The sequence below is a fragment of the Dipodomys merriami genome, unplaced genomic scaffold (genome assembly GCF_024711535.1).
Source record: "Dipodomys merriami isolate MVZ:Mamm:240054 unplaced genomic scaffold, mDipMer1.0.p SCAF_30, whole genome shotgun sequence".
In the NCBI taxonomy this organism is placed as follows: Eukaryota; Metazoa; Chordata; class Mammalia; order Rodentia; family Heteromyidae; genus Dipodomys; species Dipodomys merriami.
The window spans coordinates 6,159,274-6,303,452 of record NW_027204493.1 but is presented as its reverse complement, the minus strand read 5'-3'; the positions used below and the strand labels follow the sequence as shown (position 1 = coordinate 6,303,452).

At 38.9% G+C, this 144,179-nt stretch overlaps 2 protein-coding genes across 5 annotated transcripts; both read left to right on the top strand.

Annotated features, from left to right (window-relative positions):
• Window positions 1-39,356: 39,356 nt before the first annotated feature.
• Dab2 (DAB adaptor protein 2) lies at window positions 39,357-90,736 on the top strand. Of its 4 annotated transcripts, none has more exons than XM_070041084.1 (15): window positions 39,359-39,629; window positions 68,029-68,221; window positions 69,279-69,418; window positions 70,556-70,654; window positions 72,710-72,841; window positions 73,384-73,464; window positions 73,837-73,863; window positions 74,081-74,134; window positions 74,777-74,839; window positions 80,299-80,937; window positions 81,937-82,099; window positions 86,395-87,018; window positions 87,569-87,678; window positions 88,378-88,444; window positions 89,006-90,736. In XM_070041084.1, coding segments are annotated over exons 2-15 (2,292 nt in total). In that variant the 5' UTR covers window positions 39,359-39,629; window positions 68,029-68,130; the 3' UTR covers window positions 89,008-90,736. The 4 variants fall into 4 exon arrangements, with proteins under 4 accessions (XP_069897187.1, XP_069897185.1, XP_069897188.1 ...); XM_070041085.1 differs by lacking the exon at window positions 39,359-39,629 and adding an exon at window positions 39,896-40,014; XM_070041086.1 differs by lacking the exon at window positions 74,777-74,839 and having other exon boundaries at window positions 39,357-39,629.
• A 9,567-nt stretch (window positions 90,737-100,303) lies between these two features.
• C9 (complement C9) lies at window positions 100,304-143,282 on the top strand. Its single transcript, XM_070041083.1, has 11 exons — window positions 100,304-100,460; window positions 119,112-119,220; window positions 119,611-119,755; window positions 119,990-120,137; window positions 126,146-126,284; window positions 130,871-131,131; window positions 132,706-132,946; window positions 134,308-134,448; window positions 135,978-136,156; window positions 139,582-139,810; window positions 142,916-143,282. Exons 1-10 carry the CDS (start codon window positions 100,384-100,386, stop codon window positions 139,807-139,809), a joined length of 1,668 nt encoding a protein of 555 aa, XP_069897184.1. The 5' UTR covers window positions 100,304-100,383; the 3' UTR covers window position 139,810; window positions 142,916-143,282.
• The last annotated feature ends 897 nt before the right edge of the window (window positions 143,283-144,179 follow it).

Sequence of the window (144,179 nt, the reverse complement as noted above, 5' to 3'; positions counted from 1 at the left end):
ACCATTCACCTGCTTGAGCCTCCTGGGGGCGGGGCTTACTGGAATGTGCCCCTACACCTAGCCCCAATGCTCTTTTATTTTCAACTGAAGTCTATTACAAGTAGGATTTTCAAACTCAATCATTATCTATTACCCCACCTTTCTATTCTTTCCACATAAACTAACTCTTCTTAAGTTTTCTCATTAGCATGCATTAAAAATTATCCTTCTGTCTAAAAGGGCTTCCATTGTCAGGACCTACGCAGGGCACCGGTTCTGACGCAGCTGTTTGACTTCTTGATGTCCAAATGTGCCATTTACACTGGCCAGCAACATTTTAGTCTTTGTGGTTTTGCAGGCCTCTCAATCCATCCTTCCTCTATAATGAAAAATGTAGAATTGAAAACGTTGCATTTTTTTCAGCCCTTCTGAGACAAAGCGCATTTCCCATTCAGTGAGTAGTTTTGCTGGGAGAAAAGACCATTTCCAACTCACTACTGACTTCCTCTTCTTGGAGCTGATGGAGTTTGAATTCTAAGATTTGGATACTTACTGATCCATGTTGCCATGTTTTGCTTTAAGGCTCCCTCAAAGTGGAATTAGATCTAGGAGTCAAGCTACCACTTCCAAAAGGAGACTATCTGCATGGTATTTTAAGTACTTTTGGTAGCATACAGTGTGCCTGAAGTCAACATCTTCCAGTGTTAGAGCTGGACAGAGAGCAGATATTGTTAAAACATACCTCAATAGACACCTTTGTCTTGACCAAGATTCTTATCAAACAATAAGGACAAACAGTGAAATCAGTGGTTCTGAGCCTCCAGCTATGGTGGCACAGGCCAATATGAAAATGAAATGTCAGTGATGGAAACTTGTCCTGGAAAATGAACATTAGAGCAACTAAATTCAATTACTGACCATCCCTTAGCAACCTAGTTGCAACTTATTTGACAACTGAGAGCAAATATGCAAAGAGGAGGAGGTGTTTAAAAAAGCATTGCATTTTAAAAGTCTGCAGTTGATCACTCATCATGACAAAAAAAAAAAGAGAGAGAAAGAATGAAAAGAGGGAAAATCTTTAAAAAGTGAAATATTTTATTTTCCTCAAAAATATTACACTCAAACATCATACTACACTTTTAATTGAGGGCAATTATGTACAAGTTAAGTATTAGAGCCTAGGATCATGAGTAGAACTGCCTAGCATGTGCAAAACTTTGGATTTGATCTATGATAACACAAAAAAATAGATTAATAGGCTGGGAAGGTGGCTCAGTGGTAGAGCACTTGCCTTGCATGCATGAGGCCCTGGGTTCGATTCCTCAGCACCACATAAGCAAAACGAAAAAAGCCGGAAGTGGCGCTGTGGCTCAAGTGGAAGTGCGCTAGCCTTGAGCTGAAGAGCTGAGGGACAGCGCTCAGGCCCCACGACTGGACCCCAAAAAAAAAAAAGTAGATTAATAAAAAATTAGTTTTCCAAAAACACAAGACCAGTACCGTGAGAAGTGAAATCAAATATAATGCATTATTTGATTGAATTCTAAGAAATTAGAGCCAAGAATTAAGTTTATAATAGTTCACAGACTTTCTAATAAGACTTTGCATAGACCAAGTAAGATTAGGCTGCTTCTTCAAAAATAAATAATATTTTTAAACAAATGACTAAAGTGTGTCATAAAAAAATGACTTAGTGATTGCAATTATCATTGCAATCTCACACATACTAGAGATAAAATATAATAAAGAAGCTAGTTTTTTCTTCTGTGGCTCTGTGGGAGGGGCAGGGGGGTATAGTGTGTGTTTGTGTGTGTGTGTGTGTGTGTGTGTGTGTGTGTGTGTGTGTGTGTCTGTGTCTGTGTCTGTGTCATTGGGATTTGACTTCAAGGCTTCATACTTGGGACAGGTGATCTATAGTTGAGTCATGCCTCCAAACCTTTTTGACTGATTTATCTTTGTGGTAGGGTCTGCTGGGCATATGCTTGTTCTACAGTCTGCCTATATTACACTTCTTGTTGCAGCTGTAGGGACAGAAATGAACCACCACACTCAGCTATTTTTCATTAGGATGGAGCCTTATGAACTTTTCTGTCTCAGCTGGCCTGGAACACTGATCCTCCTAATTTACCTCTCAGGTAGCTTAGAATCTCAGGTACATGTGCAGCTATGGCTGAGAGAGGGTCTCAAAAATATGACCAAGCTGACTTCAAACTGTGATTCTCCCAATCTCTGGTTGTTTTTTATTATCTTATCTCCTAGCTGGACAAGTAGTTCTCTCAGATTGCACGGAACTCTTGGATTCTACTCAGATATCTGCTGGACTCTAAATCAGACCTGTTGAGTCTGTGTATGAAGACATTCAGGGAAACCAAGCTGTTGGCATCGTGCTGGCCATTATCACCCAACCACTCTTGTATACCAAATCAGATCCCAAAATACATGAATGATTATGTACACTACTGAAAGCAATGTCTTTCTAGTGAAGTTAACCAAAAGAACATACTTCAAGTTACAAAAGTAATGTCAAACAAAGAAAAAGGTCATCGAAATTCCCCAGTGGCCTCCTACTGGAGTATCACCATTGAACAAACCCATCCTCTGATGATATATATTTGGAGACAATACTCCTACTTTGGGTCAATTATCTCTGATATAACTTCTAAAATCTATACCCTGTTCTTCAAACATCTATCTCATAAATTATGGAATTTCAATACTTTCTTAGGTCCCCAATTTTTTCTATTTCATTTGGGGGATTAAACTGAACTATTCCCTATTGCTTTATTGATGAAACTATGTTACAGAAACAAAGGAAGATTCAAAGCTTTGGGCTCAAATCAACTGAGTGTGAACCCTGAATCTGCCACCTAGGAGCATATATGGTGTGTCATTTAATCTAACTGAGTCTCAGCTAAAAATCAGGATAATATCTAATAAAGTAAAATTCTTCCATAAGGTCCTTAATATCTGATAGATTGACAATAAATAGGAATTGTGGTTTTGTCATAGTCATTAATATTCACTTGTTTTATTACTTCTGATGTAACTCCGGGCAAATAAATCATTAACTCTTTCCAGACTTCAAGTTGCCCCTGGTCATGCATAAGTAGAATCTTGTGACCATGTCTCCATTTCCTTCCAGTTCTAAGAACTACATGAAGGAAACCACATCTGCCACTAATATAAATAAACCACAAGCACAAGTTATGAATTTCTGCTGAACAGTAGTTCTACTTCTGCATTAATGGAAATTTCACAACTTACTTCCAAAGACATAGCAATGGAAGCAGAGGGTTTTGTGTCTATAGTCTCAAAAACACATTCTTTACATGATGAGTTTCTAGTGGAAAAAAAAAATCAAGTTTCACTAAAGAAATAAAAAAAACTGTGGTTTTAAAAACAGCAAAACAATGATTTCTGTAGAACTTTATTTATATTTGTTTCTAAAATGCATTGTTTTTAGTGAATTTCTTATAGGAGACTATATGCAAATCAGAGATGATGTTGCAAGAGAATAGGAGCCAAGTTTTTGTAAACCTTGCTTGTATTCTCAGCTCTTAACCTTCATTTCAACCTTGGAAGGGTGCTGTCCATCAGTATTGCAGCAGCACTGAAACACAATAGAAACTCCATCCCAAATGTCTTATCCTTATGCCTCAGGAATAAGGACTACAAGTAGTCTTTCGGTCTTAGAGAGCTGGCATCACTAGACGGTCATAGAACAGATGGAGAATAAGCATTTGTTGAATTGAATTGGACACAAATTCTTTCAGGAGTCAGCTGAATTTCAGAGAAAACTGAAACAGTTCATTTCTTAACAAGAACCAAAGCAATGACCTATGGACATTTTATTTCTCAGCTAGAATCAGGTTGATTTAATTAAAAGTAACACTTGTCAAATTGTTGGGGCAAGGGATCTTGGAGCAAAGAGTCTCAACTCTCAAATGTGTTTGAAAAAGCTAGTATTCTACTTACACAATATCTCTCCACTCATGGAAATTCACAGGCTGAAAGGGCAGCTTAAAGGGCTTTCAAAAACACACTGCTTTCAGAAACACATCTCAGTGTGGTGAAACCAATGTGGGCCAGGAGAATTTGAGCATGGAACCCTGGGAACACATATTGAGAAATGCTCCCCGCTGCCCCCCACCCCAAGGAGGCCTCAAAGGAAAATAACAAGTATGTGTACTACGTTCAGATTTTTAAAGCCATTATAAAATCTGTTTAAGAACTTCAGTCACTGAGGAATTTAGAGAAATATTTACATGTGAATAGGCTTTGAATTAAACAGATAAATTAATGTGACTAACTGTGAAGAAAAGAGTGTGTTGAAATACTTCATGATTCTTTTTCTAAATAGGTATAATTTGAGTTTGAAAATAAAAATTCAGAGAAATGAGTTGGTGTTGATTGATAACTAATAAATTAATCAAATTTGTTTGTCACAAATACTAAGCTGTGATTCATGAAATAACAAGACTAAGGAAAATAAATAAAACACTTTAAGGTCGAACAAATAGAGCCAGGTGTGGTAGGACATGCCTGCAATCCCAGCACTCAGGAGACTAAGGCAGAAGAATTGTGTGAAGGCCAACCTGGGCTACATGAAGAGACCTTGTCTCAAAACACCCAAAATCTAATAAGTCTGTTTATAGCAAATAAATTTAAATGTGAGCACATAGGGTTAAATATCTAAAATCCATCAAACTCATGTATGTTTATCAAGTGTCAATTTTATGCCACTTCTAATACTGGGTTCTAATAACAAAACAGTGAAGAAAAGCTTTGTCCAGAGAAGTTAAAGTCTATACAGAGAATAGATTTAAATCTAGTAAAATTTCATATAAAAAAAGTAAGTGTCAAATTGTACCTACAGTAAGTAAAGGTCAAGAGACATATCCTCTGATTTCTACTTTAGAAAATTAGATCAGGAAAAAAAAAAAAAGAAAATTAGATCAGGAACTACACAAGCTTTGTTCACTGTTTTATCCATAGCTATTGGCACAGAGCCTTGCATGGAAGAGTTGTACAATGGATATTTGTTGGATTAATTGAATAATTGAATGGATTTGTGAATGGACAAGAGTGTGCAGAAGAGAGATCTGACAGTCACGGTTGTCATGGATGACGAACACTAACTGAAGCTGATTTCTAAAGGACGCTTTTCTGGTAAAGAGGCAATGATGCCCGGGGCAGGGAGTTGGCTGCACAGAGGGCCAGCCGGCCGGTGTGAGGGAAGGTAGGAATGTCTGGATGGGGTGGGACTCTGAGGAAAAGAAGAGATCATGATTCAAATTTTTATCTTAACTATGGTGCTCATGATGGAGAAGACTGACTTGAGAAAATTTAAAAGGAGAAATTACAACAAAAGGACATAGAGTTCAAGGTCAGGTCTCTAAATTATGACTTGAATAACTGGATGAAGAATGATCTAGGTAAAAAACAAAGCAGCAATAAATTGAAGTCTGCCTGGCACAGGGACTCATGAATTCAGTAAGACTTTACTGAGTGTGATTAGATGGAACTAATTTGAGCTCCAAAAAGTGCATCAGAAACTAGCAGATTACTTTTCATTCTTTTTTGCTCTGGGTGTGATCATTGAACACCTATTTAAGCCAAGTGGTCTTTGTTTCTTAGGGACTCTGTTCAGCGTGCTCCCAGATTAAGGAAGGAAAAAGCAATGCAATGATTGGTATGTGAGAAATGTCAGAAATTGCTATTCAACCTGGGTACTTGACCAAGTGACTTAACCTTATCAAGCTCCAATTTCCTCATCTCTATACAGAATGCATTAGCATCCTTTCAAGGGTTGTTGTTTGGATTTATTGAGATGATTGTGAGCCAATAATAAGCACTTACTAACAGGATGGAAGCATGGCTTAAAGTGATAGCAAGCTAGAGGCCCTGAAATCAAATGCCAGTACTGCAAAAAATGAAGAGGTGAGACCCATAAAAATACGTACTAAGGGGCTGGGAAGGTGGCTCAGTGGTAGAGTGCTTGCCTTGTATGCATGAGGCCCTGGGTTCGATTCCTCAGCACCATCTAAGCAAAAAGAAAAAAAAAGCCAGAAGTGGCACTGTGGCTCAAGTGGTAGAGTGCTAGCCTTGAGCTGAGGAGCTGAGGGACAGCTCCCAGGCCCAGAGTTCAGGCCCCACAACCAGAACCCCCCCCACAAAAAAATATGTAATAACTGTTCAATATTGGATGTATTCCTAGTGTCCTTGAAAGTGGCCAAGATCAAAAGCACTGGAAGGTTAAATTAGATAAACTCAGTTTGATGAATTCATAAATGTGGTAGACTCCAAGGCATAAAGCTTAGGAATATCAACTGCACTGCATGATTAGTGGGTTAAAACCATGAGATAGCTACTTTATAAATATCACTTCTCATTAAGCTATTCAACAGCTCCCTACCAAAGGGCCAGTTTCATGACAACTGAATTGTACTAATGATGAACCCAGAAGACTTAAACTGGCGGAAACATCATGCCCATGTGAAAAAACACAGTTGCAGGATTTTCATCCAAGCATGTTTAAATGAAAACTTCTACAATAATAGAACTTTTGTCTTTCATTTCCCTTCCATATGAGATGAGATTATCTCCTCTGGTTCAACTTTTTTTTTTTTTGAGTCCGGTCGTGGGGTCTGAAGGCTTGGGAGCTGTCCCTCAGCTCTTCAGCTCAAGGCTAGCGCTCTACCACTTGGGCCACAGTGCCACTTCCGGCTTTTTCCTTTTTGCTTATGTGGTGCTGAGGAATCGAACCCAGGGCCTCTGACTTGCAAGGCAAGCGCTCTACCACTGAGCCACTTTCCCAGTCCTGGTTCAACATTAGAAATGCATAAATTATCCCGATTAAAAAGCACATGAGGGGCTGGGAAGGTGGCTCAGTGGTAAAGCACTTGCCTAGCATGCATGAGGCCCTGGGTTGGATTCCTCAGCACCACATAAGCAGAAAAGGCCAGAAGTGGCTCTATGGCTCAAGTGGTGGGGTGCTTAGTCTTGAGCTGAAGAGCTGAGGGACAGTGCCCAGGCCCAGAGTTCAGCCCCACAACTGACAAAAAACAAAGCACATGAGAGAGGGGGATATGTTAAGTAGGCAGTAGGTTTAAAAGGAATTCTCCCTATGGTATTTAATGTGTTCTATAGGTCTTTTGGGAGCCCACAGGAGGAAGAAGTCCTTCAAAAATAATGTAGTTATTGACGTCAGCAAGTCTGAACTGAATCAAATGAATGCTTTCAGTTCATTTTTTTTTTTTTTTACCAACAGTTATGCATTGAGAGTTAGCTATAGGTCTGAAATTATCCTAAAAAAAAAGTTTAAGATATTTCTGAACTCCAAAAGCATACAATTGATTCATGAGACAAGACATGCGCACATGAAAACACATGAGTGTTCAGAGCACAGGCAACTGGCTGCCAAGTGGAGTGATGAAGACGATCCCGAGATGATAGAGAGGGTTGGGACCCGAACACCCTCTGATGACATTGCTCTGGACCTGAACCTTGAAGAGTGACTAACTAAATTTGGACTTTTCTAGAAAAGGCAGAAATATATTCTGGCAGCACCAGTAAGAACGACAAATGTAGGAAAAAGGATGTGGCAAGATTTTATATCTGCAAAAATGTAAGAAAATTGAAAAATGATAGGCATTCAGGATAGTGGAATAAGCAGGATTTTGACAATCAAGTTAATGACTCTAGAATAGAAGAGAACAATGTTTATGTCAGATAAGTATGGAACTATGTACCTATTTATAGAAATGTTTACTAATTAACTGTCACTGGCCATTTACCCATTTTAATATGATCTCTGGTGATAATGTTAGCACATATGTATATCTGCAGCATGTATGTCCTACATCTTAGAAACACTGAAAGAGTCTTAGAGACACTGAAAATGTCCACCTTATTTTTAAATCCATGAATCCACATTTAGCAATATAGAGGAAGGTTCATTTCTTTTGTAGCTTTTAGACAATGGTGAAAAGGCTTACAAAATGTACATCGACATTCTCAAATAAGAATTTTATGTCCTTTACTTTTCTAGTATAAATATGATTTCCAAAAGACCATTGGTGTGTTTTATTAACTAAACAACTAATCCCAATACTTCATCTGGATGGCTATGTGATCAGGCCTGACCCTGTCTAATCCTCTCCTGTACAGATACAGTGATCCCTATGTATACTTTCACACCTGATTTAAGCCAAAATGTCCATTTTCTTGTTTCACGGTCCTGATTTCTCAATCTAGGCCATCACACCTGCCCCTTCCAGTTCAAAGCACCATCCTTGTAGACTGATTTCATAAAGTTCTGCTTTCCTCCAGTACACATCCATCCCAAATGCTGACCACTGCTTTGTTGTCGCTATCTGGGCCTGCTCTCTAGCAGCTGTGTTTCCTCTGGGAAGCAGCAGTCTTCTGTCTGCTGTGGCAAGCAACAGTCACTTCTTCTTGCAGTGAGAACTGAAACTAGAATCACCATGTGCCATTTCCTGGACACTTCCTATTAAATAATGTAGTTCTCTTCCTCTCCGTGAAAGCTGTCCTGTGGTCTGGAGTACAGGTCCCTGGGTTTGAGCATCAGTACTCTTGGACAGGTTACATTTCTGAACATCAGCTTCCCTATTTAGAATGGTATAAAGACAGTACCAACCCCACAAAGTTGTGGCAAAACATAACTACATTTTTTATTACATCTCTTTAATTATGTGAAAGTGACTTAGAAAACTGGAGCATAACAAAACATGTAGATTTTATGGGTACATCAATGAGTGGGTAAGTGTATACTCAAGACAGAGCCTAACATTATATCTTTATTATCATTTAAGTACTTTAGTATCTTTCTTTATATATGTGTACTTACACAAAAAGGAAAAGAAATCGTAACAGACTAGTACATTGACCTTTAGCTTTTTTTCCTAATTATTTGGAAAGAAAAATCTTGCTGCAAACTGAGAAACCATAGAAGTCTTTCAGGACCTTATGCAACTGGCAAACTTGAAAACCAAAGTGGAATAACCCCTGCACTGAGCAACAGGTAGTTGTGTTTTTGCAAACATTTCTAAATGTATGAACTGTACCCATTGGCTAGTTGAAGGATCTTGGAATCTATAGGCTAAAAAGAATTGAAGTAATATATGCAATGACATCCTTATAGATTCACTTGTTATATGATAGAATTTTGTGTAGAGAAAATCAAAGAGCAAACTAAAACAAAAGCTAATGATAAACTGAGCCTGTGACCACTCAAAAACAGAACCAGATATATGTCCATGAGAACAATTCATAAGTCTAACATCACCCACCCATTTAGTAACCAATTTCAAGGTTGGAGTCTCAACATGGAATTACAATACTGTATTGTAAAGGTAATCCTCAATATTTTAAAACTTCACTTTAAATGACATGATCTATTTTTCCCAATATTAATTAAAGAGGGGTGTTATATGTAAAAGTATACATAATTTTCTTATAATCTTGTAATATTCATTTGCAATATAATATAAGAACAATGTTATAGTACATGTGACAAAAACTTAATCACAAAAAAATTGAAGGGTATTATGGGAAATAATGAAAGAATAAAATCAAATAACTTAAATTCTGGTGTGAAGGATGTGTCATATATATATTTGGAAATATATATATATATATGATTGGTTTATGCTATTAAAATGTGCTCCTTAAAATCTTCCTTATAGAGATGGAGGGGTATGGCTCAAGTGGTAGACTGAGAGACCCTGAGTTCATACTCTCATGATGCCACAAATGTAAAGGTTTTCCAAGAACTTTAATGTAGATTTAGATTTAGCTCAATAATTCCATATCTTGGAGGCAAAGTGAAGAGATTTGATTATTTTCTTGAGATTTCTTTGGTCCTCTGCTACTGTAATTCTGAGGAAAACCTCTTGCTATTTCTACATCTCATATATCTCAACTAAAGCTAGAAAGGAAACACTAAATTACAGCTATAATGTTTGATATTTTCTTGCTAAAATGATGAAACTATCTTAAATTCAATGTGTTTATCCATATTTCTGATTGAAGAAATTGGGTCTTTAAAAATACTTTAACAAATAAAGTTAATTAGTATTTTACTTAATGAAATTTTATTTATATTAATTTAAAATTCTTAATTTGAAGCAAAGACTGTTGCCCAGTGGTAGAGTTCTTGCCTAACGTGTATTAGACCCAGGGTTTGATTCTACACATCACAAAAAGAAATTTTAGTATGATTTTTCAGGTATTCAAATCTGCCTCCACATTTCTTGATTTTAGAAACACTTAGCTGTAATCAAAAACACTCTATCAAGTTTGGTTTTGTCTTTTTGTTTGAGACAGCATCCCACACTGGATGCTGCCCAAGCTGGAATAGAACTTGTGATTGCTCTTCCTTAGCCTCTTGAGTGCTTTGTTTATAGGCATGCGCCACCATGCCTGGCAAAAACACTTGATTGTATTGTAAAAACATCTCACTGTCTCGGTAAAGTTATCATGAAAGAAGAATGTTGGATAAGGAAATAAAAGCACAACTATCACAGATATTTATTTTAAAAATATTACAATCATCTCTTCAGGAAAAAAATACGCAAAAGATACTTCATTTCACCATCACCACTGTGATTCATCCTTGCTCCTGGGGCAGAGAATCCATCAGGAATGTGTTTCTGCTACTGACTTAAAAAACGCCTCTAGTTGGGCGCCTGTGGCTCATGCCTGTAATCCTAGCTACTCAGGAGGCTGAGATCTGAGGATCACAGTTCAAAGCCAGCCCAGGCAGGAAAGTCCCTGAGACTCTTATCTCCAATAAACCACTAGAAAACTGGAAGTGGTGCTGTGGCTCAAGCAGTAGAGCGCTCGCCTTGAGCTGAAGAGTGCAGGGACAGCACCCAGGCCCAGAGTTCAAGCCCCATGACCAAAAAACCCCCAAAAAACAGCAAAAAAAAAAACAAAAACAAAAACAAAAAACCACCCCTGCTTTCTAGTCAGACTTGGAGAACTATTAAAGGAATACTTTATGTATCCTTTTTTATAGGGGGAAAACTTTATAGGAAGAAAACTTCTTATATTCATTTACTGAACATTTAAAATATGCCAGGTGCTAGAGGAACATATAGATATAATAAAAATAAACAAATAAGAAATGGCAGGATGGGCTGGAATATATCTATCTGGCTAGGGGAACTACTTTAATCTGGGTGGTACACACATCCTTGATCCGATTCTGCTCAGATTAATTTCTCTGCCATGTTCTGCTTTCTCTGCCCCCTGATGGGACTGGTCCTGCCAAGTTATATTTCTCAATTCTCCATATCAGCTAATTTATGTCTGGGTTTAACTACTGGAATCACTAATGTAAGACTGCAAGATGGGATGCTGAGAAATCGCTGTAGTCCTAGTTTCTGCTGTGGTCTCTGAACTCCAGTTGTTAATTCATCGCCTCTTTTTGTTCTTGCAGCTCTCTGCTATTGCTAATCCCAGGGTTTGTTTTGCTATCTCATTTAACTTCCCAGTTCTTTGCTCATATGCATGCAGAGCCAACAAAATATACTATATTTCATCTGTTTAATACACTTAGAAGTAACTCCATTCTCCTGGGTGGATCGTCACTGAGTTGGGGAAGTAAATAAGACTCAACTGGAGAAGTGAGATGTATGAGAAATAGGGAACCAAATGGATCCAGGTGTTTGAGGCTCTAGAGGGTCAGTCCGGACATGAAAGCAAATGTCAGTAAGTCAGGAATAACCTGAAAATCTTCAAGGAGAAAGCAAGCCAATATGGCTACAAGCATCATACAAGAAGGGAAAGGTGACCAGAGTTAAGGCCAGAGAGTTAGATGGATGCAGAATCTTTATCAATTATTATTTCAAGTATGAAGAAGTATTCTTCAGTTATTACTCTGTCTCAATGGTATAGCCAGATATTAGGAGTGAAGACAGACCAGGATAACAGCCAAGGATATGGGGAAAAGTGAGCAGATTCACAAAGAGTTTTGTAGATAGATTTGACTCAACTCACTAGTAGTATCAATGTTAATGGTGAAAAAAAAAGAAAAGACATAAAGGTGACTTTCAAAATGCTATCCAAGCAACCATGTAGATGCTGGAATCATCTACTAAGCAGGAAGAACAAGGAGTCAGCAGGATGCCATGAAACAAAAAAATTAAGAACAACTTTGCACCTGTTAGGTTAAAAAGCCTTTTGGATCTCCCAGTAGGGAATGTATGTATCTGAGTGTGGAGTGTAAGGAAGAATGTAGAGCTAGCAATATAAATTTCAGATTATAAATGCGTCTTTCTTTCTTTCTTTCTTTCTTTTCTTTTCTTTTCTTTCTTTCTGTTGGTTGTGGGCCCTGAACTCTGGGCCTGGGTGCTATCCCTCCGCTCTTCAGCTCAAGGCTAGTGCTCTACCACTGGAGCCACAGCACCACTTCCGGCTTTTTCTGCTTATGTGGTGCTGAGGAATTGAACCCAGGGCCTCATGCATGCAAGGCAAGCACTCTACCACTGAGCCACCTTCCCAGCCCTAAATTTTTCTTTTTGAAACCATGTATTAGAGTAACGTTGCCTAAGATGAGAATGAGGTTGGAAATGGTTCATTACAAGTCATCAATGATTGCTCTAAACACAGGGCTTTGAAAGGGGAAAAGTCATTAGATATAACCACATTTTTGTAAAAGAACAAGAAGAAACATTTTCTTGGGCATGTGTTTAAAACACAGTCTATAAACCTGAAGCCTAGCTCTACACAATTAATTTGATTAATGTAGACAGCTTTTCAAATAATTATGCATAACAGATGGCCTGCATGGTCTTTGCCATTCACATAGTCTAAGTGAAACAGATGCTAATTAGAAACTTTGCCTTAGCAGACTTGTTTTCCCAAGGAAATCAGTCATAGTTAATACATTGTCTAAAAAGAATGTGCAAATATCTACTGATCCCAAATATGACAATGGTTTTAACAATTTATCTTCCATTTCCTCCATCCTTATCAGTCCATAATGATAGTGACTCTCAGAAGAATGGCTCAGGTATTCACAATAACAGACACGCCAAGATATCATCGCTATTTTCTACCTTTGATATTTGGTGTTCAGATGGCCAAGCATAATATTTATTTCATGGAACTCATACACTATTCTTTAGTTTACCTTCTGCAGTTATAACTCTAGGATGTACTTCTCACATCTGGACCAGTATTGTCTTCATTAGAGCCCTTTCCCAACCCCATTATCCTCTTTAAGTGTATTCACACTGCCATTCCAAAGAAGTATCTTATCCTAAGATTGCTTTCTAACTTCTTTTTAATATAATTTTGTTATTATTATTTTGCTTATATGGTTCTGAGGAATTAAACTCGGCCTCATGCATGCTAGGCAAGCACTCTATCACTAAGCTGTCTAACCTCTTAATTATATTTTGCATGTCTTTAATTCTCCAAAAAGGGGCTCCCATGCTACTCCTATGGAATCTCAACTTCCTGGATGGCTCCAATCTAGCTGTTAGTATTTGAAAGATACCAGGCAATTCAAACAATAAAAGATCTCTTAATACAAGTGAAAGTTAGCTGAAAGATTCAGAAATTAACAGAGGGCTGTTGACTCACACCTGTAATCCCAGCTACTCAGTAGGCTGATATCTGAGGATTACAGTCCAAAGCAATCTTGGGTAGAAAACCCCATAAGATTCTTATTTCAAAAAAAAACAGAAGTAGAGCTGTGGTTCAAATGGTAGAGTGCCATTCTTGAGCAAGGCAAATCTAAAAGACAGTGCCCAGGTTCTGAGATCAAGACCCAATATCAGCATGAAAATAAATAAAGGTTGAGAAATATAAATGAAGGTTCATTGCAAACTAAAAATTAGTAAAACATACAAAGAAGAAAAGAAAAGCAAATCAGATTATGTTCATTAGTTGTTTTCTCCTCCTTGGGAAGAACTCATTTTAGAATTGGAGGAAAGTTCTCCCTTGTTTTTCTGATTATGGTAAGAGAAAGAGATTCAAACTTAGTAAGGGTAGAGATCAGCAAGATACATATATCTTCCTGAATATATCACATCTTTTTCTGAAGTAGAAATATTGATTTTGAAAACTGGGAAATGAACAGGAAAAAGTGATCGAGAGTATTCAAAATAGAACCATAAACACATCTACAATATCAACACAACACAAACACATATTCATCAGGTGAGGATAAAACAAGAGCTTCCTAGGTGTAAAAAAAAGGAACATAAGTGTTCCATGATGAGAACAGAAGGTATATTACATGGACAGTTTCGTTACATCAGAGTTTCTCTAAAAGAATATCAACTATCCTTTTTTAGGAAAATAAACTTATGTAACTTGAAAGGTTGTTTGGGGTTAAAAAGATGAGAACTCTTTTCTAAAATATAGTGTATATAGTCCTGTAGCACAGGACTCCATGAGGAAATCTCAGTAGTGAGGTGTTGCTGGTGCCTTGTGAAAAGTGTTCGCCACGTTCTATTTACAGTCATCTTTAGTGTTGTGATAGGATTCCTCCACTTTCCTGAAACGTTATGGTCAAATTGATTCTGCATATTTGTACCGAGGTTTTTAGACAGTGGCAAAGGAATTGGGTTTCATTCAGGTCTAGAATGGCCTGGGGCAAACAGAAAGAAGGAACTTCAGGAAACGAAGTTCCCCAATTGCTCCCTAATCCAGCCTCTGGATTTACTAGAGAAACAAGACTTCAAGATGGAGATAGAATCATTTTGGATTTCAGTCTTAAAAGAAACGATGATCCCACTATCATTTGAGTTATGTGAGCATTATTAGTAACAGTTAATTCTGCAGGCCATCCCTAAACTCCGGAAGCAGAGGCAACAGTTGAGACCAGTCAGGGCTTCAGAGCAAGTTTAAGACTCAGCAAAATCTTGTCACAAACAAGGATACAGAAAACAAAATGTGAACTTCATTGGGAGAAGTTATATTTATATGCAACACAACAAATTTCATGTCTGATATTGATATATGTTTATAATTTACCAAAATTGCACATCCTTGTTGGAATGTTCTTTTTTTTATTTTTGGAAGTGTGTGTGTGTGTGTGTGTGTGTGTGTGTGTGTGTGTGTGTGTGTGTGTGTGTGTGTGTGTGTGTGTGTGTGTGTGTATTTGGTGGAGAGGTCTACTGGGATTTGAATTCAGAACTTTTTACTTGATAGATTTTCTACTGCTTCAACCATGCCCCTTTTTAGCTCTGGGGTTTGGGGGGTGGTTGTTGGTCATGGGGCTTGAACTCTGGGCCTGGGCCTTGTCCCTCAGCTCTTCAGCTCACAGGGAGTGCTCTACCACTTGAACTACAGTACCACTTCTGTTTTTTCTGGTGGTTTATTGGAGATAAGAGTCTCATGGTCTTTCCTGCCCAGGCTGGCTTTGAACCATGATCCTCAGATCTCAGCCTCTTCAGTAGTTAGGATTACAGACATGAGCCATTGGTGCCCCGCTGCTCTGTTTATTTATGAGATAATGCCTTGCTTTTCCCTCCTGACCGGGTAGACCAACACCCTCCTAATTATGCTGAAATTATATCCGCAACAACTCATTTTCCAAAAAGCTATATTTTAAGGTGCTCTGAAGTTTTTGTTGGGGTAGGGGTGAATGGGAGGGGGCATTATTCCACCCATATAAAAAGGGCCTACCCATCCTGGACTTAGAGAAAACCAAAAGGTCAGTCAATAAGGCTGTGGTAAAGTAATCTAGGCGTGATTAAGTGTTATTTAGGGTTCTGATCCCATTGAGTATAAACATTTGGAGAACAAATACCATGCTATATAAACTGCTTATTCTAGTCTGAACATTTGGCATTCAATAATTTTGAACCATCTTTCCTTCTCCACTCAGAAGATTTCCTTTTGGTTCAAAATAACATGAATTTAAAGTATAAGGTCTCTGAAATTATTGTTCTATTTCATAAAGTCTTATATTGGGAAGGGTTCTTTGAGACTTTTCAGCACATGACTTTGGCATTTTAACATAATCTCCAGCAAGAGTTCCAGTCTCTACTTAAACACCTCTAAAAACAAAACCTCCACTGTTCCCTAAAGCAACTCTTCCAGGTATAAGGTAGTTTTGATGTATATAAAGTAGATACTATACCACCTTCTAATTCCTCAAAATGTTTACTATTTTGTCTTTTGTCAACCAGCCACACTTTGTAAAATTATATATATATAATACATATATGTTACATAGTATATAATATATATCACATATATATACAGATTATATATTGCATAGGTATATGTAATTGTAACATTAACAAGTACTCACATTTAGTGACCTCTTTGGACTCTATTTTAATAGATTAGTAGTTATAACATTACTAGGTTTTGGCAGTAAATATCAATGATATTTAACAATGTTTAGGAAAAGTAACAAGGCCAAAAGAGGTCAAAATGATGTCACAGTCATTAAGGGACTTGCCCCATGCTTAAAAAATATCTACATTCTTGTTTGCATTGATTCTTACAGATGCACTTGTCACCCAAAAATGTTTCTCATAATTCGACTGGCATTTTTTATTTAAAAAAGAAAAAGAACAGCATGCCCAGAAACATAAATTCCACAACTTTTCTTTTAAGATTCAAGTCTTTTTTCCCAGAATGTTCCAGACAAAAATATTTTCTACTGGAAAAGAAAATGTAAAACAAGGCAGTCTCCTTCGTGTATAAGAACTGAAAGCCTTGAAAATGACAGGGGAAACTTTATGGGAATGGTGCCCACGAAATCGTTTAGAAAATTTCACTGCTGTATTCAACTTGAACAAAGACATGGATTCTGTGTATGAAAAGGTTCCATAAAATGGTGACAAATTGTTCCATTCACAGTTACTCAGCCAGATTTTGCCACACAGTATGAGAGACATTAATAAATATATGTCAGCCTGTCATTTCTTCACAAAACACTCCCTTTGCCCAAACAAATAGGCATGTTTGAGGCTACAATGGCAATCTTTGTCTAAGAAATGCTCAATTTGTAGACACATGTTTGCTTGCTACATCAATGCACACAAAACTCATTATACCTGGTCACAACAATGATGCCCTTATGAAATATGAAGCATCTCAGAGCCCTCAAAAGTCCTGCTGAGAAGAGGAACCGGGAATCTCCTGCACTTTTAATAGTCAGAAAGTCAGACTCAATGTGTTCCAGAAATGTAATTCTAAGAAGACAAAATGACCTCAGTTTCTAAGCTATTCTGCCCCTGATTGTACAGTGCTGTGGCTCAGAAAATTGAAGGTCCAACCAACTCATTTCCTTCTTTGTAGTCATAAAGGAGACCACTTCTCTATAGTTTAAAGAGCATTTCCCTTTAAAATTAAGGCCTCAAAATAATTTAGAGCAGAGGATTTAAAAAGTCCTCCAATTTCTTATCATCAAACATTAATAATAATAGAACTTTTACCTTTACGGTAGTAGCCATGAATAGCTTTTGACTAAAACCTAATGGTTAGCCAAGGTGTGTGAACGTTAATGATATATCTCTGTGACCAAAACAACAGCAAGCTAAGGGCTTCTTTTCATGCACTTAAATGGGATTTTCTTACCAGGAAACAATTATTTCAGTTCCTGAGAGTGAGCAGTTTCATGCCAAAGATCAGTTTACTCAGCATTAGAAAGAGCAATTATTATCCAGTCCCTTCTACAATTCATGTTTTCAAAACTGGTGCGCTCATTACTATCTCTGTTTTCAGGTGCTTTTTGTAGCTACTCATAGCTGTCCATATAGAAATGAATAAACCCAGAGAAAGTATAGGACTAAGGAGAATGAGATTCGTGATCATTAGAACCAAAACAAAATTAAAAGTTAAAAATCTAAATGAGGTATAGTACAATTGAAGAAATAGCAATTAAATCCTATTGGGGGGAGGGGACGAGCCTTCTTTACTCATTGAGGGAGTTCATTTTGCACTCTATCCTTTGTATCTTTATCTGAAGATATTTTCTATTAATTTGTTCACAATCTGCCCTTTTCTTTCTGCCCAATTCTGTGAAATGACTGAAACCTGTTCGAATATTCACGGATGTTTCAACAGTAGAGTTCTCCCTCCCCCACAGTCTGCTACTCCTCTAAAGAATACTTTCTAAATATTGTCCCTTGCGTGATTCAACCAGCCAAACCAGCTGGTTTGGGAATGGGTTCTGCTATAATAGGGGTTTTACCCAACTATTGTTCCTTTGGGTTTGAGTTTGGGCATCATGGCCTGTAAGAACATGGAGGAATTCTACTTTCCAAGTTTTCTTAACTGACTGGTGATATGTTCTGAAACTAGATGCCTTGTTTGCCTTCTCGGTAATGTTTCCTCCTTGCAGGGTGGCCTGTGAACCTAACTAAATAAAACATGCTGTTTCAATGCAAACATGAATTAAACCAGCCTCTTCCCTTCACAGCTTAGAAGTGTATTAGATGAAGGGATTCATCAGCCTACAGACCCATCTTACTAACTTGAAAAAGAAACAACTTTCTTTTTGCCACCACGCCTCCCTCCTCTCTCTCAAACAGCCAAAAAGCTTTAATATCCCGTAGTTCTTAACCTTCACACTCTAGATAAGTCCAACTCTTAACTCCAATTTCATTCTGTTCCTGCACATACTTAGAACAAAGATTGTATCTATGCTTAATTTAAACGTATCAAGGTTCCTGACTCTTAGACACTCCTTTTTGTTGTTTGGTTTTGGACTTGGTTTATAGGAGGACTACATAGTCCAGGCTAGATTTATTCTTAGGATCTTCCTAGCTCAGCCTTTCTAGTGCTGGGATTTTCTTACCAGGAAACAATTATTTCAGTTCCTGGGAGTCATCAAACCTGACTTCCAACACTCTCTTTATAGTAAGATGCACTAAAATTCACTAAGAGAGAGAGAGAGAGAGAGAAAGAGAGAGAGAGAGAGAGAGAGAGAGAAGCTGCCAATTAAAAAAATCTACACAACTTAGATCTCAGTATTCATCAGCCTTAATAAGTCCAGACTTATTTACTTTTTGAATAAGTGAATCCATGAAAGAAAGTAACAGTTACTAAAGAATCTACATCATGATGTCATGTCATCAAACATATGACATGTTCTAATTTGAGAAACTAAAATGTGAAAAATAACCAAACTTTAGCTCTAAAATAGAGTTTTCTGATATACATAATTTAAATTCTAGGTTTGATTCCTAGCACCTCAACAACAACAAAAAATAAAGAACAAAATTATATTAAACTGATGAACCATGATAATTGGAACCAAAAGAAATGATAGTATCGTAAATAGTGTTGTGTATTTGAGACCAGTAACTTTGACTCACTTTGACTTACATGCACCTATTTTGTTGGAGATTTGAAATAAACAAGAAACAGTCTTTGTGCTGGGGAGCTTTCATTTTGGGAGTATTTCCAAAATTGACCAGAGAATTACAATAGTGTGACTGTCATTGTACCAAGCAAAAAGAATTCCACAGAAGCACAAGAGAAGGTGACCTGACTTGGTTTTTTAGTTGGTCATAGAGAGCTGTCCAGAAAGAGAACAGCTAAGCCAAGATCTCGAAGATGAGAAAGTAGAATTAGCCATTCATGAGGACAAGGCAGAAAAGGAAGAGAAAGGTGGACAATATGAGCAGAGGAAACAGCAGGCCATAAGAGAAATTTTAACACCATGTTCTGGCAAATATAAAGGGTGCCATGAACCTGCAGGCTAGGAAGGGGTAAGCCAAACTAGGACCAGCTCATGAATGGCCTGCATATTGTACAAAGGCATTCAGAACTGATTCCCAGGAAATCCGTGGCAGGGAAGTGCTTAAGGATTACATGACAAGATCAGTTTAGTTCTTTCTTAATTTGTTTTACTTTTACCATAGAGGAATAAAATCTTACATATGCAATCATTGGCTGGAAAGGCTGATCATGAAAAACATTAATTTCTTCCTCACCTTTCATCCTACTTCCCCTCCCCCCCAAAAAATCATGTTTAATTCTTGCAGTTGTTTGTTGTCAGAGTTCCTCCCATGTTAGTTTTTTAAGATTTTAAAATTTCTTTTGGACATAATAAAGCCCTTTAAAGAGTGGCTGAGTGGAAGAGGGAGGTGGTTGAGTCTGATCAAGGTACAGTGATATGTTAAAATGAAACCCGTTGGAGTGTGATACAGGGTGTGAAGTTGATTGGAATACAGGGTAAACACGTGGAAATGTAACAATGAAATCACTCCCTATGTAACTGATAGAAGCTATTAAAAGTGAACAACCAGTTGCCAATCTTAAAATGTGAAGAAAATAAATAAAAATTAAAGCCCTTTAAGTTTTTCTTTGAACAATTTGAGAAGGGATTAAAAGATGTGTTCAAATAAAGTTTAGTAGTAATTAAAGCAAAACCAGAGCCAAAAGTAACAAAATTACAGTATCAAAAGTATTATAGAAGATCATGGACTTGCATGAAAATGTCAAAATGAAATCCCGTATTTTGTACAAACAGCATTTTTTCCATATCTCTTCTCATATCATTTTTTAATATATGGAAGCTTATTCAATTGTCACTTTTATGGAATGGGAACATTTGACAAAGCTTCCACATTGCAATACCATTAGGTAGTTAGGAATGACTTAAGGACTATTCACTAAGCCATCCAAGTCACTTACCCAGTGAATACCTTTTCTTGTTCTTTGTCCTAGATTTATAGGCACTTAGTCACTTAATAGCAATTTAGAGGTGACTAGGGAAAGACACAGGGTAAATAACTGAGTTTAATTAATTTAATTTTCAATTAAATACTATATTTGCTATTTAGATTTGCAATATGTTAGCTCAATATTTCTCAGGCTCAGACATGAAGTAACATTTTATAAAATATATTAAAAATATTTCCTAAACTGTAAATTTATAAAACATTCAATTACATGAGAGATATAAAGACACAACATTTGAAGTAAAAGTCATCTTATAAACTTTAGGGTATTTAACCATAATTCCTAGACAACACTTTTCTTTTTATATCTGGGGTCTTAACTAAAGTCACAGAATAAAATGGAAAAGCTATAGGTCAGGAATACTTGAACCAATGCAATGTTCACTTCCACTCCAACTTTCTTCCTCAGTTTTCTCAAAGTATTTTCACCAGTATTTCAAAGGACATATTCATTAAGTTTCAGACAGCCAAATTTTAATTTAGATGAAGGTTAACTTTTCCACCCTTGGCTGAGAAGGGCACATTATCTTTTATTTGTCATTGCACCAATGAACCCTGAACCAGCAAGGGTCACAGCATCTTTATTTTGTGGGAGGCATTGCTTACTGTTTGAATTGCACTGTTTGAATTCTTCCTTTTTTCCTTGTCACTTTCTCAATCAATAAATGAACTCTAAATGGAACTGCCCCTGGAAAGACTATCAAATTAAAAATTAAATATTCATGTATATATGTCCATATCTTCCCCAAAGAAGGAACAGATTTTACTGAAAATGTCTTGATGAAAGCTTTGGAGTAGATAATAAGAATCTGAGGACACAGAAAAGGTTGTGACAAAGACATCAGCAAGATACCAGCAAGGATTTGGTTGCCAACAAAGATGAGGAGAAAACCATACATTTCTAGCTGACTAGATATAGAAGATCAAAAATGTGAGGATGAAACAAGCATGCTGTAGGACATAAGTATATTGAGGTGTGTGTATATATATAATATTTATATGGTCTATTGCTTCTATGGCCCTAAGGAACAAAACCACACAGGATTAAACAGCACAGGAGGAAACAAGGCCATCAGGAGGCAAGGTTGACATGAGATATGAAGCTGCTGTCAGATGGCATAGATAACATACTGTAAATTACTTTTAGTAAGGAGTCTACAATAAAATTATCATAAGAAGTATAATATTAGGCTGGGCACCAGTGGTTCACACCTGTAATCCTAGCTACACAGAAGGATAAGATCTGAGGATTGTGGTTCAAAGCCAGCCCAGGCAGAAAAGTCCTTATGAGACTATTATCTCCAATTAATGACTAAAAACTGATTGTAAAGCTGTGGCTCAAAGTGGTAGAGCACTAACCCTGAGCAAAAAGAGCTCAGGAACAGCGTCCAGGTTCTGAGTTCAAGTCCCATGAACAGCAACAACAATAACACAAACAAATATAATATTGGCAACTATATAAACCAGTAACATAGTTGTTAGTTATCATTTTTCAAGCATTATATACTGCATGTAGCCTTATGTGCTCTGGTTTTATACAACCCATGGTACAGTAGGTTTGCTTATACTACTACTCATCACCAGAAACAATAGGCGTCCCCGGTTGATAGGAATTCAATTTAATTTGTATAGTTTATATGCGTGTGTGTGTGTGTGTGTGATATTCAAAGGAGTTACAGTTACATAAATCAAGTAAAGAGGGCATTTCTTTCTGGACAACATCACCCCTTACCTCATTATCTCCCCCAGTTTTTCCCTCCCGTCCCACACTCAAGTTGTATAGTTCATGTTTTTAATTAATTAATTAATTTTTATTGTAAAGAGGATGTAGAGAGGGGTTATAGTTACATAGTCAGGTTGTGAGTACATTTCTTTTTGAAGAGTGTCACCTCTTCCCTCATTTCTCCCAGTTTTCCCTTCCTGACCCTTCCTCTCCCACAGGTTGTATAGTTCATTTTCAACAGTGTCTAGTAAGTAGCACTGCTGCATTTGTTTACCGTTTGTCCCACATTTCTGTGCACACCCTACCCTTCTCCCAAACAGATAAACTTACTGAAAGCCTCAGCCCAGAAGACTAAGCGGACATGAAGTCACGTACAGCCAAGTTTATTGTCAGCAAGCTGACAGGCTGACCTTCCCAGGCAGGGACAGCACTCGCTTGGGTAGGTTTCATATGAGGCCTTCGAGTAACTGACCAACATAGAATTCTGAGTCCTTTAAGTCATCTCTAAGTATTCTCAGAGCCAGGAAGAAAACTCAAGGTTCCACTAAGTTCAAAAAACATCAGTTGACATCTGGGTTAGTTTTATGCAGTGTCTCCAAACTTTTAAAAATGTAAGCAAGTCTTATAGCTGGCTAACAGAGATGGAATGCAACAGCATATCTGCATTTGATGAGAAAAAAATCTTAAAGCTATTCAAACAAAGTAAGGTTGAATATTTAAAAACACAAAGCCTCAGGAAATACCTTTTACTGCAATTCTCCTAGGGAAAGTTGGAAAAAACCCTTGGGGCAGGGAGACATACTATAGAAGTGACTGTAAGGACTGGATGATCTGGAGGAGCCTGAATTCTTTAAGATTCTGAGAGGCTGTGGTTCCAGGAGTTATTCAGAATCTGTCCAGTTCAATTTTCCCCAGATGTAGCTCAAGTTAACCTGACTGAATGCCTAGGCCTCAAAGCTCTTAGCCAAGCTCAGCAGCTCAGGACTGCCCACATGGTAGTTCTGATTCCTGTTCCAGCCAATGATGGGGAAATAGAAGTCTTGCAAAACCTATTCCAGTATTTCCTGTTGGATAATCTCTGTCCATTCCCTCAACACACTGAAAGGAGAAGTGTACTGAATCCAATGTGGAAAAGCTTTCAAAACTAGGGAAGATGAGCCAGGTAGGAACAGTCTGCCAGTACACAGAGGTTGAAAACAGGCTGTGAAGAGCGTATTCATGCTGAGTTAATATTTGTATTTATGATGCTTTCTTATAATCAGTCCCTGGGAATTTGCATTTCAATTCAAAAAGCAGTCTTTAGGAATAAATTAGTAAAAATGGATCCACTCTAACCTGTCATTTTCCTCTTCTAATTTGAAGCTCTTTCTATGGGAGTTAATTCCCCCCCCCGCCCCACCCCCCCATGAGTCCTTCCCCATCTTTCACCCCCCCCTCCCGTTCACCCCCCCCCCCCCGGCCCCAGACCAAGAAAAAAAGCATTTGAAAAATTCCTGGCTGGGTTGCTTGCTTGTTTTGTGAATGACGTTTGTGGTCAGCTACAACATATATAGCATGCTTTCTTCTTATTGCTGCCTCTTTCATGCATGTTTTTGTAATTCTGGCATTTTTATGGAAGTGATTAAATATTATTTGGTCTCAGGCTGGTGTTGAAATAGTGGAGAAAATACTCTCTAGCTGAAATCTAGGACACACATTCATGCAATCAGAACCACACATACATTTGCATGCAATGTTCCTAAAATATGGCATAGTTTTGTTTCATTCAGCTTGCTTGCTAGCTTCCTCCCACACCCCCTTCCCCTCCTCTCTCCACCCCTAGAAGTGTGAAGGGAGGGAAGTGAAAGCAACCATAATTTCCATCTCATTTCAGGTTTACCTCCTAATAGAGGCAGCATTGTTTGGATGCCCAGTGCTCCTGCTTTTATCCAGAGTTGAGATTTGTTAAAATGTTGTTTCAAGTCTTATGCAGAATGACTGAAATAGTTCTGCAGGGTATCACTTTCCAAACCATCATTATTATGCTTACTCTTTTAGTAGTAAGTCATATTGATTTTGTGATTTTTATAGGAATATTTTTTCCCAACCCCACTTCCTAAAGGACATAAAGATGAAGAGAAAGAAAACTATGGTGTTTAAACGAAAAATTCCCAACACACTGAGTGGATTTAGTAAGTTCCAAAAAGGAGCAGTAATGTAATGTTTCCTCTATTGAATCAGTTGCATGCATGATAATATTTGACCAAAACAATAACTTTAAGAGAAAACCTATTTTTCTTACTAGAAAATGCAACTTCTCCTGATTCTAAAGAGAGAAAAATATGAAAAATTAAAATCTGGATTTAAGCCAGAACAAATTTTATGACATATTCTACAGATATTAGAAAAGTAAAAATGTCTATTTAATCTCCAATAAATGCCTGTAGATTTAATAAAAGAAAACTCATTTCCCAGGAGGTCTGATAGACTATCAGGCATCAAAGTTTTATGATCTAGCAATTGGATCTACAGAAGATTTATATTGTAACTGAAACGAGATTATATGTGAATATAGTTTTAAACCATCATAACATCTGTTAAACTGATATTGAGAACATTTTCTTACCAATTCATATTATTTAGTGGCTAAGAAATAATTTAATGACCTAAATTTATTATTAAGTGGTTTATAATCTGCTTTCAAATTTGCTTTCAAAGCATAATCTGCTTTCATAATGCCAATTTCTAAGGTGCATTTATTCAAACTCTATAGAAATCATTTATTATTAACCAAATAACATGTTTCTCTACCTGGCCTTGTATTTGTAATTTGAAGTAGTGTTAAGAAAGAAACTATACTAAACACCTCAAAGTATAAGATGATTTTTAACTCAGAGGCGAGCAATGTAACTCATTGGTATAGCTCATGCCTGACATTATATAGGCCTTAGGCTTAAACCTAGTACCTACCTGAAAAATATTTAAGATTTTCAAAAAAACAGTTGAAAGCAAGGATTTGATATGTTCAATACTATGTTTACAATAAAATTGAATATTATCAGTTTTAAAATAGATTTTTTTTTTCATGTAACATTTCTATGGTGATTAGTTTTTCTTTCCGTAACATTATGCAGGACAATTTTTTTTTCAAATTAGGAAAATGCCAAACATTATTTTAATGTGTCACTAAAAATTTGAGATTGATTAATCATCTGCCTCAGGGCTGGGTATATGATTGTGCTAGTATTAGATTCCAGGTCAACTACATCCCCGTTTGGAATACTCCTCCTTCAGGCAGAAAAAAATAAGTTTTCCACTTTTAGCCTACTCCATTATGAATAAATTACCCTATGATCTTATTTCCTCGTTGGAATTTGTGTTCTGTAATGTGTCTTGAATTTTAAGAGGAGCCATTCTGTGGAATGATACGTATCTTTGCTTACTTCTTTTGTTAACACAATACTTTTATTATTTTTTAAAGTCCTCAAATTTTTAGCAGGCTTGGACTTCTCTATGGTAGTTCAGCCTGGACACTATTCAATAGAAATGGAAAGTACCAACCTTCCAAAAAGATTATTTCAACCCATAAGGTTTTCCAATACGAAGGGTAAGCTTTCCACTTGATTTATAACAGGCTTTACTTTTTTGTAAACAAGACTTTCCTGCTGGCTTACCTCTGTTCCCTCACATTTTTCTCCTTGCTTGGATTGAAGTCTGTATCTCTTTCTGAGTTTTGCTCAACACTACAATGACTCCTGGGCATTCCTGAGCTAAGGAGATCCAGATGGCCGTGAAGAAATGCTGCTGGTCCCAGTCCCATCTCCCCTCGGTAAGGTGTTTTCACAGGGCATAACTGCTGGCTTAACTCCACTCTGAGACTTACACTAACCCCAGTAACAAGGCCAATGAAAGGCGGAGGGTCTCACTTTTACATCATATGAAATGCATTTAAACAGAGAAAGTTCTCTAAAGAAAGAAGACTACTAGAGTGACATGTCGATTTGACACCCCTTTGTAGAACTATTAAAGATAATTTCTAAAAGGACTAAGTTTTACCACTCATTTCAAATGGTTCCAAAGTGATTTTTGAACCACTTACAATATTTTGGATAAATTGCATTATAATTAGAAAATATAGCAGACAGTTATATAGTTATTTCACATTAGGGTGATTAATCAATTAATCTTATCATCTGCAAGACAGAAACAGACACAATCGTCTAACTTGCAAGAAGGATTTGAGAATCATGTTGTAATATTTTTGAAGTTCATTCAACGTTAAAATTTTATACAAATGGCTCAACAGTAACATCATCTTGAGCAAGAACAACATTGTGGCTGAGTTCTATCCCATTCTGGTCTCTGCCCTCAGGTGGAGGTGCTAGTAATATTTAAGCAACAGGAGGATAAAGAGACACTCCCTCCTGGCAAATTTCAGCAGTACCATCACGAGGTAGACTGGCTTTCTGTAGCCATGTCCTACTCGACCTGCAGTTGTGTACAGCAATAGCCTGGCTTCCTGAAGCCAGGCAGAAGAAAAACAAGACTCATCTCATCACACAATCACATGACAGCAATCTAGGAGTATTTCTAGGATTCACAAGCCCTAGAAAAAAATAGGTGCAGACTTTGTACCTATTTGTTCTTCTTGCCCTTTGTGGTGTGAAGCAGACAGGAAAGACTGGGTGATTTGGTAAATCATCTGACTTCAAACTAAATCAGTAACCTAGAGAAACAAGCACTTGAGAAAGAGTGGGGCCTCCAAGGGCCCCTGTACTTTATGATAAAGCAGAACAGATTTGTTAGGTTGGGCCCCATGGTTAAAAGAACGCTACTGATCCTTGAACCCTGGAGGATCTTCTCCAGCACACACAGATCTGGGTCCACCAGTGGAGAGCAGTCGGGTAACTAAAGCCTAACACTCTCTTACTCGTTTGTTTGTTTGTTTGTTCTATAAAATGATTCAACATAGGACATTCTCTGAGATCAATCAAAGAAACTTAGAAAATGAAATTATGACTTATTATTTTCAGGACCCAATGAATATATGGAAAACCATAAGTGAATGACTTAATGAAAAATCAAATGAGAACAGTGACCTTTATTTTATTATGCTCAATTTCAGGGACTCACCAAAGTCAAATTGTATTTTGAATCCAATTTATGACTATCAGTCACTCTGCTTTACCAACGTTGTTTGATTTCCCTTCAATTTGGAATATAGGGTAGTTTATTTTGAAGAAAAGTCAATGTATCAGACATTTTCACCTACAAATCTTTTACTACACAATTCTAGTATGCTAAAAATGACATATACAAGTATTTTAAAGAATTAATAATAATTTCTTGGTGTCCTCAATAACTAAAGTTTCCTGTTCCAAGGCTAGAATCAGAATCTTCAAAGTCACAGAATTGCATGTTTTATTTGGTCTCTTGTCTATATCTTTCCTACTGCACACCCTTTTGCTAATGCATTGAATTGGAGAAAGAAAATCATGTGTTTGGTAAAATGTACCACATGCTGAATTTGGTCGACATGCTGGGTAATCAGTTATCATCATTTAATTTGATCCTCCATGTGCTTTCTCTAAACTGGTAGATACCTCTAGGCGTTCGAATAGATTCCATATACCTCAAGTTAAATTCATAGCTAGCTTCATTCATAATGTATCCCACCAAAGAGATTTTTTTTTCAAGTGTCACATGGAAAGAACCAATTTGGATGTCTCATTGCCAAGTACAGAATAAAGCAGCACTAGGGCTAAGGATGTGGCTTATCTCATCTCTTGCCTATCATATGTAGGACCCTGAGTTTGATGCCCTGTACTTTGATTAAATTGATGAAAGAAAGAATATATTCTATACTTATTTAATCCTCTAATTAACCCTCAAATTAATTAATATTATGCTCTTTCCTCTCTCATACTCCCCCCTTTCTTGCTTGTTTTAGCCAATTACTATTGATCCAATAGCAAGATTATGTGCAGCTATTTTATCAAATAGAGAATTTGTCCTAGAGGGACAAATTTAACTGGTACTGTAAACTCATATGTGGGCAAATGTTTCTAATTTGGAAGATTAAGTGAGAAGGAAAATCTGCACTATGTTTGAGGAGGACATATTTTCCTGATAAGGAAATGTACTGCTTGAGGAAACCTTGGGGCTCATCTAGCTCTGTAGTATGGATACAAGGTAAGACAAGAAAGAGAGTTAAGGAAGTGAAGTAGAAATTTGAACTAGGATGGTTCTATTAGTTTTCTAGGGCTGCCATCAAAATTACTCAAAATGGAATGATTTAAAACAAATCAGTTCTAGAAGCTATAGCTTAAAATTGAGATTAGGTCAAGACAATTTCCTCACAAAGGCTAAAGGGAAAAGACTGGTCCATAATTCCCTACTCTTGTCTGATGTTTTGTTTTGTTTTTTCAATCCTTGGTGTCATCCATTGGGTTATGACTGTATTGCTCCAACCTCTACTTCTACCTTCACTTGATCTTCTTCCCTGCCTGTGTCCAAATTTTCCCTTTCATACGGTCACCAGTGATTGGATTTAGACTAATCCTAAACCTGCATGATCTCAGCTTAACTTTTGTGTGTGTGTGTGTGTGTGAGAGAGAGAGAGAGAGAGAGAGAGAGAGAGAGAGAGAGAGAATCTTAAAATAATGAGAACCTCAATGTTTCTTTTTTAATCTGCAATTAATAGGAATGGCTTCTATCAAGCCTGGACTTTTCCAGAAATGGGTTATCTATTATTGTATTATTTCATGCTCACAATTAATCTGTAGCACAAGTATCATCTCCTCTCCTGCAAAGATGATATTTAAATTGCACAGAAGTTAAGCAATTTTATCAAAAGTTATAGGAATAGTTAATGAGAGAGCCAAAATGCGAATCCATGTTTGCTGATCTTACCCTTAAACACCAGGTTCCACAGAGACTTCATTTGAGATACTGCACTTATCAGTATACAGTTAATGGCTTTGGCTGTTCTTGTCCAGGAATATGATGAAAGGAGACTCTTCAGTAGGCAAAATATGTATTTGCAGGAATAGAGGCTGCTCCCTATCCCATAGCCAGTGGTGTGGGAGAGCCGCTTTGGTGCTCAGGGAGCCATGTACTCACCCCTTTCTGACTCCACGTTCAGTAATGGTAGAAGTTTTATCACAGAGAAACTCCAAAATGCAGCAAATCAGGGCTTTTTAACTACGAAATCTTAGTGTCAGCCTTTTATTGCTTATAACTTAAACTTGATCACAAAAATATATGAAGAATGTGTGTGTGTGTGTGTGTGTGTGTGTGTGTGTGTGTGTGTGTGTGGAGAGAGAGAGAGAGAGAAAGAGAGAGAGAGAGACAGGCAGACAGAGTAACATTCTTAGCATACTAGATGTGAGTTGTATCTAACATGAGCTTTTTCAACCTGCTTAATGTTCATTTTAAACCGTACTAACAGAAAGTATCTAATTCTCAGATAAATTCATTTAAAAAGTTTGTGATGGACTGAGAAGGTGGCTCAGTGGTAGAACACTTGTCTTGCATGCATGAAGCCCTGGGTTCAATTCCTCAGCACCACATAAGCAAAAAGAAAAAAGCCAGAAGTGGCACTGTGGCTCAAGTGGTAGAGTGCTAGCCTTGAGCTGAAGAGCTGAGGGGCAGCGCCCAGGCCCAGAGTTCAGGCCCCACGACCGGACCCCCCAAAAAAAAAGTTTGTGATAGACCATTCCCTGGTTGATCTCAACAAAATGACTACAAGATTTAGAATTTTCAGCTGCAATTTCAGTATTTCTAGACCCTGATTTTCTCTCCTTTCCAAAAACCACACCTGGTATGGTGTTCCCAGATGGAGTTGCTACAACAGATAACATTGCAGTAAGCTTGATTCTCCCACACAGATGGAAGCAACAGCCACCCAGTAGTGTTCTGTTCTGTGGGTTTGCAGCAGTCCGGTTCCTCTGCCAGCAAGGGTATATGGTAAGCTTTCCTTTGCTGAGCCTGTCAGAGGCTTTTGCCTTTTACCAAAAGAGCCTAAGAGTTTAATCAGTCTAGATAGAAACCAAAGTGACTAATTTCTTCATCACTGGGAGAGCTTATTTATGTGGCGTTAGGTCTGAAAAACAGGAACATGTTGAGGCTTATTGGCTATTTTAGATTATCTCCACAAGTATCTCCTGCCACCAAATATTCTAAATCAATTTATAGTTTAAACTAACAGAGATGAATATAAGCACACCCAGAGACACATAGACACAGAGAAACACACACACACACACATACACAAACACACACACAATCAACATGATTGGAGCTCCATTTTGTTTATTCCCCTCCCTTCTCTCCAGAGGCAATTGCAACTTGGAATTTGTGATTTATCACCTCTGTTCTATCTACAATTACACAAACATTTCATTGAGTAAGTAGTAAATCATTTCATTTGTATTTATACATGTATAAATGTTATCAAACTTCATGTCTTCTTCAGAATTTGTTCTACTAACAGTCCACCATGTTGACATATACAACTCTGGGCCATCCCTCCATATTATCATCCAATCCCCATGGATTCACGGACCACAGTGTGTTTTTATTGATAGACATTTAAGTTGACTTCAATTTTTTCTATTCTAAGAAGTCTTAGACATATTTCAAGGGAAATGGATGAAAATTCCTCTAAGGCTGTTCCAGAAGTGTAATTTCTAAGTTTTAGGGTAAGCAAATGGTCCAATTTATTTATCATATTCAGAAATGTTTGCACTTAGGAGACTGAGACAGTTCAAGGTGGGCCTGAGCTACATAATGAGATCCTATCTCAAAAATGGTTTAATTGTTAAATGTTTAGGTAAGTTCACACGATCCTCATCACCTCATCATGATAAACGTTTTAGACACATTAATTTGCATCATTCTACTTAACAGCACTCTTAAGGAAGTTCTGATATTTCCCTCACTTTCTACAAATTCATCAATATTCTTCATATCACATAATTATTACACTACAGACCTGGTCTTTATACCTAGACACACCTGTGTCCTAACTTGTACTACATGCAAAATAGAATATAATGAGAAGCCAAGACACTATGACCAAAAAGCAGATTTTAAAATGTCCTTAAAGGGAACAAGAGTTTATATAATCCAGTATAATCTCATCTAAACTAACAAGATCAACAAAGACCCTATTTTCATATAAGGCACATCCTGAGACTCCAACTGGAAATGATCTCTTCCTACCTTGGCCAAAGGAAGAAGTGGTATTCACTTATTCATGACAAGTCTTCTGATACTGGAAAAGAGCTCTAGGGCTGGGAAGGTGGCTCAGTGATAGAGTGCTTGCCTAGCCTGCATGAAACCCTGGGTTTGATTCCTCAGCACCATATAAACAGAAAAAGCCAGAAGTGGCACCAAGGCTCAAGTGGTAGAGCACTAGCCTTGAGCTAAAGAGCTGAGGGACTGCGCCCAGGCCCAGAGCTCAAGCCCCATGACTGACAAAAAAAAAAAAAAAGAAAAAAGTGTTCTACTATTCACACATCTCCCTCCCCCACTCATGGCTGCTCTTGACCTGGTTACACAATCCCACTGTAGAGAGGCCACATGAGCAAAGCCCTTGGCAGTGTTAGGTATGAAAACCAGGCAATAATTTGTTGAGGCTTATTAGGCAGGGGAATCACCTCAGTGTATCAGCGCCCTGCTCAAATGCCCTTCCACTAGCCAATGGCTTCCCCATGACAGAGTATCCATAAGAGAAAATTACTTTCCAAGTATGGACAGCTAACACAAGATACAGTGAACCATAAATGCTTCCACTAACCACTAGACTTATGGAACAGAGTAGGGCTGCAAGAGCCAAACTATTCTAGATCATCCGGGCAATTTGACCTAGCATTTTTCCTCCTTACCAAGACATTAAGAGTTTTTGACCTAACATTTTTTCCCCCTTACAAACAAGACTGCTTTGCCTAACCTGTTCGACAATGATGTTGAGAGAATAAATATCAGATTGGAGTAAAAGACTCAGATAAAATCTCCAGATAAAAATGAATAGGAAGAATGAGCAATGGAATTTAGCTTTGTTTTTGTCCTATAGGATCTTTTGACTGCCCAATGAAATGAATAGGGACCTTTCTAGAAGAATCCATGTGTACATAAGCTTCAAGGTAATTTATACATTAGAGAATCCTGGAATCTAGAAAATGGATCCTTTCCAGTTTCAAATTAAAAGATATAACTTAAAGCTGGGAGCAGCTACTCAAGAGGCTGAGGCAGGAAGATCCCTGAGTACAGAAATTCAAGATCAGCTTGACCAATATAGAGACATCCTTCTCAAAAAAACAAAGAGCAACTTTGAACCTGAGTTTTGAGTGTACAAAACAGGTGGTGTTTCCTCCTAATTCACAAGTGATTGCTCCACCTGACAACTGAGGTTGCTAGACCAGTCCAGAAACCTCAGGGAATCCTGTGCACCTGGGAGTGTTGGAGTAGGGATTTAGATTACACTGGACATCTGTCGGTCAATAGGCTCCTTTCTCAATCACAGTAATAGAAATAAATAATATTGATATTAACTTTTTCTTTCTTTTCCATATCTCCATTTCAGCATATAATAAAGTTGGCCCAATTAAACAATTTTAGTTACTCAGAAAATCAGTTTTGATATCCTCCCATCTAAAGAATTGACCATAACAAATTTCACTACAGCCAGAAGAGCATAGTTGTCGAAACACATGACTTAGAAACGATGGAATTTCTGATTTGAGTGGTATGAACAATTTGACCAAAAAAAAAATAGTTTTCCAAAATAAAGTATGGTCACATGCTCTCTAAATTGCTTCATTTGTAGAGTTCCAAACTTCCCAAACTTTTTTTTTAATAAGTTTTTTATTGTGAAAATACCATACAGAGGGATTATAATTACATGAGCAAGGTAATGAGTACATTTCTTATCAAGCATTGTTGCCTCCTCCTTTGTTTTTCCCCTACCATCCCTGCCCTCCCATCTCCACGACTACAATCCCCCCCACCCCCACCCCCCACTCCCCCCCAAAGTTGTAAAGTTCGTTTTTCAACAAAACATCTTGTACATCTCATTGGTGCAATGGGTTCACCTGTATCCCCATTTAAACAATTTGTCTTTTCCCTTCCCCTCCCCAAATTATACCAACATCAAATATAGTGAAAACAGGGGTTATACTGTGGGGGAGGGACACACAAAGCAACAAAAAAAATCACATAATAAATAATCCAAATTCATTGACTTGCCCACTGAAAGCAACTGGGAGAAGAAACTAGAAGATACTTATTTTAGAGATTAGGAAAGTGAGTCCTAGAGAAGTAGATGCCTAGCCTATCTCATCATAGATATGGAGCCTGGACTTTAAGTCCTAAATCCCACCTTCTCATCAGGTACTCAATAGGTAGTGTCTGCTTTCAAAGCGTCAAGTGGAGATGCAGGTTGACTTTGGGGTTGCACAACCTTATCCCAAGAATTATAAACTTCTATTCTCTTTTTCAGTGTGACTTTATACTGGGAGCAGGGTGGAGTTGAAGAATTGCCTCCATCTGTTCAAACACAGTGAATCTCTCCATGCTTTTACAGAAATGCCTCAGGTCTCTTTAACAGTATATAGTGTCTCTCATTCCACCAAGGGCGAGGAGTGTAAGTCCAACTATGGACATAGTTGTTTATGCAAACGGCTACTATCAGATCTGTCTTCAAAAACAAACTGTAACTAATGAGGAGGCTGGAGGGACATCCTCATTAGAGCCAGGATCCTACCAGAAGGCTCAGAAAAAGAGAAAGGCCAGTGGCTAATGACAGCTGGTAGCTGCGTCTCCCTACTAGACCTCTCATTGTACAAGAAGATCCCTTTCCCTTTCCACAGTGTGTCCATTCCACATAGAATAACAAAATAAATGTCCTTGACCTCAGGAGAGATGAGAAACTTTCAAAGTGGTTCCGAAGGCCACAGCATCAGGACCCCAAAGTGCAAGAGAACACACAAATTCCCAGGTATTACACTCATACTCACTCACATGTGATCACAGATATCTGGGAGGTAGGTGAAGCCTTTGCAGCCAATGCCCAAGGTGATTGTAATAAATTATGAATCTTGAGAATGCTTGCTCTAGAAGCTAGCATGGACTATTAGGAAAACTGATGAATACTCACTTCTGAAAGATCTAAAGATAAAAACCCTTGTAGAAGTTGGAATTTCTTCCACATCTCCTTTTTCCTTATTTTAAAATCATATACTATGAGTTTTTGAAGTTGCACAAACCTGTACAATATCATTTCACAGTGATAATCAGTGTATCTATAGCACCATAGAGACTATTTCAATTTTTTTGCAAGCCTGTCATCCCTTTCTCTCTTTCTTCATATGCTATTATCTCTGCCAGGACAATAGTAATCTGTTTCAATCTAGTCTCCAGCCTCCCTTTTAAATAAAAGCGCGTGCGCACACACACACACACACACACACACACACACACACACACACACACACACACACACACACACCATTTATTGTAGATATTGCTTTTTGTCCTACTGAATTAGGAACATATTTTAAATTCCTTTCTATATTCGTTTGCTCACTCAACAAAACCTAATAAATTACTTCTATATTACAAGGTTTAACTCTACTTTATTCTCTAAATTGTTGAATAAGATCTCACATTGTAAATGAACCATAACTTATTCAGTCATTCCACATTGATAGGCACACCTTGTTCCTAGGCCTCTACTAATGTGAACAATTCAGCAATTAACAGTGTTGTTTGTTAAATATTTGCTTCATTTCCAGTGTATAGGTTCTTACTAATAAGAAAGAGAACTGCATGAGACTTAGTTAGAACAGCAAGTATATTAGTATTCTTGCAGGGCTATATGTATTAATGTATTTAATTTACAGTGTATTTTTATTTCCAAATAAGACAATGACAATAATAATAAGACCATAATTTGCTTTCCAAATAAGACAGTTATTCACCTAGATAAAGTACTTTTTCCACTTTACCATTTACTCTTAAAGCATGCTTTAAGTGACATATCACCACTCTTGAACAAGAAAGATGAATGAGCAGGAGGACTGTGTTCAAACCCTAGTACCAGCAATAAAGAAAAATTTTCACACACATGTATATGCATTCAAGTATATATATATATTCTATTCATATCTATATATACATATAGGTATATGTACAGGTATGTATGTACAAGTAAATAGTGTAATTGGTTATATAAATCTATAATATTGAATTTTAAGTACATTTAATTTCATAATTTTCTAATTTTTATAGGTATCATGTTCTACCACCAGAGTTTCACTAATCTTATAAGCACAGGAAATGAGGACTGAGTTATGGGGTACTGGCAGGTGTGTGCATGCACAAAAATAAATGAAAGCAACCAGCAAAACAGAAAGTCTATTCTCCAAATATTTAACAAACATTAGATTAGATAGATGGTTAGACAGACAGACAGACAGGTAGATAAAATCTAATAGGATCCATTTCTTTACTGTATTAAATATTCAAGTCCAGTCAAGGCCAAAGAACATTTTCTTATTGGTCCAAGCCATTCTCTTACTTTTTCTTTTCAATGACATGGAATGGAAGGTGACCTCCCTCATTAGATGCCTTCAACAAGACCATATTCATTTTCTTTGGTGTGTGTATGTGTGTATGTTTCACCAGGGCCTCAGGAAGTTATCCAGGCTGACCTTGAACTCCTAGGTTTAAGGATTCTTCTATCTCAGGCAGAACTAAAGCAGCTAGTTCTGTCGACATGGGCCGCTTTTCCCAGCTTGAATATTAAAGTTTCAAGCAGAGTACACCGTTTCCTTTGTGTCCAAGTCCCAAGTGCCATCTATTGTTTGTAGGTAATGGCAGGATTGGAAATGGGAAGCTGAAGGAAGACAAGAACAGTAGAAAATAAGATAAAGAAGATGTGTAGAAGGAAAGAAAGTATTAGATCTTGAGTGGAGGAAAACAGCTTAATTATGGAAGGAAGACACACACATAGGGTAGCTTGCACAGGCAGAGTTGCTGTGGAAGCACATTCCAGGAAAATCTTAAGAGATTACTTTAATAATAAACCATGCATTCTTCGGCAAACTGTCACGGGATTAACTACCCCTTTCCTAAGCTGGGAGTGCAGTCCATTTTTTTAAAGTTTTTTTTCCCCCCTTCCCTCTCACAGCAGGTTTTACGCAAAGGATAGTTGTCTTCTAGAGACTTTACTTTTTAACACATTGAACTTGATTTGCTTCTTCTTAATTTTCTAAACATGAATTTCAATGGTGATAAGAAAACATCATGTTTCAGCAGGTGAATGTTTGGGTGGGCTTTTGATGTGATTCATCAGATGCAAGGGAATTCATTTTAACCCTACTCAACAGTGAACAACTTACATGTGGCAGGAAATAGTGTTTCCTGGAGTCAAAAAAGAGTTAAATTTATTTTCATTCTCTCTCTCTTTCTCCTCCCCCTCCTTCTCTTTCTCTTAATGTGAGCAGGACATTGAATTACTGCCAGAAGCAATATCAGCACCCTAGAGATATAAAAATACACTTGGAACCAGAGTTCTTCTCCTCTGTCAACTTTAAGGATTCCTGTGTAAACTAAGAGGTGTCCATTTTGTGTTGTATGTATATGCACACTGCTCACAAATGAGCTGTTTTCACCAAAGTCTGCTCTTCAAACTTTAGCTCAAAGCAGATGAAATCATTTTCCTTCTTGGGCTTCTTAGACAAATCCCTTCCATTTGGTGGGGTAGAGTAAACATAAGTTAATATTTCCTGCTAAGTCTTTGAATTTAAGAAATAGTTTTAGGCAAGCACTTCTGAGTTGAGAAAATATTACACATTAAGGTTCAAAAAGATCCATTTTTTTGGTACTGTCAAAATCCCTAGTTGCCTGAAATCAGCTGCCCTTTTTTTATTTTTAATCCCTCAAGTTATGTAGACTTTAGAAATAAAAACCCTCCCTTTACACAGCTAGATTTTAGAAGTAAAGCACTCTATCCCTAGAGGTACCAGAAGTGAAGTTCCCACTTCAATGTTATGAATGCCTTCATAGGACTAGAATTTATATGCTTTTTTTCATTCACACGAAGTAATATATATTTTTTTAATCATAGCAAATTACCTCAGAGCAATTTGGAGGACTGGCAGCACCCCTGTCTCCTGCACACCCAGGTGTCGGGGGATGGGCCTAGGAACAGGAGAGGCCCAAAGGGGCAGCTGTGCTGTGCTGAACACTGGCTTTTCCAAGCCTGACCTACTTGCGAGCTGGGCCTGCCACTCACATTGAGCTCCCCCAAATTACACAGTGGCTTTGCAAGCCGGGGCTCAGCATGGACCACAAAATACATCCTTGGTGTGCCTAAGCCCGATTTGAACCCTCAGTTTCCAGCAGTAAGATGCAAGTCCATTGTGATGCTTACACAATAAGAGAATAACCCCTTCCCACACAAGACACAATTTGGCATTTTTTTAAAATTTTATTTTATTTTATTTGAGAACATACTACAATTTGGCATTTTTATGGTTAGTATACTCTACCCCCAACTTAAAAAGAACAAAACAGCTACACCTTTCACAACAATAATTTCATCATTCTTGACATGCACCAGAACGTCTGTGAATGTTTTATAGTGCTCCTGATTTCAAAATACAAAAGAAATTAATTCCTAGTTTCTAAATGTTCACTATTCTTTGCAAGACTTGGTTGAGTCTTGATAATACTTTATTACTCATATCTCATAGTTGTTGTTTTTTTTTTCTTGAAGGCACAGAATACACCATGGTAATTTATGCAGATAAAGTACTGTGTTGTTCACACAGGAATGTCGACACACTGCAAGGGAATCCAACATATCATCTTCGTTTATACCAGAATTATAACTTATTTAGCTGGGTGCTGGCGGCTCATGCCTGTAGTCCTAGCTGGCTCTGGAGGCTCAGATCCAAGGATCACAGTTAGAAGCCATCCAGAGCGGAAAGATCTATGAGATTTTCATCTCCAATTAATCATCCAAAAGTTGAAAGTATCCTTCTGGCTCAAGTGGTAGGTATAGTGACTGCTTTGGGCGGGAAAAGAGACAAAAAGAAGGAGAAGTTCTGAGTTCAAGTCCCCAGTATGAGCACATAAACAAAAAAAGAAGAAAGAAGGAGGAGGAGGAGAGAGAGAGAGAGTGGGGGGAGAGAGAGAGTGGGGAGGGAGAGAGAGAAGAGAGAGAGAGAGAGAGAGAGAGAGAGAGAGAGAGAGAGAGAGAGAGAGAGAGAGAGAGAGAGGTTATTTGAGATCAATTTTTCTAGACAGGAAAATGTGGGTTAAAATGGAGAGAGCCCGCTCATTTGAGATAGGTTTTCTAGACCTGAAAATATAGGTAGGAAGAGGGAGGAAAGGAAGAAGGAACGGGCTCCTTGCGGTAGGTTGAATGGATCTGGTCCTGACACCAGTTTCGTGGGCAGCGCATCGCTGGGCGTCCGTCTGCAGGATTCGATTTCAGACGTGAATAGGGCGCGTTTGTTGCACACGTGCACGCGTGCACACACGCACACGTACACACACAGCTGCCCCTCCAGTCTGAGCACCCCGCCTGGGCAGTCCTGGTGAGCGGCGGGCAGGAGCCCCGCGCCCCTCCTGGGGAGTGAAGGCGGCTCTTTGTTCGAAGCCCCCCCGCCGCTCCCGGGGGCCGATCCCGCGAAGGGACGGGGGAGCTGCGGTACCCCGATCCCAGGCCATCCCTCCGGGCTTTCCCTTTCCTGTCCTTACGTGCACCCCCCCCCGCCCCGCCGCGCCCCGCGGGGTCCCCGCCCCGCGCCGTCCCCGCGGCGGGCTCCGGGCCGCCCCGGGCGGGCGGGGGGGGGGAGGGGGGTCCTCCCTCCTCCGACGATCGCCCCCAGCCGGCCGGGCTCGGCCAGCCCCGGAACCGGCCCTGTGCGCCGTGCGCCGTGCGCCGGCGGCGGCGGCGCGAGTTAATAAACAGTTAAGTTTGGAAGACCGGGCAGACACGTTGAGGGGGAGTTACCAAACCCGGCAGCAAAAACATCCCGGCGCATTCCTGGGGCGCCCGGGGCTGCCAGCATCTGATTAGAACCATATCTCCCTCGCGCCGGGAGTGGCCGCGCGGCTCCCAGGCTCCCGGCCCGCGGCTATTTAAGCGGAGCCCACCGAGTCGGCGGCCGCTGCAGCCGGGGAGGCTCCGGGGCGGCCGGGCGCGGGACCGTCATGCGCGCTTCGCCCAGGCGCTAGCTGGCTAGCCGGTGAGTCCGCGGTGCGCCCCTTCCCCGGGCGGTGGCTCCACGCTTGGGTGCGACCTCCTCGCCCCCCCTTCGGCTAACTTCTCCCGCCCCCTCCCCTCCCCACCTCCACCTTGGGCGCAGAACCTGGGGGAGGTGGGTGGAGTGGGGGGGGGGGAACGGACGGGCGGAGGAGGAAGGCGGGGGTGCGGATCTTGGGAAGAAGAAGGGGTGGGCCTGATCGGGGCGATCGCTTTCCGAGGACCGCGTTTACCTAGGAGGTCTGGTTCCAGATGTGGCGTTAACAAGCGCCCGTGCGTGCGCGTGTGCGCGCGCGTGTGTAAGAGCTCGGCGGGCCGCCTCGGGAAGACGCCGGCGTGGCTGCGATCACCTTCTTAACTCCCGAAAGGTGTTTATTTTATTTTAATTAACTCGTGAATGGAGGGGGGGGGGGACCTGGCTGGTGCCTGTGGTCCTGCGGGTTGACAGCATCTGGGACTAGAATGTGAACTTTGTCTTAGGCGGGCATTCCTGAGAAAGAATCTGCCCCGGGGACTTCGGGAGCTTGTTCCAAATCCCTGAAGGTGTTCGATGGCGCTGGCCTGACTGCTGTAAACGGCTGGAAAGGGCGGGATGGAGGTGGGGGGGGGGACTGAGAATTGTCCAGAATCGGGGGGGGGGGGTGATGAATGGGTTAAATCCTTGGAGTCGCAGTCAAGCTAGCGGTTTCATGGGTTTTCATCGCATCGCTCTGTCTCTGTTACTTGTCTTTCCTTCTTGACTTCATCCTTAGTGTGGAATTCTAGTCCTTGGCCGGATTCGGCAGGGAACTCTTGGAATCCAAAGGGAAATCTAACTGGATTAAAAACACTTACAGAATCTCGACGTTATCTCCACGCTAGCCACCCCTGCCTTCCCCCTTTCACCCCCCTCTCTCTCCTCTCCTCTCTCTCTCTCTCTCTCTCTCTCTCTCTCTCTCTCTCTCTCTCTCTCTCTCTCTCTCTCTCTCTCTCTCTCTCTCTCTCTCTCAGTGTTTGGAAGGAAAAGATCTGCTCTATGAAATGCGAAGAGCAGGAACAAGCTTCCAGACACATGGAAAGACTTAAAAATTATGGAGGGACGACTTCATGAATAGTAAATGTTGCTGTTGCTCTATAAAGTGACTTAATGAAAGAATTTCTGGCCCCAATCAGGCAAAGTAGGAGAGTGGGGGAGAAGGAGGCAAGACAACTCAAACTGAAATAATGGCCCAAGAATGAAGGCAGCTACAAAAACAAACAAAAAACAATGTCGTGGAGATGTCTGACATGATAAGGCTCCTGGAATGGCTTTGATGGGGGATATAATTGATCTTGCTTCCAGTCTTGAGGTGGGCTCCCCACACAGAAGGGTCTACTGGCAGTTGGAGAAGGAGGAAGGGGCTGGGGGAGCCCCCCCCCCCGCAGCTACCAATGGCTTGTCCTCATGCCCCCTTTCTTCCCCTTGATTAGGCTGCCCTTCTCTGACCCGATGCCCACTCACCCCAGCTTCCCTCTCTCCCCTCAGTGAAGGGAAATAAGCCTCAACAATGTTGTGAGTTCATTGTCTTGAGAATATGGGCTTTCCTTAAGTATCTGTAGAAAGACCTTTTTGGTAAAGTACTGGGTATCTGAAAAAAAGAAACACTGCATTTCATGAACCTTGGAGAATATAACGTCTCCAGGAGAAAGCACAAAGAAGGTCTCATGGTCTTTTCCAAAGCATATTGCAGGAGCAGATTCCAGATTCTTAGTTTCTTCCTAAGACCAACTGGATTCTTTCCTTCTGTATTTGCTGAATAACTTCCTCCTTTTCCTCCTACTCTGAGCCCTGTCCCTTCATATCCAATCACTGTCCTAGAAACTGGTTATTCTTAAACTACACTGCAGAAAAGTGGAAAAATGCTTTCTACCTTTGAGCTCTAGTATGTATTCATTTGCCATTCTGTGATGATTCTGTGTAGTGCGGAGCACACACAGTTGATCTTTACCTGAGGAGATGAACGAGGTGAAGGAAGGAAGACAATATTCATTAAAAGCCATTCCTGATACGTGAAGGACAAAATCCAGAGTTTGCATTTCTACCACAGACTTTATGGGTTTAGAATTTAACTAAAAGTTCAAATTCCTGTTCATTAAGCCTATTTGGTGTCTTGCTCCAAAGGTTGGAGGGATTTCAGTCCTTTTATTAGAGTGGAAGAGTTTTGCCTTTAAGGCTCTTGGTTGGTATGACAATGGTGTAGGGCCTCTGGAAGTTGCTGACTGGATGGATGGTCAGGGTGATATTTCTTGGCCTGCTTACTCATGCCTGAATTATCTGAGAATTAAGAGAGCTGGGGAATGTATGATTTGCTGAGTAGCTCATGGCCAGTAGGAGTCTTTGTAGAGAAATAGATATTTAATATATTGCTATTTCATTGCTTATCTGTTCTTGTATGTCTGTAGGCCCAAGTGTGCAACTAACTATACTTTGATATGGTTGGGTTTTTTTTTTTTGTTTTTTGTTTTTCGTGGGGGTTTTGTGGGTTTTGTTTTTGTTTTTTGGTCATGGGGCTTGAACTCTGGGCCTGGGCGTTGTCCCTCAGCTTTTCAGCTCAAGGCGAATGTTCTACCACTTGAGCCACAATGCCATTTCTGGTTTTCTGGTGGTTCATTGGCTATAAGAGTCTCACAGACTTTGCTGCCCGGGCTGGCTTTGAACCAAGATTCTCAGATCCTAGCCTCAGCTAGGATTACAGGTGTGAGCCACCACACTGGTAACCAGCACCTGGCTAGTTTTGTAAGTGGGGTGTGTGTGTGTGTGTGTGTGTGTGTGTGTGTGTGTGTGTGTGTGTGTGTGTGTGTGTGTGTGTGTGTGTGTGTGTGTGTGTGTGTGTGTGTGTGTGTGTGTGTGTGTGTTTCCTTTCATTCTTTCAACTGGGGGCTTTAATTATTAGTATTCTTAAAGACAAAGCTAAGATGCCCAAATATGTGGGACAACTACTTACTGAACACTGAGTTCTCCAGGTGTTTAAGTTGTCCTAAGGCTAGCCAGAACTTATATCTCCCTAGCTAGAAGGAGAGTTTGCAAGGTGACTGTCCAGGGAGGTTTAGGAACTGACTAAACACAAAAACTTTCTATCCCTCAGACAGAAATGGAACCAGAATCAGATTGGCAGTATGAAACACCTGAATAACACAATGTGGTATTTTAAAATTCTTACTAGTGTGGCTGTATAATTTTAAAGTTGAAGCAGTGCCACTAAATGTTACAGAGGTTATTCAGAGTTACACTAAGATGGACTAGCTTTGACATATCCTAAGTGTATTTGAGACTTCTAAGTCATAGTATCCTCACAGATTAATCATGTGACTCTGAAGGAAAGTAGGCTATCATGTTTTATTTGGGAGGTAAAACCCAGACAAATGGCTGAGCAAAGAACTAATAATACTGGGTGTAGACACGAAGGGCTAGCTTTCACATTGTAACTGCTGCCTACTACTTAGCACAATTGGTTAGTGACTGAAGGCCTGTGTTTTGAAGTCTCATTCCAAATACCATCTCCACAACTTCTCTAATCTGAAGAACAATAGTGCCTATTCCTGGATTGTTGGGAAGATAAGATAATCTATTGATTTAGAATACCTTGGTTAATAGATGTTAGATTATTTGTTTCGGCCCCCTGAACAACTGAACTGTACATTGCTATGAGTACTGAAAGCAAATGGAGAATTTCTTCATCAAAATAGGATACCACCTACCTACCTACCTGAAAAAAATGTTAATCTTTCAAGCACTTAATATTCACAAAGTCAGAATGTTAGCTTGTGTTCACGCTAGAACAGACAGAGAGTTACTCTCTGTTCTCAGCCTGCTGTTTGGTTTGGTCAAAATGACCTCTTGTCTTGTTTAAGTCTTCCCCACACCCTCTCAGACTCCCTACAGAGAAGGAGCAATCCTTCCACTGAAGTCAGCAGTCTAGCCAAGGAAGTGGGAAGGGAGGGACCACCCGGACTAAACTGAGAAACTAGACTAGAATTGAACATTTTTCCCAGGACGTGCAGGGCCTCGTCCTATCCTTGCCCACATAGCTGGGCAGGTTGCCATGGTTACTCCCCCTTCCTCATCCTTCTCCAACCCTGGAAGGAAGCTTGCCTCTAGACCAAGCAGAATCGGAACAGATTGCTTCCTGGTTAAAAAATGGAAATGACTAAATGAAGTAGGATCTCCTCTCTACTTGCATTACCCTCTTCCTATCCCTCAAACTTATTTGAAGCCCAGGACTTTGTCCCCTTTGCTGATTCTTACCCTATCTAGATAGCAAAACATGGAGGCTTACACAGTTTCAAGGAGAAATTATTGCCTCAATATAGAAGCCACCTGGCAATTTCTGTCTACTCTCATGACTGACACAAGCTATCTGGGGGAAAGTAACCTTTAGCTGACGTCAGCTGGTAAGAATTCTGAGTAATGGGGCAGTGGAACTGAATGTTACCAGGAAGCAGAATGGATGACGAATGTCATTTAGATTTTCAGGTAACCACAAAATGAATGGAGAGAGTAAGGTAGGAAGCAGTAATTCTAGAAATTTGAGCCTGAAATACTGTCCAAGAACTCAGCACTAGGCTACCTAACTACCATGAATGAAGGCACTGGGTTCAATCCTCAACACCATCAAAAGTAAAAAACTAACGAAATAAAAAAATACAGCTAAACTTGGAATACATTTGGGTAGTGGAGATGTTTTTAACATTCTCTTGATAAAATGTACCTCTATTTTTTGCTCAGCAAGCTGATTTAGTGTTACTTTGGCATTGGCTTGGATCCTCATGTGACAGATTTTATGTGGCTTAGACTATCCATAAATTCACATGTAGCAAATTAACTCTCAATCTCTCAAGATTGGACACTTAGCTCAGTGTGTGTTTCATAGATAAAACATTTCTAAGGCCGTGGTTCTTAAGAGTGTGGTCCCCATGCCAGCCCTACTGAACCGAACTCAGAGGAAGGCTTGGCCAGCTGTATTTCAACAAGCTCTCATGTGACCTAAAAGTAACTTCTATAAATCACTTTTATGATTCAGTTGTTCAGTGGAAAGTGTAAGAAAATATTTGAAATAATGCTTTAAACTAGTCATGGAAATAATGAAGCAAAAGCATTTAAACACCATGGATGAATCTTAGGATGTAGAAAGATGAAAAAGTACAGTTATCTAACTTGGTCATTTTCCCCAATATCTCAAATTTTGCCTTCTTAATCCAAAGAATACCAATATACGCCTTTGTTTTGTCTTATCACTCCACTTCTAAATCTTTTGTCCTCTGCTCAAGTTTTTAAAGAGTATAATTAATCTCCATTTATTAGGAGACTGTCTTAGTTATTTTTTTTAAACTCCAGTAAACCTACCCTTTTTTCTAACTCCAGTAAACCACTACCCTTGAACCAGATGGTTTTCTCTAACCCATAAAATATTTTGTTTTGTTTTTCATGCTCTGTCCAGAATACAGATGAAGGCCCCCCATAAATGAGTCTATTGCACTTAATTTTTATGGAGCCTTATGTTTGACTTGACTTTAAATAACAGGAAAGAGGAAAAAAAAACATTTCTTAGTGCTAATATGATTAGCTCTAAGTGGTAGAGCTAGGATTCAAGCTTCAAACTTTACAAATGGAATCCCCATGTTTATCTGAATAATAAGTATCATGCCACATTTGCAGTGGGGAAAAAAAAAATCATAGAAGAAACCAATGAAGCAATGTCCAGAAAGTCTAACCATCAGCAGACCTTCACTGGAATTACAGCTCTCCCATTTCTCAGAAATGCTACTCAGAGTTTCTGGCCCTTAAGTCCCACACCCACCTTGCAAAACTATCCTAAGAATGACTAGTCCTACACAGAGACTGATGTTTGGCCGGGATCATACTTCAGACTGAAAAATACAAGGGTGTGATCCTTCAGCAGCAAATTGGAGCTCTGGTTTTGAGGAGATAGGTTAGTGGTTAAGACCTTGGGTTCTGAACTACAAATGACATGTCCACAAGCCAGCTTTGCTGTACAAGAGAAGAAGTGTAACATTTGAGTTTCATTTTTTTCCATCAGTAAAATGAGTTGCCTTGAAGGTAAAAAGAGAAGGGAAAACAAAAACAAGATTCCTTAGAGCAACTGAGGCACTTACTAAGGTGATATTAGAAAATGTTCTCATTTTTTGGCGTTTTTTGTTGTGTTTTTTTTTTTTTTCTTTTTGGTTGATCATAGGCCTTGAACTCTGGGCCTGGGGACTATCCCTCAGCTCTTCAGCTCAAAACAAGTGCTCTACCACTTGAGTCACAGAGCCACTTCTGTTTCCTGAATGGTTTATTGGAGATAAGAGTCTCATGGAGTTTTCTGCCCCGGCTTGCTTTCAACAGCGATCTTCAGAACTCAGCCTCCTGAGTAGCTAGGATTACAGGTGTGAGCCATCAATGCCCGGCTCCTTGATGAGTTTTAGACAAGCTAATTTGTAGAGAATTTACGCTGAAAATTTGACCACTTTTCCTTAAAGTCATGAAACTATTGAATGTGAGTTCCAATAGAATACTGCAGCACTTCATTCATAAATGAGTAGAAATGAACATTAACTTTTAAATTACCACTGTAATATAGGCAAGACAGTTAAATCTACTTAATCCATACCCTTTAAACTGGAAATTGAAAAATAATCCTTTCCTTTCCTTGCTCCAGACTGGACTCAACAAACCTTCCTTCCTTCCTTGCTTCCTAACTTCCTTCCTTCCTTCCTTCCTTTTTTCCTTCCTTTCTCTTCTTTCCTTCACTTCCTTCCCTTCCTTGCCTTCCTTCTTCCTCTGCCTTCTCCTCCCCCCCCCTTCCTACTCCTTCTCCTTCTCTTCTTCCTTAATTTTTGAGAGAGGGACTCAGCATGTAGCCCAAGCTGGAACTTTGCAGCATCCAAGTGCTGGGATTGCAAATGCATACCAATGCATTCAGCTTTCATTTCTCATATTTTTAAATGTTTGATTAGGACTAAGTTCTGTTCTGATTGCTTGTGATATGTAATTTATAGGCTAAAGTACATTTTATTTTATGCTCTTTAAGTAGTTTTACAAAGGGGGTTCAACAAAATCAGTTTATAAATATAACTCATCTTGGTAGTGCAGTTTTTTATTTTGTAATTTTGATTAACCTTTAGTGCAATAGAAATAAGCCAAGTGTGTTTGAATATATACCAGATGGTTGGCATAGTTGTATGAATAACACTGAACCAGGTGGGTTTTTGGCTGCAGTGTTAAACCATACAGTTGTTCTGCAAGCCAGAAGATCAGAAATCACAATGATTATACATAGTAGGTGCTCCAATGTTTATGCTTTAAGGAAAGTCATGGTTGTACTTTAATTATATCAGCACTGGATCCTATTGCTGTTAATTGTTTTATTTTTATTGTTGCTGTTGTTATATTTCCTTAAATTAGTTATTCCCCCCTTGTCCTCTAAAATTGGATTTGGTTCTATTTGATCTCACTTTTGAAACAGAAAGCAAATATGTAGCTAATGGGACAGGCTCATCTATCAATAGTTAAGTGATACTGAGGTTCCATTTTCATTTCTACCTGGATCAAGGTTCAATTATAGGTAAGACTCAGAAGACATGCTTATAGTTTCAATTTAAACAGCTATTTTAAAATTTTATTTCATGTCCAAGGTACCTTGTACAGTGTATTTGTCTTTTTTTGGGGGGGGGGTCGGTCATGGGGCTTGAACTCTGGGCCTGGGTGGAAGTTCTCAATGATAAAAAAAAAAAGGTTGTTATTGAAAATTGGATGCAAATATTGACCTTACAAATGCTGGAGGACATATGTCAAGTGCTGTCTACAAAAAAAGTTATAGAAAAATATAAATGCTTATGTAGCATCTAGTTGTTTGTTTGTTTACTTCTGTGCCAGTTCTGGTGCTTGAACTCAGTGCCTTGTGCTCTTGCTTGTCTTTTTCATTTAAGGCTGGCACTCCATTACTTGAGGGATACCTTCACTTCTGGCTAAGTCTCATAGACACAGGCTAGTTTCAGACCATAATCTCTAGATCTCAGCCTGCTGAGAAGCTAAGATTATGGGTGTGGGACACCAGCCCCTGGCAGAATTTTATTATAACTAAGGGATAAAGGGTGCTACATAGCTTAAGAGGAAGAGTCATTGGGATTGGCCTTTAAGGAAAAGATGCAAGTCAGATAAGCAAAGGTCAGATGAGAAGATGCAGTGTAGGAAGTAACACAAAGAAATCACATAGGTGAGCAAGTATAGGTTTTGACCAAAGATTGAACTTTGAAAGTTTGGCCAAGTGAGAACACAGGTGGCAGAGAGCTATGAGACCCTATTGCATGGAAAGAAGAGATGACTTATACTAACCCATAGATATCAGACTAAGAATTCAGATTTGTATTTGTTAAGCAGACCCCTTCATTTAAGCAGAAAAGTTACATGTTGACTCAGAGGAGTTAACCTAGCTATGAGGATGCATGAATTCCAGTGGAGACTGATTAGCAACTAAAAAAGTATATTCCATTAAAAGATAACAAAGTAAAAGTTATTTAAATCTAATTAATGAGCAAAAGAATATTCATCTTTGTTGTTTCATTGCTTTTGTGTTTTGTTTTGTTTTGTTTTTCACACAAGATTCAATATGTAGCCAAGGCTAGTCTCGAACCTTCTTGCCTCAGTCTCCTGAGCGTCAGGATTGCAGGCATGCTCCACCCCCACTTCATTGTGTGTTGCTCAGTGTTTTAAAGTACACTGCTCTTTACCAGACTGTGTAGGCCCTTAGAAAAGCAGACAAATTATTCTCTACCCTCAAAAGCTTTGCTGAATTGAGAGGAGAATTTTACATGAGCCAAGTGATAAGTTACAGCCAGTGTGGAAAAAATGATATGGCTCATAAGGGATCAGTAGAAATCTCCCTGAGACTACACATCTTGTGTGAGCTTTAAATGACACATAGATATTTAAGTAAGTGAAGAAAGTCAGTGTTAACAGGGAAGGAAGACATTAACAGGAGCTTGGTATATTCTTGTCTGTCTTGAGGGAAAAGAGAAGAAAACAATCTATCTGTATAGCACAGGTGGCTCTGCATTTGTACAATCTGTAGCCTGTTTGGAAAGGCCTCTAAATTTCAAAGTGTGCATAGTAGACTCAACAGTGATACCTGCTTAATACAGGAAAATTTGACCCACAGGGCACAAAATTTAGGGGCAGTCAGACTTTCTTACAACTTTTATTCTTATAGGAATCCTTTTGAAAGCCTGGAAGAAAATGCATCCTGTAAAGTTTATACCTTTTCAACCTGAGGTGTTTCAAATTTAATAAGGAGTATCTGTGCTGTGTGTGTACAAAAGGTAAAAATAGACTGCAGTGTGAGTCAGATGGGTAGTGAAGGACTATGCATATGATACAAGGTGGTACATCTTATTGGGGAGGGGGAATTTGGCATGGTATTTGTCCTACTTAGGCAAAGTTGGGGAGCTTTGTTGAAACTCTTTATAAAGAAATGTGTTGTAGGGATGAAGGGAAACATGTAAATAGAGGGTCATTATGAAACATGGACCAGTAGGGCTTGTTAGATGGAGCAGACATGTAAATAATCTATAGCAAAGTAGCAAAGTCTTAGATTCATGGTGAGCTATACAGCCTATACTATCATAGCCCTCTTAAACACAACAATGTACAAAATAAATTTCAAAGTCCATTCCCAGTTAGTGAACAGCAATGCAAACACCCAGTTTTCTAGACAAGGACTCTTTTTTACAGCAATAATGGATGTAACTATGTTGTATTTTAGAATCTGGATTCTTACACTTCATGCATACAGCTAGGACTTATGAAAACTTACCAAGATCACTTCCTTGATAAAAGTGACATAACTAAGTGTGATTTTATATTCCCTTGCTAATTCTCTCGGAATGAGGTAGCACATTTGAACCCATACCAGCAGAGGGAAGCCCTGATTACATTTTCATAATATTGTTTCATTTAAATCTGATGTTTAGTAGTTGGATCTCCTTGGAAAGTGACTCTTGTATTCTTAGAAAATAGGGTGGTTAAGAACATGTTTAGTTTCAGCAATAACATTTGCATCACCTCCGAATTATTTGCGCCTCTGTAGTGACAACACTGAACGTTAAATGAGCATAGGATTTCTTCTTTGTGCTAATGGAGATGGTGATGGCTCAGAACTTGGGCTTTTCAGATAACTTTGCAAGTGATAATCTCTAATGACCTGTGTATCACATAATTATCTCCTTCCTCAGGTGTTGTCAGAAAGGTGTACTTCCTGCAGCAAAATGGCTACAGGACACTCAGCAAACAGGAAATGCAAATATCCCCCACCTAATGCTTCAATCTATAATTTGTAAACTGTTGAAGGATAGTAAAATGAAAGTGATAGCTTTTCATGGTTGATATCAATGAGAGTGATTTGAAATGAATTCTTTGAAGGAGTATTTATTTTGTTTTCTCTTACAATGATAGGAAAGAAGCTTTCTATCCAAATTAGAAACATTTCCTTCAAAACACTTAGCATCAGTTATAATTATTACTTGGTTGTTCTTTCTTCCTGTCTATACCTGAGAGTATTTCTACCCACTGAGAGCAGAGATCATGCCTGCCTTGATGCCAAATATAAGCGCAATAGAGTGCTTTGAACATAGTAGGCATTTGAAAACAATAACCAGATGGCAAGATAAATGAGTAACTTAAGCCACTTTCACTTACAAAGTTAACCATAATTTATTATAGAGTGAACAAAATGGAAAGCCTTCGCTTGTCTTATCGTGTTGGTGTAAGTAAAAACAGTTCCAAGCCCTCTTTTTGAAAAAAAAAATTAATTAATAATGAACAATATTCATGTGCTGTTCTAGTTTATATCTGCTCAGAGCCTGAGAATGGCAGACAGCTGTTACTGAAATTCTCCAGATGGTGTGGTCTTTCCAAGCTATGGTTTAACTTCTAACAATGGAAGACTCATTTTCACCCATATGTCTATCAGACTTGGTGGATGCAAGCACCTGGCTAATACAATTGCAAGGAAAAGTTTTCAAGCTGATATTTGATCCAAAGATCACACTTTAGTCTTTTGTTTCTGCTTTTAAAACATACCCACCACAAGATTGTTGATTAAATAACCAGTTCAGTAGAGATAATAGATAAAAACTTTTGGCTCAGGGCTGAATGGGTAATTGCTTTGACTTCACACAGTTTCTTCCCAAATCAAAGAAACTTGATTTTTTTTTTAAAGTCAAGTACAGCTGTATTGTGGGCTAAGATGTAATGTCTGTTAGGTTCTTTTGGGATAAGATGTAATGTCTGTTAGGTTCTTTAAACAGCTGAGGTTCGATTGCTAACCCTTTACTGTTTGCACAGTCTCTACTGTGTCCAAGAATCCCAGGCTATAAACTAATAATTCATACCTTGATCAGCGACAAAATCCTATCATCAGAGTGTTGTTTTTTCATGTCGTCATCCTTTGATTTATCAATTATTGTTGAATTTTCAATTTATTAGGCGCTTTCCCCAACAACTTGGAACAGGTAAGTACCAGTTAATGATGTTTGAGCTGGCCATGGCAGCAGCTGGAGGTGTGCAGTGTTTTCTTCTCTTGCAGATGTCTGTATGTTCTATCTGTAGATTTTCTTGGCTTTGGATTTCCACTGAATGTTACTGGACCCTAAAATATAGACAACAACCTATTGATTTTTCTTTCCCCTTTTGGATGCTAAGGGACAAACCTAGGGTCTCAGCGTGCTAATATGTCAGGCAAGTACTCTGCCACAGAGCAGTGTCTCCAACACTGCCTACATTTTAAACATTGATGCCTCACAAATTATCATGTATCTGAGGAATTTCATAATGAAAATTAAGGCATGGACTGGGAAGGTAGCTCAGTGGTAGAGTGCTTGCCTTGCATGCATGAGGCTGTGGGTTTGATTCTTCAGCACCACATAAGCAGAAAAAGCCAGAAGTGGTGCTATGGCTCAAGTGGTAGAGCATTAGCCTTGAGCTGAAGAGCGGAGGGACAGTGCCCAGGCCCAGAGTTCAGGCCCCATGACCGGCCAAAAATAAATTAATTAATTAAATTAAATTAAATAAAGGCATATGCCATCTTAATATCACTTACTCAAACTCTACTTATTCTGTCATACTGTATTTCACATCTGCAACTGTCTTCAGCAGCCTTTCCTAGCACTGATCGATTCAGACTTCCAGTAGTTATATGATAAATATGTGAGAAATTGCAAAATGCTGTAATTCTATTTACAAAAAACCAAAAGGGTGTAACACTATTTTACTCAGCTCCCTTTAACAAAAGATCTTCTTTTTTTTTATTTTTTGAGGTACGTGTGCTTTCAAATACAATATCATTTATAAGATGTTTTTAATGCTGATATTAGAAGTACTTCTTCTTAGGAGAAATAGATCTTAGAATAAAGGATGCAAGATGCAGTGACCTTTGAATATCTTTAAAAGCCACTTGTAGGATGTGCTTTATTTGAAGTTTGAGGGTCACTGAGCACCACAGCTTGTCATGAAGAGATAACCTTGAATGTGACATTTCATATCATTAGACCTTAACCTTTTTATTAAAAGGCTTTTTGTTTTCCAGAAGATAAGCCAAGTATTTAAATAAAAGAACCTAGTGGCATTGATTCACTCCAAGGGACAGTCTATGCAGCTGTCATACTACAAAGCTATTTCACTCTTTGATGCATCTCTATACTCATATTTGTCACTACTCCAGCCTGCACATTACCACTCCAAACCTCTATGTCTCTCTGCTACAGTCTAGACAAAGCATGGTGCTGTAACTCACCCCTCCCCCCCCCCCCCCCCCCCCCCCCCCCCCGCAATCCAGCTTGACCCACCTTTCAAGTTTCCTCTGGCATCACCCAACACCAGCCCAGTATACAAGCTAAGCTGACAGGAATACCATTTGCACATTGCTATGAAATCCTCTTTCCCAAGTGGATTTTCTGGCTAATGCAAATTGCACCTATTTTTGAAGAACAAGCTTCATTATTTTCCTTTGTCTATGCTGTTTTAAAGCAAATAAGTTGCACCATTGGCATCAGACCATGTGACTTTCAGAAAGTTATTTTCCTTCTGCTCTTTTGGCTTCTTCTCCAACCAAAGAGAAATGGTAATACCTGACTTCCTGGCATATAATACACATTCAATAAATTTCACTTCTGAAAATAAAGTACTCAAACTTAGGGAAGATAAAAGAAGGGCTGACATGGACCAAGATGCATAGCCTGATTTATGGAATTGTAACCTCTTTGTACAACTACTTAATCTTAAACATTTAGAAAGTATACAATTCAGCTTGATAAGAAATGTACTCATTATCTTGCCCATGTAATTGTAACCCCTCTGTACAGTATTTTCACAATTAAAAAAAAAAGAAAGTATACAATTTATTTTGCATTTCTAAAGAACCCATCCAAACTACCCCCAACCCTACTTCCTGCTCTTCCACCTTACCTAGCTCTGCTAACTGTGTCTCTTTTCTGAAAGCCTGTCAACCTTTAGGCTGACAGATTTTGTCCAGACTGTAACACTGTAAGGGAAAAGAGCTTTATTGTGTTTATAGATGGATCCCAACCTCTGGAAGAATTGGTGCACAGTAGGGATATAGATTCATTATATTAATTAATTTGCTGGCACACCTCACCAACTTTCAGGGTGAAGCTTATTTCCAGTCTCTAATTGTAAAAACTTGGAGAATGGTTCCAGCTTCCACATACTTGGAACTGCATTTGAAGGCCTTTAGGGCTTTTTTTCCCCTAATACTCATAGCCTGAGAATAGAATCTGATGGTCATCTTGGATGGTAAGCTGTTGACTTACCATTTGCCTATTGAGGCAGGCTAGGCACAGTGTGAGGTAGATAACATATTCAGAAGAAGAATCAAGAGAATCAAAATCAAGAATTGAAATTCCTTTTTACTCAAGAGAATTTCTTATTTGGAGGGTTCAGGGGTAAAATGGAATTTAGGGTAAGAACCTTGAACACTGTGGAGACTAAAAAAATTTTACTTGTACCCATGTCTAATAGTTAATCTTAAATGTAGAACTTTGCTTATTTTAGAGGGACGAAGCAGAGTGTTGGTGTAGTTTTGTTGTTTGTTTGTTGTTGATTTTTTTTTACTGTTTTCTTTGAAGCAACTAATTGTTTACATGCTTCTACAGTATGTCAGTTGAGGCATTGCTAGTTAACAAAACATTGCAACTACACATATTTCCTTTTCCTTTTTTTTTTTTTTTTTTTTACCATTCCTGGGGCTTGAACTCAGGGCCTGGGCACTGTCCCTGAGCAGCTTTTGCTCAAGGCTAGTACTCTACCACTTGAGCTACAGAACCACTTCCTGCCTTTTCTGTTGATGTTGTACTGCAGAACAGAACCCCGGGCTTCATGCCCACTAGGCAAGCACTCTACCACTAAGCCACATCCCCAGCCCCAACTACAAACATTTTCTAATTTCACATTTTGCTGCACTGTAAGATTTCCATGGCGTGTGGAAGAGCCAGGTCAATATCTTCTGAGGATTTGCCTTAACCTCTTTGCTTGCAATTTTGAGTCATTTTAATAAAGATTGGATTAAGGATTTAATCATCTCTTTCAAAGAGGACTTGTCTTTGCTTATAGCTATAGAGTTCAGCTAAGGAAACAAATAACATAATTGCATTGTTTGATCCTAAAAATGTCTACATAATAGGAAAAACAAATAAATACTACTGTGGGTGAATCTGCCTAATGCTTCAAGACAAATTCAAGTCACTCTTATTTAATGAGTTTAGTAGGGATCCTAAGAGAGCTACAGACTGAGCTACGTCTAATCTAATCACCTACGTCTATCCCATGCTGAAGTATTGAAGTGTCATTTGTTTAGCAGGTGTAGAATCTTGCAAAGATCATTCATAGTTCAGAGGACAAAGAAGCCTGCTCTGAAAGAACAGAAAATTGAATGAAACATCTTGCTTAAATATTATATTTTTTATGAACCATGGAAACTTCCTTTATAGTGACTCATAGATGTTGACATTCCTGTGTATTCTAACCAGAAGATTTTTGTGTAGTTTAATATAAATAGGAAAATCTCATAAAGGGGTAAAAAGTCTCATCTGAAACCTAGCCAAGTGACATTCAATAAGAAACCATCCCTGCCAGTTCTCTTCCTGTTAAAACAGGATTATGGAATGTCAATGCCATGGTAAGTCCTTGCTTAACCACATACAAGGCTAATGAAACTCAACTAGAATAGTTTTTATTCAGCACATTCATGCCATTTTCTTGCTCTAGGAAGATGTCCCATTGCTAAGTGAGATTTTTGTTTGTTTGTTTAACTAATTGTTTGCCCTAAAGTCAATCCTTGACAATTGAAGTGACTTGTGTGACTCCAAGTGATAGGCAGATTTGGAAATAATAATTAAGTATAAAGAACAAATACTCAGCCCAATTTCTAGCCAATATTTGAAAAGCCACAAGACAGAATATTACTCACAAAGATTACTTTTAGCTCAACTGTTAGGCAATACAGTAATATCACTATTAACATCCATCAGACTCACTTGGCAAGAAAGCAATAGAAGTTACCCAATAGTAGATTCACTCTAAAACTATGTGAAGCTGAAGATTATTTTGAGTAATGCATTTTTAAAAACAGCATGTAAGTTCAGTAAATGTGTCTTGATAGTCTAGAAAACCGGGAAAAGTAAACTGTCCTGGTATATAAATTTTGCATTTAAAATAAGCCCTTTGGCAACTGGCAGTTCATTGAAGCCATGTATGGTTAATGAAGGGTCTTTAAAAATATCCAAACTTAAGTTATCAAGCTCACAGTATAAGGTGTATGCAAAAATACTATATTGCATGTTAATACAAATTTAAGGTATGAATTGCTTCAATCTTGTAGAACACTGTCTAGATTTACAATGAAAGAAATATATGTTGGATAAGAAAGGAAAGAAAACTAGTATTTTTCTGGGATTCTTAAAGGCATTATTTAATGTTATCTGAGGTGTTTATCTTTAAAAAAGAATAACTATAATTAATATTGCAGAACTTGAGCTTTTGAAAAATGGTGTCCATAACCAGGATGGTTTCTATGAATCTATCTTATTTTTATTTGCATACATATATTGTACAAAAGGATTTCACTATGGCATTTTCTTACATACATGTATTGTGCTTCAATCAAATGTACCTATACTATTCTTTCTTAGTTCTTTTCTCTCCAGTTCTCGTTTTTAATGGTTTTATTGTGTACTTTTATATATATGAAATAATATATATACAGCAATCATATATATATATATATATATATATGAATTTTTAAAATCCAGAAACAAAGTGTTAACATTTTTACACATTAAGGTAATCTGTCAGGTCTTTTCTTGCGTTCTGAGAGCAGTACAACCACAAAAGACAAAAGAAGAGCAGTCAACCGTACGTGCGTGTATATGTGTGTGTGTGTGTGTGTGTGTGTGTGTGTGTGTGTGTGTGTGTGTGTGTGTGTGTGTGTGTGTGTGTGTGTGATTCCCCACCCCCCCACCCCCCCCCCAAGAATTCTTAATTCTTTGAAACACTGCCCCCTATTTCCCTCTTACTTGGAGAGGTCACTTTAAGGAACTGTCAGAAGTATAATGGAAATTGGCTTCCTGAAAGATTTTGCTTTTGTAGATTAGCAACATTCTGTAATATTTGGTATCACACAGGAATGGCCCTGTCCTAAACTCTCTCTTCACACACAGAGGACCTTAAAAAACCTTTTCGAACTTCCTGATTGAGCATTTCTGCCAACTCAGTTCCTCTTGTGCTCACTCTGCAGTAGCTTCTTGGAGATTTGTATTGTTTTTAGTGACTGTAAGCAAAATTGCAGGGTAAGTAAGCTAGTCATTTCAGAACTGTTTTTGAATTTTGTGTTGTAAATTTTCAAAATTGAGGTAATATTAATAATATCTCAAGTTGCATGGTAAGTTTTAAATCAAAACCAGAGATTTGGTAGGAATTTCTTTTTTGGGGGGGGGGAGTGGAGGGGGGTCCGGTCGTGGGGCCTGAACTCTGGGCCTGGGCGCTGTCCCTCAGCTCTTCAGCTCAAGGCTAGCGCTCTACCGCTTGAGCCACAGCACCACTTCTGGCTTTTTTTTTTATACTTATGTGGTACTGGGCAATCAAACCCAGGGCCTCAAGCATGCAAGGCAAGCGCTTTACCACTGAGCCACCTTCCCAGCCCTTCAGCAGAGTTTTTCTAAATACATATTTTATATGCACATCCAACCTCCTGAATATTTTTTAAATGACTCTTATTTTCTTTGTCCTATTTTAAAGCAATCAAGTCCACTTTAAGAGAAATAAACTAAATCATGAAGAATTGTTCTTAAAGTGATATTTAATATACTAAACACCAAAGATGACAGTAACCATAATCCATAGTAAGTGGTTTTTAAGAAAAAGTTATTATTAATCACTGGAGTTAGCAGGGCCACCAATGTTCTTGAAGATGAAAACAAAATGCCAAGTTGGCTGCAAAAATCTCACCCAACTAGAATAGATCAGCTCAGAAAAGGAAATGCAAGCCAATGACAAAATTCCTCTTGGAAGGTTAACATCAATCTTATAGGTAGACGGAACGATAAAACAAAGAGTATATTCTACCACAAGGTTGCCTGGCATCCGGACACCACATGCCAAAACCAGGTAATTTAAACAGATCTCCTGTTGAGTCTATATAGCTACAGGAACTATTTCAGGGTTTGGGTCTCCATATAGAAATGTAACAACACAGAAGTTCCACCTTTCTGTATGTAATTACTGTACCCACTCCAGACCGACTGCTCTACGCTGATGTTACAAGGCAGCTGGATTTTTCTTCCTTCAAATTCTTCAAAGCTCAGCACATCTCTGAAACATGAGTTACAAAAGGTAGGGCAACACTTAAGCAGTGGCTTTGAGGATTATATAAACCTAAGACTCTGCCTGGAAAGGAAAACCACATTGGGATTTTATATAATTCAGCTAGGCTATTAAAGAAGAAACCAAATCTCAGGCAGTATTGCTTGCACTAGTTTCTAGAAATGGGAAAGTTTAAGATTACCTGCTTGCTTTTAAAGTTCCCCAGGACATGGTATGTTTCATAAACTATTTCTACGAGTGTAAATGGCTCTTTATTTACAGCTTAATGTTTAATAAGCAGATTCTTTTAAATAGCATGCTTTAATTCTTACACTATCAGATAGACTTTTTTTTTTATTTATTTATTTTTATTGTGTAGATAGACTTTTAAGGCAAGGCCTGTAATCATCCTTGAGTAGAAATTACCAATGAACACTCTTGAAAACATTTCTTTCATGTGCCTTTCTGTCTACTTTCTGACTATCATTGCAAAACTACACGTACAAGCCCTGTGGACTCCGTTTTGCTATTGTCACTGTGTCCCGATGCTGGATGTGTGGCTGTCACCAAATGTGGATAATTCGATAGATAACCACTAACACCTGGTGGGTTCTAACACTGAGGAAAGTGCTCAGGTAGCCAAGGCAAGGCTGCTCTCACTGGTCCTGTGTAAGTGGGGAAGGCTAGGGAGAAGGGCACAGCAGGCCTTATTCCCCACAGCTCTCTGATTATTAACTAAAGTAGGAAGATTAGGATCTGTTTTGCCATTCATATTTTTACTCAGCTGTTTTAATACAATGGCTGTGAGTTTGTACACATAACTCCATTGAAGTGGTCTTTCATGTTATGAATGGGAGAGACAGACACAAAAACAGCAAAAGACAAATGAGACAGAGACAGAAAGAGAAGGAAGAAAGAGGAAGAGGGAGGGAAGGAGAGAGGGAGGGAAGAAGGAAAGCAAGAAGTAAGGGAAGGAAAGAACAATGAGAGGGTAAAGAAGGGCAGGAGGGAGAAGAAGAAGAAGAAGGAAGGAAGCAAAGGGGAAGGGGGAAGATTAGGTACTGCATAGTAGATTGTGTACTGAACTAAATTTAAGTTCTTTGATCTGTCAGTTGTGTCTCAGAGCTAGCCAAAGCAGCTAAATGGACTGGGCAGTTTGACCAAGTGCAAGTCTTACATGGGCCAAAAAAAAAAAAGCAGAATTTGACCATGTGACATTCTTTGTTTCATATACATACTATTTCATAATACTTTAAAGATAACTTTCAAATCATGTATAAAATACCATTTTCAAATTACTCAGTTACCTTCTTGCCTTATTCTTCACTTAGTATATTTATGAAAGAGAAGTAATACTTTTTTTGTTTTTGCTGTTGTTTTCTGTGGTGCTGCCTCATGCATGCTAGGCAATTGCTTTACCACTGCACTATATCCCCAAGCCCAGAGGATATTCTTGGTCCCATCTCCAAGTGATAAGCTTTGTATAGATAAATATATTGAACAATCTCACAAGAGGACAGCGAGTCCCATTCTGAGATGTACAGTTTGCTGGGAACAGTGTTCATCTAATCAGCTACTTAATAATTAGACAAACCATACACCCTTTACTCCTCTCAGTTTCATTTTTTCTTTAAAAAGTTTTATGTCTTCACCAAGCTGATGATAGTCCTGAGAACCTCAAATACATTAGGCAAGTGCATTCCCGCAGACCTATATCCCCAGTATAACTAATCTTTTGTTTTGTCTCTGCCCCTTATCCTACTCATGCCACGGTGTCTCAGGTAGTATCTTGTTCTCAGAAGCCTAGGTAGGAGATAGTGGTCAGACCTTTTGCTGCCCTTTTGAACCTGAGGTCTGTCTTAGTGTTTAATATTTCACATGTCCTATTCAGCACTTCAGCGGAGACACGCAGCACATTCCAGAGAACGAGGAAACAAGTTCTCCATCCAGTACAAAGTACTGGCACACAGCAAAGAAGCCTGTGTTGCTTTGCTCTTGGGTCTCTCAATTCTCTGTCCTTGATCTTTTTTAGATGGTTCTTCCTGAAAACTTAAGTGAGACGTTAAAGCTAAAGCTTTCAAAAATACATGTCAAAATGAGTGGGATTTAAGCAAATATAAAATCGAGAGAAACATATTATTAAAGGAAAACAAAACATGTTGTACTCAATTTTGAATTCAGCAGCTTACTTAGGGATGGATCTTGTTTGTTGACTATAATTTTACTAACTTACAAAATGAAAACACAATCTACTTTGTAGGGCTTTTGAGATAAATGTTTTAAGCACTTCATATACATTCTTCTTTGGGTATCTGTGGGGGCCCCTCCAATTCTAAAATCCTTGAATGTTCAATATTCTTTTATATAAACTTCAGAATTCTCATACTTACTCCAAATAATTTTTAGATGATTTATAATGCGTAATGTAATGCAGTGCTCCAGAAATACTTGCTGTATGTTTAAGGAATCACGATAAGAAAAAAATGTACAGGGTCAATATAGGTGGTATTTTTCTAAATGTTTTCATTAAATTTTTATTAACCTGCATTAGTTTCACAAAAAGGTTTCATTGTGATGCTTACACACATGTAGTCAATATATGCAACCAGTCTTGTCTCATCTGTCACTCTTTTTTTTAAATCTCTCTTTTCCTGTCTTAAAACAATCTCCTCTTTCTTTGTTCTATTTTTATGCATATATTCATATAAAGTATCTTATGATCTGCACTTACATTTAGACAACTCATGTATGTGGAGGTGTACCTGTCTTATTTGGGCATGACTATTATTTGAACTCAAGGCCTTATACTTGCTAGTACAAGTGTTTGCCGTACGCCTCCAGCTTTGGCTGACTATATCAGGTGTTCATACCATTCCTCTTAACTTTAAAATCTGATGTTTTACTATTGGTAGGATGGGGTCACCATTAATTCCTTAATTCCAGTTATTCCTTTTACTGGAATTTTGGCACTGGCCAAGAAAAGTCCTGCCTTCTCTGTATCATTAAGGTACAAAGGCATGCTGAGAGGGAGAGGGTTGGGCTGGCAAACTTGTATCATGATGTTGCTTCAGATTCTTGCAGCCATTGTGTAGTATCATTGCTGATACCAAGGACAGACCTACTGTCAGAAGGACAAGCAAGTATAAGAAGGTGTCAGCCAAGCTTGTCTCTAGAAAGTCTCACCTTTCCACTGTCCATTATAGTAGGTTTTCCAGGCTGGAAAAATACTATGGCTTTAAGGACTAAACTTTAGCTGACTTTTAACTAGTGCTCCTTATAAGATAACCTTCTAAATTCTACAGTGTATATCCCCTAGAGCCCTCTAAAAACAAAACAAGAAAGATGTTGCAAACTCCAAAATCTCTCTCTGAATCATCTGACTATAGATTCATGGAAGGAAGACATTTGCACATTTCAGGAAGGTTTATATTGTCAGAAATCCTAGTTAGATACCATCATTCAAAGGAAGGTGGCTTTTAAAAAAAATTATCAAAACTTCATTGATATCTTCCTGCTCCATATAGGGCTTTAAGGAGAGTCAAGGTTATAGAGTAACTTTAGATTGTCATTTGTTTCCAGATATGTTACTCAATTTCTTTTCAGCCTCCTAATGAAGGAAACTGCCTGTCCTAGAGAATTAGAATAAACACCAGCTATGTTTAGCTGGGGAGCTGCTTGTGTGAGTTTTGTATATGTTTTTGAGCTTTCATTTCTAATCTCTGACTCTTGGTGACATACCCCCTGCTCCAGGTGTGTGGTTCCTAATTTTGTGCTCCTTGATCAGAAGGGACTGGGAATTAATCCAATCTATGAAAGACTCGTATTCCCTCATGTCCTACGCTCACTCATTCCCTTTTGTAAGAAAATTCTTATCACAGTAGAGCTTCGAAACATGCTGCATAGCTTAACGCAAACTATATATTTCCTTCAACAATTCCCTAGTTTGAGAAAGCAATCAAAGGAAATTGTCAGGATCTCTTTTCCAGAGTTGGTCCCTTTCCAAAACTCAATTCATTGTAAAACCTTGTAAATGTTTTATGAGCTCAAATGGTAATTATGTAATATGGTTGAAAGGATTATGCCTTTGAATGTTGAATGTAAGTCTCTAGGAAGGGATCTTAGCCTGTCAAAGTGCTTTGTGATACTTTTCCGTTCGTTATAATATCGCTTTGAATAAAACAAATCACCAGGGTTAATGAGCTAAGACATTTCTTGTCAGAAATAATGTCCTAGAGGAAAGTATGGCTTCAGGCTTCCAAGACAGACAACAAACTGTTAGGTTGCTTTTTTTTCCTCCAGTGATTTCACTCAGGTTAGAGCCATCTTTTCTTTTCTGTCAACATGCATTGTTGAACTCAAAGTAGCATTGACTTAAGCAAGGAAGACTTGTGTTAAGCGTGCAGAAATTCCAGGTGCTTTCTGCATGGAGAATAGAATGTGCTCTGTCCAGTCACACATTCTTTTAGTTCTTGTTCTTCGACTAAGAAATTAGAGGTGTGCTCTATTAAAGCACATAGACAAAGCCCTGAATGCCATATTATATATACCTTTAAAAAATATATAAAGATGGATACTTAAACTGTGGGACCTGTCATATTTATCTTTATTTTCTTTCTTTTTTGGGGGGAGGGGGGTCCGGTCCTGGAGCCTGATCTCTGGGCCTGGGCGCTGTCCCTTAGCTCTTCAGCTCAAGACTAGTGCTCTACCACTTGAGCCACAGCACCACTTCCGGCTTTTTTCTTTTTGCTTATGTGGTACTGAGGAATTGAACCCAGGGCCTCAGGCATGCAAGGCAAGCGCTCTACCACTGAGTGACCTTCCCAGCCCCTTCTTTCTTCCTTCCTTCCTTCCTTCCTTTCTTTCTTTTTCTCTTTCTTCCTTCTTTCCTTCTTTCCTTCCTTCCTTCCTTTCTTTTTTTGTCAGTCATAGGGCTTGAACCTGGGCTTGGGCACTGTCCCTCCGCTCTTCAGCTCAAGGCTAGCGCTCTACCACATGAGCCACAGCACCACTTTGGGCTTTTTCTGTTTATATGGTACTGAGTAATCAAACCCAGGGCCTCAGGCATGCAAGGCAAGCGCTCTACCACTGAGTCACCTTCCCAGCTCCTATTTAAGTTATTTTTAAAGCTCAGTTCTTCAGGCTATCAAATTAAACAGATGTGTGTTATCATTATTTTGCTTGAAGTCCAGTACTCATCAGTTATTTTAAAAGACCCTAATATTAAGCCTTAACTAGGTATAAAGTTGTTATTAGGTACAGACAACATACCAATTCATCCCTGTGTAAACAAACTACAGAAGACAACTACGCCAGGTGTGGTGGCACATGCCTATAATCCAGTACTCATGAGGATCAAGAAGGAGGATCAGGAGTTCAGAGGCCAGCTTGAGTCCATAGTGAGAGCCTATGTAAAAAAAAGAATGAAGAGTGGAAAGGGAAGGAGGAAAGAGGTGGGGTAGGAAAGGGGAGAAGAAGAGGAGGAAGAAAATTTTATCCTAGATCTAAGGGGGAAAAAGGAAAGACACTGCCACTGGGCTGATGCTAGACTTGATGTCCTCCTGAAGACCTGGGCCCCGGGGCTGGTTGGGTGCTGGTATGTCCAAAGGGAGATGAGAGGGCTAGGTCTCCAGGTCCACAAGTGCTGGCTGTTATGAGAAGAAACGCCTGCTGCTTGTGTGTTGAACTGCTGTTGAGATTACAGACTCTCCCTCCCTGAGCTTCAAGGCAAGAGAAGCTTGTGACATTCAAGCAGGAATGTGTAATTCCCATTCTCAGTTTAGCAATCTCTCCCTAGAATCCAGATTGGCAGAACTCACATGCCCCATCCCCAAATAAATAACACATAACAAGCAAGGAAGAAACTGCATCGCCAAAATGGCTCAGATTACCATTCACATGAATGTCTTCTATATGGAAATAGTGTTTTTCCATTTCCAGGAGAGTGTAGGCCAGAGGGCAGATGAGGAAAGTGTGAAATAGGTTTTGGTGAAAACCATGTGAGGGTCATATATCTTTATAGGGAGAAGGAAGAAGTCCTATCTACTCTCTTCAGGTAACTGGGGGAAAGGATGTGGGCAGGTGCAGCTAGCAACTATGAGAATGTAAGGAATGAAAACCACATAGCATTCCAAAAGAAACAAGGTATTTGGGATGGGTAGATAGTAGTGAAAGGAAAGGAGGCTGAAGACCAGAAGGAACCAAATATTCTCAAGTGTCTTTCTACAACATGAAAGTCCAAATTTTTGTCATAAATTAAAAGGGGAATTATTTTCAGATTTAGCATGAAAGCTTCTAATATTATTCTAATATTTAGAGAAACTTCACCATTCAAGATAAACTGTATCATCCTCATTTAGAAAACAAAAGTCATGGACTGGGCCTTCAAGGTTGTCATAAGGAGGAAATGCTCACACACACACACACACACACACAAAAACAAAAACCAAGTATGATTATGTTGTGTGTGCAGTAGGGAGGTACCCCAACATAAGGAAAAGGAAAAGTAATTGGGTCTGATTAGGAGATCTGTCAGTGGGTGAAGTTGACTCCGAGTGGATGTGAACGGTCCTTTGGAGGGAAGAAAATAGGAAAAGGCAGAGAGTAAGGAAGCCATTAGTTTTCAATATTTAATCCTGAAACCTTCATGCAATAATAGTCAGATGGCTACTGGGTCATAGAGGAGAAAGAGAACATGAGAGAAAATGAATGTCAACATGGCTCAGCAAAGAGCTGGCTCAGCAAAGAGCTGAATCTCACTTCCTTATATTGTCAATATGGGCATATACCTGCTTGATTGGAATGAATTCCATGAAATCAAAGAGAATAAATATTAGCCCCACATTAGAAGAGTGCATAAATGACTAGAAGAACTATCTATCAAGGCACCAAGTAATAACCTTGGGAACCCCTAAAGCTAATCAAGGCGTACAAAATAGAGGAGGAGTAACTATTCCCCGTGGCTGCACTAACAAATTATTACCAGCTGAGTGGGTAGCTTAGAGAAGGAAAGTTTTATTCTTTCACAGTCATGAAGTCAAGAAGTCCAAAACCTGGACATGACAGTGTTGATCCTCCCTGGAATCTCTGAGAGAGAATTGATTTCATGCCTGAGGCCTAGCTTCTGGTTGGAAATACTTGGCTGTTTTTGCTTTGTAGATGTATCAACCCAATTTGTCTCCACTGGCCCCATTGGCTCAAGTTGTCTCTATCTTTGTGCCTCACTCTCCTCTGCCTTTTCAAAATAAGTACATTTGTCATTAGATTTAAGGCACGCCTTAAAATCAGAACAGTCTGTTTCGAAACCTTTAACTTGTTTGTAATGCTGAAGACTTTTTTCCCAAATATAGTCATATTCAAAAGTTCAGGGGATCAGGACCTGGCATGATAGGTGAATAATAGAGAAGCTCTATAGTTAGCATGGGGTTTCAAAGGTCACATGCATCCACAGAACAGCAAGAAACTATGGTTCTGAACCAGACAGTGTGGTTCTGCCTGGTTCCGCCACTCCCAGGTAGTGAAATCTCTGTGCTATGGCTTTACCCTTAGAAATGGAAAACAACAACAACAACAAATGCTACATCATCATATTCATAGGGCTACTATGGATAGTTAATTCAAGTGCAAGGTTAGTAGTATCTAGCCCCACCTAAGTCTTGCATGGACTTCTGTCTGAAAATAGGCTACCTCCCTGACTGTCTGCTGTCAGGAATCTAACTAGATTATTTTGGTAATATCTGCATAGATATTATGTGTATATGTATGTGTGTATGTCCATGAACGTGTATGCATCTGTGTATATAAAGGCTGTTAATGTTGTAAGGTAAATCATCCCAGAAGCCACATTTTAAAATATAGAATATTGGAGTCTTTATTATACAGTTAACAGGCTACAGGCCACCAGTTGTTACAAAGGCCTGCATCACACAAATACACATAACACAGCCAGGAAACATGCTAAAGAGGAAAGAAATAACAAGAACAATACCAACAAGCCAATCCAGCTCCAATGAAGAGCTGAATTGGGACGCCATGCTGACTGGAGACTAGCCAGGAGACAGGACACAGGACATGGTCACAGAGACACACGTGGCATGGAGTCCATGTGGCTCGCTGGTCCGGGCCTAAATAGGTTGGCGCAGGGGACAGATCCATAGGAAATTCCCAGTCCCAGGCACTGGACTGACAGATTCAGTAACCTATCATCCAAGTGCCTGCCCCTGCCTCCAGGGGTCCAGGCACACCCATTACCTGGGAGGCAGGTGATGGGGGCGAGGGGGGGGGAGAGGGGGTGGGTTCCTTCCCCAGCATGAAGACAAGATGCCAGACCTATAATCTACCATATGACCTGGCCTCCTTACTTCATTAAGACTAGAAAGACTGTATAGAAACTGAAAAGGGTAGGAATTAACTACAGCCTTCAAGAAACCATGTTGACACAAATCAGACTAAGTACAATTTAACCTGTGTAAAAACTCAAGCCTCAGCTTTTTCTCAGATATCTAACAAACAATATACCTTCACAGGTGAGGGATGTAATCTTTCAGTTAAATGTTCATGTAGAGAAGGGTGGTATAGCATAGAATGGAGAGGAATTTCATGATAGAGGAGTGCTATAGCCAATAGTCAGCCATACAGGAAGGTTGTAAAGCTCTTCTTTGATTTAGGACTCCAGGCCTAGAAGTTCCACCCTTTCATTCTAGCTTTTTCTAAACCTGTCTAAATTTGGACTACTAGGAAGTAAAAAAGTCTTTTGAAACAGAGGCTCACTTTTTTTTTTTTTTGAGGTGGGGAGTATATAGTAGGGCTTGAATGAGGGGTCTGGGCATTATCCCTGAGCTTTTGTGCTCAAGGCTAGTTCTCTAACATTTTGAGCCACAGTTCCACTTCTGGTTTTCTGGTGGTTAATTGGACATAAGAGTCTGATAGAGGGGCTGGGAAGGTGGCTCAGCAGTAGAGCACTTGCCTTGCATGCATGAAGCCCTGGGTTCGATTCCTCAGCACCACATAAGTAAAAAGAAAAAAACTGGAAGTGGCCCTGTGGCTCAAGTGGTAGAGTGCTAGCCTTGAGCTGAAGAGCTGAGGGACAGCGCCCAGGCCCAGAGTTCAGGCCCCATGACTGGACCCAAAAAAAAAAAAAAAAAAAAAAAAGAGTCTGATAGAGGCCTGGCTTCAAGCTCTAATCCTCAGATCTCAGCCTCCTAAGTAGCAAAGATGGCAGGTATGAGCCACCAGCACCTGACTTAGTGGTTCACTTTTGTGTGATGGCAGTAACTATGTTATTCCTTTTTACCTGCTGTGATACTCTGACCCGGGGGAGCTACTTGAAAACATATAACACAACTATTTTGAAGATGCCAGTACTAAAGTAGAATATAAACGTATTTATACTCAATGAATTGTACAACAGATAATGAGAAATTAATCCTTTCTCTGGTAAATGTGAATGTAAAAAACATATTTTAAGGTACACTGCTTGTATAGCTCTGGAGACAATATATATTTAACTTTTTAAATATTTTAAAAATATTCATCAATGTGACCAAGATAAAATCAATAACTACCTTTATATTTTTCCCTTGTGGTTTTGAGGATCAAGCACTCTACCTCTGAGACTTATCCTTAATTTCATAACTCCACTCTTCTTACTGTCAATAGTTGAGTGACATTGTGAAGAACTATAATTTATAACGTCCACTTTCAGATGCCAGTTGCCAGATTATCAAACTCAATATTCCATGTATTTCTATTTTGCTCTGAAGCCTCATGAGTTTTGGTCTCCCCCTCCCCCTCCACACATACACAAACTTTTTTTTTTTGCGGGGGGGGGGGTAAGGGGGACGCGCATCTGGTCATGGGGCCTGAACTCTGGGCCTGGGTGCTGTCCCTCAGCTCTTCAACTCAAGACTAACGCATTACCACTTGAGCCACAGTGCCACTTCCAGTTTTTTTCTTTTTGCTTATGTTGTGCTGAGGAATCGAACCCAGGGCCTCATGCATGCAAGGCAAGCGCTCTACCACTGAGCCACCTTCCCAGCCCAATACACAAACGTTTTTGAGACAGGATATCATTATTAGCTCAACCTGACCTGGAGCTCACTAGGTGGCTCAGGGTGGTCTCAAATTCATAATCCTCCTTGCTTCTATCTGCTGAGGGCTGACATTATAGGTTTGTTTCATCACACCACCTCAATCCCTACCTTTAGTAATAGAACTCATTGTACCAAAGATCTAACATGAGCTGCTGTGCAGGATAGCTTTTAAATGCTACCAGAGATCAAGTGCATAAAGAAAAAGCTATTAAGCACACTTTTTCTTATTTTGGAAATCATGAAGAAAGCAGCCCCACCCAATTCGTTGATATTAGAGTTTGCTCTGTAAGAGAAGAAACTGAAGTCCGTAGAACTCTGGCAGACAATCACTAGCTGTAGACCTCAACAGCGTCAAGCCCGGGTATGCCATGTTCTGCTCTCATTGTGTCTCCCAACTCTGCCCACAGGTGTGTGTCATAGGTTATGTTCATTTGAGAACTGCCCATTGAGAATCGCCTGGTGTCACTGAGTGTCTGTTGGTGCTTGGGTTCGCTGCTTGTCTTCTTGCCATGTCTAACGAAGTAGAAACAAGTGCAACCAATGGTCAGCCTGACCAACAGGCTGCCCCAAAAGCTCCATCGAAGAAGGAAAAGAAGAAAGGTATGCAAAAATCCTCTGGAGGCCAGTAAAGGGAGGTAGATGTGGTTCCCTCTAAGAAGAAATGTGAAATTCTGGGTTAAGTAAGAGTTAGCTCTTTCCTGATTGGCACATTAGTTCAAATTCAACAGGGTATTGAACTTTGAAAAAAAAAAATCTGTTATTATACCAATTTAGATCTAAATGGCAGGCTTTCATAATGTCGTCTTCAGTTACTGGTACAATTACTCATTATGTGCTTATCTTTCAGAAGTATATTTACTAATTTATTTACTTAAGTCATGATTGAAAAAAAGAAATCAAGATCCTAATTTTATTAGACCCTCTTCTTTTGATCTTATATATGACTTAGTACTCGGTGTTAGAGCCCTTGCTAGCTTTCCACTTCTGCCCTTTAGCTCTGGGAATGAAATTGCATAAGCCTTTTTTTTCTGGGGGAGGGAGGGGGTGGTCCGGTCATGGGGCCTGAACTCTGGGCCTGGGCGCTGCCTCTCAGCTCTTCAGCTCAAGGCTAGCGCTCTACCACTTGAGCCACAGCGCCACTTCCGGCTTTTTTCTTTTTGCTTATGTGGGGCTGAGGAATCGAATCCAGGGCCTCATGCATGCAAGGCAAGCACTCTACCACTGAGCCACCTTCCCAGCCCCTGCATAAGCTTTTGAAGAGGAGCAGAAGAAGTTGCAAAGATGGGATTAGTATCTCAATTATTGTCCAGTGGCTTACTCAAAATTTCCTTGTCCTTCAGTTCCAAATTCTTTGGCAGATTATTTACCTCCTGTTAAGAACAAATGTATCCTCTTTACATTGACAAATATTCTCCTCACCTCCTACCTCATGCATTCCCATGAGCTTCTCATCTTTAAGACTTTATTTTCTCCCAACCCCAACTCCATATTCAATGAAAAAGAAGGAAAAATAAGACAGGCAGAATATCCCATGTGTGATCAATTGTAGTGCAATCGGTGTATTTATTACTCCCATTTTGGGGAGTTTGGAACACATTTGGTCACACTTACAAGAGACACTTAAACATTACTTTTCTCCTTTATATTTTTTGTTCAGGTTCTGAGAAGACAGATGAATATCTACTGGCCAGGTTCAAAGGTGATGGTGTAAAATATAAGGCCAAGCTAATTGGTATTGATGATGTTCCAGATGCAAGAGGAGATAAAATGAGCCAAGACTCTATGATGAAACTTAAGGTAAAGGGAAAGATGATGGTTTGTTTGTATCTTAAGCAAGCATTCATGAGAAGAAATCCTATTTGAAATCTCTCTTACCTGTGTCTCAGTTATTTAAGTTTTCTAACTGCATAATTTATCTAATGATGTATCTATCCTTTTGTATGTGTATATGTGTCTATGTTGATTGATAGACAGACAGACAGATACGTACACTATTAGAGAGTACTACTAGGGGTCAAACCCAGGTCTCAGCCATTGAGCTATATCCCCAGCCCTCAGTGTCTCATCTTCTGAAACCCTGAGTTACTTTGTACATTTATATAACTGTCCTAGAGACCCGATTTAATCAGAGATAGCTGGACTCAAGATGCTTTTTCATTTAGTAGATAAAGCCCTTGGACAAACCAGATCTCTCACTCCTCACTAAACAGTTATAAATATTGGTTTTATCTGCTATGTTTCTTCCTTTGCATGGAAAGAAATAAAATACTGTATTTTTTATGTAAAGGTGTTCAAAAAATTCAGAATTTTACCTGGAAACTAGTTTTCTTTTGAGTTATCCCTTGTGTGCTTTGAATTTTTAAATTTCTTTACTATATTGCTATGTGAACCTAATTAGTACCCAATAAACAATAGAAACTTCTTTAAAGATCTTCTAGTCCATGTTCCATAGACAGACAGACAGACAGACAGACAGATTTTTTTTTTTGTTGCTCCCAGTACTTGGACTTGAACTCAGAGCTTGGGTGCTCTGAGTTCACTCAATGCTGGCACTTCACCATTTGAGCCATCCCTCCACTTATAATTTTATTCCTCCCCAGGCTAACTTTGAACAATGATCCTCAGATCTCAGCCTCCTGAGTAATCAGGATTATGGGCATGAGCCACCGATGCCCAGGCAGATCCATTATACTTATTTACCAGTGACTCTTTTGAGGCTACAAGACTTGGGGTGATTTTTTTTCAGGTCACCCAACTAAGGAAGAAATGACCTTCCCAGTATCTCCTATTCCATCCTGTCATTCTGATGACTGATCCTTTCTTTGATGACAAACAGAAAATAAAGCCAATAGTCTTTACAATTTTTATAATTGGAATATGAAGATGTCATAGAGTACTTTAAATGAGATTTTGTTTTCTTATTTCCCTAACCAGGGAATGGCAGCAGCTGGTCGGTCTCAGGGACAACACAAGCAAAGGATCTGGGTCAACATTTCTCTTTCTGGGATAAAAATAATTGATGAAAAAACTGGGGTAAGGATTTGCATTCACTGGCATCTTTCTGACCACTGGAGTCTGACTACTTGAATTTCAGATATTTTCTTTCTTGAGGTTCTGTAAAATAATAATAATAATAAATAATAATGATAATGGTTGATATTTACTTTCCCAGTAGTAATAGACCAAAAGTAGCATAGAAGGTCGAGAGTCAAGACACACTGTTGACATGCTGTTTTGAAATTCACTTCCTGTAAGAGATACAGGCCCACAGGTAGCTATATCGATCACAGAAACACAGATAGCAATACCTGCTTATGAATCTTCCATAGGTCTATGCATGGGGTCTTATTTTATTTGAATATATTGGTCGCATGTGAATGTAGGAGCTATTTTGTAACATCTAGCTTTCTTTTTATTGTCAAGGTGATATACAGAGGGGTTACAGTTACATAAGTAAGGTAATAAGTACAGTTCTTGTCAAACATGACATCTAGCTTTTTTTGGGGGGGGGTCAGGTCATGGGATCTGAACTCTGGGCCTGGGCGCTGTCCCTCAGCTCATCAGCTCAAGGCCAGCACTCTACCACTTGAGCCACAGCACCACTTCTGGCTTTTTTCTTTTCTTACGTGGTGCTGAGGAATCGAACCCAGGGCCTCATGCATGCAAGGCAAGCGTTCTACCACTGAGCTACCTTCCCAGCCCCACCATCTAGCTTTTTTAAAGAGCTTTTTTCTTTGCCTCTTCATCCAAAGAATGTCATCTTGTTTATGTTGTGGTTTCTATTGTTCTATCACATATGAATCATATACCTTCTTATTTTGCTGGATTGGTTTCTGATCCTTATCCATTGGTCAGGCCTTCTGGAATAGGTTTTTCTTCTACTCAACATAACATTGTAATATTTATCACTTAAAATCGTGCTTATAAAAACTTGTTTTCATTGTTGTGATATATTCTATTCTTAAAACAGTAGGATCACAAGTTTTAGGCCAACATGGTTTACACAGTAAGATTCTGTCTCAAAACAATGAAAAAGTTTAGTTCCTGTCAAGAAAGTGTGTGAAGATCTTTGGTTGCTATTCATCCCTCCCTAGAGAGACCCATTCTCTGACTTGCAAGACCTACCAGCCAGTCTCAGAACCAGGACATCCAGGGCACTCACTCACTCACTCTCCCCTCCGTAGGCATTGCTGTCTTCCTCATCACCCTCCAACTCCTAGTTTTCATGTTTCAGGCTCTCTGGAGAATAGTGGTGAGTTTTGCCTCACAAACACAGGACTAAGACATTAAAGTTGTTGCCACAGGTAACTCCTAGGATTTTAATGAGACAGATCTTCTAAGACAGTAGAAAAGCACTTGATGACAGCATTTGGTAAAAGGTGAAAGATTTATATGATCTGAAGAGAAACCAGAGTTATAGCATTTGGTAACTTCCAGAATTTACTAGACATTCCCCCCGTCCCCCCCACACATATCCCCACACACATACTATACACTGTCCGGTTTGGACAGTGATGGTGTCATCAGCCATCAACATAGGATCCTTCTGAACGCTTTTCTAGATAAATAAATAGAATGTTTATTTAACTTTGTCATTGAGTTAGGAAGGTTCATTGTTTTTTATTTTGCTTTTGGAACTTTTTGGTTTGTTTTATTTTGCTTTGAAACCTCATCTTGCTAGTTTGCCTGAGTGTCTGCTTTATTCTCCCAAGAAGCTGGGGTAACAAGTGTGCATCACTGCACTCAAGCTAACTTGGGTTGGTTTAAGGATTAGATGCTCTCCTTGTTGTATACATTCTCAAATCTTCTTTTCATGGGACATTAAAATCTCGGACTAGAGAGAGTTCCTTTTAATTTTGTTTTCTTCCTTTGAAACAGAAGGTTTTGTTTTTTTTTCCCCAACCTCCTTCTTTTTTGAAAACTTTTCTAGCAAGAGTAGCTTGGCCTTCAACCACCTACTAAAATGTCTTTATTTAAATGTTTTAACTTCTTAGTATGCCTTCATATGTGAATCTGATGCCTAACTATGCCAGCATACAAACAGGGTCTATTTTTCTCAATAAGTCATTTTTTATGTTCCTTTTAAAGGTAATAGAGCATGAACATCCAGTAAATAAGATTTCTTTCATTGCCCGGGATGTGACAGACAACCGGGCATTTGGTTATGTGTGTGGAGGAGAAGGACAGCACCAGTTTTTTGCCATAAAAACAGGGCAACAGGTAAGCTCTAAATCTGAGGTATGGACACCTGGAGATTGATCCTTTAGTGAGTGCAGGAATGTGTGTCATTCACCTAGAAAATTTGTTGGAAGCAATTCCTTAGACTAATAATATTTGCATGAGCAAATAATAATTCAGAGAATGGCTAACAGCCTAAAAAGACTTTTAAAGATGTCCCTTACACACATGAATGTAGCTCAACAATTTTGAGAATTGAGTGTCTTCTAAGATTCATGCTGAATTTAGGAGAATCGTGAAGTATTTCCAGAAACCTTGAAAGAACTGCAAAAATAGTCATGTTTTGTTTAAATATCTGGAAAATCCACTTGTGATATCCATTTTCCTGAACATTTAGATTCCATTTATCAGCACTGCTATTCTTTATGCATCAGAAGGTGAAGATGGGGGAGATGAGGTCCACACTAGGTGAAGATAGGAGGAACCTTAAGAGAAAACAGAAACCACTCCTGAGAATGGATGGGAGACAAAGGAAGAAAATATCAAGGATAAAACATTATTAGTAATGCTTTCTCTTACTTCAGGCTGAGCCATTAGTTGTTGATCTGAAAGACCTTTTCCAAGTTATCTATAATGTAAAGAAGAAGGAGGAAGAAAAGAAAAAGGTAAGTACTACTTGATATAAACTTTATTAAACATTGTATCCAGGACTATTTTTGACGTTGTGCCTACATATGCTCTGCCTAGAGAGTTGAATTCTATAGCATTCTTCTAAGTATATAATTATTTGTTCTAATAATTTTTCTTTTGGAAATCTAATAGGGCAACCAATGCATGGTAGACACTTCAGATCTCTGGGCCCTGGCTCTAATCTTTTCTCCCTATAAGCTTTATATTAATTTAGGACTAACTTGTGGATTGACCTTGTTTAAATCTAGAAATTCTTCACAAATCCAGGATTTATAAGAAAAAAATACAAGACTTGTCTTACCTTATGCCTGAAAACCTATAGACATATCTTTATCTTTCTTTTTTAGGCTGAAGAAGCCAACAAAGCATTGGAGGTAAAACCCCATCTTTACTTCCTACAAATTGTGTGTGATATGTATAAACCCTTGCTTGCTACCTGCCCACACTTCCCCACACCAGCTGATTACTGTTTATAATATCTCTAGTCATGAAAAGTTAAATAATGAATGCAAATATCATAACTGCTTCGTAGGCCGACATGGAAGAAAAACAAATACTGAAATGTTCGCCATCTTTTTCTTTTTTTGTCAGAATGGAAGCGAGCCCCTAATGACTGTTGATGATCAAACCAACAAACTGAAATTGGTATGTGTGTATGTGTGTGTGTGTGTGTGTGTGTGTGTGTGTGTGTGTGTGTGTGTGTGTGTGTGCATGTGTGTGCTGGTACTAAAAAACTTGAACTCAGAGCCTTACACTGTGGCTTAGCTTTTGTGTTCATAGCTGACAACCTACACTTGAGCTACATCTCCAGTTCTAGCTTTTTTGATGATCAGTGGGAGCTAAGAGTTTTTTGGGTTTATCTGCCTGGACTGGCTCTGAACCAATATTCTCAAATCTCAGCCACCTGTGTAGCTAGGATTATGGGCATGAGCCACCAGCACCTAGCTTATATGAGAAGTTTTATGTTTCTTACTCACTTAACTTGGATTCTCATAGAGATGTTGCTAATAACATATGTGTTCTGAATCCATATGAAAATCCAATCATGGCAGCTGTCTGTCTGAATACAAAAGAATCTTTTAAGTAGATTATCTGAACCAGATGTATTTGTCTGGGGACATGTATACACTTCGTGATGTCTCAATATCAAATTTGAATGAGTTGAATGCAAGGCCCGTCTTGACAACTATTTTCCTTAGTTTAGGAGAACAACGATGACAACAATATACAAAGTAATCCTTTTTTTTTGGTAGACACATCTGAATCTAATCCAAATACTTTTTTAAGGGTGTTGACCAGATGGATTTGTTTGGGGACATGTCTACACCTCCTGACCTAAATAGCCCAACAGTAAGTGTTTGTTTTTAAATTTGCAATGTAATGGCAATGACATCTCTAATTCAAACTGAAAATTAACCACCAATCTTGAGCATCGCATTGGAAATTGGAAGATGGATTGCTGATTTTTCCACATAAAATGTAAATGACTGCTAGAACACATTTGAATTTTAAATTGCCATAGAAACTCATCAGAACTCATTCAGAAACAATAATAGTGCTTAGAGGTTAAATCTGAGCAATGGATCAGGCAATGTAGTCTTTCTTGGTGCTATTTCAGTTTGGAAGAAGCAGCTGAGCAAAAATCCTTGGCGTAGCCTATTAGAAGGAAATATGATTAATCATGAAGCTTTCTGGCCTCTTTAATGTTTTTCATTCTTTCTTAATGACATTTAGTGTCATATGTCTTAGTGACATTTAGTGTCATAAAGTATGACTTACATAAGAAGCTCAGTTACATTCAACTGAAGCCTGTCCTTGTTAGAAAATGATTAATATTTGATAACACATTATAATATGTCAGATCTTCTCAATATTGTAGATCGACTGTGTAAGAATAGGACACTATTTTCTTTTATAGACCAGAAAGTGTTGATTCAGACAAAAATCCCTCATTTACTTGAGAACAAAGTCCAGATTCAAGACTTACACCTTACTCTCCAGACCTACTAAAACTGCCTTCAAATGAGAATATTCACATAATTTTGAATGACTTCTAGAAACATATACTTACCAGTATTTTGAGTACTTTTTATTGGCAAAGCATAGCAGTAATCAGGATGCATGACATATTGTGGTCAAGGAATTTACTGTTTAGCAGAAATCAGTGTTAGAACTAATCACAAAACTTATTAATTGATGTCAGTTACAGGGTATGATCTAGTCTGCAGGTTCAGATGATGCCCAAAGAAGAGACTTTATAGACTTGAACATGAAGGGCAAGAAAGTGATCGCTGGACAAACAGATAATTACTCTAGAAAATACGTAGCTGAGGGTAAATAACAAGGATAATGCCAGGAAAATAAGTCTGCATGACCCAGAAAGTCACAGGATTCACGCAGCCGGTTGAAGATGGAGGAAGAGTCTCACTTTCCAGAGTCCTGCACGGAAAGCCAGGGCTGTGAAACCCCATTGCATAAACTCCTAGGTCAGTTGAGGAGGGGCAAGGGCTGTACACAGTTCTTTCTGCCTCACCATGTGAGGATCACACTGCATGGTGCCTGTCACAGAGAAGCTGTTTCAGCATTGAATCCTGACTTACTGTTGAAATTTCCATTCTGCAGAATGTCTGTTACTTCTTTCTTTTCTTTATTTCTTTTACTTCTTTCCTTCCTTCCTTCCTGCCTTCCATCTGTCCGTCCATCTGTCCTTCCTTCCTTCCTTCCTTCCTTCCTTCCTTTTTCTTTGAAGTACTACAGTTTGAACTTTGGACCTTATGTTTGTTGGGCAGATATTCCTAACTTCTGAGTCTCCAGCCTTTGGATTAACCTGTTGAAATGCTAGATTAAATGGCTATGAAAGAGCCATCCTAGTTTTAGGATCCTTTTGATTTTCAAACTTTGCCCTCTCCTGCATTAGCAGCCACCTCCCCAAGGGAAATCAATACCTGAATAATGTACCTCCCAAGTATAGAGAGAGGACACTCACTGAAGACATGAAATGGAATTACAAGGACAAGGCATGGAAGAGCTGTGACTGGTTAACCTGCTTGTGAAGATTTCCAGAATATTCTGCAAAAGGAAATGAAAGGCAGTGTGAATGATCCTCATATAGATGTCTTCAATCGATGTCTTTTAGCCTAAGAATTTTTGATTTGTAGAAATTCAAAGTAGATAGTATTTGATAAGTAGGAGAAAACTTAATAGGGATAGTTATGCACTGGTTAGGTTCTGACAATGTGTTCTTACATATTGACTCCATATTCATAAGTCATAAAATAGATTTCTCTCCATGTGACAAAACCAATATGGTTAAAAATACTCAGTTCTTCCAGTAATTGCTCTCGAAGATGCTTCTGAATTGAAAAAGTCATCAAAATTATCTATATTTTTGAGCATTATTAGTTTGTTACACTAGCCTTTTGTGCATTTCAAATAATACTTATGTTGTAAACTTAAGTGGCATCCTACGGTCTTAGAATATACTTTTTCTTTTGGAAATCTACTTGAGCACTGTGATTTCCCATTGTTTCAGAAAGAAAGAGAGGAGGGAAGAGCATGTTCTTGATGTTTAAATATTTGACAGTTTGAAATCACTGCTCATGTGAGAAGTATATAAGGCATGATCCACTATTAAGGAAATTACATCTGGTCCAAGGGATAAAATCAGAGAGCCAGGTTCAGCCATATGAATACACTTGTATGTACCCCCTAAGAGACAAGTGCATAAAACTGAACTAGAAAAATTAATAGGAAAGGTTTTTGTAAGGAACCTGAATTTGAGTTGCACCTTTGAAGTGTATAAGGAAATAGATAATAGCCAGCATAAAATTGGATGCTAATGGCAGGTCATTTTGACAGCTGGCCTAGTGAAGTTTATATTAAAACATGTGAGAAGTAGCAGGAAGGCTTTGAGTAGAGAAGTCCTCAGTTTAGCTGAAATGGTTACAGGAGGTTAGCTGACCCAAAGAAGAGCTACAGAACTGAGTAAAGCCTTTGCACAGACACCCCTCCAGTTGGCTTTATGTGCCCTTTCCCGTAGCTGAAAGGAAAGAAAGAAAGAAAGAAAGAAAGAAAGAAAGAAAGAAAGAAAGAAAGAAAGAAAGAAAGAAAGAAAGAAAGAAAGAACAAGGCCTGTAATTCAGTTTCATGTCTTAGGGGCCTGTTTCTTGAATGGTGGCTAAGCGGGTAGTGTTGGCAGTCAAGGACAGAAGCTATAAAGTTCTGATCAAGGTGTGGATGAGGAGTCTCACCTGTCACGGTCTATGATGTAGACTCTTGATCTTGGGTTAACCACACCAACCTGAGGAGAGCCTTATACATTTTACTTATAGGGTGACTATTCAGAAGTCTAACATTGTGGCTCCTGCTTGGTGTCCTAAGAACTTCTTTGGAAATATTTGAAAAGGAGAACTCTGCCAGCCGTGAACACCCATCTGTTCTAACCTAGAGGTGGCACAGAACAAATGAATGAATGCTGAAATCACAAGCTTTTATAATTCGCACTGCCCTGTGTCTTGATTACTTAAACATCTCTTTATTGATAGGTTATTCAATCTGTTTTGTTGATTAAATTATTTTCTAAATTACAAATTCTTTTGACTGGCTTCTAGTTATAAAGAGGAAATCTGGCTTATGCCTTTATGATTCAAAGTAAGGAAAGAGAAAAGATTTTTAAGTCTGATTTTGTTATCTCTTCTATGGATATAAAATAGGATCTGAACTTTTTTTGTTTTTCAAAGTTGATCTTTTCTCTGAACAACAAGGATCCCTATTGGAGATGTTTTGCACTTACTGGTTTGAAAGGTTAATATTCCTTTAAAGTTTTTTTCCCATGATCAAATAATGCTAGACATCTTCCTTACTCCCCTTTAGCTGAGCAGTGTTTATTGTTAGTAACCTTCTATGACTAGCATAATTAAGAACTAATGAATCAGAGTCAGTCAAAAAGGTCTGTCAGTGTGATTCCTCCTATCCCAGGGAGAATAACAATTATGTCACTAATTAAAATAAAGGAAGTGAGCCAGGTGCTGGTGGCTCATACTATAAACCTAGCTATTCAGGAGGCTGAGATCTGAGGATTGCAGTTCAAAGCCAAGCCCAGGCAAGAAAGTCCGTGAGACTCTTACCTCCAATTAACTACCAAAAAACCAGAAGTGGCACTGTGGCTCAGGTGGTAGAGTGCACACCTTGAACTAAAGAGCTCAAGGACAATGCCCAGGCCCAGAGTTCAAGCCCCACAACTGACAAAAAAAGGATGTGCTAGGTTTATCAGGTTTGCTATTTTTATCCCCCCCAAAAAATAGATAATAATGAAGATAACAAATAATTAAAATCTAATCTTTTTCTGGTATGATAGGGAGAAAATAGAATTAAGTCTAGGGTATAGTTTTCAGATCGATTTTTTTTTTAATTGTTAGGTTTAAACTTAGAATTCTGAGTTTTCTAGATAAGTGTTTCATTTACCACTGGAGCCATACATACCAATAACCCTTTGTGCAATAGTTATATTTCAGCTAGAATCTTGCTTTTTTGTCTAGGCTACCTTCAAACCATGATGCTCCCAATCTGTGTCTGCAATATAGCTGGGATTACATGAACCAGGAGTCATTGTGCCTGATATATATTAATATTACATCTTAAACCCACGTCTCTTTGTTATATACAAATCAAAAGTAACAAATTCACTCCAGTTCTAAATAGTTAAGATCACTGCCTACAACACAGGCATCTGTAAGCCACGCCATGAAAGAGTATACAAGAGTTTGTGTGACATCTGAATCGCTTTCATAGGACAATACAGATAGAATGTGGCCAATGAAGAGATGGTACGGTTAGATGATTAGTACAACTTGGCTAATGCCTTCAACAACAGCCATAAACCTTTCAGGAGACCTGCTTGCTGGCTGTGATCAAAAAGTTAAAAAGCTTTCCTCCAGGGCTGGGAAGGTGGCTCAGTGGTAGAGTGCTTGCCTTGCATGCATGAGGCCCTGGGTTCAATTCCTCAGCACCACATAAGCAGAAAAAAATGGAAGTGGCGCTGTGACTCAAGTGGTAGAGCGCTAGCCTTGAGTTGAAGAGTTGGGGGACAGCACCCAGGCCCAGAGTTCAGTCCCCTGACCAACAAGAAAAAAAAATCTTTCCTGCACACCCCATCCAGAGGATAGAACTGGGTCAATGATAGGGGAAAGTATTTGACAAAGATGCAGAGTGGTAGGATGCTTGTGTGGTATGTGTGAATCCCTGAGTTCAATTTTCAACACTGCAAATAAAACTATAAAATATGAAAAAATATGTAGCAATGAATTCACTCACTGAAGAAGGTGCTGCTAAGAGGCTAATAGGCATTCAATAGACGACTCAGTACATACATCAGGTAAGACCAAGGTTGCCAAGTCACTTCACACATTCAGGTTCAAAGTATACTAAGAAACAGATCTTGAGTCGCAAATACAATGATTTTGTGTATCAACACAATCAATTCTCCTAAGACTGTCAAAGGCAAGAATTGAAAGGAGACTGATAATGAGCTGTGTGCAGGGACTCAGGTGAGCAGGGATTGTAATTAAGGAAGGGTTAACAACTCTGTGTGGAGGGAGGGAGAGAGGGGCAGGAGAACTAGTCCGGAGTCAGTAACCACTTTGAGGGAGCAGTGGATGAGAAGGGTTAACAGCCACCCAGCTTCTCAAGACCAAATCTAATGGGAATGGTGATAATCATGGTCATTTGTATGTGGTTTTCTCATTTGAAGTCATAACATGGACTAACACTTTCTTTGTTTTCTTTTTTTTTTTTCTTCCCAAATGTGCTAGGAAAGCAAAGATATCCTGTTAGTGGATCTAAACTCTGAAATCGACACCAATCAGAATTCTTTAAAAGAAAATCCATTCTTAACAAACGGCATCACCTCCTGCTCTCTTCCGCGACCAAAGCCTCAGGCAGCCTTCTTGCCTGAAAATGCCTTTTCTGCCAATCTCAACTTCTTTCCCACCCCTAATCCTGATCCTTTCCGTGACGATCCTTTTGCACAAGCAGACCAATCGACACCCTCTTCGTTTGATTCTCTCAAATCTCCAGAGCAGAAGAAAGAGAATTTGAATAGTTTGTCTACTCCCCTGGGTAATGGGCCCCTGAATGGTGATGTTGATTACTTTGGTCAACAATTTGACCAGATCTCTAACCGGACTGGCAAACAAGAATCTCAGGCTGGCCCATGGCCAAGCCAGCCAGCAGTGAGAACTCAAAATGGGGTATCTGAAAGAGAACAGAACGGCTTCCATACCAAATCTTCCCCGAACCCTTTTGTGGGAAGCCCCCTCAAAGGACTGTCCGTATCGAATGGCGTAAAGCAGGACTTGGAAAGCCCTGTCCAGTCCTCTCCACATGACTCCATAGCCATTATCCCACCTCCACAAAGTACCAAACCAGGAAGAGGCAGAAGGACTGCTAAGGTGAATTGTCTTCTCCACCTATCCATTAGCAGAGCGCATGCTCGGTACCAAAGGGTGGTGTGATGCAAGCTCTCGTCCTGCTGCGCTTGTGGCTTCCCGTGTGGCTGTGAACTAGAGGGTGGAGGAGGCACGTTGGTTCTCCAGGACTGCTTCCCCTTAATCGCCATTCTTTCTGAGCTTTGCAGTAGCGTTTCTCACTGCTTTCTGTTTGCATGCCTTGTCACTTAATACTAAACACAAGTTGTTGTTGTTTTGTTTCATTTTTAATGCTGCTATGCTTCTATACTGCTGGTAAGTTTGATCGTCACGTTCTGGGAGGGGAGGGGCAAGAGTTCTTGTGATTTCCCCCTTTCCCATCCCCACACTAACACCTGCCCTGCACATCTGTTGTATTCTATTAATGAATGCCAAGAGGCTGGTATAACATTCTCTAGCCTGTTTCATCTTTTAAATATTGACTTAATAACCCAGTTGTCTCCAAAGAAACTTTACTAAGATACTATGACCTCTCACCAGTGTCACCCAAAAGCAATTCAAAATGCAGTTTTTATACGTATAGTTTTTTAAAGAAATTCTTGTAGAAATATGCAGGTCTGTCTAACGATTTAAAGTGTATCTACCCTATGTGGAATGATCAAAATTACTTAGAATACTAATGTATAGTGTTCCTTTCTTTTCCTGGCTTCAAGCTTTAAGCCAATAAGAAGACCAGACCAATAAAAATGTAAAAAGAACAAAAATAGGTTTTACGTTGCCAATTCCAAGGTGCTATCAAACACTGAGACCCAATAGTAGTTAACCCATTGAGGTGATTGGCATTTTTTATTTCCCCTTTGGTCTTTTTCTGTTGTTTTGATAATAGTAATCAACTTTAATAATAGAAAAAAAATCCTTTTATGTGAATCCCAAGTTTGTGATAAAGAATAAGAGACAGATCAAAGCTTATGTCATTGTTGCTGAATGACTCTTCTCCCTCCCTTTCTGGCCCTGTCCTGTCAGTCTTCAGCAAATGACTTGCTTGCATCAGACATCTTTGCTCCTCCTGCCCCCGAACCTTCAGCCCAGATGGCACCCACAGGACAGTCTGCAGCCCCACAGACCAACCCTCTGGATCTCTTCAAAACAAGTGTTCCTGCCCCAGTGGGGACCCTTGCAGGTCTAGGTAGGTTCCTCAAGGTACAGTTAGGAATGGCTCTGCTATGTTCACCAGGAAATGATGTGTTCAGGAAGGAGGCACTTCCTGTCCTCCATGGAAGTTCCCACGATTGCAAGACTGGAGATCCCAAGCATTTCTTTTGAAAACTTTTACTTCTGTGCCACCCCCATTTGAACTGTATTGTAACTGGAGTTTGGCTTCCGAGTTGCTACATGACCAGAAATCCTAGTTTATTTTTTTTAGTATTGGATATACCTGAAAAACTAGCCATGGCTTCCTGCCCTGGGGGTTGTTAGGAATTCTGAACTCAGACTAGTTTCCATGGCAAAACAGAGGTGAGATGGGAGAGTCTACTGCATTGTCTGTGTTGGAAAAGCAGTAACATTCATACTTTCTCTGTCATTTGCCATGATGATTGGAAAGCTACCTCTTCCCAATGCCTACATCCCCTTTTGAAGCATTATATGGGTATGGTTTAAGTTGAAGTTGGAAGGAACACCAAGTTAAGGGAAGTGATGGAATTTAATCAGATATCCAGGATGTACATGGCTTCTGGTTGATAAGTGTGTCTCTGGCTCATACGAGCCCCAGAGCATCCTCCTGCAGGCGAATGGTGAAGGGGCTTTGTCTGAGGGCTTGTCCTGCTACTCAGTCCACAGCTTCCAGTTCTTTTCACATTTCTCTGGTACAGTTTTCAGAAATCTCAAAAAATAGCCTTTGGTGTCTTGCTGGGCACTGTCTTTGTTTTAATGTTTCTTGGCATATCTGCAAACTCAGAATCTGGCCTGGGAGGTGGGGGACAAGAGATGAAGATGGACTCTTTCTCCCTTAGTAAAATTTGACTAGGGATCTTGGCTTTCTCTGCCTCCTATAGAGACAGTTATCGCAATCTGTGTGTGTGTGTGTGTGTGTGTGTGTGTGTGTGTGTGTGTCTCTGTGTGTGTCTCTGTGTGTCTGTGTCTGTGTCTATGTGTCTGTGTGTTATTTTCCTGCAATGTCACACTGAATCGGTTTAATCATCTTAGAAGTAGGGGAACAAAAGAAGGAGGTGTTCATTTCCTGACTGCTGAGTGGCTAAAATCCAGGTGAATGTGTGAAGCCCATGTGTTCTGAGCATCTCCTGGGCATTTACCATCAAGAGACTCTCCTTCAATACTTTGTGTGTCTCTGGGCTTCTACTTTCTCATTGCTCTTTTTTCTTTACCTCTCCATGAGAGTGATGTCCTCCTCTCACAGAAAAAGGCAGAGAACTCACATGCAGTGTGTCAGGGACTGGATCACATCACAGACCTTGTAGTCTAATATCAATGCCCTGAAGAATTTTTACAGCCAATATTTAACAAGTGAGCTTGAAAATACAGCTGGACCCTATAACTGTTAATTTATTCAGACTAAGTGAAGCTTGTTGGCTAGGCGCCCCTGTTGCGGCCTTGGGGTATACAACGGCAGAATACTGATGATCTTTCCAAGTTTGGACATGGAACTCAAACTGAGCCCCACAGTATAGCCCCTGTCCACTAGCAGGGATCCTCAGCCAACCATGGAAGGTTGTAGGTCTGGCTTCCGCTAGACCCAGCTGGGAGACTGTCTCCTTTGCAAATCTTGGGGGGTGGGGAGTGGGTATTAGAGAAAGCTGAGCCCTCAGCTTTGACTTGTTACCCTGTGTTTTGATCTGGCTTCAGAAGGTAATAAAATTAATGCTTTATGCCACACTCCCCTTTTTCTTAATCCTTGCCCTGTTTTCTCCAGCTGGGTCATAAATGTCTTAGAAACACAATGGCTACAATCTGTTGGATGGCAATGAAGGCTAACTTAAAATATACACTGGGAAAGCCTTTAACTCCTGGAAGATACATTTGTCTTGCTCACAAATAATACTCTCATTGATATGATTGAAAACTAAAGGCATGCATTTTCCCAAGGAAGGGCAAGTAGTCCAACATGAAAGACAATAAAATTCTTTTTTTGTTGTTCTGAAATTGGGGCTTCAACTTAGGGCTTGGGTGCTGTCCCTCAGTTTTTCCACTCAAGCCTAGTGATATGTTATGTGACCCACAGCTCCATTTCTAGCTTTTTCATGGTTAATTGGAAATAAGAGTTTCGTGGATTTTCCTGCCTGGGCTGGCTTTGAACCACAATCCTCTGATCTCAGCCTCCTGGGTAGCTAAGATTACAGACAAGAGCCACTAGCACCTAGCCTTTTATTTTATTCTATTCTATTTTATTTTGCTCATCTAATTGGTAGAGATCATTAGTGAGTAACCCTCCATTCAGTTAATAAATTTTAAATAAATGCAAAAAACTCTTTTTGTTTAAACTCACTTTTAGGACCTATATGTGTGGTGTAAGAGAAGTAGTCTTCTGGAAGTCTATATATTTTCCTGAATGTAAATGAAGACTAACTTCTGACTGAAATCAGTATTGAATTAAGATACTATTAAAAAGACCAATCCTATGCCTTGTTTAGTCATAGTGGGCCAGAATAGGAGGGAGTTTACTGGGTTTGGAGTCTCGGGTAGCATTATTAAGACATTCTCACCTTTAATTATATTCTTTACTGATTTAGTTTACCATGAAAACAAGCATACTGATGAAGGAAGGTAACCTTTTCTAAAATCCGCCACTCTGTGTGAATGTGACAGATACATTCCTGGCCAGATGAACAGAAGAGTCAAGTACTACATAAATCCAAGACAGGACATCTGCTCAACCACCCTTTAACTTCCATTTGCAAAATATTTTTCATTCTAGAAGCAAAAGTAATTTCCAAGCCTATCTTGAAGGCCTTGTCTTTATTAGATTAGAAAACGCTTTTTAAACTTACTATGTTTATTATCTTTAAGTAGTTATACAAAGGAGTTTGTTTTAATTCAACATGTCAGTTAGAAAACTCTTAGCAAAAGCCGGGCGCAGGTGGCTCACACCTGTAATCTTAGTTACTCAGGAGGCTGAGATCTGAGGATCACGGTTCAAAGCCAGCTGGGGCAGGAAACTCCGTGAGACTCTTATCTCTAATAAACTACTAGAAAACTGGAAGTGGTGCTGTGGCCCAAGCGGTAGAGCACTCACCTTGAGCTGAAGAGCACAAGGACAGCGCCCAAGCCCAGAGTTCAAGCCCCACGACCAACCAAAAAAAGAAAAAGAAAGAAAGAAAACTTACCAAAAGAATGTTGTGCTCCCAACCTCAAAGCAAGTAGTAGGTTTTCAGGGCAGAACGTCAGCACCACAAATAAATAGGAAACTGAATTTAGGTTTATTTTGTTAGTGGTGACAGTTTAACTGGCTCAGTAATACACTTGGGAAGAGACAGGAAAGAAAATGTCCTCTATATTAGAACGAGATCCGGGAACAAGTCTCTCCAGAGAAAGGGTCAGCTAGAGAGATTTGGATTTTTTAATTCCAAATGAACATGTCAATGATGTTGGCAATTCAGCCATTCACCCAGAGAGATCACGTGCAAGTTACCAGAGAAGGATATTGTTTCTCCTTGTCTTCTCTCTCCTCCTTTCTCACTTCAATATTCTGTTGTAACTTCTGGCAAGGGTTTGTGAATGACACAGGCAGGAAGCACTTTTATATGAAACAGCTCTCCCAGCGTAACAGCCTTTCCTCCGTTTTTATTTATAAAGGTCTAAAACTATCTTGGCACCGGCTAAATTTTATCTTCTCTTTATATAGCTGTGTCAACTTTGGCAGCGTTAGAAAGCAAGAAAACTTTGAAATAGCTTCTTTGGGATAGAAGCAAGTTGAGGCTTCATGCACATGCGTAATAGCTGTTTTCCATAAGCCTCTTGACAGAAGCCAGCTGCTAAATGAAAAGATCAAATCAATGAGTCAAAAAGCCAAATGGATTATCTTACAGAACTACTTAGTAGTCAGTGTGGTTTGAATATACAAATAGGTTCACCCAACAAATCACTTTTCTGATATTGTCAGGCTATTCTAGTTATTTGAAACACATCGGTAAATATGTGTTTGTGTGTGTGTGTTTGTGTGTGTTGTGCATGTGTGTCTGTGTTTGCATTAAGAGCTCATCCCCCCCTCCCCCATGACCTATATTAGGGATTGTCTGCCCTTCCAAGATGAGAGTCAGAAAGATGTGGTAAGAAGAACGGGAGTTTTGAAATACAACTAGTATTTGAATGCTAGCTGTACTGTTTGAATGATATGCGCATCTGTGAAAATGTCACTGTGAAATGCGGTTCTTTTGTGCAATTGATATATGCTAATCAATCAAGCAAAAACAGAATCCCCTGCAAATTTGTTGTCTCCTGACAAGCATTGTCTCCCTCTTCTATCAGCTGGTGTGCCAGTTACACCCCCTCAAGCTGGACCTTGGAATACGCCTGTGGTCTTCAGTCAGCCCACTACAACGGTCCCCGGAGCCATGCTGGGTGCTCAACCATCAGGTTTTGGTCAACCGATAGTGTTTGGTACAAATCAAGCTCTTCAAGGCTGGAGCCAGCCCACATCTTTTGTAGCCTCAACTAATCCAGCCCCTGTCATTTGGGGCTCTTCTCCATCTGTGGCACCCAATGCCTGGTCATCCACAAGCCCTTTGGGGAATCCTTTTCAGAGCAATATTTTCCCCCCTGCTTCCATGTCCACTCAGCCATCTTCTATGCTGTCCGCTCTGGCCACTCCCCCTCAGCCCCCTCCCAGAACTGGTCCTCCAAAAGACATCCCCAGCGACGCCTTCACTGCCTTAGACCCGCTCGGGGATACAGAAGTCAAAGAGGTGAAAGAAATGTTTAAGGACTTTCAACTGCGGCAACCACCCATCGTACCGGCGAGGAAAGGAGAGCAACCTCCCGCAGGGACATCGAGTGCCTTCTCCAGTTATTTCAACAGTAAAGTTGGCATCCCTCAGGAGAACGCAGACCATGATGATTTTGATGCCAATCAACTGTTGAGCAAGATCAATGGTAAGCAACCCACTATTCTGTACGGTACTGTGCTAACAAATATTTCCACTGTCATACTGCAGAAAGTCCCTCCGAAGAACTCTCTTCCAACCACTTTGCTTCTTTTTGGTATTTAGGCTTAGGGGCAACTGAACCATTCGCTGTTTAGAGTCGACCTTTCGTTTTTGTTGTTGTTTTAATCATAGCTAATTCTTAGAGCTAGCCCCTTGCTGCCCTCTAGTGTCAGCTCTTGAAAGGGCATCCCAGAGCTATTGAAATGTTAGGATTCCTGGCCTTGGTGAGCCTTAACTATATTCTGTGTCCTTAAACGAGGGAATTCTGAATATACAAGCTTCCTGTTCTGAGAAGGAAGGAGAGGGAGAGGGGGGAGCGTGTCCCTGTAGTAATCACTGGGAATCCTTGTAGGTGGCAACGGTGATTTTTATTCTACTAATACAATTTCAGAAGTATGATACCATGTTTATTTAAAACATAAGCTGACTAGAAGACAACGTGTGCTATTCTGAGGGGGGAAATTGTCTCCTGATGGCTTGGTTTTGTCATCTTCTAGAACCACCAAAGCCAACTCCCAGACAAAGTGCCCTGCCAGTTACCAAATCTGCTGAGAACGCATTCGAGAACCCTTTCTCTAAAGGCCCCTTCAGCTCATCTCAGCCCTCAGTAAGTAAAAATCCAGAATCCAGTACCCCAGTGTGTTTGCTGACAGAGCTACTTCCTGAATTCACCTCACACGGATAAATAGCTTTTTATTTATGGAGTCTATTTGAGATGGACCCTTGATTACAGTCACTGTGTTCCCATTCATGTATAATCTGAGAAGTAATAGTATAGAAAACATCCATTATAAAGCCAGGTGCTGGTGGCTCATGCCTGTAATCCTAGCTTCTCAGGAGGCTGAGATCTGAGGATCGAGGTTCAAAGCCAGCTGGAGAAGGAAAAGTCTGTGACACTCTTATCTCCAATTAACCACTCAGAAAAAACCGGAAGTAGTGCTGTGGCTCAAGTGGTAGAGTGCTAGCCTTAAGAGCTGAGGGACAGCGCCCAGGCCCAGAGTTAAGGCCCCAGGACCAAAACAAAACAAAACAAAACAAAACAAAAAAATACTTAAAGGCTTCTGTTCTTAATTTCCCACTTCTGATCGTATATGTCATCAAAACAGTTTTCCTTGCCTTACTTTCAATTTTGAATAAAAAACATACATGAGTCACATTAGAATGATACAAATGCCTGCATAGTGATTGTGTGTGTGTGTGTGTGTGTGTGTGTGTGTGTGTGTTTAAAGGAATGTGGGGTCTTGATTTAAAGGTGTTTTTTGAAATTATGAGTATTTATGTTGACTGGATGATTTTATGTTCTTAGATGGCTTCTCCTCAACCTGCATCTTCCGATGTGTGTAGGGACCGTTTTGGAAATCCTTTTGCCTTCTGTAAGTAAAAGAGTCTACTGAGCCCCACCATCAGAAAGGAGGTCACAAGGGGAGAGGGGGAGATCCTAGTTTTTAAATTGGGAAAAGGTTAAATATCTGTAATTTTGGAGTAACCAATTTGGAACTGTATACTTACCTAATTCAATAATGACTAAATTGGGCATTTAAGGAAAGAATTCTTAAGTACACCAAAAAAAAAAGTAATGTAGTCAGCAGATAACCTGAAACTAGACAAAACCAAATCCTATATACACTGTTTTGTTCTTATATATACATACATACATACATGCTTATAACCATTGAATTGATAATATGGACACATAACAACAATGACGTTTTAAATTAATACATTGGATGAGGAGCACTCTGGGGGAAGAAAATAGCTAATATTAATGAGCCTTTGTGTTTATCCCTTTATTAAATGCTCTGATTCATTATCTAGTCAATCTTCAGCCCTAGGGGATACATTTACAATAGTGACTTGATATTTAACTCATTCTTATTATTCCAGAAGTCTAACCACGTGTGGTTGTTTTTTTCTCCTCTTTCGTATTTCTCTAGGAACTTGGAATGCAGATGAGCCTGAGGAACACAAAGATTGGCCTTAAGTGCCAAGGACAAAGCGAATAGCCAGACCTGTCCTGACCTCTGGCCTTGTCCAGCTTTGACATATTATCCATTGCCTTATTTCTTGTTGCCTCTTCCACTTTTAAAATGCCTTTCACTTTCTGTGTGAGCTAAAGCTAAATTGAAACTATGGCTTTACCTAAATTAAAATCTTAACTCTCTAGCTTCAATGTAAATGAAGTAGCTTCCTTACAGAACTTCACCTATTACATTCCTAGAACCTTCCAGAACACTCTACCTTTGATCTCTGGTTGGAGATGGAGCAACCACAAGCCCTCATACCATTCTATCTTGAATAAATGTCCAAATCCTTTCCAAACAAAATCATTTTAAAGCAAAACCTAAAGATTCTGATACAGCAAGGTGCCATCTTTAAACATACCTTCTTTCAGTCTCTTATAGAGAGTTTTAAAAATAGAAATGGAGGCAAGTCTAGCTTCTCCTCAGACACTTTAGAATCTAATACATCTGATGACCTTTACATATGTTATTTCTCCTCTCTCTGAAGATTAATCTCTCCCAAAGCCAAGGCTATTTTCTAATCTGCTAATTATATTGCAGAAGAGGGAAAGAAAGCATTGTTCATTTCTCTTCATCTTTCCCTCTGAATCTCTTTGCCCATCTATTTCATTCTTGGTTCATATAGCATCACCTACCTTTCATAAGGATATTCGTGGGGGCAAAAAAAAAAAAAAAAGTGAAAGGACTCACAGATCCGGAGCCTCCTTTCTATCTCATTACTAGTCCAAGAACTAGAATGGCAAATAGGCACAACCTGTACCCTACCCCCTACCCACCATGGAGCAGGAGACTATACGCTTTGAGCTGAAGTTCCAGATGAGCAGCTAATATGGAGTAGAACTTGAACTCAACTCAGCAATGAAGGATCATATTCTGAAGAGCAACACAACAAACACATCATGAGCCTAAATATGACTGTGCCAAATACATCAGATCCTTACTGGGAGTCAGACTAGGCCTTTATAAAATAACTAGAAAACTTGCTTGAAGCCCCAATCTCATAGCTAGTATGAAGAAGACAAACAGGAGATGAACAGGCGACTTAGGGTTACTATTGAAAATCTAAATATCTGCAATATTTTTCCCCTTGTAACTTTGGAAGTGTTCCCAGTTCATTTTCACTTATATTGCTAGCACAGTTGTGAAGGGTTCGTTCTTGCCAAAATGAGTTTTGTTTTGTTAATGTTGGGGTTTTTTAATGTTATCTCTTAATGCTCAGGTTTTTTTTCTTGTGGGTGTTGATCGACCCCATCCAATGCCACCTTTTGGTCGAAGAAGAGAACGACTGCTCAGGATTTAAACAAGAAGGTGGACTTGTGAACCTCTATTGATTCACCCCTAAGTAGTCCAAGCTGAAGTCCTGTGGTTTAATGTTTAATTGTAGTACTTGATTATTATGGCATAATTTTCTGGCTGGCTTCCTATTCAGTCCATTAGAAACACAGACTTGAAATAGTCCTTTATAAGTCCAAATACTTAAAAGTACTAAACTGGAGGTAACTATTTCTAGGTAGTTGAACTTTTTTGAAAGTGATGATCAGCCACACAACTGTTTTGTACATACTTATTTTCTTGTGCACTTTTCTGTATGCAAAGAAAGCTATAAATTTACTCGTTTCAATAAACTGGAATGGAATACGTTCATGTGGTTGCTATCAGCTTACTCTGACATTCAACAAAGCCAACTGTTCTACCCATACAGTAGGTACTCAGCAACATTTATCTGACAGATCAAAATAACTTATTTGAGTATCAGACTCAAAGAGTTCATTAACAGAACATTATGCTAATGACACCTGGACAAATGAGAATTATTATTTTGCTGATGCTGGATAGATGGACTAAGTGACTTGAGCAAGTGATTCCTCAATTATCTGATGAGTATTTCCCATACATTCTCCTGTACTGGGATATATCTTTCACATATGCCTATAAATGATAGATTAAAATGTATGTATATGTCTAAATAAGTTATAATTCATAATACCCATGACTAGACAAGTGGGGAAGTGTTAGTTATAATATGTACTAGATATAAAGATGAAGAGAATGGATCAGCAAATTACCATACAATTGCTATTCTCTCTCAAATCCACACAGGCCTTTCTTGGAAATTGAGTGGAATCCATGGATAAGAGCTCCTTCAGAGTCCCCTCAATGTATGAAAATCAGTCATAAATGCACTATTGGTCCCTATCTTTTACCTTCTATTTTCCCCTGCTCACTCATGTTTGACCTTTAAGGGACTGATCTAGGCTATGGCCTGCCACTCAGAAAGGCTACAGTGTCAGGAAGGAAGGTCAGTGATCACAGGTATTTCAAATTGGTACACTCAGACATCCTTGACTGTTACAACAGTTCAAGGTTGTGAGGCATTTCAGGAAAATGAAGAAGGCTGGAGGGTGGTGGTAAAGCTCCTCCCTAGTGTACACAAGGCCCTTGGTTCAATTCCCAGCACTGCAAAAAAAAAAAAAAAGACACAACAACAAAACCTTCAGACCTCTAAGCAGAACAATCCAGGGCAGGCTTTGCTTTTACTCTGGGGAGTAAGATGCTTGTTGGGGGAGAGGGGGAGTTATCTTTCAGTACATACTTTCATGCCATATTTAACATTACTGCCTTCTTCCCATTAACTAAAAGGGTTGGCCTCTCTGACAACAGTGAAGCAAAACACAGAAAAATAGACTACACAAAGTAGCTTCCTGCAGAGATGGAAGTGATCCCAGCTGAGGAGGAGCTCAAGAAAGCTTCTGATGAGAATATGTTGCAGACATCATTGGGCTTATGCTGTATGCCTGTGCATTATTTCCATGTAGATAATCCTGGAGACCTTGCTGGCAAATGACTCTTGCTCATGCACCCAAAGACAGTTGTTTTTTTTTCAGTGAACTAGAAACTGCTTTTGGCCAATCATTGGGAGATGCACTGAAATGCCCTGCAAAATGAAAACAGACTTAGTAGCAGTGGTATTCAGACCCGAGTGCTAGAAGTTCAATGTCATGTGGGAGCCCTAGCATCCTGGAAAGGGGCATTAATTTAGCTGTTAAAATGTCTAAGCTAAAAGCCAAACTGTTGCCACCAATGTACCCCCAAAATATCTCACACAAAGGCCAATGTAAAGGGAGAAGGTGTTGACTCAAGATAATCCTGCGTTTATTCAACATGCTTCCTTCTATGGATGCCCTAATTTTGTGATGTAGAGCCAGTGCTGTTAGAACTCATGCTGAATTTCTCTCTGAGCCTAAAGGCAGTTGCAATGTATTCCAACTGCCCAGGGAGCGTTTTCTCTGTGTTATACTGGGGAGCTCTTTTTAGCCAGCAATTGCTGACTCCCCCATCAGGCCAAACACAAGGTGAGTCTGTGTCTTTTCTGTGCTGACAACGAGGGGAAAATACAGAGCCTGTAGCTAACTCAGGAGTTTGGTTGACCCTGGAATAACCTGATGAGTGAGAACTCTGACCCATATGTCTGGAACAGGTTTAATGCAAAGCCTTCCAATGAAAGATAAGCGCTGCTCAAAAGTCCCTAGTAAATATTTAAGCTATTCCCGTTGGAAGAGATTGCTAAATAATAACGCTTGCTGGGAAATGGCATGTTTTGAACTAATTCTCTTCTTCTAAAAATAACTATAACTCATGTTCTAAGTTAATCTGTCAAACATGGATGTGAGCAAGGCTCTACCAAGAGTAACTCTGTTAACATGTCCTAATTACAGTCATATTGCTGGGCCAAGGCCAACCATTTGTCATCTCACCTAATGAGTGGCCCGACCCCTCATTTGCCCTTGCTTTGCTGGAATTGCATGCTTAATGACTAAACCTTTACAATATACTGAAATCACACACGTGGTAGTCTCTAGAGAGAACAGTGACCAAAGAAGGTTGTTACATTTTTAAAAAGAAGAAGAAATTCAACATTGAAAGTCTTCACCATTATTCCTCCATCCTGAAATGGGTTGTATAGTTTTCTATCCAGTATTTTTTTCCATTTGATTGACTTCAATCATTATCATTTCATCTTGGAAAAAAAAAAAAAAGAAGGACTTAGAATCAGTGCTGTTGTAAAGATTCGACCTTGACTAGGCCAGAGCTGAGTCACAGATATTCTGGATTGTCTGAAGCTGTCTCTTTCTGGAACTTTCTTATAAAGATTGATCATAATGAAAGTTGGGAACAACTGAAATGAAAGTATTGGACACAGGAACTAACAGAGAGAGGGAAAGGAAGAGAATGGAAGGATGGACATGCCATTTGCATCTTGCTTCCATCCCTGGACTAGCAGATTGGTTTGGGACCTTGACAGTAGGAAATGATAGGTCTGGAAGCTATAGGCTGTCTTTTCTGGATAAAAGACTCTGGGCTCAAGTAGATAATTCTCAGCCCACGTCTTTACTACAGTAACGGAAAGGCTCACAGTGGTTAAAATTAGTAAATGCCCTAGATCAGGCTGTGTTGGCTTAAACAATAAGCATCTCTTTTTCCCACTTTTAGAAGCCAAAAAACCCCAAAAAACAAATCCAAGATCAAGGCCCCTACAGGTCTAGTGTCTAGCAAAAGCTCGGCTCCTAGTTTGCAGTCAGCTTTCTGGTAAAGAGTCTTAAGTTTTCTTCACCTTTAGTCACTTATTTTTCTTCTAATTATGTTAATCCCGTTATGGGAGGTAAGCCTTCCTGACCTCATGGCCTCATTTAAACCTAGATACCTAGAGAAGTTAATTACCTCTAATACCATTCCATTAGGTAAGATTTCAATGTGTGATATCTACACACATACATACAGATATGTATGTATATCCACGTATGTGTATATATGTACATATATGTGGATATATTTCCTCACACAAAATGTCCAGGTTGATGGCTGCTGGAGGTTGCTCAGCAGCTCTACAGGGCATAGACTCAGCTTTGCACTCTGCCCAGTGTACATTTTGAATTTCTGTTTTCATGTTTGTTGCCTAGTGGCTACAAGATAGCTGCATAGCTTCAAATCTATATTGGTATTCAATGTGGTCCCATTCCCAAAGATTGTTCCTGCACCAGTCATTTCCACTTTTCCTCAAGGATTGCTAACAGACTCCATTGATGTTTCATTTGCCTTCATTTGGTCACATGGCTACTGCTAGATATAAGAGAGACTGTGATATCAAGCTTTTATCTTTACCAGCTTCTGCAGTCGAAATAATTGAGGAAGAGGAAGGGATGGCCACATGATTTGTGAGGATGAGGGCCAAATAAACACGAGGATCCACTATTCACAATGCAGAATGAAATGCCTCCATGAATAGGCCTCTATAAAACCTTTTATTGGGCTGGGAATGTGTCTTAGTGGTACAGTGTTTGCCTAGCATGCATGAAGCACTGGGTTCAATTCTTCAGTACCTCATAGACAGAAAAAGCTGGAAGTGGTGCTGTGACTCAGGTGGTAGAGTGTTAGTCTTGAGCAAGAAAGAAGCTCAGAGACAGTGCCCAGGCCCTGAGGTCAAGCCCCGGGACTGGCAAAAAAAAAAAAAAAAAAAAAAAAAGCCTTTTATTTGCTGCAATCTTTATCTAGATTTTTCCATAATACATTTTATTTGATATTTAATGGCATTAAATAAAGCAAGTTATAAGTGTTACTCTATTAGCATGAATTTTATCACTAAAGTTTAACTCCTATGTGAAATTCTCCAAATTAACTAATGTGTATCCTACTACTTGTATATGTTTGTATGTGTGTATTCCACTCTCACCAGAGGAGTAGACACTGATCCAACTGCTTTTCTTTTGCTTCTTGATGCATGTCCACACTACCAAAGCTCTCTACTTATATATCACTGGTGGACGAATGGTGAGTTGTAAAGCACAAAAAAGAACTATAGCTTGCTTTTTTTATTCTGTGTCATTACTTGCAGGGAACTAAAACCAGTAAGGCAGCTATGACAGCATTTCTTGCTCACTTGTGTTTCTTTTGGCAAGTTTCAGAAGCAAGTTTTGCTTCAAGCTGAAAGTGTGACCCCTTCAGGCTGCTGGCATGAGCCCCCAATCCCTCTATCAGTTTAAAAAAAAATGAACACACTTGCACTCACTTCACTTTGAGACACAGACCTCTCACCCCCATGAGGCCTCTTAATTTTCTGCTAATGGACAACACATGTGCAAATGGCGTGTACAGAAAGAGGAGCCACTGCGTATTTCCCTCTACTTGGTGGCATGCTCCACTTTTCCCATTAGACTTTCTTTCCTGAAGTTCAAACACAAAATGTTTGAGAATCCAGGAGCCAACAGCAAAGCACTAATTACTGGTAGGGCCCTCCTGAGCTCCAAGGCCTATGCTACTAATGTCCAAGATGCACACTCAGGATGGGAGTCCTGAGGAGAAAGTCTTGGAAATGGATGATAGATAAGCCATGTATCTCCCATCAGCACAAGTGATCATTTAACCCAGAGTTAGGCCATCTTCAGATGCAGATCTGGCTCCATTGAGCCCTCAGAGCACACGAGAAGCACACAAGAAAATAGTCAGCAAAACCAACAGTGAGTCACCTTGGCTAGAGGATGGAAGCTTCAGAATACAGGGAACGGGTCTGTATGCGGTGTTATCAGGCAGCTTACCTGAAATAATAGACATTTGCAGAAAGGAGCCAATGCCATTGTATATAATAATCTTCAATATTAACTCAATTTAAACTAAAAAAGAGGTGTTAATTTCTGTTGTAAAGACATTGGGAGGGAGATTATAAATCACTGGTGCTTGGATGTTTCCAGGTTCTCCACTTTATCTCATCGCATAACATGGCCCATTCTAAAACAAAGCAGTGGATTCAAGGATAGTCCACAGAAGTCATTGACTCTTAATAGGGAACAACTATCTAGAATTTACTATGAGTACGCACTGTCTTGAGAGCCTTACAATGCATAACTCATCAACTCTGGGGTGGTTGCCTACCTGCCTCTATTTTACAGAATGGCACAATGTGCTCAAGGTTGTCAGATGGCTGAAAAGAAATCTCAATCCAGGCTCCAGGATAATTAGCCTTAAGTTAAACCATTCCATTACCTCCAAACACTGACAGCATGACCTTTATGCACAGATCTTTATTATTTTTAAACTGTTTTCTCAGGTGTTTTTGTTGTTGTTGTTGTCAATTATGAGGCTTGAACTCGGGGCCTGGGCAATGTCCCTAAGTTGTTCAGCTCACGGCTAGTGCTCTACCACTTGAGCCACAGCACCACTTCCAGTTTTCTGGTGGTTTCATTGGAGATAAGAGTTTCACAGACTTTTCCTGCCCAGGCTGGCTTTGAACCTCGATCCTCAAATCTCAGCCTCCTGAATAGTTAGGATTACAGGCGTCAGCCACCAGAGCCCAGGTCAGGTGTTTTTGTTTTTTTTTTTTTTTAATTATCTTTCCACTTTTTATTAGTGCATACTATATAATATGGAGGTCTCATTCTGATATTTCCATATATGAATATAATATAGCTTGATCCTATATTTATAAGATTTTATTCTCTTCACATGTATTTTTCTTATGCTTACTAGAAGAACAAAAATTGGTTTAAGATGCTATTAGCCATTTTTAATTAGGTACGTTGATCTCCACTTAGCCTTCAGATTCCACTTAGCTCAGTTTCAGGATGAATTCAGTGTTGCTTTTAAGTTTGATTGTTTTTCTAGTTGTTATAAAGGCAACATATCAATTTAACCCCATACTTAATCATTGCTAATTTAGGAATTTCCCATCAGTAAGTGTAAATGTATTGTGTTTAGGCTGTATGTAGGCTCCTTAAGATAAGAGGTAGGTTGTAAGAAGTCTGTCCTTAATTTCTTCTACATTATAAATAGAAAAACATCTTACATCTATTCACAAGGCATGTTGCCTTGAGGAAGACTGTTTGTACATATACACACACAGACACACATACACATTTTACATAATACTGACATAAACTTTCCTCAAAATTAAGCCTTACCAAATACCATGTTCCTATTGGACTGTACACTAAAAAGCACAGAGTTTTGTTTTTTAAACATAGTTCATTTTGCACAGTGCTCTTTAAATTCTCTTCCTAACACCTTCAGGGTTCAAAACCCTATCAGTGGTGATCTTTTTCTTTGTCTCTTAATTTGAAAACAACCACCAACCCTTGAACTGTAGAGATTAGAAACTAAACAGGTAAACACAAAGCAGGGCAGAGTCCTGTGATCCATCAACGAAAAGCACAAAGACAAAGAAAGAAAAAAGTACTAAACAGTAAAGTGGAAAAAAGAGATAATGCAAGACCAGGACAGGATTAAGTTCCTGACCCAAATCTCCTGTAATTATTCACTAGCTCCATGTGTATCGAAGGATTAACCAACCAAGTCTGGAGAAGACAAATGAACTCAGAAATGGGGTCAGAAAATTGCTTACACTATACTCAAGCAGAGCAAGAAAGTACATCTACTTTGTTTTTTTCTTTCTTTAATCTGATCTTCACAAGTCTCTACTTTGTGGGATATAAGTCCCAACTTCTCATCAGGTCTTGGGACTCCTGATGTTTGAAACCTCTCTCCTTCTTGCTCTTCTCCAAAATATTTTTTTCTAGATTATAGAGAAGAATATTGGTGAGGGATTCTAAGCAGGGTTCTTGTATCATATTCTGGTGCATACAAATCTCTACACTGTATATCTCATTTACCTGGTCGCTGCCCCTTGGTGTCTGGAATTGACACTTCTAGCTGAAAAACTTAGCCCTCTCTCCACACATCCGGGAGTGACGCAGTCTGGTAATTCTTCCTCCTTGGACCCTACTTTGGTCATCACTGACAAGAAGGAGTCTGAGCTCTGATTTTGGTTCCTCTCCACTTTGCCCTCAGCTCTAGGACTGTGTTGTTCTAGCTGTAGCAAACCTTCCCACAAGCCTGATACCCTGCCTCCTCAAAAGGGGAACTTCTTGACAGCTGAGCAATACGATAACCAAGATCTGTCACTCAGATCTATTGCTTCTGTCTCTGCCCGACCACATACACAGGTAATTATTTTGGCTTCCCCATATTGTAAAAGTCTGAAAGGTATTCTTATAAAGTTGTCCAAGGAGAGAAACATGCCTTTGCCCAGAGCCTTGTTTTCCCCCTAGGACTGAGGATCCAACCTAGGACTGTGCTACGTGCTAGACAAGAGCTCTCAAGCTTCAACAAGTTGTCCTCATTTTAGAAATTGAACCCAAAACATTGCTCAGAAAACTCTCTCTGGTCCTCTCTGACAATTTGTCGGTGCTACAAAGGCAGTCTTCACATTTTCTACATCATAACCTCAGCTGTCTCCATTTCTTTGGGATTCACGGAGTCAATAGCTTGTTCAATAAGTTTCAAGCTCAGTCTCAAAACTGTAGTATAAAAAAAAGCATAATCTAAAAAAGAGAAAAGTTGAAGCAGTTAAGATTTTCAAGGCATTATTTTGTATAAGGTTTAGTTGAGTTTCTATGTTGTTAATGGATTGGTAAATTTGAATACAATTTGATTCTCAAAATATGCATCTTTCTGTCAAAGTCCTAAGTTCCAGAAGGCAAGTTTGTTTCTCAGATTTTATGATTCTATAACAGAATGCCAGACATAAACAATTGAAAGCAAGAAGGACTGTTTATTAGCTCATGGATTTGGAGATTTCAGTCCATGGTCCTTGTTCCACTAACTCTGGCCTTGGGTGAGGTAGAACATCATGGCGGCAGGGAGGGGGTGGCTGTCTAGCTCATGCTAGACAAGCAGCAGAAAGTGAGGAGAAGAGTAGGAGCCAGGCTTAACCTTGAAAGGCAGAATCTAACCACCTACCATTTCCAACTCTCTACAGATGTCCAAAATACCTTTAGTGGCTAGAAACCAAGTGTACAACACATAAATGTGAGTGACATTTCATATTTACACCATAATAACAAATATACCTGAATTGGAGTGAAATCAACAAATCAGATAGTAACAATAGAACAGGGCAAACATGTCAGGTACATGATAGATGTTAAGGGCATGCATGTGTTAAGAAGCACTTAATACTTTGTGTACTGTCATCATATGAATGCCATAAATACAGAGATAAACTCCAGCCCGAATCATTGTGATAAAACAAATAAAACTAAGCAAACCAGAATAGCCTCTTATTCATACCACTCAGCCAAGACTTCCCCTTACCTCTTGGCTCCAGTGGGATTGTTTTTAAAGAGAAAAGTGAGTTTTCAATCTCTAGTCCCATCTATTTACTGAGTTGAATTAATCATAAAATCTAATCAATCATCAGCAAGTCTGATTAGCATAAATTCTCATGTTAGGCTGACCGCCTTCAAGTCTAATGTTCATAGATAGCTCATAGGGTCTGTGAGACCATGTGAGTCCTCCATTACAGCTGTTGGGTTTGAACTGAATCTGCAAGCACTCCAACTTCTGTTAGCATGAAAAGGGCTCCTGGGGCAGGGTCCGTATTCTGAACTATTTCCCAAACACCCAACTCTTTCCACAAGTCCTGGAGAATGTGAAAATATAAGATAAAGCAAAATTTCCCATCACAGAGTCTATCTTGCTGATATGTGGGACTGAAATAAAGAGGACACACCTTTTTTAAAAAATTTCTTTATTGAGATTAAGTGATTACATAAGTTTCACAATATTGTGGGACAGTGATACTTAGATAAAGTCACAAACACATTTTGACCTTCATGAGGCAAAGTGTCATTCCAATAGTCTGTAAAGCTCCTGATTCTGAAGAGGCCACATCTTTTTAGAGAATATAGTGAACGGTTTTGGGGACTTTACATACATTCCTCACAAGATCCGCTGTGCCTACAAAGAAATATGTTTGCAAATGTTACAAAGAAGTTTGCCCACAGAGAAACAATCCCCACCACTGCTTTTCACATGTGATGCAGGTAGCATGCCTTCCTTTCTGTTCCTTTTCTTGTTCTGGGCTTATGCTTCCATGAGACTCTTCCACAGTCCTTTTATCATTCCTTCAGTCCCCCTTCCAGAGTCTTCCAAGGTGAGAATTGGTGGGGATTTCTGTTCTTGTTGTTGGTTTGATTGTGGATCTGTTTGGTTTCATTTTCACACAGGATAGCTGTTACTCTCAGCGGCTTTCACATTTTGGTTCATTGCCCAGAGGTATTTGTCAATATGGGAAAATAGGGGACCAAAAATTACAAAATGACTCTCCTTTGGTTGGACTTTGGCACCAGGCAGCCCAAATTAACAAAAACCCTGGACACTGACAAGCAAGAATTGTTCCCTGTCCATTGGCTTCTGGCAAAATAGGGCTTAACGGATCCTGGGAGCTGTCTAGCAGGAACAGGATGACCTTGGGCAGATGGTTCACCTTGGCAATGTGCATCTTAGAAATCAGTACTCCACTTGTAGATCCTACTCCCAGGTGAGTCCGTGGCCAGTCCATTTGTCTCTGGAATTTCACTGTAGGATTTGTTATCTCCAGGTTTATGTCTTATCACCAATGTAGACAAATATGCTAAGCCAAGTCGTGATATACAAAACCTGCTCAGAACTTAAACTTTGAAAAGAAGAAAAGACAGAGGGTGTGTCTGTAAGATTTCTGTGGAAACCTCCTGCTGTCAGAGGGGGACAGAGGATTTCTTCTTGATGAATCGTTCAAATGTTGAACAAGATACTCTATAAGTTTGCAATTATGAAATAAAGCTGGTTGTCCTAACATAGGATAAATATGGGTTATTGGTGCATGATGTCTGAAAAGTTTAAAATTATAGAAACTAATCTTGTCCCCATTTTATCTACATGCCTGACACTTTTTAACTATTAGTTACATTGCCCTTTGCCTTCACTTTAGGCAAAGGTTAATCATTTGACTTCTTTTCCTTGATATACTCTATTTGTATTCCAAATGACATCCTGAGATTATTTCTTCCCCTTCCAAGAATTACTGGTGCCATCCCACTAGCCACATTTCTAGAAAGAAATGATCCTTGTCTTCCTTTTTCTCTTATCCTCCTCTGAACTCGAAAGCCCATGTGCTACGGTTTGAATATGGTTTGAGAGTGTGCCCCAAGGTTCATGTGCTAGAAGCTTGGTCCCTGATGTGGCAGTACTAGGTAGAACTAGTACAAAGTAGTTAGGCCATGGGGTCTCCACACATCTGAATGGATTAATGCTGGTGCTCAGGAGTAGGTCTGTCAGGCTTAGCAAGAGCGAGCAGGTGGGAGGAGAACGCTGCGCTCTTTATACATTGCTTGCTTCCTTATTCACATTTGTGACCTGCAATCCATGGCTGGTTCTCTTTCTGATTTTTTCTGGCCATGTTATAAAAACAGCCTATAGGGCCCTGTCTGCATGCCAGCATCAAGTTGTTTGGACTTTTCAGCCACCAAAACTGTGAAGCAAATGAACCTTTCTTTCTTTCTTTCTTTCTTTCTTTCTTTCTTTCTTTCTTTCTTTCTTTCTTTCTTTCTTTCTTTCTTTCTTTCTTTCTTTCTTTCTTCCTTCCTTCCTTCCTTCTTTTTTCCTTCCTTCCTGCCTTCCTTCCTTCCTTCCTTCCTTCCTTAATTCTTTCTTTCTTTCTTTCTTTCTTTCTTTCTTTCTTTCTTTCTTTCTTTCTTTCTTTCTTTCTTTCTTTCTTTCTTTCTTTCTTTTCTTTCCTTCCTTATTTGCCAGTATTAGGGCTTGAGCTCAGGGCCTCATGCTCTCACTTGGCTTTTTCAAACCTCAAAGCTGGCAATCTACTACTTGAGCCACATCTCTACTTTTTGCTTTTTGTTGGTTGATTGAAGGGTCTCAAGCTTCTCTTCCAGGGCTAGCTTCAAACCTCAATCCTCAGGTCTCAGCCTCCTAAGTAGCTAGGATTACTGGTGTAAGCCACCAGCACTTGGCTAACTTTCTCTTTACATATTACCTTGCATCAAGTATTTGTTATGGCAACATAAAACAGAGTAAGACAACATAGGAAGCCCATTCAGGAAATAAATTAATTGGACAGATATGAACATTTATGCTGCTCTTAGTAATACTGAAGTTTATGGTCACATAAAAGGCACCAGAAAAGACAAAGAACTGTGTGATTCAATGCACAGTTTTGAAACAGTATAGAAATACAAAAATATTCTTGACTACATGGTCTAGTTGAGGGAAAACATGATCTTGAACACTTTCTCTGCCAGGACTAAGACTGGACTTCAATTCTCCTTTGGTCATTTGAGTCTTGGTTTAACCAAAAACTGTTAAGGACTCTACTTCCTACCTCCAGCCCTTCTTTGTCTGTATCCCAACATCAATAGAAGCCACCATTCAGTGTGGGCTCCCCCTGCCAAACCCGTGGGCTGTTTACAGGGCTGCCATCTTCCAGGAAGGGGCTTACAGAGTGGACCTGCCCACATTCCCCTAGGGCCTGAGGCAAGTGCTGGGCCCAGGCTTTTCACCCATTATCTCCTCTTCCCATATTATCTCTTCAGCCTTGTTCCACTGGGAAAATATTTTCACTTTCTAGATATCTGGGCACAAAAGGAATGTGCACGTGGAAAGAGTTCTTGAAGGGTGCTTTAGCTTTCATGTGTATAACCCGACCCTTCCTAAATTAAAAGATAATAATCCAAACAACATACATTCCTGGATTGTGGCTTCCACTGATCTAAAAATGAGCGGCTATGGGACGGCTGCAGTTAACTTTGAAGTTGTCACCCTGGGGGTCTGGGCCACACACAGCTGTTTCGGGAGGACCAGGCAGCACTGGCTGCCCCAGCAGCTGTACAGCCTGTTCCCCTGGGCATTGTGCCCTACCACCCATTCCTGGGAGAACGAGGCAGGGTGGGTCCCCTCTGAACACCCCGTGCTCTCCTCTTTGCTGGAGGGTGAGGTGGAGAATGTTCAAAGATTTCCATCTTGATAGAAGACAAACAGTTATCTTGAATAATAGTTAAAGAATTACAATCTGCAAATGATTTCTAAAAATATATATTCAAGTAGAACAGAGCATTCTTCTGGAACTAGGCTTCTCCAGGTCAGGTCAAGATGCCATTTCTTAACAACTGTACTAGCAGGAGCAAGAGCCTTAGCCTTTTTATATCTTGGTCCCCTCATCTGTGAGATGTTTGTATTCATGTTGGGAGCTCCAAAACTAGAATCCCAGATGGCTTCAAACAAGAGACAGTTATTATCTCTCAGTCTGGAGACCAGAAGGCCACAGTTGACATGGTGACAAGGCCATGTTCCCTTGCAGGCTCTCTATAGGATCTTTCCTACTTTCTGGTGGTGGCTGGTGTCCAGTAGCACACCTTACCTTGAAGCTACATTATGCCAAGCCTGCCTCATTATAGGTACTTATTTTTCAGTGCTGGGATTAAATTCAGGAATTTTCATATGTCATACAAACATTGTACCACTGAGCTATACCACAGAGGCCCACATATCCCTTTTTGTATGTTTTTTACTGTAAAAATACTGTACAGAGGGGTTACAGTTACATGAGCAAGGTAATGAGTACATTTCCTTTCGAGTATTGTTACCTCCTCCTTTGTTTTTCCCCTACCATCCCTTTCCTCCCACTTCCACAACTACCACCCCCCACACACATATCCCTTTTTATGTGGAAACCAGCTATGTGTGATTTAATTTTAACTTGACCACCTCAGAATGATGCTATTTCCAAATAAGATCACATTCTGAGGAACGGGGCTTTGGGACTTCAACATCTTTTTTTTTTTTTTTTTTTTTAAGAGAGACACAATTGCCCAGTTCAAACCCCAGGACTTGAATCTATATCTATATAGATATAGATACAGATACTATATCTATATCTAGATATAGATATAGATATTCTTTTTTTCCCCAATCAGTCCATATGTCATCTACAAAACAACTAACCTTTTTTTTTTTTGGTTGGTTGTTGGCTTGAACTCTGGGCCTGGGCTCTGTCCCTCAGCTCTTCAGCTCAAGGCTAGCACTCTAAAAAAAAAAAAAAAAAAAAAAAAAGAGAGACACAATTGAAGCTATAACTGGGATGCTACCTAGGTATTTTATGTAACTTCAAGGTATTTATTTTACTTCTCAAATATCAGGGGAGTTAGTCTGGGAGCTGGGAGGCCAGAGAGCAGGTATGTGAGTTTGAACCCCAGCACTGCCACTGAGTAATCTGTGTAACCTGCCATCGCTGTGATCATTACCTATAGTATGAGAATAATTGTGGGAGATATTTCATAGGGCATATGCAAGAAGTAAGTAGATAATAAATGTAAAGACTTAAGAAGAGTTCTTGACTCAAACTAAGCATTCATAATTGACTCTCCATCTCTTCTCCTCCTCTACCCTCCCCCTCTCTCCCTCCTTGCGCTCTCTCTGTCTCTCTGTCTCTCTCTGTCTCTGTCTCTGTCTCTGTCTCTCTCTCTCTGTCTCTCTCTCTGTCTCTCTGTCTCTCTGTCTCTCTGTCTCTCTGTCTCTCTGTCTCTGTCTCTGTCTCTGTCTCTGTCTCTGTCTCTGTCTCTCTCTCTCTCTCTCTCTCTCTCTCTCTCTCTCCCTCCCTCCCTCCCTCCCTCTCCTCCTCTCTTCCTCCCTCTCCCTCTCCCTCTCCCTTGTTCTCTAGAGTGGATGCTCAGGGTGGGTTTCCACACATTGCTGAAAGGCTTCTGAAGCAAATGTCTTCAAATAACCTAGCAGAACTTCATAGCCTTTTCTAATCTAGCCTTGAAAGCAATGCAGTGTCACTTCCTCTTCACTCTGCTTAGTTCATCAGTCACAATGGCTCAGTCATCTTCAAAAGAAGGACACATAGATCATCTTTCTCAAGTCTAACGTTGCACACTTCCTGTGAGAGGATCCTCTCCCTAACCATCACACACTCACTCTCTGGCACCCTAATGTATTCTCTTCCCCCTTATCCCGCTGTATTTTCCTCTGGATCCATATGTCTTACCTATTACTGTATATTGATATAGTGCTATATCATTTTTCCATGATAGCAAGAATATCTTTCTGGTAGTCTCCTCCCAGAACAAATTCTGGTTTGTGTATGCCAGGCCCTTATTTTTTTTATATATTTTATTTTATTTTATTTGAGAACATACTGTACAGAGGGGTTACAATTACATGGGCAGGATAATGCATACATTTCTTTTTTTTTTTTTTTTAAATTGTATTTTATTTTATTTGAGAACATACTGTACAGAGGGGTTACAATTACATGGGCAGGATAATGCATACATTTCTTACCAAGCATTGCAGCCTCCTCCTTTGTTTACCCTTCACTTCCCTTCCCCGCCTTCCCCCTCCCCCCACCCAATTTTACCCCCCTCCCCCCACCCAATTATACCCCCCTTCCCCCCACCACACCGAAATTGTAAAGCTGGTTTTGACATGACATTTTGTACTTCTCATTGTTGCAACAGGTCCCCCTGAATCCTTAAACGACTTGTTTGTCCCCATCTCCTCCACATGTTATACTGACATCAAATATAGTGAAAGCGGGGGTTACACTGTGGGGGAGGGACATACAAAGCAACAAAGAAATAATCTTATAAATGCGTTAGAAACACATGCATGAAAGAAACAAAAACATTAAAATACATATTTAAGGGTTCATTTTCCTAACATCAAAATATCTGGCCTTTTCCACTTGACTCATACCTATACTAGATATTGCAAATAAGGGAAACCATGGGACCTATGCTTCTTTGGGCCTGGCTTACTTCACTTAATATAATTTTTTCCAAACCTTTCCATTTCCTAACAAATGGGGAAATGTCATTCTTTCTGATGGAGGCATAGAATTCCATTGTGTATATATACCACATTTTCTTGATCCATTCATCTACTGAGGGGCATCTGGGTTGGTTCCATATCTTAGCTATGGTAAATAGTGCATGCATACATTTCTTACCAAGCATTGCAGCCTCCTCCTTTGTTTACCCTTCACCTCCCTTCCCAGCCTCCCCCCTCCCCCCAATCCAATCATACCCCCCTCCCCCCCCACACACCGACATTGTAAAGCTGGTTTTGACATGATATTTTGTACTTCTCATTGTTGCAACAGGTCCACCTGAATCCTTAAACGACTTGTTTGTCCCCTCTCCTCCACATGTTATACTGACATCAAATATAGTGAAAGCGGGGGTTACACTGTGGGGGAGGGACATACAAAGCAACAAAGAAATAATCTTATAAATGTGTTAGAAACACATGCATGAAAGAAACGAAAACATTAAAATACATATTTAAGGGTTCGTTTTCCTAACCACATTATCTGACCTTTTCCGCTTGACTCATACCTATACTAGATATTGCAAATAAGGGAAACCATGGGACCTATGTTTCTTTGGGCCTGGCTTACTTCACTTAATATAATTTTTTCCAAGCCTTTCCATTTCCTAACAAATGGGGAAATGTCATTCTTTCTGATGGAGGCATAGAATTCCATTGTGTATATATACCACATTTTCTTGATCCATTCATCTACTGAGGGGCATCTGGGTTGGTTCCATATCTTAGCTATGGTAAATAATGCTGCAATAAACATTGTTGTGCTGGTAGCTTTAGTGTGGTCTTGTTTGTAAACATTAGGGTAAATGCCCAAAAGTGGGATTGCTGGGTCATAGGGGAGCTCTATGTGAAGTCTTTTGAGGAACCTCCATACTGCTTTCCAAAGTGGTTGAACAAGTTTACATTCCCACCAACAATGAAGTAAAGTTCCTTTCTGTCCACATCCCCTCCAGCATCTGTTGTTATTAAGAGTTCTTGATTTTTGCTGTTCTAACTGGAGTGAGGTGATATCTCAATGTTGTTTTGATTTGCATTTCTTTTATGGCCAGGGATTTTGAACATTTCTTCATGTGTCTATTGGCCATCCTTCTTTCTTCTTCAGAGAAGCTTCTCTTTAAGTCTTTCGCCCACTTATTTATTGGGCAGTTGTTTCTTTGAGGATTTGTTGTTGAAGGGTTTAATTTTTTGAGTTCCAAGTATATTTTAGATATGAGACCCTTGTCCGTTGTATGGCTAGTAAAGATCTTCTCCCAATCCGTGGGTTTTCTATTGATCTTGCTAGCTATGTCATTTGCCCTGCAGAAGCTCTGCAACCTTATGCAATCCCATTTGTCCAACCTTTCTTTGATTTGTTGTGTTTCCGGGTCTCTATTCAGAAAATTTGGGCCTGAGCCAAGGAGACCTAGGGTTTCTCCTATTCCATCCTGTAATGTTTTCAGAGTGCCTGCTTTGAGTTCAAGGTCTTTGATCCATTTGGAGTTGATTCTGGTGCAGGGTGATATATAAGGGTCTAGCTTTAGTTTTCTATATGTAGTTAACCAATTTTGCCAGCACCATTTACTGAAGAGGCTGTCTTTGTTCCATTCTATTGTTTTAGCTCCCTTATCGAAGATTAGATGGCTATAGGTCTGTAGGTTCATTTCTGGGTTTTCAATTCTATTCCATTGGTCCTGAGGTCTGTTCTTATGCCAATACCAAGCTGTTTTGATTACTATGGCTTTATAGTAGAGTTTGAAATTTGGTATTGATATTCCTCCAGCAGTGTTCTTTCCGTTGAGGAGCGTTTTTGCTATTCTGGGTCTTTTATTATTCCATATGAATTTTTGGATTGCTTCTTCTATTTTGCCAGGCCCTTATTAAAGGCTGGTGAATGCAGGCTCACTGGGAGCACCTAAAAGAAGCTCTTAAACACGACTGGGAAATCCTGAAAAAAATATGCAGTGCGTCCGGCTCTTATGCTGTCTTTTCATCTGGATGAATTGCATGAGCTTAACAAACCAGGTTTAGAATCTATGGGTGAAGAATACAGTCCCAGATTAGCTTACATTTCTCCACCGAAGAGAAATGTTATCTCATTTATTTGTCAAAAGATTCTTTCATATAGTATTTATTTTCCTTCGTTAGTTGATCACAGTGTCCTGGAGTGTGAGTTGCTGCTGATGTTTTGTTTTTTTGTTTTTTTTTTTTTTGTTTTGTTTTGAAGCTGGAATCTTCTCTTTATGTCAGGATAGCTCTTGCTTTAATGCATCTCTAGGCCAGAGTTAGACCTCCTGCCATCTTGATGTACATTATTTTGATTTAAGAAGTGTTTTCCAGGAGCTGGGAATGTAGCTTAGTGGTAGAGTGCTTGCCTAGCATGCATGAAACCCTGGGTTCGATTCCTCAGTACCATATAAACAGAAAAAGCCGGAAGTGGTGTTGTGGCTCACGTGATAGAGTGCTAGCCTTGAGCACAGAGAGGTTCAAGGACAGTGCCAGGTCCAGTTCAAGCTCCAGGACTGGCAAAAAAACAAAAACAAAACAAAAAACAGAAATGTTTTCCAAGCTTAAGTTGAAACACTGGGAGATATATTGTCCTTGACAAACACATTTCATCAGAGAATCCAGGAAGTTATTTTTTTACAAACACTGGCTCAGTTTAATGACTTACCAGAGTAAGGGCGGGTGGTGAATGTTGAACACATGAAGCAGTTCTTGGGCTGTAAGGATTATCTGCTGAGTGAGTTAAAAAAGCTGAGGAAATGGTACTGAGCTCAGAAGAGTGAAAGGCAGAAGGAGTCATTCAAGATCACTTCCCTACTATTTATGCAGTATAATTATTTCAATAATGTGTTTTTGGCATAACTTGTCATTGTCTCCTATAAATCCCTGAGTTCTGCTTTTATTGTGCCTCCAGGTGTCAGACACCTGATGCAATAAATACAAAGCAGCCAGGTGCCAACACAATTTTCAGTTTACTTTTGCCTCATTTGGCATCATTTATCTGTAAGCATAATGTAAGCAAGCTTAATCTGTAAGCAAGAATTGATGGATATTACCTGAGAAAGTCACATCAAAAACATAAATTGCATTCTTGTTAATTCATTGGATCTCAAAATATCTAAAAGTCATCAGGCTGGTACATACCCAAATTCTTGAAGAAGCTATAAATGCTTAAAACAATGAGGAAAGGACCAAACCACACTGAACTAACAGTACAAAGATGTAGATAGCAGTCTAACTTGGAATAAGTAGCACAATTCTCCATTCTGATTTTCCATCTATAAAGCAAAACTAATTATATTTAACTTTATTACTTAAAGATGGGATAAAGTTTTAATGGGAAATTGAGCTAAGATATTTGTCCAGTAAGACAAATTCAAAGTTCCATTTAATCACAAATATTTGTGAGTGTTATGGGTTGAATTGTGTATTTCACAAAATCAACACCTTGAAGTCCTAGCCCTCTGTTAATTTAATTGTATTTGTAGTTAATGTATTAAAGAGTTAAGTAAAAATTAATTAATATGAACCTTAATTCAATAAAACTAGTGTCATTACATACAAAGGAACTTGGTATATGGAAAAAGAAGACATGTGAAAAGAAGACTTCTGAGTAGATTGGCATGTAAACCAAGGAGTGGAGGCCACACAACAAATTGTCTCTACTCCACCTGATCCTACTCTCCAAACTGTAGGGAAAAAATGTATGTTGTTTTAGTTGCCAAAATAAGTAATATAATGAGCAATAATATAATATGATGAGTATAATAAAACACGGGATGTAAGTATAGCTCTCGGGGCCACTGGAATTGGTAAACATTTTCTGTTATTGTAAAGGTGATGTTCAGAGTGGCTATAGTTAGATAAGTCAGGTAATGAGTACATTTCTTTTTGGACAATGTCTTCCCTTCCCTCACTCTCTCCCATTTTTTCCCTCCTATCCCACTCTCAAGTTGTGTAGTTCATTTTTAACATAGTATCTAGTGAGTTCCACTGCTACATTTGTTCACCCATTGTCCCTTCATTTCAGGGTCCCATTTACAGATAAGTGAAAAAATAAGACAAAAAGAAAACAAAACCAACAATGAAGAAAAAGACCTCTTGTTTCCATTTCCTGAAGTTCATTTTGATAATTATTACTTTCTATATTCAGATGCACACAGGCATTTTGCCTTTGTGTTCTCCCCGTAGGAACATCATCCTTTGGTCTCACTGTGTGTGAATGCTTAGAGTCCTGTGTAAGTTATCATATCCCAGTGTATTTTAGATCTATGGTAAGCACTTTCTTGTGGGAAATGGTAGATCATTCAGGGACTGAAATCACATCAAATCCAGGAGGGCAATAAAAAGATCAAAGATAAAAACATAGTGTTTTTCACTAAGTACTTTGTACAAGTCAATCCCTTAAGGAAAAGAGTCCTTAAGTAAGAAATTAAGAAGGAGGGGCTGGAGCTGATATTCGACAAAGGAACCAAAGACATACAATGGAAGAAACACAGCCTCTTCAACCACTGGTGCTGGGAAAACTGGGCGGCCACATGCAGAAAACTAAAAGTGGACCCCAGCCTATCACCATGCACCAACATCAACTCAAAATGGATTAAAGACCTTAACATTAAACCTGAATCTCTGAAACTACTGCAGGACAGAGTAGGAGAGACACTTGAACTAATAGGCACAGGAAGGAACTTCCTGAACAGAGTCCCAGGGTCACAACAAGTTGGAGAGAGACTCGACAAATGGGACTACCTTAAAATAAAAAGCTTCTGCACAGCTAAATCTATCACAACCAAGCTAGAAAGACAACCAACTAATTGGGAAAAAATATTTACCAGCAATATATCAGACAAGGGGTTAACATCCTGTATATACAGGGAACTCAAGAAACTAATCCCTCCCAAACCTAACAAACCAATTACTAAATGGGCAAGGGAACTAAAGAGGGACTTCTCAGATGAAGAAATAAAAATGGCAAAGAAACACATGAGGAAATGTTCATCATCCCTGGTGGTGAAGGAAATGCAAATAAAGACGGTGAAGGAAATGCAAATAAAGACAACCCTGAGATACCACCTTACCCCAGTCAGAATGTCCCACATCCACAAATCAGCCAACGAAAAATGCTGGAGGGGATGTAGAGAAAGAGGAACCCTATTACACTGCTGGTGGGAATGTACACTTATACAACCACTTTGGAAAGCAGTCTGGAGGGTCCTTAGAAAACTAAAGATTGACCTCCCTTACTACCCAGTCATACCACTTCTAGGCATCTACCCTGAACAACAGGAACCAATATACAAGGACACGTGCACCTCCATGTTTATTGCAGCACTGTTCACAATAGCTAGGATATGGAAACAACCCAGATGCCCCACCACAGATGAATGGATCCAAAAATTGTGGTATCTATACACAATGGAATATTATGCAGCCATTAGAAATGACAAAATAATGGCATTTGCAGGGAAATGGATGGAGCTAGAAGGAATCATGTTGAGCGAGGTAAGCCAAGAGCAAAGAGACAAACAGTACATGGTCTCCCTGATAAGTGGATGCTAAATCCAAAATGTTAGGTGATACGACAAAATTAACAGGACTTAAGAAACAAAGAACTCCCTCTCATCTGGTCAAACCACTACTAAATATCCCCATGCTGCTGATCACATGTATGGTGTATATGTGTACACCGTTATATGTTATAGACTGTGATAGACAATTTGCTCCAGAAAAGTTAGAATGAACTTGTGACTTTAAATGAGCATCATTATTCCACAATACTGTGAAATTTGGGAAATTATGTAATCACTTAATCACAATTTAAAAAAAAAGAACCTCGGGGAAGGTAGGAAAGGAAGGGATGGTAGGGGGAAAACAATGGAGGGGGTAACAATGCTCAGTAGGAAGTGTATTCATTACCTTACTCATGTAACTGTAACCCTCTGTATAGTATCTTTACAATAAAAAATTTTTTTTAAAAAGAAGGAGGGGCTGGGAAGGTGGCTCAGTGGTAGAGCGCTTGCCTTGCATGCATGAGGCTCTGGGTTTGATTCCTCAGCACCACATAAGCAAAAAGTAAAAAGCCGGAAGTGGCGCTGTGGCTCAAGTGGTAGAGCGCTTGCCTTGAGCTGAAGAGCTGAGGGACAGCGCCCAGAGTTCAGGCCCCATGACCAGACCCCCCCCCAAAAAAAAAAAGAAATTAAGAAGGAAGTGAATAAATATATCCACAGTCAACATGTGACTATTATTAATGCAATGAGCAATAGAGAAGAGTCTACAGGCAATGCCAGCCTCCCTGAAGTAAGGTCTACTCAGTTCCTTGTGCACAGATAAATAGCCCTTCTCCTAAGCACCCATCACTGGCTGGGTTCTAGGTTTAGCCCACAGAGGACTGTGGCTCACTCTTGAATATTTACAATGGGTTTGACCTATCATGAATGACCTCTCATTTATGGAAGATGAACAGAATAACAGGTAAAAAAGATAAAGATACTATGGCATTGGTCAGAAACCACCAAGATAGCAATCACTGTACAGAAAAATGAAACAAAATACTGACCCAATCATCTAATAGATGAGAACAGACAATTCAGTTCAAGGTAACAGGAAAAATACAAAAAAGATCCATAGAGATGTTAATAGATAAAACTTAATGTAATTCCTGAAACCGGTGATTGAGCCCAGATCAATGACAAGTTTAAGCCAATAGTGGCTTCAAGTTTAGGTAACATTGACATGATGAGCCCCACACCTACATGAATTTCACCCTTCAGTTATCGTGGATTTGTACGAGGTGTTATCAAGCGGTATATCCCAGCATTGTTTGAACATGAGAATCATCCAAGTGCCTTAGAAAAACATGGACACTTAAAACCCATCCTTAGCTGGGTTTAATTAGCATGAAATGGACATCACAATTTATTCCTATATTCATTTTATTTTATTAATTTACTTATTTATTGTGGTGCTAGGGAATAATCCCAAGAATGTGTGCATGCTAGGCAAACTCCCAACTGCAGAGCTACATTCCCAGTCCAAATTCCTATTTCAAATAGGTGAACGTTATAATATGCTACCACTACACTGAGACTTATTGTAGAGGACATAGAATGTAACTGTCATTGCCTTTTGAGACTGGTCATTTCCAGACAGGCTTTCCTTCCCTGGATAGTTCCTAACAGAGAATTTCTCAGGCATGTGATTCAGATATGCATTAGTATTTCTTCTAGCAAAGCAGATTCTTCTCAGAGTTTTGGGAGCCTATTTAATATACATGCTATATATACATATATATATATATATATATATATATATATATATATATATATACACTGGACCTAGGGCTTGAACCTGAGTTTGAACTCAGGGCCTGAGCACTGTCCCTGAGCTTTGTGTGCTCAAGGCTAGCACTCTACCACTTTGAGCTATGGCTCAAATAAGGAGTCTTGTAGACTTTCTTGCCTGGGCTGGCTTTGAACCATAATCCTCATCTCAGCCTCCTGAATAGCTAGGATTACTATGTAAATGACCAGCACCCATCTTATGTAATATATTTTAACCTGTACTTTTAGAATCCAAACAGGACTCCTGATATTCTGGATGATGTAGACAAAATTCAGGCCTACAAGAATGGCATCTCCAGTTATGGAGGCTTCCTTAGTAACAGACAAATATATATATATATATATATATATATATATATATATATATATACATATATATATATGTATTAAACATACTGTTCAGAGGGGTTGCAGTTACATGAGTAAGGTAATGAGTACATTTCCTATCAAGCATTGTTACCCCCAGCTTTGTTTTTCCCCTACCATCCCTTCCCTCCCCACCTCCCCAACTCCTCCCTCCCCTCACCCTCAGTTGTAAAGTTCATTTTCAACATAGTGCCTGGTACATCTTGTGTTACAATGGGTCAACCGTAACAGACAAGTTTTGCATAAAAAACTATATGGGTGGCTCATCAGGAGAACATATGGAAAGAATTAAAAATATAGCTTTGTCCAAGACTATATGGGCAAGAAATACCCTTATTTTTATCTTTCACTTAATTACCACTTCCCAAGATCTATGTTTCGTGTATTTCATATGCAAGCTGAATACAACCTGAAAGTTCCCAATCTCAGTGTGTGTAAGCTAATGCCATTAGGTTGGGGGAATCACAAATTTTGGTTTGGTTTGTTATTTTGAACACTGTTGTATCTCCCCTGCTTGGCTAATAATAGCCAATTAACAAATATCTGTTGAATGCATGAATGGGGGAATAAATTAGTTAACTGAAATGTGTCTTTGCCAAGGTATTTATGAGATAGGGAATAAAACATGATGCTCTAGCAACACTATACACAGAAAAATACTATACCAAGATGGTTCTCAGGAGATAAAAGTCAATATGTCCAAGATAAATCAGTGTGGTGAGTAAGAAATGGAACAGGTAAAGACCTGAAGATATTGGAAAATGGCTCTTCTTGAAGTTACATTTGATGTTGCTAAAACGTAGGTGAAAAAAAGGGAAGCTGGAAAGTTGGGAAAGGAATATGTGTATAGAGATATCTAGGTCAAGTGTTGTTAGGTTTATATTCTAACTATAACAAATGGCCACACACTTAGGGGCTTAAATCAAGTTTATCATTTCTCCTGTCTGAAATATCAGAAATGTGAAGTTGGTCTCACTGGGCAAAATCAAAGTGCCAGCCAGGCTGAATTCCTTAATGGGTGCTCTAGAGAGGAATCAGTTACCTTGAATTCCCAGATGCTGGACCTGTCTGTGTCTCTTGATCCACAGAACCATTCTTACATCTTCAGAGCCAGCATTTGTAAGTGAGTTGAATCATTCTTCATGTCTTCAATTTCTTCATATCTTCTGTCTTTACACTTCATCGAATCCCTTTTAAGGAAGGCTGATTAGAATCAGCCTACCCTAAACACCAGATAATCTTCCATTAATCATATGTGCAATGCCTTTGGCCATGTGAGTTCAACACAGAGACAAAGGATTCTGGATACCTTTGGGAATCATTGTTTATACCATTCTAGAAAAAGTTGGGCTTTGTTACAACAGCGGTCAGCAACTAAAAAAGGGCTTTCAGGGGCTAAAGACTGAGTTCAAATGGGAGAGTGCATTCTAGCAAATGTAAAACCCTGAGTTCTAAACCCAGTACTACATGAGTGGTTTCAGAAGGGAACGGTAACATCACATTTGTATTTCTAAACCATCCTCTGGAAGTGTTATACAAACTAAGAAAAAAAATGACTGCATTCATCTAGGAAATACAGTAAGTGTAGACTAGAGAAGCGTCCGGAAGACATGAAGAAGGTAGGATTGTTTGGAGAGTTTCTTTGTAAGATGTTCTGCAACAGGACATAAAGGGGATCCAAATAGGGAAAGAAGAAATAAAACTCTCCCTCTTTGCAGATGACATGATCTTGTATTTAAAGAATCCCATAGACTCCACTCCCAAATTACTCAAGCTGATTCAAAACTTTGGCAAAGTAGCAGGTTATAAAATTAACCCCCAAAAATCAATGGCTTTTCTGTATGCCAACAATGAGAAAAGTGTGGCTGAAATTAGGAAAGCAACTCCATTTGTAATAGCCCCACAAAAAATAAAATACCTAGGAATTAACTTAACTAAAGAAGTGAAGGACCTCTATGATGAAAACTTTAAAATCTTGAAAAAGGAAATCAACAAAGAACTAAAAAAATGGCAAAGCCTCCCATGCTCCTGGATTGGAAAGATTAACATCGTGAAAATGGCAATACTTCCCAAGGCTACCTACAAATTCAACGCAATACCTATCAAAATTCCAACCTCATTCTTCAAGGAAAGAGAAGAGGCAATCCAAAAATTCATATGGAACAATAAAAGACCCAGAATAGCAAAAACGCTCCTCAACGGAAAGAACACTGCTGGAGGAATATCAATACCAAATTTCAAACGCTACTATAAAGCCATAGTAATCAAAACAGCTTGGTATTGGCATAACAACAGACCTCAGGACCAATGGAATAGAATTGAAAACCCAGAAATGAACCTACAGACCTATAGCCATCTAATCTTTGATAAGGGAGCTAAAACAATAGAATGGAACAAAGACAGCCTCTTCAGTAAATGGTGCTGGCAAAATTGGTTAACTACATGTAGAAAACTAAAGCTAGATCCTTATATATCACCCTGCACCAGAATCAATTCCAAATGGATCAAAGACCTTGAACTCAAAGCAGACACTCTGAAAACATTACAGGATGGAATAGGAGAAACCCTAGGTCTCCTTGGCTCAGGCCGAATTTTTTGAATAGAGACCCAGAAACACAACAAATCAAAGAAAGGTTGGACAAATGGGATTGCATAAGGTTGCAGAGCTTCTGCAGGGCAAATGACATAGCTAGCAAGATCAATAGAAAGCCCACGGATTGGGAGAAGATCTTTACTAGCCATACAACGGACAAGGGTCTCATATCTAAAATATACTTGGAACTCAAAAAATTAAACCCCCCAACAACAAATCCTCAAAGAAACAACTGCCCAATAAATAAGTGGGTGAAAGACTTAAAGAGAAGCTTCTCTGAAGAAGAAAGAAGGATGGCCAATAGACACATGAAGAAATGTTCAACATCCCTAGCCATAAAAGAAATGCAAATCAAAACAACATTGAGATATCACCTCACCCCAGTTAGAATGGCAAAAATCAAGAACTCTAACAACAACAGATGCTGGAGGGGATGTGGACAGAAAGGAACCTTACTTCATTGTTGGTGGGAATGTAAACTTGTTCAACCACTTTGGAAAGCAGTATGGAGGTCCCTCAAAAGACTTCACATAGATCTCCCCTATGACCCAGTAATCCCACTTTTGGGCATTTACCCAAATGTTTACAAACAAGACCACACTAAAGCTACTAGCAAAACTATGTTTATTGCAGCATTATTTACCATAGCTAAGATATGGAACCAACCCAGATGTCCCTCAGCAGATGAATGGATCAAGAAAATGTGGTATATATACACAATGGAATTCTATGCCTCCATCAGAAAGAATGACATTGCCCCATTTGTTAGGAAATGGAAAAACTTGGAAAAAGTTATATTAAGTGAAGTAAGCCAGGCCCAAAGAAACATAGGTCCCATGGTTTCCCTTATTTGCAATATCTAGTATAGGTATGAGTCAAGCGGAAAAGGTCAGATAATGTGAGGTCAGGAAAATGAACCCTTAGATATGTATTTTAATGTTTTTTTCTTTCATGCATGTGTTTCTAACGCATTTATAAGATTATTTCTTTGTTGCTTTGTATGTCCCTCCCCCACAGTATAACCCCTGCTTTCACTATATTTGATGTCAGTATAACTTGTGGAGGAGATGGGGAAAAACCAGTTGTTTAAGGATACAGGTGGACCTGTTGCAACAATGAGAAGTACAAGTTATCATGTCCAAAACGAGCTTTACAATGTCGGTGGGGGGAGGGGGGAAGGAGAAGGATTGGGATTGGGGGGAAGGGGGGAGGCTGGGAAGGGATGTGAAGGGTAAACAAAAGGAGGAGGGTGCAATGCTTGGTAAGAAATGTACGCATTCTCCTGCCCATGTAATTGTAACCCGTCTGTACAGTATGTTCACAAATAAAATAATATAAAAAAAAGATGTTCTGCAACAGGTTTTATTGTGGATTAAATGTCAGAGATGAGGATGAGGAAATACAGAATTCAACGAATAACACCTACATCTCTAACTAGGGTAACTGCATAAATGAAGGAGCAGATTTGAAAGCAAAGGAAAAATAATGATTGCCTTATGGAATATGTTGAGTTCAATAGAGCTCATGAAGATATCCAAGTACAGATGTCCAATTAGGAATTATATCCAAAACTTAAAGCTTTAAAATAAATGTCTGGACTAAAGGTTCATCTATGGGATATCATCCACACACACCAAAACTCTGGGTAAAGCATGGCGGAGAGAGAAACAAAGACGATGACAGAAGCTTAATGAAAACACTACACTTGGAGGACTAAAGGAACCTTCTCACAGCAATAGTATACTGAGCAGAGAAGAAAGAGGATGTGAAAGAGGTGTCCAGTGTCACTCTGTAAGGAGTGGCCACTGCATCAAATGTTGTAAGAAAGTTGCAGCCGGAAGTCATCAACGAGTTCAGCAAAAGCGTTAACAGGAGAGGAAGGTTGAGAAGTGAGCAAGAGGTATGAGTGAAAGATCAATTGCAGAAGATTTGTTCAAGACACTAGGCTAAAAGTAGAGGATTTAGAAATAGTTAAAGATGAATGGAGGAGATGAAGGCTTAGGCAGGGATGAGAAAGGAGTATAAATATATTAATAGCAATTCCTTTAAGATGTGTTATTGTGAGGGGAAGAGGGAGAAAATAGGATTAGGGAGAGGTATTAACTGTTCATTGATTAAATTGCTGAGTGTCACCGATTTGAACACATTGCATGACAAATGGGAGGAACTGTTTGGGATGGGGAGTTGAACATGGAGAACGTATTCGGCTGATCAGAGTCCTAAAATGGAGGGACTGGCAAAACCTGAGCATCTCCCTGGTACAAAGACGCTTCAGGGTACTAGGTCAAGGGAATAAAGTCAGGGTGTTTGTAGGATTCTTGTTTGGGATTTTTTTTAGGAGGGGCGTTTCTCTTTTCTGTCAAAGGGATAATTATTCAAGATGCTTCTGTGATTAGAAGAAATCCAAATGGTGAGCCAAGAGAGAAAATTCAAAACCAGAAAAATGCCACTGGGTGCCATGTCTGGAGTGGGAGGGTAAGCAAAAAATGCCAAAGTATTTGATACTAAAACTCAGAAAACTCACAGTTAAGTGAGTTAAGTGGAATGTGAAGTGGTAGTGAGTCCACTTTTACAGAATATATATATAGAATCCTGGAAAGGAGAAACCTAATGTATGAGGCGCTGGGTAATAGGACTGGCTGACTTGGCTTGCTCAAATCTGCAAGACAGCCAGCCAGTTGCAGGTTTTGCCAGATTCCCAGGCAAAGGAGATGCACCAAAAAAGAAAAGTGAAATATCATTTCACTGAAAATGTAATAATAATCGCTGTCAAACATCTGCCAGGACACATTGTTAGTTTTCTTCATCCTCCTATGATTGTTGTTGGGTTAAAAATTAGAGTATAATAAACAAAAATATGAGTTGAAATACAAAGCAGCATATAATTATTTGTTAGTTGGGATCTAAGTAAAAGGATCAGTAGCATGATTTGGAAAGGGGAATAGAGGTAAAAGGAAATGGGGTGGTTTGTGAAGACTTTTTGGTTCCCATGATGGTTATTATAAACTGTGTTTTGTGGTCTTTATGATAGCCCATCGCCAATGCAAGAAAATGATTATCCATGGTCTATAGACCCTATCGACTGTAGAATGAGCCCCTGGAGTGAGTGGTCCCTGTGTGATCCTTGCCTCAAACAAAGGGTGAGTATTCATCTCCACTCCTCCCGACCTCCCCAGTGGGAAACTGGATTTCTAATATCTCCAGGAAAATGATGATGCATCCAGGGGTCCCCACAACCAAGAAAGAAAGTTAACTATTGCTATGTTTGTGGGTAACACGACAAACAATGCCAAATGTTATACAGCAGATTGAATGTCATGAGAACTCATCTGTGCAAGAGACTCTAAAAACTTCGACTTTAAATAACTCCCATGGCTGCTTCTGTCACTTCTCTGATAAAACTATGGGTTCATTTGGGGTGTATTTTAGGCACCGTGGGGGAAGTTGGCTACAATGGTGTGAGTGTTGTTTTAGATTGCCATCTTTCTTTGACATTCGCCAGTCTAACCTTTCCAGCTGGCTTTGTGCAGTTTCGCTCAAGAAGCATTGAAGTCTTTGGACAATTTAATGGGAAACGTTGCCACGATGCCCTGGGAGATAGACAAGCATGTGTGCCCACTGTGGCTTGCATGGAAGCCAAGGATGGTTGTGGAAATGACTTTCAATGTGGTACAGGTAATCTTGTCTCTCCAATTGCTCCCTGTGGGCTTCTTGGTGCTAAAAACACCATCATGTCTCTAGCAACACATTTCCAACTGTCCAGCAAGGGCATCTATCTATTCTATTCTGCAAAGAGATTTAAAATGGGTTTGCCTGATACATTGCCTGCCATGTTAAAGAACATGAGAGACCATGAAAGAAAGAGACAACTTATATTTGATGTAGTATCCTTGCTCATTTTGATCACAGGCAGGTGCATAAAGAGGCGACTTCTGTGTAATGGTGACAATGACTGTGGAGACTTTTCAGATGAGGATGAATGTGACAGTGACCCCCGTCCACCCTGCCGTGACCGAGTGGTAGAGGAGTCTGAGCTGGCACGAACAGCAGGCTTTGGGTTTGTATTTCACTTGGACTTTTTAGGATGAAAATGAGTAGAGAGATAGAGAGGATCTCCAACTCCCTCACTGTCAGAGGCATGAAAGATTTTATCCCGTGAGTACAGCTTATATGACCTTTGGGTTTAGATTCTCTCTGAATGACATTTGAGCCCAAAACAAATATATGTCTTGGGTTACTTTTTCTAAACTGCTTGGCCTCCGGAGGGGACAAGATGATCAGGGCATTACTTCTCAGTCCAAGTGGATGTGAAATATCTCATGTACAAACCGCAGGAAGACCACAACAACACTGTCATGACATTTTAACATTTGGAATGGAATCATCCACAGTGGGTCTAGAAATCTGATTGGAATACTTGGTTCCCAGGAAGGTCATCACTCAATGGAACTTCCTTTAGATGGATACCCAGAAATCCATATATTTCAGAATGTTTCAGCATTCTGGAATTAACCCAGAAAGAATGGGATCAGAAGAGGAGTGCTGATGCCAGATGGTGGTAGTATTGAGATTCTACTTCTCTCGTTCTCCATATAAAATGTATGGGCTCTAAACAGGTGACTGACTGTGTGCTTGAGATCCTGGAGTTTAACACTCAGGACTATACAGGATAGACACTACGCTGCAGTATAGTGCTCTGGAATTGGGAAAATGACAAAAATGTGAGGCTCTGTTCTATTCTGTTCCATATAGTCATAGTGCATCTCAAGGATGGCAGAAGTGATGCAGTTCTATTTCACCACCTTTAATGTAATGTGTCTTTTTACTCTAATAGTTTCAGTGCCTACTTTGTGAATTAAATGTTTAGAGGGACACACATAGGTGGATTAAGTAATGAGTAAAAATTTATACGTATGGATTTTTAAATAGTGACAACTGACAACAAGTAAGAATAATTAATTTCCTATAATAGCTTCAGAGACAGAACATGGAATGGGGTGGAGAAGAAGGAAGAATATGGAGGAGATGGAAAGAGCAAAGACTGATATATGGGTTAAGATAGGGGTTCTTAACCAGGGGTGATTCCTCCCCAGGAAACATATGGAAATATCTACAGACCATATTGATTGTCATAATATGAGGACAGAGGAGTTGGTGCTACTGGCAGGGAGTGAGTAGAGATCAGAGGTGACATTAAACATCCTACAACACACAGGGCATCTGACCCAAAATGCCGGTAGTGCTGAGAGCTCAATACCAAGGCACTACAAGTTCCAGATATTAAATCTTTGTATCAGGATTTGCTAACATGAAGATGTCTCCCCTCTCTTGGCCAGATGAAACTTCTACTTTTTTTTAAAGTTATAGAAATAGGATAACTTTGAACATGCCAATTTATAAGTACAATGTATTGTGATCTATATCACTCTTCTCATCATTTTCCCCATCCCTCCCAACCTCATTCCTCCCGTCAATTTTCATAATTTCAAAGGCTATGCATTGAGTATTATGACTGCATTTTCCACCTCTTTCTCTCTTCATTTTTCTGCTCCCCTCCTTTTAACCTCCTTCCACACTTGTAAAGTATCAGTTTTCAGTCATTTATTTTGTTGGAATTGAGTTCATTTTTTTTTTCTAAGGAATTATACCACTTGACTTCTCCCCTGAAAATGCTGTACTTCATTTAATACATTTGTATGCACTTACATACAAACCTACATGTGTTTACTTGTATACTTATAAATAGATCTCCTTTCCACCTATGAGAGAAAACTTTCTTCTACTTCTTTAATCAAAATAAAAACAAAATTCTAGGATATCAAGCACCTGAAAACAGATAGAGTATTTCATCATACTTAATTCACTTCATAAAGCCATGTACAATAAGCATTTAGATATTACCCACAATGCCTTGAGAATTGACTCAAATGGATTTTCCTGGTCCTTGACTTGGGCAGTGCCCCTTACTAAATGGCTACAAGCAGTCTGGACTTGTCCAAAACCTGACAACCAAATCACTGCCGGCTTGAATGAGCCACCACTCCTTTTTTGCTTTCTCAGAAAGATATTGTCTGTTTATAGTAAAGCCCATTGCTATTTTATTTTGCTTTATTTGGGGGCCAAGAAAACAATTTTATCTTTAATCTCAACAAAGGAGCTTGAAGCAGGGGATTATTTATTCTCATTCATTGTAAAGCTGTATTTCATCCTATAGGAAAAAACTACAAAACTTTTGGCCACTACGCAGGAAAAAAACAATCATTCATAATCTGTTGGTCTCCTTTGTTGGGAAAAGAAAAATTTGTTAGATAGCATTTGCCAAAGTATTTCCTAATGAGACATCCCAGCATGCTGGCAAGGAACCCTGAGATACCTCAGGCTCTACCGCAGTCAGGGTTGGTGTTGGGGAAGATCCCAGAGCTGAGCCTTCAAGCTAAGAAGAGGGGACCCAGCCACAGAAAAAGGCAGCTGCAGAAGCGGCCCTGATAGAATCAATCCATCAACATTTTTTTAAAATTACATGTCCTGTTACTAGAGCAAAAGTGTGTTACAAATTTAGCTTTCAAAAAGCCCATTGTTCCTTGCACAAAACCTTCTTGCACATCTCATCTCTATAAAGTGTAACAATACTGTGAGGTGGTGGAAGGATCTTTTATATTCATTTTGCCCACAAAATTACACATTCTTTCATTCTCGTTATATTCATGTTGCAAACAATAACTGAATGAGGTCATTGTTTTAATATGTGGAAATGCAGCTAAAACTGTATTTTCCTACCACATTACCTTATCTCTCTCTTTTTTATGTTTTTTTTTTCTTTTTGCTTATGTGGTGCTAAGGAATTGAACCCAGGGCCTCATGTACGCAAGGCAAGCGCTCTACCACTGAGCCACCTTCCCAGCCCTACCTTACCTGCCTCTTTAAAACCTTCATCTATATGTCCTACAGACCACTCTAGAGTCCAAAAGTCAGTATGTTATCTACAAAACAAAGCTAGCTTTAAATAAATTACACTCCTGAAATAATCATTTATTACCCATATAGGAGTATAAATTCCTCATTGATATTTCAGGAGAACAACATGGAAGGTTGTATTTATTACAACCTTTAAAACTACTGATATTAAATATTTATTATTATAAATCCCCATTGCTTTTATATAGAACTGGGTACTTCATGTGAAGGAATAAACAACCATCTCATAGCAATATGCTTTTAAACTGCTCCAGTTCAGTGGATAAACTCAGTGAATCCTATCTGCAACCACATGGAGTCGGATTCTTTTGAATAGGAAAATCCCAAGAGCTTCATGTAATTAACTAATATTTTTATTTAAAGAAATATCTCACACAAAGTAGTATGCCAGGAAGATTCAGTTGTATCACAAATCTTTCAGCCTCTTACAGGCATCTGAAATCCCCCAGACATGTTTAGGAAAACTTTCCAACCCATCTTGCATTCATCATCAAAAAAAAAAAAAAAAGACAACCCCATAAATCCAAACCAGCTGTAAATGATGTACAATATGCAAGGAATTACTTTTTGTGTGATCTAAGCATAACACCACGTGTGTGAAGGGAGCTCTCTTGCCAGTTTACTTGGCAAACTGGAGCTACTTATGGTTCTAGATGCAGGTGTGGAAGCAAGTACGTCTAGGTCATGCCAAAGAGCACACTTTAAAAAAAAAAAACTTCTCAGATGATTACTTTCTGTCCATGAGAAATTTTCCTATTTCTAGGCAGAAAAAAACTTGGCTCACTCAAGGCTAGCCTGGATGTCTCTGTAGGAGTGGAATTGAGTCAAAAGTCTTTGAAACATCTCTTCCTTAGTTGTGCTGTAGGCTGTGGATCAGCTTCATTGTTAACCTTCCAGATGAATCCAGCTAAATCCATCAATTTGCAGTTCTATACAGTAATAACCTTAGATCGAAGGTATGCTTGCTTTGGGGTATAGAGAACTTCTACAAGGGAAAATACGGTAAGTTTAAAGCAACTGTTTCTCAACTAATAACTTTTAACTAACTACACATTTTCAACTTCTACATGTACTTTTCTTTTCATAAAATTGAAAGACCTCAACTGCATTCAAGTTGCTGTGCCCATTCTTTCTTCTATTTTGTACATTTCCCTCTATAAGGAAAGTCACCTCTGATTTTACTACAGGACTGAAAAGCCAAGACCCATCTCCAAATCTGGGTACTCTGATGCTCTGGAAATTAAACAGTCTCTAATGTTTTTTAATCCTAAATATTGAAAGATGACCTAATCAAGTGGAAGGAGCTCATTGTTCGAGTGCTTACATGACACTAGATAATAATAAATAAACCAATCAGTAAACAAACAAACAAATAAACGCATGTTAGTCAATTGTGGGTTAATAGACCATGAAAATAAAAGAACAGCATCCAATCTTTTTTCACATTGTTTTTATTTTTTAAATTGTAGTACAAGGGCATTATCAGTCAACACAAGTACAGGGCATCTTGGCAAATGTCATCCCTTTCATCATTCTCCTTGTGTGCAATCTTTTTTGCTAAATAACTCAGAAAAATATTAAAAATTTGGTAGTATTTTATGATAAAATTCCTCTATTTGTGCCTACTTATTCCTTTAAATAAAGTTTATCATCATTCATACCTGTAAAAATGAAAAGAAGTAATAGCATTGACACTGAACTCTGGATCATCCTAGATTATTAACATTCATCCCTGAACGCAGAAACTTATCTGCTAATTTCAGTTTAATAGTTAATATTTTTAGCCCGATACTAGATCTTCAGGCTTAAAGTCTCTTCAGAAAGGTTATTTTTGGTGGGCAATGTTAGATAGTTAATTTTATCTGCACTTCAGCCTTGAAAAAGATATTCACATATCACTTCTTTTCCTTTAAAGTTGAACCATAATGTTTAGCTTCTTTGTGGATTCACAATGTATTAAATTATACTATTTATATGAACATAGTTTTAAAGCTAATTCTTGACAATAAGATTTTGACTATTTTTCTTACATTATAAATGGGTATTGATAAACCATCTACACTCTAATAAATTTCTCTAGAAGTCAATATCTAGACTTATAATCTATCTCATAAGAGTTAAAAACCTGGTTTAAAGCAATTGATAAACTAATGTTTTTAAAAATATTTTTATTGTAAAAATGCTCTACAGAGGGGTTACAGTTACATGAGTAAGGTAATTAATTTATTTCTTATTAAACTAATGCTTTTATGTCAAGATAAGTGATAGGTAGAAGATCCATCTTGGTCTGCTTGTTTCAAAACCACTTATTCCACAGATAACCCAGACAGCAATGACCATGTCCTTCAAATTAAGAAAGGCATCCTTCATGAAGAACTACTTCCTGTGCGTGTACTGTTTTGAAACTATAAATCAAACTTAACTTCTTCAGAAAAGTTGAATAAGATTCCTGCTTATGAATTAAAACTTGCCAAATGGAAGGATTTTACTGGAGTAAAAAGAAAGTAGAATTTTTGTAAATTCCTTACTAAGATGCTGAAATTTTTGTGTTCTTTTGAAAAGCATAATAGGAATCACATAAGCCTGAGGGGAATGAGGTTTTTGAGAAGCTATGAGACAGCTGGAAGAAAAGGTTTAAGTTTAAAGAGAAGGAGGGGAGAGAAAAAGAGTCCCAATGTTGATTCATAGATGAAAAATTGCATGCATATGTTACACTGTCCCCCTGAGATGCTCTATTTTCCAGTAATTGAAATTGTTTGTGTTACAACATTGGCTGTTAGTCTGCTGAGAGAGGGTAGTAAGAGCTATATCAGTGGAGTTAAGACTCTAGAACTAAGGCACCCCACATACACTACTTACTGCATTTCTTTCTTTATGTTCTCACCCATGCCCTCTTTGCTGAAACATTTGTAAGGCCCTCCTAAGGTACAATTTCTGCCAGCTACAATGAGCTCAACAAACATGTTCCAGTTCCTGATAATTCCCAGAACATTCTGGGTGATGGTGACATGAGACAATCTCTGGCCACAGTAGGCTACCTTGCCTTAGCTATGGCACTTCCATGGCTGACCCTCTTCTGTTCATTCTCAGGATCAACATTTTGGGAATGGATCCCCTAGGCACACCTTTTGACAATGAGTACTACAATGGGCTCTGTGACCGGGTTCGAGATGGAAACACTTTAACATACTACCGAAGACCTTGGAACTTGGCATTTCTGGCATACGAAGTAAGCAAGGCATTATTTCTGCTTTTAGCTAAGGTTAACGGTAGATACAATGGGACATGCGCAATAAGAATTTAATATGAACATAAAACTCACTTAAAGAAGATGAAGTATAGAAAGATTGGATCTCTCTATTTTTTTATAGTAAAAACAGGGGTTATACCATGGGGGAAGAACATACAAAAGGAACTAAAAAAATCACATAGTACATTATAAATACATTAAAAACAACAGCAATAAAGATAAAACCTCTGTGTCCCTATCTTGAGGTTCATTTCGCTTAGCATCATCTTATATGGTCATATGTACATAGCTTTTGACCTTTTCTGCTTGTCCCAAACATATACTAGTTGTTGCAAATAAGGGAAACCATGGGACCTATGTTTCTTTGGGCCTGGCTTACTTCACTTAATATGATTTTTTTTCCAAGTCTTTCCATTTCCTAACAAATGGGGCAATGTCATTCTTTCTGATGGAGGCTTAGAATTCCATTGTGTATATATGCCACATTTTCTTGATCCATTCATCTACTAAGGAGCATCTGGGTTGGTTCCATATTTTAGCTATGGTAAATAATGCTGCAATAAACAGTTATCTGGTGGCTTTAGTATGGCCTTGTTTGTGATTGTTTGGGTAAATGCCCAAAAGTGAGATTGCTGATCTCTTTACAAACACACAGGCCTTCATACCCCCAGTAAGATTTACCTAGGAATAAAGATATGACTAATAGCTGACCTGTCAAAGATTCACCTGAGAGTCTGCAATAACTGAAAATTATGTTTACACTGATTTCACGTTACCATATTATTTAACTTTTCTTTTTTGATACTTGTCCCCAGGGAAACCTATTCTCCCATTGATTTTCCTTCAGTAGAGGTAGAGGAAACAATGTGTCTATTTTCGCTTACTTCAAGCATCCCTAAACTGGACCTCTCATTCAAAGAGGTAATACATACTCCCTTCAGAAATGTCTTCTTTTATCCAAGTAAGAGATAATAAAGAAGAGTAATTAGCTTACTCTGAACCAAGTTATAATATTCTGTTTCTTGAAATGGTCTTGTTAGTTCCTAGCTTATCTGGTTATTACGATGTTGTAGATGACATCAAACTGAAGCTCCTTCGCTCTGCTGTGGATGTTAAAAACTTTCAAACCTAGACCATTTGATTTAAAATACTTTTTGCAAGTGACAACAGTGTTATATTTTTGTGTATCTATGTCCAGAATAAAATCAGTTCCCCACAAATCCAAAAGAAACTTTTGAGTGGTAAATGTTTCTACAATATGCTTACCTCCTTTAAGCAAAAACCTTTTATGAGATAATAGTTTACCTAAAAATATTTTCTTGAATAGAAAACACCATACATAATAACCCTGGCCATCATTGACAAGACAAAAGTTATTGTTGTGCTGTTGTTACTTTATCTTGAGTTCTTAAATCTGAATCTTACAATGTCCCTATCTTCAGCACTGTGACCAGATTCTTAGCTGCTCTATAGAAGTGATCATTGAACTGAAAAAAAAAAGTGATAATTGTGTGATAGACAGAGTGAGGGCTGAGGAAACTCCCAGGATTGGCCTTAAGTAAGCACCATTCCATCTACCCACAACCCTGGAAATACGTTTCAGCACTTCATAATGTTTTAGATTTTTAGAAAGGGGACATTGGTAATTCTATTACTGTGTTAATAAGAAGTGACAAAAGTAGGCATTCTTATATTGATAATGATCTCACAGGAGAAGATTCTTTTTAGCCCTTGAATGTGAGGTTCGCTGGGTCTTATTGTCTGTGACTTTATTCTGTTAGACTACTTTTCATCTGCACCTAAGTTGTTGGAAGTTTTTATTTTTTAATCATAAAAAGATATTGATGCTTGTTAAATGTTACTTATGCATACATTTGAATAATTATACATTTTTAATTTTTATTTCATCAGTGTAAAAAATTACTGACTTGCAAATTTGAGCTAACCTTGCTTCTTAGGAGTAAATCTGGCTAGATAGTGATAATGATCATCTTAATGCATCATTGAATTGAGTCTGTTTGTAATTTACTGAGCATATACATGCATTTTCATCATGGATCTCAGCCTATAATTTTCTTTTCTGGTGATGTTCCCCTCTGCTTGATATGAGAGTGATGCTGATTTTATAGAATGAATTTGGAAATATTTTAGTTTCTACTTTTCTTTGGAAAAAGTTTTAAGAAGATAGGTATTGGTTGTTCAAGTGTTTTGCGGAACTTAACAGTAAGGCTTCAGGTTCTTAGAGGATTTTCTTTTGTGGAAAACATGCCACTGCTAATTCAATCACGTTATTCATTATTTACCTAACAGATTTTCTATTTCTTTCTTATTAAATCTTCATAGATTGCATACTTTTAGGAATTTATTCACCTCCTCTAAGATATCTTATCTGGTGCATAATCCTTTATTTTCCTTAGTTACAGTAGCAATGTCCCCATTTTTCAGTTTTACTTATTTGAGTCTTTTATTCTTTTGTTTTGTATATGGATCTGGTTAAAGATTTGATGATTTTATTTATTTTTTTACAAAATCAGCTCTTAGTGTTCTTTATCTTTTCTATTTCATTTATTTCTTATCTTTATGATTTTATTTCTTCCAATGGCTTTAGGCTCAGTTAATTTTTCCCTTTTTAGTTTCTTTAGGTGTAATATTAGGTTATTTAAGATCTCTCTCTTTTTTTGTGTGGTCGTGAGGCTTGAACTTGGGGCCTGGGTGCTGTCCCTCAGCACTTCAGCTCAAGGCGAGTGCTCTACCACTTGAGTCAGAGTGCCAATTCTGGCTTTCTGGTGGTTTATTGGAGATAAGAGCCTCATGGCCCTTCCTGCCCAGGCTGGCTTTGACCATGATCCTCAGATCTCAGCCTCCTGAGTAGCTAGGATTACATTGTGAGCCACCAGAACCCGGCAAGATCTTCTTTTTTTTTTTTTTATTGTGAAAATACTGTACAGAGGGGTTACAATTACATGGGCAAGATAATGAGTACATTTCTTTTTTTTGGGGGGGGGGAGGTCCGGTCATGGGGCCTGAACTCCGGGCCTGGGTGCTGTCCCTGAGCTCTTCAGCTCAAGGCTAACGCTGTACCACTTGAGCCACAGCGCCACTTCCGGCTTTTTTTCTTTATGTGGTGCTGAGGAATCGAACCCAGGGCCTCAGGCATGCAAGGCAAGTGCTCTACCACTGAGCCACCTTCCCAGCCCCATGAATACATTTCTTATCAAGCATTGTAGCCTCCTCCTTTGTTTCCCCTTCTCATCCCTTCCCATCCTCCCTCCGCCACACCACCCAATCCTTCCCCCCTTTCCCCCCCCCCCACCAAAGTTGTAAAGTTCGTTTTCGACATAACACTTGTACATCTCATTGTTGCAATGGGTAAGCAAATCGTTTAAATAGGGATACAGGTGGACTCATTGCAACAAAGATCTTTTGATATAAGCATCTATCACTAAAAACTTCCTTCTTAGAATTGGATTTGTTGGATTCTGTAAGTTTTGACATGTGTTCGCATTGTTACTGATGTTAAGACATTTTTGTTTGTTTGTTTTTGTTGTTGTTGTTTTCTGGCCAGTCGCGGGGCCTGAACTCTGGGCCTGGGCACTGTCCCTCAGCTCTTCAGCTCAAGGCTAGGGCTCTACCACTTGAGCCACAGCACCACTTCCAGCTTTTTCTGCTTATGTGATGCTGAGGAATCGAACCCAGGGCCTCATGCTAGCAAGGCAAGCACTCTACCACTGAGCCACCTTCCCAGCCCTGTTGTTAAGATATTTTTATGTGTTTTTTTTTTTTTAGTTTATACTCTGAATCTTGATTGTGCAGGAGCATGTGGTTAAATATATATGTGTGTGTGTGTGTATGTATGTATATATATATATGGAATTATAGGGTTCAGCTTCTAGACTAGAAAATAAGGATACATCATCAAGGATTTCTATAAGGATTCAGTGGGATAGATCATTTTCCTTCTTACTTACATTCAAGGTAGGACTTCCCGTAATGCCTGGGCTGGGATCCTCTTCCTTATGCTTTCTCCGGGGATGACAATTGGGTGTCACGGTGATGAGCCATTGTACATCTCTCACAACTGGGATAACAGGCCAACACAGCTACAGTTAGCCACCATAGCCAGGCACTGATTGAAAGGAAGTCTCATGAACTTTTGTGCCTGGGCTAGCGTTAAAAAACAACTTCTTAATCTCTGCCCCTCCCAAGTAGTTAGGCTTATAGTCTTTTTTTCTTTTCTTTTTTTTTTATTATTTTTTTTAACGTGGCTGGGAAAGAGAGAGAGCAAGAAAAGAACAGAGAGTGAGCTAGAATAGAACAGAGAGAGCAAGAAAAGAGCAGCAAGAGCAAGAGCAAGAGCAAGAGCAAGAGAGGGGTAAGAACAGAGAGAGAGCAGAGAGCTAGAAAAGAGCAGCAAGAGCTAGAAACGAACAGAGAGAGAAAAGGGCAGGCTTATAGTCTTGAGTACCATGCATGGCCATCCCTTTCATGCCTCATTTCTGTACTCTATTGCCTCTTAAATAACTTATTTTTGTTTGTGTTTAACATACTTCATTATATTCTTTTAGACTAAGGTTGATAAAAACTTCAGGACTGAAAATTATGAAGAAGAGATTGAAATATTCACTACAATCATGCAAGAGAAGATATCAAGTTTCAATGCAAATTTAGCTATAAAATTAACACCCACAGAAGCAAACAAAAATAATGCTGAAGAAACTACTGAAAAGAAAGAGTCCTCAAAGTCTGAACATTTCTCCAGCGATCTGAAATTTTCATATTTCAAAAATGAAACTTACAAACGATTGTGGTCATATTCTTCAAGTAAGGTAAGAGCAAAAAGTAATAAGACTATCATAAAATATATTTCACACTAACAAGCATGTTCTATAGTAATTTAAAGCAACTTTGTCGCTGGAACAAACACCAGGAAGTAAAAAGAGCAAGGGGAGAAAACTCAGATGGGACCTTAGAGAGTAGATAATAATAAGATGTTTAGTATTAGTGAGCAGAGAATGTTTTCCAAGAATTTAATTTGTTCCTTTTGACTGAGCCTGTAGTTAGAGACCATTTAAATCCTGCGATCATCCCAATCATCATAAAGAATTAAACTGAGGAATTCTGATTATTTATTGAACTTACATAATCAACATGTTTCTAGAATGCAAAAAGCTTAGTTCCATGTTCCTATGCACCAAAATGTACATTTAAAAAGAAATAAATATTTTAAATGCCCTCACAATTATCACATGTTAACTATAGCAATGGTAGGTGAACCTCCAAAGATCCATCTACAAAATCATGCTAAACTTTCAGTTTAGTTTTGGCTTAGAACAAGAAAAGCCATTGAAGTACCAGGTTCACTGCCTTAGTTTTCTCATGGAAATCAAAGGCGTCATCCTTGGCCTTGGCAATATTTAACTGTTGAATTGTGGAAATGAACTTGAGATTCATAGTTTAAAATATTGTTTCTCCTAGCTCCATCATTAAAGTCTAAAAAGACATAGGAAAAAAACAGAGCAACTACAGATCTACATTCTTAGTAAAGATGGAGGAGACTATTTGTGGGGTTTGGGGCAAATAACTTAATTCATAACTTTCAATCAGTTTCCTCATCTACAAAATAAGAAAAGATTGACTCTTCTATATGTGTACATTTCTTCCTGTTGGCAATAGTTTCACATCAACTTAATGAGGTGTATTTTTCTTACAATAAAATGCAAAGACTTTAAATAATAGTTCTATGAATTTGATCATTTGATACACCTTCGCAGGCACAAAGATATAGAGCATATCTCTTCAATCAAGATGTAGAACACTTTGACCACACTAAGAGATCTTCATGATTATCATCACTGAATAGATTTCTCTGTTCTAGAACTTTATATAAATGGAATCATGCAGTACATATTCCTTTGGGTATCACTTCTGCCACTCAACATATTTCTGATATTTATTTATTTTGTTGTATGTATCAGTTGTTGTTGTTTTTAATTTTGATTGCTGGCTAGTATGTCATTGTACAGACATGCCATAGTTTATTATCAACTCCCCTGCTGATGGGCATTTAGTGGTTAGTCTCTCTAGTGGAAAAAAGTTGTATCTCATGGTCACTACTGAATACTCTATTCCTCTGGAAATAAATGTTGTGCTTTTTAAAAATTTTAATGTTATTATCAAGGTGATGTACAGAGGGGTTACAGTAACATATGTAAGGTACTAAGTACATTTCTTGTCAAACTTGTTACCATCTCCCTCATTTTTCTCCTACTTTTCATCCTCCTAATCTGCCCCCAGGTTGGACAGTTCATTTCTAATATATTGTTTTGTGAGTATTGTTGCATTGGTTCGTCCTTTGCCCTTTGTCTCTTATCACTCTCTTCTCAACTCCTCTCCAACAAAGGGAAAACAGTTTCTGTATGTGAAAGGAGTTGTTCAGCTGGGAAAATTTTTGATGAGAAATCGCAATGTTGTGTTGACACAAACTTTCCTGGATGATATAGAAGCTCTGCCAACCACCTATGCAAAGGGAGAATACTTCGGGTTTCTGGAAACCTATGGAACCCACTATAGTAGCTCAGGGGCTGTTGGAGGACTTTATGAACTAGTGTATGTTTTGGATAAAGCCTCCATGAAAGAGAAAGGTATGCTTTGAATTTGAATTCTGACTACAAATATTATCTTGACTGAACATCATTCCTTTGTTCACATCTTCCAATATTGAAAGCCTTTAGAACACAGAATCTACATGTCTGCTTTGAAAGAACTTTCAGGTGTCCCTTGTCGCCTAGAACCCTATCAAAAACCACACTAATATCTGCCTTGAATAAACATAATGACTCAGTAGTATCAGTGATTGCATTACAAGCTAACATCTGCTAGACGAAGATGCTGCTATGAGTAAAATAATATTAAAAGGTGAAAGAAAGCTCAAGAATTACAATTTACACAGCATATTACTTAAACATTAGCCATATTCAACTTACATATGATGGCTATCCTTCAAATTATTCAGCATTACAAAGAGAATTTTTATATATTTTTTTTCTTAGGAGAGGAAGAAGTAATATCATATGAATCTTGCTTCTTAAATCAATGATGGAAATTAATTTTTGCTCATATGATGATAGTTGTAATGTGGTGGTGGTTAAAAGAAGTCCATTTTGAGGAGGTTCTGGCAACACTTGATTGTGTGTGTGTGTGTGTGTGTGTGTGTGTGTGTGTGTGTGTGTGTGTGTGTGTGTGATCTGAGTGAGTGTACTGGGGCTTTTCTCTGCTTGAGATTAACACTCTACCACTTGAGCCCACAGCTCTACTTCCCATTTCCTGGTGGTTAATTGGAGATAAAGAGTCTCGTGATCTTTCCTCCCAGGCTGGCTTTGAACCATGATCCTCAGATCTCAGGCTCATGAGTAGCTAGGATTACAGGCATGAGCCACCAGCACCTAGGAGCAAAAAGATTCCTTGTGATCAGGAGCTCAAAGCCAGCATAGGCAAAGCAGAAGAGCGTTTGAAACCAACTTATGCAAAAAGCCTGATACTCTATCTGAAAGCAAAGATACTGAGAATGTGGCTCACGTGGTAGATTCCCCCTGCCCTCCCCACCCCCACCCCTGTCCCTGCCCTCCCCACCCCTGCCTAGCAAGTAAGAGCCTTTGAGTTCGTCACCAGTACTGCCATGCTCTGGAGTTCTGTTACCAGTGTGTTGTGCCCTACATGACAGGTAGATACAAAGTGACTTGTTAATATGCTTTAATTATTTATTTTGTGAGTGATTATGATCTTTGCCACTAAACTGACAAGTAAAGGCAAAAGAAATCCTGTAGATTCTTATGCCAAGACAAGACAAAACAATAGGGCAGACATAAATGTTGTATTTGAATTCAGTCAATAATGATGTCTAGGATCCCTGTAAGTATATTTGTTACAAAATAGCTAAAACTGGAATTTATTTAGGAGGTTAATAAACATCATCTAATTCTTTTCAAATAAATGCCTGAAACAGGTATTGAAGTAAGTGATATAAAAAGATGTCTTGGGTACAGTCTGGATGTATCTCTCAGTATTCCTGGAGTCTCTGATGGCCTTGAAGTCAAAGGAGCAGTTAACAAGAATGATTGTGTGAAGAGGGGTGAGGGTAAAATCGGTAAGTGTGGCCTAACTTAATAGGTTAATAATGCTGGAGATGGGCTGGGAAGGTGGCTCAATGGTAGAGTGCTTGCCTTTCATGCATGAGGCCTGGGTTGGATTCCTCAGTACCACATAAGAAGAAAAAGACGGAAGTGGCGCTGTGACTCAAAGGCCTTGAGCTAAAGAGCTGAGGGACAGTGCCCAAGCCCAGTTCAGGCCCACGACCAACAAAAATAAATAAATAGTAATTCTCGGGACAGGTATCAAAGGCACTGTCCTCTCACTTGAGTGCTCCTGCCTTCTCTATATTGTCTACTCTATTTAGAAAAATTAAAATTGCTTAAGGACATTTTAAGCTGGACATGGTGGTGCATGCCTGTCATCTCAGCAATAACAAGGTGGACTCAGAAGGATGACAAGTTCAAGACCAGCCTGGGACCTATAGCAAGACCTTGTCTCCAAAAACCAACAACAAAGCAAACAAAAGAAGTATATTATCTTTGCAGCAGTTTCTGAACCACACTGAACACAGATATTTGTCCGTGTCACAGATAATACTTTTACATATGATCACACAGGTTGTGGGGCAGCTCTCAGGGCTGTCATTCACAGGGGCACATTGTGAATTTATGTTTATTATGCAAATTATATTTATTATGTGTATTTATTTATTATACAGTCTGTATTTATTTATTCACATATTTATTATATGGAACACAAGTAACCTTGTAAAAAAAAGTTTTCTATTCCCTCCTTAATTTTACCAGGGTTTGAATGGCCTGGTGACAGTTTCATGTCTATTAACAAAGGAGACATACAAAGCCATCGCCTCAGCCCAAACATGCTCTGTACCTCATAGCCCTAATCTTTCCTTAATATCAAATTACTGCATAATTTTTTTAAATTACAAGTTACATAGTCTATGTGTATACATATGATGATAAACGATGAATTCTCAATATACTTAAATCATCTGTACCCTTTTTTTGTACGTTTGCCAGCCCTGGGGCTTGAACTCAGGACCTGGTAGCTGATTCTAAGCTTTTGTGCTCAAGGCTAGCATTCTATCACTTGAGCCATAGCTCCACTTCCAACCTTTTGATTACTTGGTGATGAAAGTCTCATAGTCTTTCTTGCCCAGGCTGGCTTCAAATCACAATCCTTAGATCTCAGCCTCCTGAGTAGCTAGTAGTCACCAGCACCCAGCAACTGCACATATTTTTTGAGACAGCATTTTTTTATGAGCCCAAGCAGATCTGAAAATTATGATCCTCCTATCTCAGCCCAAATGCTGAGATTACAGGGGTGTGCCACCACATTATTTTCATATGTATCATTTTTCTCTAGAAAAAAGAAGAGATGATTGAAGTCTACAATTGGTTGCTGAGAAAAAGATTTTGGAGAGAAAATTTCATAATTAATATTTATAATTAAAATTCAATAAACTTATACCAAAAATACTCAATATAAGTGTACCAAATGGCATCTTGATGATAGATCATAGAACTATGAATGCATCTGTGAAAGTCTTCCTTCTCTTCTCAGTAAATATCACCCGTGAGAACTTCATTGATGATGTGATTTCCCTCATAAGAGGAGGAACCGGAAAATACGCATTCGAACTGAAGCAAAAGCTTCTCAAAGGAGCCAAGGCCATTGACGTGACTGACTTTGTAAACTGGGCCTCTTCCCTAAGCGATGCTCCCGTGCTCATCAGTCAAAAAGTAAGGAGTATTTTATTTTTAAATAAAAGACCATAATGCTTTCTTGTTAGAGCCACCATTGGTTCGCATGAAGCGTTGGCATGGTGTGAAAGAGATGTGAACCTTCAAATGCATAGTACAAAGTCGATGCCGAACAATAGTTCACTCCCATTTGCCCTTGCCCTTGGTTCTCCCTTGTTTCCTCTGCATATCACATGACCACTTCTAATACAGGAGAACCTCATTGAAGAGGTTTTTTGCTTTGTTTTGTTTTGTTTTTAAGGAATTGATCACAAAATTTCTATGAAAGCAAGATGAGACATTCTTATCATGGGGAGTTTACGCCTCCTCTTCCTCATTCTCCTTCTTCTTCTCCTCCTCCTCGTCCTTCTCCTCATTCTTTTTTTTCTTCTTCTTTTTGTCTATCATGGGGCTTGAACTCTGGGCCTGGGTGCTGTCCCTCAGCTCTTCAGCTCAAGGCTAGAACTCTCCCACTTGAGCCACAGCACCACTTCTGGCTTTTTCTGCTTATGTGGTGCTGAGGAATCGAACCCAGGGCTTCATGCATGCAAGGCAAGCACTCTACCACTGAGCCACCTTCCCAGCCCCTCTTGCTCATTATTTAAGGATTAAGCTATGTTTTTCAGGTTGGTCTGAAACTCTTGGGCTTAAGCAATTCTCCTGTCTCAGACTCCTGAGTAGATGGGACAACAGCTATACCACTTTTCCATCTTAACTGTAGTAGTTTTAAACTTATAAATCCCTTGGAATTCACTTTTGTGCTTATTTCTAAGGGATAAAACATGTTATCATTGTAAAGAGATGAATGCCATTGTTACTTAGCTGCATCTGTCCACACTAACCAAAAAGGGTAAATATTTTTCCTTATTTCATCTTTGACCTCTGATATTATTACAAAATGTTTTTTTCTTTTACTTCCTTTTGTAGTTTTCAGTTTTCCACATCTGCTTTATAATTTTCTTCCTTTTGGTTAACTTTATTTCCCCCCCTCTACTTCAGTGTGATTAGCCTGAGTTTCAGAAATGCTACTATTGACAGTACCAATAAAACTTTATTTACTCAATCTATTTACAAAGTAAGTGAAGCCACCAAAAACATTTATACGAGGGAAGAGCTCAAAAGACGAAAACTGAACATTCTTTTTTTAGACTATAGAAACACAACCATTTGTATCTGTAAGACTTCAAATATATTCCCAAAGTAGGACAGAGAGGGAGAAAACAAATGACCACATTAGTAGATTTCTATATAAAAATAAACTCAGAAGTTTCCTTTATCTTATTAAATTTTATTTAAATTCATGACCTTGTTTGGCAGAGCTGGAGATTGAACCAGGGCCTTGAAAATCTAGGGCAAGTGCTCTGAGCTTTCCAACCTTTAAATGCATTATCTTGAACACAGTAACTTAAATCTATGGTGGAAGACTTAACATAAGGGAAGAATGTTGATTCAGGTAGACATTTACATCTGGATGGACTTCAAGAGTGGCTTATTTTCTTGTCTCTACAAAGCAAATCTAACGGTCCTTGTTCAGATGCAACAAAGACTGTTCTCCAGGGAGGTCATGATAATAGTCCAGAGATGACATTTTCAATCTCACACAAATAAAGCATAGTTTTAGTTGTAGTAAAAACTATTCAAAAACTTTATCAACTTAATTGGCACCATCCTGTTAGATGGACTTCCACTCTTAGAAGCAACTGCTTATGCCTCAGTATAAGAAGATATTCTTCCTATACTATCAGTATAAATTTTCCAGGATGAAAAGCCTGGCCTTTTTCACATCAATGAAATGATGTGAAAAGAAATGAAACTTATGGAGTCCCACAAGCCATTTTTTATATATGGTTGGAAATTACCTCTTCCTCCTCTTCTTCCTCCTCTTCTTCCAGTTTATGAGGTTGAAAAATAATGATTTTATCAACGTTGCATACACTGTTGCATACAGTATAATTATTTTGCATGTCTGAAAGAAATCTAAACGGGGCTTAATATCAAGCTATGTCCATTTATTTGTGCTTTAGCAAGTTTTATGATAGATTAAAACCACTGAAAACATATCTACAAATGGTAGAAAAATAAAAAACTTAGGGAGCATAGGGATCAAAAAAATTGTTTTCTTAGTAGAAAGCCAAAGTTTATTAGAAAAAGATGTGACTTCCCTAGAAAACTTCAAGAAATGCATTTTAGTTCCCTTTTGTCTAGTGGGATTTTTGCTTTCAGAATTTGAGCCTGCTCTGAAACTGCTGCTACCGGCTGTCCTTCATCTTTATATCTTTGAATATCATTTATGTTTTCTTTTCCCTTTAAATTCTCTTTCCTCTGTAACTCTATAATCCTGTATCTCAGATTATCTGGCCTTGACTTTCCCTTGAAGGATGAAACAAGATAAATTCCTTTTGTCACAAATTCAAAATTGCTCCACCACACACTTATGATGCTCATGTCAATGTAGCAATGTTGGGAAGAAAGTTTCTCCCAAATGAATACAACATTCTTGAAATTAGAATTCTTTGTATTCATCTATGAAAACTCCACTAGTGGATACCTGTGTTAACTGTAGATGCTGTTGATGTGTCTGGACATGAGTCCATTCTCTCTTAAAAGTGTCACAATTAACTTTGCCTGTTTAAAGCTTCTTACTCTTTTTTTTTTCTTTTTTTTGGGGGGGGGTCCGGTCGTGGGGCCTGAACTCTGGGCCTGGGCGCTGTCTCTCAGCTCTTCAGCTCAAGGCTAGCGCTCTACCACTTGAGCCACAGCGCCACTTCTGGCTTTTTTCTTTTTGCTTATGTGGTGCTGGGGAATGGAACCCAGGGCCTCAGGCATGAAAGGCAAGTGCTCTACCACTGAGCCACCTTCCCAGCCCCAGCTTCTTACTCTTTTAATGGTAATTGTCCTCTTTTATCCTTTTGATTTTGAAGTGTGACCTCCATGAAAGCAGACATCATGACTAATTTTGTTTGATTTGTGTGTGTGTAAGTGTATGAGAGAGAGAGAGACAGAGAGAGACAGACAGAGATTGAGAGAGAGAGAGAGAGAGAGAGAGAGCTGAAGTTTGAACTCAGGTATTTGAGCTCTTACTTGGCTTTGTCATTCAAAGCTGATGTTCTACCCTGTGAGCCTCACCTCCACATCTAGCTTTTTCCTGATAAGAGGTTCTAATATTTGTCTGCCTGGGCTGGCTTTGAATGGTGTTCTTCAAATCTCATCCTCCTGAGTAGCTAGGATTACAGGTGTGGGTCAGTAGCTCGTACTGCATCATGACTAATTTTGATGATTAAATGTTCTTAACTGTGAACATCACATCAATAGTAAGCATTCAATAAATTTTTGTTGAATTGGTGAATAAATGATGAAAGAAAGAGCATTTTACAAGTGCTTCAGTAGAAAAAAGGTCTACCATGTACTACTTGGCTTTCTTGAAGCTATCTCCTATATATAATCTGGTTCCTGTGAATATAAAAGATGCACATATGAAGAAACAAAATTTGGAAAGAGCCATTGGAGACTATGTTGATGAATTCAGTCCAACAAAATGCTCCCCATGCCAAAATGGAGGCACTGTGATCCTGCTAGACGGAGAGTGCGTGTGTTCCTGCCCATCCGCCTTCAAGGGGCTTGCCTGTGAAATCAAGAAGCATCAACTGTCTTAAGGTGAGACCTTATTCTGATGTTATAAAGAACATAAATTATCATGTTGGGTTAACTGAATATGAAGATGAGTTCTAAAATTGATTTGTAGTAAATTGGATTATCCATTTAAGAAGTGAAGATTGAGTAAGTGGTGAAAATGGATAAAGCAGCCTTTATGTGTCATTTTTTTTTATGTGTCATTTTAACATCTTTTACCTTTATATTTCTGAACAGAAGTATGGAAAATCAGAACTATTATAACATAGTTATAAAAATGCTTAAAGAAAACATTTAAGAATGTAAATATCCAGCTACTCTAGAATTAAGAAATATCACTGTATAGCTTACATACTTTATGTGGAATTATATCCAATGTGTAATGTACAAAAAGCAGTAGATGTAAACATATGTACTTCGCAATTGTCATTTTGTTTTGATTTTTTTAGAAAAGCAGTAATAGATCCAACAGAGTACTTTGTATCACATTTCTTCTCCTAGGGGAAAAAAAAAAAAAGCTAGTTGCTATTCTCTACTTTTTTGTTTTTTGGTCAATTGTGGGTCTTGAACTTTGGGCCTGGGTGTTGTCCCTGAGCTCTTCAAGCTCAAGGCAAGCACTCTACTACTTGAGCCACAGCACCACTTCCAGTTTTCTGTTGTTAATTCGAGAGAAGACTCTCATGAACTTGTCCTGCTCAGGCTGGCTTTGAACTGTGATCCTTAGATCTCAGCCTCCTGAGTAGCTAGGATTACAGGTGTGAATCACCAGCTCCTAGCTGTTTATTCTCTATTTTTAACTTCACTAAACATCTGGCTGAAGAAAACTATGATTCTGCCTTGCATTTTAAAGCAAATTCTCTGGCATCATGTAATTTAGTTTATACAAAGAATGGCTTTAGCTATCTCATACCAAGAGGATCTTGATAGATAAGTGAACTTATCTATCTTATTTAGCCCTAGTCATCTCAAGATTAGTTCATGAGATTTACATTCCAGGGTCATCACAACTCCCATCCCTAAGCAAACACAATTTCTTGTAACAATATGTCTGAAACACGTAAGTGATTCCCTCAAACAAAGGTTTGAAGCCTCAGATTTATCAATCAATCACATGTTTATTTCTTATGGTAAAATTTTTAGTATTTTTTGTAACTTCCTCGTAAACATACTTTAAAATTCTGATAAAGGAATAGAATATGGTTTACAATTTAACTTGAACTTCAAAAGTATTGGCTTACAAAAATACATACTAACTCTGTCTCTCATTTAGTTAAGGTGTCAGTCAGTACAGTGTGTGGCATTTCCAAAAGCATCTATACTCTCCCAGAATACCTGTTCTTTGGTTCTCTAGCTTTTTAGATTTTCTTTTTCCTTCTCTGTACATGGATGGTTTCTTAGTGATTTGTTCTGTTTGAACATTTAATTTTTCACTTTTGCGAATCTTTTGAAATTACATTTCTACAATTTCTATTTGGTTCTTTTTCAAGCCTGTTTTTGATGTTGTTTCATACTATTGTTTTCCAAGACTACAGGGTTTTTCTGACTCTTTCGCTTACTTACTTATTTATTTATTTATTTATTTTTGGGGTCCAGTCATGGGGCCTGAACTCTGGGCCTGGGCGCTGTCCCTCAGCTCTTCAGCTCAAGGCTAGCGCTCTACCACTTGAGCCACAGCACCACTTCTGGCTTTTTTCTTTTTGCTTATGTGGTGCTGAGGAATCGAACCCAGGGCCTCATGCATGCAAGGCAAGTGCTCTACCACTGAGCCACCTTCCCAGCCCTGACTCTTTTGTTTAGTTAATTGGTTATATTAAATTGTACACAGGGTATTTGTTACCCTGTCAATTCCGTATATTCATTTAATGTACTTCAATCATATTTACCCTATCTTCAAATGAGTTAAATATACTCATGGGGAAATCTCATTAAAGATTCTCCCAGTACTTATTGTTTCTGTCATGCAATTCTCTGCTAAGTCTATCAACTTGCTATCAAGGTATTTTTTTCTTTAGTACTTAGTAGTTTTTAATTACTAGGTTAGTGATTAGTGGAAATTATTTCTTATGGGAATCTATCTTCCCTAGGTAGTGAAGATATTTCTAGGGTTAATTTGCTTCTTGAGATGTCAGATTCTTATAAGTTTTTAATGCAAATTTCCTGGCTCAAATTCTACATTTTGTTTCCCTCCTCCAATATACTTTACTACTTTTCTAGTATCTTCTACTGGAATTCTTATACCTAACTCAAGATGGCCTATCAGTTCCTTGCTGAGAGATTAGACCACAATGAAATCTTTCTTGCTGCACCTTTTTTATTCCCCACAAGGAAGCTCTTCCAGGCATCCATGTTTCTCTAGGAAACACAATAGAGGCTTGTCTCTTAACAATCATGAGACAAAAACCCCTAACATAATTTCTTTCTATCTCCATATTATTTATTTAGCCTCGAATGATTCTCAATTTGTCTTCTCTTGACTACTCCAGCCTCACTCTTTCTCTTTTAGATCAGTGATCATTAAACTGGCTGTTAGGCTCTGGGTATGATAACACATGCCTATGATTTCAGAGTCTAAAAGGCTGATATAGGACACTCATAAGTTTTGAGGCCAATCTGGGCTATATGATGAGATCCTGTCTCAAAACAAACAACAAAGAAAAACACTAAGTAAAACAAATGTCCATCTTGAGTCAATTAAACTAGAATTTATATGGCTTCTTCACCTTGCTTTCTTTTTCTTCTTTCTTCTTTCTTCTTCATCCACTAGTTATTATTATCTGTAGCCAGGATATATAAACAAAGCAAAACCAAAACAATTTCTCTCCTGAATCAAGCCAAATAGCTTTTTTCTGATTTCCCCAGGAACTAGCTCTCCGTGATGCTTTATGAACACATTAACTTTGCTATACCAACACTCCTTACATTTACCCTACACATGATGAATATCCACTTCCAGCCTGGAAATACACCTATGATTACATCTTTACCCTCATCATTCTAATCCCAGCACTTTTATAGTACGATAATGTACGGTACACAGGATGAAGGAATGAATACCTGGAGGAGAGGATGACCCAAAGTTGAAGTACTCCTAATCATTAACATTTGATAATAATATTTTGTCTTTTTCAGATTCACCAGTCCTTCCTTGTTAAAAAAAAAAAAAATGGAGCCGTGGCTTCCCTGGACCCAGAGAAGGAAAATAATAACAGAAATTTCCATGTTAAATTTCTACCGTTGGACATCATCTTTGCTGGGAAGTAAAAAGTGACACACTTGATGAAAATTCTACCAACCTCTGCAATCTTCTCTCTCATAGGTCTACAATGCCTGTTTTTCTCCTCTTAAACTCCTATAATGTTCCCATTTTTTATTCTCTCATGAAAATCAGCAATAAAATATTCCAGGACTGCTTTTTCCCACAGGCAATGCCAATCTCTTGCTAATAAAACAAAATTAAATTAAAAACAGAACGTTGGTTTAAAAGACTTTAAAGTAATTGCCAGACTGCTTTGTGTGATTAATATATTCTGCCAGTTCCATTCCCAAGCCTATGCCTTGCAATTTAGCTCTTATTTACATAGTTGTTTCATTTGGTTGTTCATTTATATGTAGATGCATGCATTTGGCAGGTTCTGGCCATGCTCAGCACTCTGTCCTCATTAGGTTCAGCTGTCCCACTTAACTCTACATGTCTTGAAAAAAAGTGTGCTGTTTTGGAGCCAAGCATTGTTAGTCTAAATCAATTGCCTCTATTTTACAAATAAAACCCACCCGGCAATTTTGTACCTTCAAATTTAATACCTAGCCACATGAATTGTATAAGGTAAGGCTATTCAAACAAGGAGCTGATTAAAACTGGCTGTACTGTCTTATTCATTAGATGTCACAATCTTCAGGACTTGAGGAATTTTGAAAAAGTCTGAGAACTCTAAAAAAAAGGAGGGGGAATAAAGAAAGAAAATCATACAGAGAGATATTAAAGGTACAAATAAAAGAGAAGATGGAAGAGATAAAAGAAAAATGGTAAGGATAGAGAGAGAAGAAAAGAAAGAATGAATGAATAATGAAAAAGACTCATAAAACAAAAAGGAATATACTAAACCAAATATATATCTATATGCATATGCATACAATAAATGCCAACAACATGTACCATGTCATCATTCACTGTTATTCTTACAGCGTATTTTATGCATCTATAAATCTTGTTAGTTTTTTTTTTTTTAGTTCACAGAAATTCTCAAGAATGCATATGGTGACTGAGTTATCACAATATATAAAATACTCAGGCAACAAATTTCAAGAGCAAAATCTAAAAACATAATTTTCAAGTTTTTAAAAAACAGAAAGATGATCAGACATGAGATTGTTTTGATACATATGTGTTATGTGA

What these genes read in the sequence shown, in the direction of transcription:
- C9 (XM_070041083.1), top strand. Translation starts at nt 100,384, where the DNA reads ATGACCTTGGGCAGATGGTTCACCTTGGCAATGTGCATCTTAGAAATC. An exon ending in TGACTTTCAATGTGGTACAG is followed by an intron (nt 119,756 to 119,989) that starts GTAATCTTGTCT and finishes TTTTGATCACAG; the next exon opens with GCAGGTGCATAAAGAGGCGA. An exon ending in GAGGGGTGAGGGTAAAATCG is followed by an intron (nt 134,449 to 135,977) that starts GTAAGTGTGGCC and finishes TTCTCTTCTCAG; the next exon opens with TAAATATCACCCGTGAGAAC.
- Dab2 (XM_070041084.1), top strand. Translation starts at nt 68,131, where the DNA reads ATGTCTAACGAAGTAGAAACAAGTGCAACCAATGGTCAGCCTGACCAA. An exon ending in GAAGAAGGAAAAGAAGAAAG is followed by an intron (nt 68,222 to 69,278) that starts GTATGCAAAAAT and finishes TTTTTTGTTCAG; the next exon opens with GTTCTGAGAAGACAGATGAA. An exon ending in CTGACCTAAATAGCCCAACA is followed by an intron (nt 74,840 to 80,298) that starts GTAAGTGTTTGT and finishes CAAATGTGCTAG; the next exon opens with GAAAGCAAAGATATCCTGTT.